Genomic DNA, 111,907 nt, shown 5'->3' with positions numbered 1-111,907 from the left:
TGATGAACAAGCCTCAACAGCAACCCTCATTCTCCCAACACAACTAACATAAGACCACGGAACCACAGCATGGTTGGGTTGGGTTGGTTGTTTGGAAGGGATCTCAAAGCCCACCTAATGCCTCCCCTGCTGTGGGTTGGCTGTCCCAAGCTCAGGCTGCCCAGGGCCCACCCACGGCCTCAAGCACCTCCAGGGATGGGGCACCCATTGGGCGCACACACCGAGCACCTTCTCCTCCACCATTTGCCCAGGATGGCTGTAAGCTTTACAGCCATTTCCCAGGGCTGAAGGTTTGCAGCTCTGTGGGCACCGCCCTGGCACTGCTCCTGCTCTGACCCAGTTTTTCCATGCTGTTGCCCAAGAACGTGGCCCACATCCAAACTTTCTCTCCACAGCCGGTGCCGGTGACACGCAGCGCTGCCCACGGTTGCTGTGTTCACGGCTGTGTGCCATGCCCCAGTGCTCCGGGTACCGGCAGGGATGCAGGTCACAGTGTGGCTGTGGTCAGGGCAGCATACCCAGCGCACTGCCCAGCATTGGCTTTGTAGAGGTGACAGGGTGCTGTTTGTGGGCAGATTTTGTTTTTCCCTCGGGATAAACATTTCATGAAACCACTGCATAACTGACAGTTGGACATGAAGGCTGTGACGTGTGGTTTTCAGCAAGCTCTCACCATTCCCCTCTGGTCAATTATGTCAGCAGAGCACAGAGCAGTTGAGCCCATCCACAGCGATTTGCTCTGCAACCGAGCTCCGGGATGCACGCAGGGATGAGAAAAGCTACAGATGCCAGCGGGCATCCCCTGCCATGTCCGCCCATGAGCCACCCAAGCGGAGACTGAGCCCCCATGGCTCCCTGCCCAGCAACCCATGCCAAGAAGCTGGAGCAGATCTCCCAGCACAGCGATGCTGCAAGCTCCCGGCTCTGCTGGCAGCGGCGAGTTACACATGCAATTGCGCAACGCAGCACGGTGCTCTCCAGGACCGCAGTGGCTTTCCAGGACTGCGCGGCGCGGATTGGCCCGCAGCACCCCGCTCTCCTCCCTCCCTGCCCTCCCTTCCTTCAGCACCCTAAACCTACAGAGATTGGACAGCCGGGTGCCACATGGTAGATTGGAACCAGGATAAAAGATGAGCAGCGTCCTCCGGGAGTTTGCAAAGAGGTGGCACCAAACTTTGCAGAACCGGGAGCAGGAACGGACAGACGGACGGACAGCAGGGCTGCAGCCACCCAGGGACAGCCAAACATTGAGTGGCAGCTGTAGAACATTCCGTCCCCTCTGCTCCCAGCCATGTCCCTGGTAGGGAAGGAGAAGAGCCACGTGCGCTTGGTCTTCTTGGGTGCTGCCGGCGTGGGCAAGACGGCCCTGATCCGCCGCTTCCTGCTGGACACCTTCGAGCCCAAGCACCGACGCACAGTGGAGGAGCTGCACAGCAAGGAGTATGAGGTGAGCGGGGCCACCGTGACGCTGGAGATCCTGGACACCAGTGGCAGTTACTCCTTCCCAGCCATGAGGAAGCTCTCCATCCAGAACAGCGACGCCTTCGCTTTGGTCTATGCCGTCGACGATGCCGAATCCTTTGAGAGCGTCAAGAGTCTGCGGGAGGAGATCCTGGAGGTGAAGGAGGACAAATTCCCTCCCATCGTGGTGGTGGGCAACAAGGCGGAGAGCGGCGGTGAGCGGCAGGTGCCGGCGGAGGATGCGCTGTCACTGGTGGAGCTGGACTGGAACAGCCGCTTCGTGGAGACGTCAGCCAAGGACAACGAGAATGTGCTGGAGGTCTTCAGGGAGCTGCTGCAGCAAGCCCAGCTGCCCGTGCGCCTCGGCCCTGCTCTCTGCAGGAGGAGGGAGACCTTCCCCAACGAGCACGGGCTGCGGCCCCCCATGAACAAAACCAACAGCTGCACCGTGTGCTGAACCCAGAGGGATGCAGGTGGGCTGCTGGCCAGGACCCCTCTCCTCCCCACCCTTCCCTCCTCACCCGGCACTGTGGGGGTCAGTGGAGCGTGGGGGAGGGAGGCGAATGGGATGGTGCCGCTTTGGTTGGGTTGGGAAGGTGTGGGGACAGGGCAGGATCCCAAAAAGGGGGGTGCCCACCCCCATCTGGGACTCAGTGGTCACTCAGGCTGCACTCATACTTGCAGGAAGAGGACAGGCAGTGGGATCTGGGCTGCATGCATCTCTACAGGCACTGTTCACTGTGCCACCTCCACCCCTGGATCCCCCCTCCGGGTTCTGTGCCCAGCTCATCCCAACACCCACCCGTGCAGCGTCCTGGTGCAGCCACGGTTACGATGAGCATCCGAGGTAGTTGTGTTTGGGTAGGGATGTAGAGCATGCGATAGGGCAGCCTATGCATCTCTTCAGTTTTCTATTTCTGTTTGGTTTTTTGTTTTGTTTTTTTTTAAGCATACCCAATAAAAACAATGATGCAAAACGGAGCTGGAAAATGTGTGGGTTTCTTCCTAACTGTGCAGATAGATTTGTGCCCAGACCCTTTTCTCTGCCTCTGCTTTCCCTGCTCTGGACTCTGCCCTTGGTGTCCTGGTGCTGCCCCACTCACAGCCCCAGCAGCATCACTGCACTCTGTGGGGCCAATGTCCCTATGACCCCCCCCCCCGCCATGACAGCTTTTACCAAGCAGTGAACAACTGAAAGTACAACAGCTCATCCCACATCTGAGTGCAGAAATAACAACAGCCCTTAAAAGGCACCGTAATAAAAATCATAAACACCGTGATGGGGCTGTTGGCACCTCGTCCTCACCTCTGCCCATGGGGGTGGCATGCAGAATTGCCTGGGTTGAAAAGGACCACAACTCTCATCTCATTTGAACCCCCTGCTGTGTGCAGAGTCACCAACCAGCAGCCCAGGCTGCCCAGAGCCACATCCAGCCTGGCCTTGAATGCCTGCAGGGATGGAGCATCCACAGCCTCCTTGGGCAACCTGTTCCAGTGCGTCACCACCCTCTGGGTGAAAAACTTCCTCCTAAGATCCAACCTCAACCTCCCTGTCTCAGTTTAAAACCATTCCCCCTTGTCCTATCATTGTCCACCCTTGCAAACAGCCATTCCCCCTCCTTGTTTATACACTCCCTTCAAGTACTTCCCTTCAAAAATGAAGGCTGCTCATCCATCCCCAAAACACTGCCACGACACCGAGCATCTCTCCATGGAAACTCTCCATCCCCACCTGGACCGCTGACCCCAGAGCATCCACAGCTCCATCCATCCTCCCACCCACGTCCCCGCAGCGCTCCGTTCCACATGGCGGAGCACATCCCACAGAGAGCACAACGAGCTGCTCTGCTCCATTTACGCACACAAACACAATCGGTGCCCGTGAGAGCTGCACACCACTGACAGCCACTGCCCACGGGGGGGGATGGGGGGCTCAGCTGCAGCAGCGCTGTGCCCAATGGGCACCGCTGTGATTGATGGAGGGATGCGGCGCACGTACTTAAACCAGGGGCACCCGGCCAGAAAGCCAAACATTGTAAAAGGGAGAAGCGGCATGCGCTTGTGGAGGGTGTAATTAGCTGTGTTTGTCTTTGGGGCCAACGCTCGGGGTGAGCACCCTGCAAAGGGCCCAGCAGCACGGCACCTTCCACTCGAAATGGGATAACGCCTGCTCTGATTTCTCCTATCTTGGGGTACAGGCAGTGAAACACAACCATGAGCAACGCACCCAAAACCAGAACACTGCAAACAGAACCAGACCTGCTCCTTTCCACTGCTGCTGGTGCGCACCATGTTTTCTCCAGTATAAATATAGATTGAGCAAAAAACAGGGCAGATGGAATCACAGAGAGGTGAGGGGCTGCTTTGGGTCTGACCAATTCCTTCCCCCCTGAGCAAAAGGGACAATGAAAGAATTGATGTGCAGCTTCCAACAATGGGAGGAGGAGGCATTGGGCATAGGGGGGTTCTCAGCATCACCCAGCAGCACCACGGCAAGCCACCTTCACTAGCAATAACACCTACTGAAAGCAAAGGAACCTTCTGGCTCATTCTAACATTTTAATAACCCTGACATCATGGCTATTCTAGGACCACGTTTCCATCAGAGAAATGAACAAGCAACTTGTTTCCAATGCATCAGTCAGTAAAAAACAAGCACCGGGAGCACACATGGGACGGAGCACCATCGTCACTCCCAACCTTCCTCAAGAGAGAACGGTGGGAGTGGGTAAGTTAAAATGGTCAGCTCTGCTGTCTCTGCAGGAGCTGTAACACAGTTGGGCAGCTTGCAACATGAAGGGTTAACCCGAGATTGGTGTGTGCCAGAGAAAGACACCCAGAGCCCACCAGAATGTGGGCGTTCACAGCCTGTGCTCCCCCAGGAAAGCTACAGTGGGTGGGTGGGCCATGGAGGTGCCTCTCCCAACCCCAAGAGCACAATGCTACTGGAAGAGAGCCCTTGGGAAGACACCTTTGGGAGAGGGCAGAGGCTGGGCTGCTCCCAGGGTCATTAAGCTTCATGGGTACATTACCACCCCGAAGCCACCCATGGGTACAGCAGCCTGAGACCTGCAGGGAGCTGACAGCACCTACAGGATCTGCACATGGGAACAAGGCTCTACTGTGAGACCCCAGGACTAAGTGCAGCACCTCACCCACAACACGGTCGTGCAGTGATGGGCTGTCATTACCTGGAGCTGATGGGGACGTGGCCATCCATGCTCACACCAGGAGCTCACTTTGCTGTGTATCCAGTGTTCGGAGCTGCCCTTCCCTGAAGCTGCCTGTGCAAATCATACAATCAGCATCATACAAGGCACAGCATGGCAGTGCTAATGGACACCTAGCAGCACTTGGGGTGATACACGCAGCTCATACAGCAGTCTGTGACCTGGGGCTACCACAGCTGCCAGCAGCCCCTGCCTCAAAGGTTCGTCACATTCAGGTTCCTCCAGCTCCAATAATTCTTAACATATACAGATGTCCATATACATTTTTAATTAAAACGCTCCTTCACATACACAATCATATACTGAATTATCAAGAACAATAATAATATAATATATATATTTGGAGCAGAAGTAGCAAAACAATCTGCTCTGCCAGTGCCACCCACAAACTAGACATGAACTAAGGGGGGGGGGGGGGGTTGACAGTTATGGAGCACGCAGGGGATGCTCTTGGCCTAAAAAAGGGGCAGCCATGCAGCAGCAGCGCTATGGAAGGTACAATGAATGCAACACACGTGAAGAACACAAGTTTGTGAACAGGTCCTTCTTGAGGCCTAAGGCCCATCCTCAGCATCAGCAGCGACCTTGATTTCATTTCATGTTTGACCTCATCGAAGCAGAACCAAAAGAGTATGATGCTGAAAATACAAACTACACGCAAACACCAACAGATGGGATTTGGCCAAAAGCTCTTAATCATTTCCCTTCGCACACCAGGGAGGATGCTAAATTTTAAGCCTATCTGATACACAGAAAGGTGTTTTTTTTGCTCAACTGCAGGGATGACAAAAGCTCTCGTTAGCTCAAGATGTGAGGGATGCTGAGGTCTGGGCAAAGAGAAACCGACACTGAAAACCCCTCATAAAAGAGAAGGCAGTTCTCTTCCAAGAGTACCAACACCCAAAGAGGAAAAAGAACTAAAGGACAGGAAGGGGAATCAGTTCAAAGTAGGAAACAACTGAGATGGCAACTGGGCAGTATTATGGCAGTGCTGGCACTGAAATCCAATGGGCTGCAGACTGCAAATTGTAGCTCTGTAGTTGCACCCCAAGATCCAGGTCTGAGCACCTGTAACCACACACACCTGCCAGCAAGTGCATGCTGCCTTGGGCATCCTGGATTGCTCACTGGCCAGGGCTTGCTCTGACACATGTGCAATCTCTGGCAGTGCAGCCATTGCCCTGAGTGCAGAAACCCAGCTGCAGAGCACTGCCCAGGTGTTTGGTGCTCTGAACTGCCCTGCTCCAGCTCTTGGCACCGATTGTTCTCCCTCTCTAATAAAGCACAGTGAATTGTCCTGTACAGACTCAGCCACTACAATCTCAGATAAACCCATGCTTTGGGCATCCATCACCAGAATGACCCCAGGAAGGAAAGAGCTGGTGTTACAAAGGTAGGAGGACATGGACCCGCCTAGATTATAGACCACAGAGTCAACAAGGCTGGAAAAGACCTACAAGCTTACCCAGTCCAACCATCCACCCGTCACCAACAGCTCTCACTCTGCCACGTCCCTCAACACAACATCTGAGTGTGCCTGCAAGGTCAGTGACTGCACCACCTCCCTGGGCAGCCCATCCCCAGTGCATGACCACGCAGTGGGTTGCCATCCTTCCCACCTGCTGCTATGTGCATCCTTACCTCCCTCATTTCAAAGCCTTAAAGGCCAACCATGAAATGATTTATGCTCCTACCGAGGGGCTGCTGGCTCACCCATTGCGACTCAGTGGAACCAGCAATCTGGATCTACAGCGCTGTGATCCCAACGTGGGGATGGATGGGCAGAGCTGGAGGAGCCCTCGGCCTCTGCTGCCAGAACTGCACATCCCAAACTCATCCACAGCAACTACTGGAGTCATGGAGAAAGGTGAGGGGCAGCTCTCCAACCCCAACCACAGCCACTGGGTGCATCCATCTGGATGCAATACGCACTCACTGTGCTTACAGGAGTCTGCTCCCTCCGCGCACCAAACTCTGCTTTTAATTTAGTCCTCTAGCATCCCCTGCACAAAAGAGAAACACGCATTATTCCAACAGCCAAGAAAAACAAAAAAACAGACAAAAAGGGAAAATAAAAAAAAAAAAAAAGCCCAAAACAAAACAACTGCAATTTATTTAAGTTTCCAAAGAATCTTCGTACTCTTGAAAGCAACTTTCGGTGCATGTTCTTCAACAATCACATTCTATGAGGCGATAACATTGAAAGCCACGCGTTCTGTTGGTTGGTTTTTCTTTTTTTAAAGGTTTTTTTTTTTGTTGCTGTTGGTTTATTTCCTTCCCCCCCCTCCCCCCCCTTTCCCGTTTCATCTCAGAGTTACAGACATCTTTAATCCAAAAGGCAAACAAAAAAACACCCAAAAAAGCCCCCAAATCAAAGCCCTCCTCCCTCCCCCCCCCCCTTGATAACAGAAATGTTCCTTCCCCATTTCGATATACCACGAGTTCTACAACTCAATGCTAAAGTTCAGCATGGAGAACGGTTCTGTCGGCACGCACAGACACACATACATATTTTATACGAGAGCGTGGAGATAAGAGAGATATATAAAATATCTATCCGTGTCGTGGGCGCGCGGTGGCAATGAGATGCAATTAATTACTCTGAGGCAAGGTAACTGAGCTAAATACACTACGGAACCTCGAGAATGAAAAGAACAAGTCTTGAACCCAGTTTGTGCATAGTTCATGATCCGCTATAAAACCAGCTTTTTGTTAATTTGCAATCTTGCAGAGCCCCCCCCCCACCCTCCCCCTTATTTTTTTTTATTTTTTTTATTATTATTTTTTTTTTTACATTGGAGAAAACCATTTTAAAAAGCTCATCTTCCAAAAACAAAAAAGGAATAACGAAAGGAAATCAAAGGTAATGCACAAGGTTTCCTGATCCAAGCAGGCAGGGCGCACAAGGTCCGTCATATAACTCTTAGGACATACGCCATGTGTATGCCAACACTCCATTGTCTTTCTTCCTTTCCAAACAATCAAAAAAACCAAAACCACATCGATCTGGTTTGTTAAACATAAAGCAATTCTTTTTCTTTTCTTGTTTGTTTGTTTTTAATATATAAAGCACTCTTCAAACATCTATTTCTTTTTCCGAGTCCATTATTTGGTAAATATGTAACTGCTACACATTAGATTAGGTATTTTCTTCTTTCTTACTGTCTCTCTTTTTTTTTTTTTTGTATTTTTTTTTAATTATATTTTAATTTTTTTAAGATTTTTTTTTTTTTTTTTTCTTTTTTAATAACATCTTCAGTGCTAAGGAGTTGGGTTTTAAAAATACATGAAATGGTGTGGAGCTGCTCCTCGGGAAACCCGGCTTTCCTGAGACATCTTCCACCGTGTGCAAGAGAAGTGACCACAAACGCCTCCGCCGCTCCGACGAGAGGAAGGAAAACAACACCAAGAACAGTACACAGCAATGGCCGAAGGAAAGAATCATACAACAACACTGTTCGATCCCAGAGCTCTGAAGTAGCATATCTTCATTCTGAAAATAAGTTTTCTTGACGATGGAAGTCTCTCTCTTTTAGTTTTTTGTTTTTGTTTTTTTTTTTTTACTTCCTTTTTTTTTTTTCTTTTTTCTTTTTTTAATTTTTTTTTAATTATTTTTCATTATTATTAAAGTTTGAAGGAGGAAATAAAAACAAACAAAAAAAAACAAAACAAAAATAACCCAAAAAAAAAAAAGGTCTGTAAACAGATTAGAGCCGCACACCCGGCTCCTCCAAAAGCAGTCAACTCCCCCCCTAACCCCCCACTATGTCCAAGTGCTTGTTTCTGTTCCTGCTTGCAAGGGAACACATCCGCTCTTTACAATTATCTATGGCCACAGTCCAACGAGAGGATTTTCTTCTTCAGCTTTATATATCCCAAATGGACACAAAGGGTGCAATACTCCGGGGAATCGTTTTCCTTGCATGAGTCCACAATACAAAGCCGCCCAAGGTAGATATACATATTAATTCTCCAGAGATACACACTGTCATTTTGAAAACGCAATAAGAGTCCTTGAGTAAACATTTACACGTGAATTGTCGCCGGCCCCTTCTATCAGTTGCTTCTTTCTTTTAACGTTATAGGATGAGCTACAAAGAAGGGCTGCGGACACTCAGTGCAAAGTTAGAAGCTAATAACAATTAAACATCTGACCAATGAGCAAACCAAAAGCATATACTGGATAAAAGGAGAACCCTTCACGCTTTGAGCCCGACTCACACTCACGCACGCACATCATCTGCTCAAACGAAAAACAGAACGTCCAAACCTTGATAAAACAAATCCTTAGAGCCTGTTGTCTCGGTGTACTGATGCCAACCTGGAAGTGTAATCATCAGACGTAGCAAAGTGTTCACATTTTGTTATTGGCCTGCTGGATTCAAGTATTTGCATGTTTGATATGTTCTTTTTTTTTTTTTTTTTTTCTTTTTTTTAAACTTTTTCTGTTTTGTCCTTTTTTTTTTTTCTTTTTTTTTTAGTTTTGTTTTTTTTTTTAGTTTTTTTTTTTTGGAGGGGGGGGGAAGGTTAACAAAAACGACATGAAAAAGTAATGAAACGAGGGTAATGTGCATAGGCAGATCCATGGGAGTAGTGGACACAAGATACCCCAGCCCGCCCCCCCTCCCCATTCAACCTGTACAGTCCATAAGTTACCATTCGGGTTCATCACTTATCTGTACCAATGGTAAATATCACACTTCACCCTTTCTGATTATTGGGTCCGCCTCTGGTAATGTGCATAATAGTCACAGGCTCATTTTAAATAGGCTTTCATTTCCCCGTCCCCCCCACCCCGCCACCCCCCCTTCCCCAGTTGATAAAATAACCCTTTCCAGCCCAAATTCTGAAAAGTGCCCTTCATGATAGACCTATTCTAAGCAGCTTTTATAAGTTTGTTTTTTAAAATCACTCATACAAACATAAAAAGACGACATAAAACAAAAAAAGCCATGAAAAAAAAATAATATATATATATATATATATATATATATAACCTGTCGTTAGCACGTGACACTGACCAAAAGGAGCCCATACTGTTGCATTAACAGTTCACAAGGACTTCTGCAGTTTCATAGTCGATATTGGACAGAGGTACTTAAAAAAATAAAGAAAGAAAAAAGGGCTGCCAGTCTGATCGGTTAAAGCTGGATTCTTCATCAAGCCCGGGACTGGAAAGGGTTACAACTTTATATTTCCTTTAGTGCTGATGATTGTGATTTCCATTCGGTTCCTCTCCGCTTCCTAGATGGACTCCCCGCTGAGAAGATCCCCCGGAAGAAGAGTATTCAGAGGTGTGGGGCTCCCGATCACTCGGCCGTCGTCGGCGCTGGGGGGTCCCCAGAGGCTGCTGGAGTACTGGGGCACGCCGCCCCACAGCAGCTCGCTGCTGCCCTTGCCCCCCAGGCAGGGGCTGTTCCAGTGCCCCGCGTCGCCCCTCACCAGCCCATGGGAGCCGGCTGAACCCAGGCGCGGCTGCGTGCTGCCGGCGTTGGACTGCCAGCTGGAGGTGGGTGGCAGCGGCTGGCCCTGTGCTAGGAAGCGGTTCACCTCCTCCTCGCCGGCAAACTCGGCCAGGATGGTAGTGTTTCCCAGGACACACCTAAGGGATGAGAGCAGAAGGAGGGGTGATGTGAGACTGAGCTTTGAATGATGGGAATATCTTGAGCTGGAAGGGACTCCTGAAGATCCATCATTGAGTGGCCCCGCACAGATTTCTATCTATTACAGAGGTTGGACGGGACCTCAGGAGATCACTGAGCCCAAAGCCCTGCTCCCTACATCAGGTCTCACAGGTTGGCATCAGACAGGCCTTGAAGATCTCCAAATGAGACTCCACCACCCCTCTGGGTGACCTGTACCGATGCTCTGTCACCCTTACCATAAAGACTACAGAACTACTTCTGTTCAAGTTTTAGGCCATTGCTCCTTGTCCTATTGCTAAACAGCACCGCACCTTCTCTCTACTGTTTCATATTTACCTGTCTGACCCAGGAAAACGCATGTGGATGCCCCATCCCTGGAGGTGTTCAAGGTCAGGTTGAATGGGGCCCTGGGCAGCCTGGTCTAGTATTAAATGTGGAGGTTGGTGACCCTCCATGTGGCCCACCAAGTCTAATCCAATGGGAGAGATCCAACCTGAGCCTGCTGACTCTGTGATGCGTCTTCCAGCCCACAGCAGGGGGTTGGAACGAGATGATCTTTAAGCTCCCTTCCAACCCAACAATTGTATGTTTCTATAATTCTACGGTACCTTTTGGCACCCCAATGCTGTCCTGCTGGCTTCCAAAAATCCCACTGTATTTTGCCACTGTCACCCTGCCAGCAAACCAACTGCACAGACCGCTAAGCCTCTGTCACTCAAAGGGCAGGCCTGGCCTTGCCTGCAGCGTAACTATAGGTATGCCCATTGAAAAAACAATTACAGGGAAGCCTTCCAAATCACTGATAATGTAAGGACCTTAACGTGTGTATTTTTAATAGAAGTACTCGTCTTCAAAATCAGATAGCAATTTTGCTACTGGCATCGTTTCTCTTACCTGATGCACACATCTACACTGATCTAACTAAGATGGGGTGATGTTACCTGATTACCGAATGCAGCTTTGTAACATTTCATTAAGGAAAGGTCACCCCTTATCATTTGGTCATGGAGCAAACGATATCTCCTCTACAATCACTGTTTTTAATCACACCTGTGCTACAAACTGTCGATAAGGAAAATTCCCTTCTAACTCTAAGCAGATAAGTGTCCTTTTGAAACGTCAGCCTTTGTATTCTTCCTATTTTTAATCCTCTCTAATGCCACTGATGATACCACTCCAATTCTCCAGCTCTTGCATTGTATATCTAATGGTCCCATACAGCTAAAGAAGCCCATTTTCTTGCTTAAAATAGTGGTTTCCTAGATAAAACAGACTTCGTAACAGAAGAAAAACAGAATTGAAACATACATATGCAGAGACTTTTGGGCCTTGGCTGCTTCTTCCTTGGAACTGTATCGGACCACAGCATTCCCTTGCGTCAGGTTCAGGTGGAATGTTATTAGAGGGCCATGCTGCAAACACAGCGTCCGCAGTGTGGAGCCATCAATCTGGGCAGAGAGAAGGGAAAAAGGTTACCTGTGATTTTGTGACCTCACTTTAAATGCCTGCTGGCTGAACAGGTTTGAAAGCTGAAGTGTAAGTGGATGTGAAAGGAAGTTTGTCCTCCATAAGAAGAATTGCATTAAAGACTTATCACTTCTAAAGGCTTGCCTGAAGTCCAGTGCACAACACTTCCCAACTCATACAATGCAAACTATAGCTGTCATTAGAAATCTACAAGTTAAAGGGAAAAAAAACACCCTGCTCATAAATTAACTCAACTTTCCCCAAGACTGCATTGGATGCTCTGTAGTGCAGCTCCATTCACCTGGGGCGTGAGGTTGCGAAGAACCAGCCAGCTGCTTGTCCTCCCTGAGCTGTCAGTACTCCACGCAGAACCTGCAACACAAATCCCACAACAAAATGTTTCATTACGATGAGGAAAGCACATACAGCAAGGAAACTTAAAGTCAATCACAACATCCTGACAAGCACCAGTTGTGCTCCAATGGAAGATACAAGGGCACAACCAGCAGGATAATCTGCTCTTCCAGCTTCAGCATGGTGTTCTACAAGGAGAGTGGTCAAGCTGGATGTTCAGTGGTGGCATTTGGGAAACTGCAGTTGCTTCTGTAGCCCCATGGGTGAGCACTGTTCAGAGGGAGCTGTGGCACTGACGGTGTCTGACCACCAGGTGGGGTTTTGGTGAAGAAAATGGACAAAAGAAATGGTAGGAAGAGGGAAGAACACTTCATTTCCAGCTTACTGAAAACAGATCAATACAACACTCGGGGAGATATATTAGGTGTAACACTTACTTTTGTAGCTGTCAATATTCCACTAATAAATATGATGTGTATGCTTCTATAGCCACGATCGTGGTTTCTCATATTTGTATTTAAGCAGGACAATAAAAAAAAAGCCTGCACAAAATATTACAGCATTCCCCGAGGGCCCTGCAATGTCATCAGGCCCTACATGGCTCACACGTGCCAGGTACCACCTATGGGGTATTTCACTATTATAAGACAGAAAACCAACCAACAATCACAAAAGGAAATTGCTGTGCTGCTATGAAAGACAGAAGCCAGGAGTACCAGAGGAGTAAGAGCTGGTCCAGCCCAGGGGACTGGCACCCCACGTCGATGATGGCTTGGTGTTGGTTAAGCCCGGAGGTGGTCTGGTAGGAGCAGTAGTGTTTCTGGGTACCTTCCATAGTTCATGGGACAGAGAAGCTTGCGTGTGGGAGATTGGGCCGGAGGACCACGTAGACTTGATGTCTGACAGTTTACCTGCAACAGAAAATAAGAGATTTGTGTGTTTTCAGTTAGCAACAATGGTTAAACCAAACGGGATGGGTCATCGAGCTTCTGCACTGCTACATGAATCCAACCTTCCAGGAGATGAAACAGCACTCTGCTACCAACTCACTGCTACAGATCCTGCACACATGTAACCTGCTTACACTGGGAACCCAAAAAACAGAAAATGAGTTTAGCTATTTGAAATCTCACCTCATCAAAATTACAATGAAGGCCTTAAAGATTCTCTCTCAAAGGTTCAACAGAAGGAAACCACTTTTTCTTCCTGTGCAACCCAATCTATACAATATAAAGTAAGCAGCATCTCTATACATCCTTCTGATATATCATTAAAATTTCAAAGACCAATACAAGTTGTATTTCTGAACACAATCTGTCGCTCTCTGTAACTTCTCCCTGCTCAGTTTAATTCTCCTATCAGTCTTTAAACTACTTCACTACCACTCCTGTCCAATCGGAGCTCTATAAAGTCATCAAAACAAAGCTAAGAGTAACGATTAGTGTTCAGCAGCTGAGCTGCACAAACCTGATTGAAGATGAAGATGCTGAACCAAAATCCTTTATTCACCTGCGTGGCAGGTGGTTGTAGAAGCCTTTGTATTAGGAGCCCTAACACCAAATTCACCAGTCACCGAATCACAGCCTCCGTTATACACACTCCCCACTAAACTGCCTCTGTTTATCATCTAACTCCATGGTTTCATATTGAATCACAGGGATTCAAGTGGAAGAAGTAAGCACTCTCCCACTTCTTGCGAGTGGTAGTGACAAAAATAATCGAACAATGATGATGGTGACATCAACGGGGGGTGGGGGGAAAAAGCAGTGGTTAAGGAAGGAAGTCTGAGCTTTAGAACTCAGAGCAGCTCAGCCTGCAACATAGCACACGATGCATGCACAGGTTAGATGTTGCTATGTCACTCATTCTCATAGGGTTAACACAAAGATCAGATGAGACTGCAAAAAATACAAGTAAACAGAGCAGGAATGCATGGCAGATAAAAAATAAAAGCAAGCCATCCCCTCCTTTTGCTTTCAGTGAAAGAAAGCATTTCAAACACAATTTTGTTTTGCCTTGCAATCTACACTATGCCTTGGGAGGCTGCGGCTTCATTTGTTCAAAGAAGTGGAGATTCTTCACTAACTACATATGAAAATGGTAGTACAACCCATGCAATAGCCCCTACATGTTTTTCTAATGGAACAAACAGATATTTACACAGCCAGTTCGTTTTCTATGATTTGCAAGGAGAGAAAGCTCAGAATTTATTACTCCATTATTTCTTTCTCCTTAAGGAATGGGACACATTAAGAAAACACATGTAGTCTTGAGGAAGCTTTCCTCGATAGACAGAACCCCAAGTCCAGCCCCCATTCCCAGGCAGAGCATCCTCATTGTGGCACAACCCAACTTTCTCCCGAGCTGAAGATGTTGTACAGTTAGCAGTGCAATTGTGAACAAAAAAACCCACATCAGCTCCCACTGGAAGGGTTTAGGACCTTGGCAGTAACTCTGTTGCTAGAGAACAGAACGTTTCTCTGCAAAGTTGCAATGGAAATAGGCATTAAGACACCTCAATGCCAATACAGGGTAATGGCATTTGGCATCAAGTGGAATAAATACATTTTCCTTAGCACACTTCCAGGTATACCATACAACGCTCCCCAGCAGAGCCTCCAGAAATGCTGCCTACCTCACACAGGACTACAAAGTGTGCTTCTGCCTATAGCAGCACTACTGTAATAACACGGACAGCACTTTCGAGGGCCTTTATTTTTTCTCAGAATGCAGAGAAACGTGAAAGTAGAAAGGCCATTTTTCGTACCTGCAATGCTAGGTGCGGATGCAATGCTGCTGAAAGAGCTACTGTAGCCGGAGGCACTAAGCGGCCAGGCACTCGATGAAGGCAGCGTGGCATTCTGAGATGATGTTGGGGATGACCCTGCAGAACCAGCAGAGAAGCAACTAAGAAAGATGGGCATCGTGATGTTTGGTGTGACATAAGCAAATCTATTATGTGCAAATACAAACCATGCAAGGCATTTTCCTTAATCAGCCTCTGGTCTCTGAAGTCTAGGAATGAAATGTTACAGAAAGCATGAGAAAGTGAAGCAGAAGTCTTTAGCAGAAGAGAAAAGAAAGAACATGTAGTAGAACATGTGTTAGTGCCTGAGCAGAAGATAAATTCTGCATTTCCTTAAAGACATACAACTAAAAAAAAATCAGCATTAAACTGTACGGTCTCAAGGAACAGGCTGCATTTATAAGGGTGCTTCACTGGCTGACTTGAGCAATGACAACTGTAGATGAGCATAAATGTATATGATAAACTAACCTCTTACCATGGGTGATTCATCCTAAATTACCTGAGGTAAGCACTTCTCCTGCTTTCTAATGCCCACAAACATCTGTAGATTTTTGCAGACTTTCAGTAAAGCAAGGATATATTTTAGCCAACTCTTCTCAAACTAATAACATTAAACGAAATAGCCTGAAACCATCTTAGTAAATCACTGACAATCTGAGCAGCTATCTGAGCACACTTACAATTTCCTTCCTGGCAGCAAATGAAAGAAACTGAACATAAAATAAAATATGTTCATTATAAAGACCAGAAGAAGCTCAGGTATTCTATCCACCCACTAACAAAATGAAGCATGTATCCCAGCTGACTTATCATTCCTGACACAGGCAGGCACATACCAGATATGTCCCATATGCCCTAAGAGCTGAAAGCAGCCCTGACTGCCCATGGCATCATTATCAACCAGGGCAAAACAACAACCAAACCCAACACTTTGGTTTTGCCGAAGTGTTCAGCGTAGCAGCCACAGTCTAACCCTGTGTAAGGATTTCAGTTCTGTTAATGCAATCTGTGAACACCACATTCAAGATGCAGTATTCAAAAAGCCTTTTCCTGGCAGGACGTCATGAAAATCCTTATCTCACTTGAAGGAATACCAGCAATGACACAATCAAACACCCGGGTTACGTGAGCATAAAGAAACAAACTCAGCAACTACACTTTGCTTGAAAATTATATTATACATATTTAACAAAATAAAAACCCAACATGGTAAGGAAGCACATTACGGACCCCCAGCAGCCACTGCTTTTCATGTGGGGTTTTGTCTCCCAGCAGACTGTTTATTCTACAAAGCCCATCTATATTGACCCTCTACAAGTGGAGCAACTATTTCCTCATTCCACAGACAGATTATATACAGACAGAGCTGATGTACACCTACATTCTGTAAAGAAGACCTGCAGAAGGAACATCTCAGAGGCAAGTCAACACCACTGAAGGCAGTGGAAAACCCTCCTCCCTCATATTTCACATCCTTTCACTTGAGCTAACATGTCCCAGAGCTGGAAACCAGTTTCTGACTCAATTCTGACTTACAGGCTTTGCAGATATCACAGATGTAGCCATGTGCCACAACAAAACCCTGACAGCTCCTTCTTGACAGCCTGATTATAATACTCCTGTCTGTATTAGTGTTTATTTTAATGGAGTATGCAGAACTTGCCTATTAAGGCACACTGATCACAATTAAACCAAGCCATCTCTCCGCTGATCCCCTTTCCAGTACATCTAGATAGCAAGTTGCATAGTCTCAGTGGTTTATTGGTCTCTTAGAGAATACTTTTAGTTCTGTCTGTCAAGACAAACGGAATGGAAATAGCACTGAGAAATTTGAGTTTACAAGTTAATCCCCCCCTTTCTTTCCCTCCCTTTTCTTTGATGGTTTTGGGGATAAAACAGCTCTAATTTATTTTCCTGAGTGATCTCTTTACAAAGCCACAATTACATGTGATGGAAGCCTGCTGCCTCCACAGCTGTGCAACTTTTATATTGCGACTTCTTAAGTATTTCCTGAAGTGCAGAGGGTTGGTCAGAACGGAGAGAAGAATCTTGTTCAAAACAAATGGGTAGGAGTTATATAAGTTAGAAAAACTTCCAGTGACCACGTAAGTTTATATGGCATCTCACAGCCCTTCTCGACATAAAAATATTTGCATTCCCAAAGAAAACCATGAACGTCGTAGTTTCATATCGTGTATTTCTGGATTCTGAGTGAAAGTTCAGAGCAGAAGCTTCTGTAGATAAGGATTATGTGCAAAAACGTGCTACACTCCTATTATAGGAAGTCAGCTTTGTTGGCAAGAAGGAAGTAAATACAGATGTGAAAGTCCCGTGTGTGCTTACCTCCACTCTTGAGAAGATAGCGATTAACATCCTGTATGGTGGTGTTAATGGTAGGCCCAGTTGGGACACTTCCAGGAGTAACATCAGGGTCATTTTCAGGATCAATATTCTGTAGTCCTTTCCACGGCACTCCTGGATGAAATTCTGTTCCAAATATAATAAAAAACAAGAGCACATAAAGCCACAGCTCCCTAAAGTTTAATTCTTCCTATCAGAAGGCACACGGATTCAATAAATAAACGCAGAGTGCACTTAAATGACATCAGTATAACACAAATGCTTTGCGTTTTGTTACCTGGTGGCCAGTTTATGCTGGAGCCATTGGAAATCTTATCACTATCAGTTTTGGCACGTGACCAGCTGTGAGGAACAGCTACGGGTGGGCTGGCGGGCGACTCACTGTTCTGAATCAGATCATAGCGGCCATAGGAGTCATCAATGGAGGACTTTCCTGGAGGACCAATACTTAAACCTCCAGGTATAGCACCTGTAATGAATGAAATGGAAAGGCTCTGCTTAGGTTGGACTAATTTGGGGTATGGAGTTTCACCAGTAAGTAATAAATAAACACAATAATTAACAGCCTCTGAAGCCTTACTAAGAATTATAGCTGTGAAGTACACTGCTGGTAACATCTTGACTCTTGAACTAGCTAAGGAAACTTGGGTTACTGTCAAAAAGAGAGTAAGTAATTCAAATAATCATAGAGACTGTAAATAGGAATTTGCATGTTATAGAATATTATAGGATCATAGAATCACAAGGTTGGAAAGGACCTATAAGATCATCTAGTCCAGCTGTCCTCCCATTACTATTGCTACCACAGGCTACTAAACCACATCTCGTAGCTCCTCATCCAGATGCTTTCACACCACCAGGGATGGAAGGATAAGAAGTACAGGCAGTGGGAGCAGGGATGGGTTGATGGTCACATCCTAAGAGCTGTGGTCAACCTCTCTGTGTCCAAGTGGAGGCCAACCACAAGTGGGGACTATCTTGAGACCGCTACTCTTCAACATCTTTATCAGTGGCACAGACTGTGGGATCAAGTGCACCCTCAGCAGTTTGCTGATGACTCCAAACTGAGTGGTGTGACTGACACAACAGAAAGGAAGAGCACATGAGAACCTAATGAGGTTCAACAAGGCCATGTGCAAGGTGTTGCACTCGGCTCGGAGCAATCCCAGATGTGCCTACAGGGTGGGAGAAGAACTAGATGATCTTTAGGGCCCATTCCAAGCTAAGCCATTCCATGTTACTGAGATCTGAAATATCAGCAACAATTGGGCATAAGCAATGTAGATATAGATAAGCAGTGCAGAAAAAGATGATTTGTACTGTACAAGGGAAATAATTCATGCTGCTTATAATAAAATCAGGATACAAGAGAGTTAACAGAGCATTGTGTTCTAACACAGATTTGCACGTGCTGCAAACACGAATGGCTTGTTTTATTTGAACTCCATGTTCCCAGCAACAAAATTCCCTAACGAAGGAACCAGAACGGACTGCATGTGGGAAGTTCTATGTGCAAGAATTTCAATACCCTGCTGAATGTGGCTACAGAAATGTCACCGTTTTAAAGGGTGCTCTGTACCATTTACCAGCACTCAAAGAAAAGAGCAAAATGGGAAAAGAATGATAATTGCAATGTGACTCGAGTTCCAAAAAGCCAAACTGACCTAGAAAACTAAATGGGACGTACCGTGCTTGCTGGAGTTCTGGTCAAGAGAAGAAGCAGCACTAGACAGATTATCCATTGAGTTGGGGTGCGTCCACTGAGGAAGGCGAGACTGGGACTGAGAAGTGTCCTTCACTGACAAACCACCAGTAATGTCCATGTTATTTACATTCATGTTCGGGTTCAGTCCAGCTGAAGGAAAACAGGCTGTTAGACATCCCTGCTACATCGGAGGGTTAAAAAACGTGTCTTTGCTTATCAGTCCAGCTAAAGGAATTATTAAATGTGATTGTTAAGACATTTATAAGGTGATTCAATGCGCATGTTTCCAACCTGCTCTCAGAATGCCGATTTAGAATAACATTCCCATTAATGCAGAAAATATTAAAGCATTGCTAAAAGGAAAATAAGTTAAAAAAAAAAAAGTAGGGATATGTTTGATATCTGTCATTGTTTCTACTTGCAGTCTCTTTCCCTGTCCCAGAAAAGGCATTCAGAAAGAATGCACTGGAATGCTAAGTTTAAACCAGTGAAGAATTTGCAGTATTCCATTGCTAAGCCAAAGTATTCTGAATGTCTTACCAGCAATGTCTGCCGTTCAGTTTGCAGGCAACATGCAAAAAATCTTCAAGTAATTAACTCAAAAGCAACACAAAGAGCTGCTTTTTAACAGAGCAGGTATTCAACTTCTATATTCACAGAAGGAGATTGAAGAAAACCCCCCCAAAGGTTTTCAGAAAGTACATACAAATACGTAGGGAATCATTTTGATCTGTTCCAGTGACACAGATCCGGGTTCTTTTTGATACCGGATCCTGCATGTTAGCAGATCACAGTTGATATGGTTAGAATCTCTCACACTGCAAATTCTTTCTCCTTCTGATGCTCCCTGCTATAACAGCTCCCCATAGTGGTGAGAATCACCTTAACTTCTCAATGAAAGACCAAGCTTGGCAATTCTCTTATATACAGCATAAACAGAGGCATTTTACAACACCATGCTGTTAAATTTTACTATTTAATTCACAAAGGGCTACATACCAAGATAAGTAGTTAGCAGATCTTCTGTTCTGCAAAGCACAGAACACCAAATACAGATCACTACTATCAAAACCATGGTTTTGTTTGGGCATTTCAACAATATTCAATATGCATCTATCTTGTATTTGTTTATTTATTATACCATAGAGCTCGTACTGGGGGATAAAATAATGACAAACACTCCCTCTGCCTTTTGCATATGGAACTGCTTTGAGGAAAGACACATACCAAGAGGGTAAGGAGCAAAGGTGTTCGGTGAAGACTGTTGCTCTTTGGTCTGCAGGTCAGGAAGGCCGGGAGCCTGGGGATGGGGTGAAAAGCTATCCATGGCTGATTTGCCTGCAGAGGGGTGCAAAGATAGATGTGGAGGGGGAGGCTGCTGCTTCATAAGCAGGGCCTGGGCCAGCTGGCGCTGGTGCTGCTGGATCTGCTGCTGCATGTTATTGATTGTACGTGCAACCTGGCAACAAAAGAGAACAAATCAGTAACTGCTCGATTCACAATGACTTAAAATTTCTTATGCCTCTTTCTACCCTTAACTAAATCTCTTTACAAATAAAAATTGACTGAATTAAGTGCTGAAGAGCTTTCCTCCAATAACTGAGTGTTGTGGAGTAGCTTTATCCCCCCAGCACTCTTACCCTCCCCGTACTCAAACCATGTATTGCTGTTCCTAAGGATGCTCTAACTGCTTTGGTATAACATTCAATCTCCTTAAGCTTTTGATACCAAACTCTGATGGTGTAACTGAATTGGTAACCAAACCTACTTGCTGCTCCTGTTGTCTCATGGGTCCGGAAACATTACGCTGAGCCTGTAACATCTGCTGCTGGATTTGTAAACGTTGGTACGCCTACAGGACGGAAACCAGAGGTCAGAGACTCAAACATACACAAGAAGCCTAACAAGCTTGCCTGAGCTGATCTGGTATGATATACAATAAAGAAGCAGCACTGGAGTTTTCTGAAAATACACAACAAAGCAAATGATCTTATTAAGAATGCATTACAAAATGCATTTAAGTTCAGCACTGTTTGTCTTTAAATCAGACTACTGAGCAAGTGCACCAGCAACAAGGATTCATTCAATATAGGAACGTGCTTTCCTTCTGCAGAATGTGCCAGATGAAGGACAAAACAAAACATAAGATGATAATGGGCAAGGTGTCATCTCGCTGCATCATCTGAACTCAAATCCTAAGGCGTTCTGTACAGGTATTTTGCAAGTAGCTTCGTACTGTTTAACCATTGCCATGGCATGAGATCAGTGCTGAGCTTCTCAACATTGGGACATATGATCAGAAATGAAATACCACATCTTGCTCCTAAGAGAAGAGTTAGCCTAGCACACGACATCAGTAAAGGAGGCAGGCTGTCAATCACAGTTTTATATTTAATATGAGCAAATACTAACAAACTGCTAGCACGGAATCTAACTTCTAAAGAAACCCATAATATCTGATTAAATAAAACATGTATTTGCAGATATAGCAATAAGATAAAACAACTTTCCAAAAACAAGCCGTCCTCGCAGTGCAATTAACATTCATACTGTTAATTACAGGAAACACACTGTGCACTTTATTGTTTAGTGAGGTAATGGAAGGCAGCTCATACATAACTCAGGTGACCGACACTGCCAAGGTTTCTGTCTTGTTACGTTTTGACACTAATTTCCCAGTTGGTCAATGAGTTGCACGTGTTTGACTGTAACAGGCAGATTTAGTGCTGTTTGATAATATACAGTTGCAACAAGACAACTGACTTTTTTTGTTCCCCTGATATGTTGTAAAGGATAATTATTCCACGAAGCCTGAGGCAAAAGCTGTGGTTTTGTTTCTTTCAAAAGGAGCTCTTCCAAAGAAATCTCTAATTGCTTTAACTATCTGCCACATCCATTTAAAGATTTAGGTGCTGTTCTCTTATTTTACCATCCATTCAGATTTAGAGCTTACTTGCCAGGTTTTCACACTTACCAGCTGCAGCTGATAGAGCTGGTTCAACATCGTCATATGCTGAGGATTAATTGGCGAGGTTAATAGTGCAGGGTTGAGACCAATGTTTTTTGCTGCAAACTGCAAAAGCTGTGCTTGAACCTAAGGAAGAGCAGTGTATTAAGCACTGTATATTCACACTGGTAGATATATAAGATGTAAGAAAGAATCACAAGGCATCAAGCTGAATAATATTACTATTGTATAATTGTGTAATAAATCATCAAAAAAATTAAGAGAATGAGGTCCTCAGCTTTGCAGGGATGCTGCCCATTGCAAAAAGGAGAGAGAGAATCTGCATACAAAGATAACACACAGAGTACACAGGAAGAGCTTTTCACCACCTAACATGCTTAATGGCTGCAGAGCCTCAGGATCATCACAGAATGAGTGTGCAAAGGAGAAAGCACAAGGGAGAAATCCAGGAAAAGGGGAAAAAACTGGAAGCTCCATCTCACCTGAGGGGATAGAAACTGAGGCACTTGAGCACGAAGACTAGGCTGGGATGAATTAAGAGGTTGCACTGGCGGTTGCTGCGGCTGTTGCATGGTCCTGGCTTGTGCTGCTCCGCTATTGCCAAACATACCCAGATTGCCACTCGGTATCTGCAATGGGATGAGAAAGACACCAGCCTTGAAACACATCATTCAACACAGAAGCTCAGAGTTCCTTATCTGTGCAGCCTTTATCCTCAGCGACTATGATTGGCACAGATAAAGAATCAAGGACTGTTCTGGGGTAAGCCTTATTGACAGCAAGGCTCAGAATCAGGCACTGCAAACACTACCAAACACCCAACAACACCCCAGACCTGCCCGAACTTTGTACAGGTGTCAGAACAAAAGGCAGCTGAAGGTGAAGATCTCCTTTATAAGGATGCATAAAAGGCTGGAGGTCACAAGATGAACAAGGAAAAGTACTCATAAAAATATTTGTATTTATGCAGGAAGGAACGAGAGAATGAAGGCATTAAACTCACATCCTAATCATGAAGCTATCCAGGCAGTTTTTATAGATACTCACTTTACAAACCCACTGATAATAGATGTGCTGTTAGAGCTGCCTCCGCTTCTGATATGTGTAATGGGCTGTAAGTGCTGAACAAGTACTGCCTTTAGAAAACTAACTTCGAATATACATAATAAAAGCCCCAGTAGGACAATATATGTGTGTTTATTCATACATCTTTTTCCTATCTTAACTAGTGCTTCAATTTATACAGCAAAAATAACCTCTCTACAACCAAGAGCAGTTCATGACCTCTCCATCTTGTCCTGTTTATGAATCTTCCCCTTTACCTCCTCTCCCTTTTCCTATCTTTTCAGTATGTTCTATCTATCCAGGGGCCAAAATTTCTCTCCTGCATTTGACCAGAGAAAGCACAGTTCCTTTCCTACCACCTGTCAAAGCTGTGAGCTGCCTTGACATTTATGACATGAATAAATAAAACCGCTTCACTTCTCACCCATCTCATCGCTGAATAATTACGCCAGCCAGGAAGGATGAATTAGAGCAATGCCTCTGTCTTAAAGCCTGTGACAATTAGCAGTGCCTCAAAAAAGAAACCTCACATCAATCAAGGTTGAGCTACACCGGGGTTTGGCGGTATAAATCCATAATACTACAGCCTCTTCTCAATGGATGCGTGTAATTAGCAGGCTAATTACAACCAAGCAGTTGTTTTATGTCCTATAACGTGAAATGTTTACACAGCAGGTAGCTTCTTCACTGATATTTCAAGCGCAACAAAGACTTGGTGCACATTTTCAGTTCAAAGCCCCATTTCCAAGGGGAAGGGACGGGCTCTAGCTGCGAGTCGGAGCGCTGCAACTCAAGCTGTGACCTGACTGAACAGCCTTACCTGTCGAGAAGAATTCAAGTTTTGCATGCCCAGCCCTGAGGCAATCCCGCCCAGGGTCTGATTAGGGAGTGCACTGTTTGAAAGGGGGAGCTTCAGGCTTGGTGAAGGCAAAAATGGTGAAGTAGTGGGCTCTTCCACTAGGCCGCCATCCTGATTGGAGAAAGAAAGGGTGAGCTGCGTGCAGTGCCCAAGAGTGAGCAGCGCACAGAACAGTTGCCCATGAGAATATAAAGGGGCGTGGATGAGTGAAAAAAATATATACATGTGTGTGTGTGTATATTAAAAAAGAAAAAAGAGGTATGAATGATGGGAATGAAAAGCATGGGATGAAGGAAGAAGAGAAAGAGAAACAGCATTAAGGTACTGTTTTTCTTTACTTTGTCACACTTAATCCACAAATGCACAACCACCCTCCTTCCACCTCCCAGCAGGAAAGAAGGCCTTGAGCCACCCAGAGCCCCAGGCAGCCCCCCACTAAAGCTGGGATAGGGAGAGACCCCATAGGGTTTGGGGAGGTCTCCATTACTCTGCTCAGATCCCAAAGCAGAGCACAGACAGGCAGTGCAGTGCTCCTGCTAGCCCTGACAGGCTTGATATGTGAATCTGACACCAGCCTGCATTTGGTTCCACATCACAGCTCTGTTTGTAAGAAAACATTTTTGCATTAATCCCCTTTGCTAACTCAGACACATGAGCCTCTTTTAATATTCTCATAGCGGTGACTTATTAATATCTGAACTCTGAAACACTGCTGCACCTACTGCTGCAGGGAACCAAGGCTGAACACAGATGTGATGCACATAAAGCAGCCCCTGTGGGGGGCAAACAGCATAGCAAAAAAATAAAGCACATCCCATAATCCCCAGTCAAACAGGTAGCTGTGTGGGCAGCACTGTGGTGGGGAACTCAGCTCTCCCTCATGCTGGGCTTTGATGTGTGGGCAGCCTGCAGCAGGCACCATCAAACAGTGCTGGTGAACAAAGCATGGCTCCAAAAGCAGGCCGAGGGCAAAGCCCTTTCATTTGCAGTGTACAGGACTGGTGTTTTTCAAGCAATGTTTTCAGTGCAAAGAAAGGCCTTTGTACAGGTGGGGAGCTAGGTTAGATCAGTCATTAAAATCCAGTCCTCCTTTGTTAGTGAAGCAGCCCCATCCTCATTGCAGATACCCAAACAAATGACCTCATGTAGCAGGGATCTCAGGAAATTTCACGTCCTAAGTTAATCTTGAGAAATCCATTTTCAACAGCTCTCCTTTGATGCAAAGAAAGTTTCTCTGCTATCAGGCACACTGACACTTGACATGCTATCTGACTGTCCTAGGGGGACACTGACATTTTCTAATGATATCCCCAAGGCCTTTCAGCTCAAGATATTTTACATTCTACTGGACATCAGTCACACTCTACAAACAACTGCAGCTTGCATGACAGTAACAGGTTCAAGGATTTCTCCTCAGATCACAGACATGTGTTTCCAATTCTGCCCCCCTCACTCTTTAAAGTGGAAATCATTTCAAGCTCTGCGTGCGCTCTCTTTCAGGTGCCATTGTTTCCTTTGTGAACAGAACTACTGACCAAAAAGAGACCGATGCAGTCCATTCCTGTGCCCCAGATTACTCAAATATTGCCCCACTGATATTCTTTATCCTCCTCTTGGAATTAGGCAGCGCTGGGGGAGGTGGAGCATAGCCATGCTAGAGATTTGGGCATCTGATTTCTGCTCTGTTCTGCTCTAGCCCACCATCAACTTGAGTGTGTTCTCTGGTTAACCAACAGCATGTGTCTTTGGTTTTGTTTCCAACACGCTGCTTGCATTCACTCAGGTTTGATTTTCTGAACTTGAACTTATTGCAAGAAGGCTGCACAGCTCTGTACCCTACAGCTGGGGCTGAAATCAATTCATTGCACATCAAGCGTTCAGCCATTCTCAGTACAGACCAGGTGATGCCTTCACTGCAGACAGTGGTTTGTTACCCATTATTTTTCAGGCTTCTGCGCTATTTCTTGAAAAACATCTTCTAACCCAACTTTTCCTGTCCATCTCTCCTCAGTGATGTTCTCACAAATGGATTCTCCCCAAGGAGAAATAATTCAGCAACCCCCCCACATATCAATAATCAAAATGATTCTCCATCCAGCCCTGCATTTAACTTCATGTAAGGGACTCGGCACAGCTGCACAATGCTACCACAGGCAGTATTTCCTCCTACATTTACTGAACACAACGCACCATCCTTGTGCTCAACAAAGCATAAGGACACTGGAAGGTCTCTCACAACAGTCCCATGCACTAGATGTGACAGAATACAAGCACTGCTAAGATATCTTGGTGCTATGAGCTATGGACAATTTAGCAGAGGATTCCTGGACCCCTTAGCAGTCACCTGCCCATAATAACCGTCACTTTATGAATAAAGAACCTCAAAAAGCTGCATAAGGATGAAATACCAAATCTGTTATCCCATAGACAAAAAACTGACACTCAGGAGCGACAAGTGGGACCAGAATGTGAGAAAGAGGCTGGAAAAAGAATCCAATAAATACTATACTTGAATTAGGAACAAGAGAACAGTGCAGACAAGTAGACTGCATGTGGAAAACCATGACAGCAGTCAACAACCACCAAGACTTACACCTCAACAGCAGAGAAAAGCAGATCGAAGACCAAAGCAACAGTGAAAGATGGGCTTAATTTCCAAGGGGAGAATACCCTACATGCTCAAGAATTTGGGAGGATATTTGCAAGCAGCATTAGGCCAAGTAAGACAGGGTTCTATGCTGGTGATATGTGATAAAGAAGGGAAGGCAGAGGAGAGCAGAAGGGACAGTAAGTCCACCATGGAACTTCAGGAGCCCTGCAGAAGGTGGTCCTCAACTAATGCCAAGGATGGCTGATGCTGCTTCTCTGACTTTGACCACATACTAAATCACAATGAACAAAGTATATGACAGAATAAAACACACCCAACTTGAGCTCTAGTACTCAGGAGTGCTGTTCAAGACCAAGCCCAGTTTTAGAAAAGAGCCTATTATTTCTGCTGTCCTTCAGGATGCTGCCAGGAACACCTTACAAGCATTTCTTACTAATGCGATGTCTCCAGAAGACATCATGTAACATCTTCAAGCATACCTGATGCCTAAGTACAGCATGCTTGCCACCAAGTATAAGGTAACGTGGTTGAGATCACGTATCAGGGTACTGCTAGGCTGGATTTTTGTTTTCTCAAAGCCACTGGATTTTCTCCTTTTATGGCGCTACAGAGAAAGATAATTTCCTGAAAAAATAATACAATTAACAAAGCACTGAGTGCCGAAGACTGACTCAGTGCAACACAGCATAAAGATTACGAGTTATGTGCTGACAGCATCAGCTGACTGAGGCAACAACAAGCACAGCAACCTAGCTTACAACTTCTTGAACAACACTGCATAACTCATGGGACACTAAAGCTGAGGAAAAGGATAAGGGCAAGACAACAGGTAAAATGAGGAATATCAGGCTATAGTGCTTTGTGCAGCTGTGGCACCAACCACAGAAAAGACGAACTGATCAGAAAGAGGCAGCTCCAGGTTTGTGCTCTGAAGCCTGAAGGGCAAAAATGCTCTGGAGAAGAGCTACTCCAGTAGCATCAGATGTAAATACAGAGAGGATATCAGAGGGAGAGGGAAATCTATTCTTAGTGAAGAAGCGGTATTTGTTTAATTCATTTAAGCAAGTTGTTCAACACTAACAAATATAGTTTGGGATTATTTCCTTTGTCATACTAAAGTCACTGTGACAGATTACGCCTAGACTGACAGATTTTACTTGCTGTATGAATACTAATCATTCTAGTACTCCCTTCTCAATACCTGTGTTTAACATATGTTTCCATAATTATGCGTTATGCTGCACATAATACACCCCTCCCTTCTGCAATAAATTCACTGCACAAGACATTGCTATTCTAGAGAAGAAAAGGCTAGCTGGCATCCATGCACTAATTCTGTGACCTCAGGTGGCAGGAAGAGAAAAAGAAGAGCCAGGTAAAGCCTCACATGTTAGGGAAAGAGACTGTGATGGACACACACTGATACCTTGTCTTTAGGGAGCCCCAAAAGAACAAAGCTTATTATCCCCCCAGAAGCAGAAAAGCATTGCTCTGATGTGTAAACCTGGCAGGAAATTGCCATGCCACTGTGATAGTATCTGAACTACCACGAAGAACTTTGGTATGTATGGACCTTCATACAGAAGCTTGTTTTTATTAATATAAATAACTCATAATTACGTAAGACAGTTTTGTGTTTAATCAAATTAACTCTTTTTACAGGTTGCACTGCACCAGAACAGGAACCCAGCAAACTGCTTAGTCTATGACGACAGCAGAAATACTGCCTGTAAGCATTGAAAGGTCAGTGTTTATTTAGGTGTCCCAGTGCAGTGCCACGCTGATTTTCTTAACACAATACTTGGGATTCCTGCCACAGCTCACACCTTAACTCTGACCATAATGACTTAAGACTGTAAGAAGGATGGACGATTGGAAAGAATGATTATTCCTGGTCAGGAAAGTTTTTAACGCAGTCTGTTAACAAGACTAGGTATCATTCCTGCCTCACATCCCGTAAATAGCTTATGTGAAATGAACTGGTTTCAGCACAGCTCGTAAAAAAGGCACTGCTTTCTGCAACTGAAAAATAAATGAATGCTGACTTTTATGAGCGTTTCAGATAACTCATGAAATAAAGACTGGCACCACAGAACGCTCACTTCCTTATGAAGGACTTTGGGTGGGAGGGATTCTGAGGTGTTTTGGTGAGTCTATTTGTAGGACACTGAGTCAGGCTGTCACTCTCATTTCCTACTGAAGGTCTGGCTGCACTTTTCCCTACATTCTGTTCTTCAGGCACGTTGAATCTTGGACACCTCTAATGCCTGAACTCTCCTCATTCATTGCACAGCGCTGGAAAATTTGTCATACGTGACCACAGAAAAGGAAGCTCATCTGAGAAGCTGTTTACGACCGTGTCTGCTCTTTGACTTAAAAATACCTCAGCTCCTCATTCCTGACTTTTCTGAAATACTGAAGCAGTCCAAAAGGAAAACAAGAATTAGAAGCCTTTCTTGAAGATTTCAACCTTGACTGTATCCGAGAACTTGGGCAAGGGCTGCTCTGAATGCCAGGACTCAGAGAATAAAAGGATTTCCCCACTCCATTGCTTTCTTTCTCTCATTTCTATCTCCACCGCATTACAGGTTTCTCAGCTTTCTTTTTCACTGTAACACTGGGGATGACAACTGCTTATTTCTACGTGTCAATCAAATCCGTGATCCCTTCCAAAAGGACTAAATTCACCCAAAATTAAGAGAGAAGAAAACACCACATTTCTCTTCCCAGCTTTCTAAGCATTCACAGTAGGATTCAGCGGTATTTCCCCAGTGTACAGTCATAACCTGTATATCCCATTCCTACTCCTGAACATACCTTGTCAAGGAAGGTGGGGCGGTCCATGGAAGACTCTTTGGAGATTGGTGGTGGGCGGCAGCCAAGGGGTTTGGTGACCATTCCATTATAGTCGGTCACTCCCATTCCACGCTTGTCCATTTCCACCTTCTTTTCCAGCAGAGCACCTGCAGAGAAAAGGAAAATGGATTCAAGAAGGTGGCACAAAGACAGTGAATTTGTCAGCATCAGTGATTCCTGCTTACAAAAGCAAAAACACCTTCAGTTAAAAAATGCCATCCAACAGGACTGAACATGATGAAGTTCTCAGCAAGGTGAGCTTTGGTTATGTTGCTTTAGAGGAAAAGAGGAAATCAGCTGCAGAGACAACACTTACTCATGGCCTGATCGAGATTCATATTGTTGCTCTTCAAGGCCTCTTCCGCTGGTTCTCTCTGTCAAAAATACAGATCACGTTGAGAGAAAAACTAACTGTGCTTAGAAGATTTCAAAGATATCTGAGCAAACACACCATAATTCTGGATTTAATATTTATCAGTGGCACAAATAACGTCTGCATGTATTTTTCTTCTGCTTTTACTAATTCTCACAGCAGTTCACTTTGTTAAGTACGAGCCACTTCTACAAGGTCAAGCCACAGTCTTCTGCTATTCTAATTTCTTCCTGTATTCTATGGTTAACTTAAACATTACTACTATGTGCCTTCCTTAAAAAAAAACAGCTTTATTCCCATTTCATCTATTTAATAAGGAATTACTACTGAGCTTCAAAGTAACACCACAAAACTCTCAGTTTCCTCCTCAGCTCTATAAATATCATCAAGCAATCTCAGAGAGCACTGTGTTAACTTATGACACACTTCTGAAATTGAAGTACATTTCTAACCGTGTAACAGAACAGCTTTCCAGTCTGAAGAAGACACCAACTTTCTGTAGTTACAGGTCGAAACACCGAAAGACAGCAAGTACAAGATCCCCATCCCTGGAGGCATTTAAGGCCAGGCTGGATGTGGCTCTGGGCAGCCTGGTTTGGTGGCTGGCAGCCCTGCACATAGCAGGGGGTTGGAACTGGATCAGCACTGTGGGCCTTTTAAACCCAGGCCATGCATTGATTCCATGATTCTACCACCAGCTAAGCCCCAGGTATGCTGAGCTATGAGCTCTACTCACAGGGAAGCCCATATCTGTGAGCTGTTTTATCAGGCGGTTCATGATCCAGGCCTCATCTTGCTTGCTAGATGTCTTCATGCCCTTGGTAAACAAGCAGGAGATTCCATTAACAGTTGGCTTCCCATACCCATAAGATGTAAATCAAGTACACAAGCAGTTTTTCTCATTAATAGTACGTACTCTTGCAAGATATATCAGTACATTAATAAAGTATTCAGAGCCCTACAACCATTGCAACTTTGTTTCCCTTCCCCTACAAATCACCCAAACTCCATCTCTGTTCAATAGGTGCTCCATGTACCACTTCCTATTTGATTTGATGACCACTGGATCAAAGCCACCTTTGAATTTAAGTATTTCATGGTAATATTTGGCAGAGAACCACAATGAAATAAAGAAGTCTGACAAGCTCGATTGAATCATGCTGATCACAGCCTGATAAGAGGTATTTTTTGCTGGACTCCTCCATCACAAACTACTGTTTGCTCTTCTACCACCACACAAACTGGCTGAAGGCCTCTAACAGTTTTCCTGCTGATACATCCTCATTTCTTCAGACTTGCCCTGAAAACAAGGTAAGCTGTGCTCCAACACAGAAGCAGTGAGCTGTGTTTGTGTTCTGGTGCCAGGGGTACATTTACTGCTAGATGTAATGGAATAGAAAATCTCTTTAACAGCCAACTCCAGAAATGCTGCTCTGCACTTCTACTCATTCCCAGAGACCACCTTTGCTTTTTCTCACCTTTTGAAGTCCTTTCTTTGGGGCATTCCCCCAGGAATTACAGGAGGAGCTGCTTTCTTGTGAAGCAGTATTATTCCACATATCTCCTTCTTCATCTTCCCACTGACTAGTACTGAGATTCACTTCATCCCCACCACTGCCCCAGCCTTCTTGCATAGATTTTGAAGCTGGAGGGAAAGAGGGAGAAAAAAAAAAAATCAGATCTAATTTAATGCAAATTTAATAGAAATAGACTTTTACACCATAGCCCACATGCCAACGTCTAAGTATTTTCAAGAGATATAGAGGTTCATCAAATAGCTTAATTGGCAATGAATGATAAGGACTCCTCCTTTGAAGCTAACAAAAAAAGAGAAGTGCTCTAAATACAGCTATAGAAGAAAAGAGCCCAGCAATGGTAAATCTTCCCTTCTCCTAAACAAGAGAGATCTGTGATCGTTCCCGTCTCCTAGGAACAAGGAACCAGAAGTATGACCACACACTCCTTGTGTACAATTTTGCTTTCAATGAAGTCTCACAGTTTCAACCACCGCATTCTTCCACCGAACAAAACCAGACTGCGAGGTCACTAATGGCCAGAAATTCATTCACATCTCAGAAGAATGAGGTCTGAAAGGAGCGAGCAGACTGCAAGGAACACCGTACAGCAAGTGAACAGGCTCTGTCAGCTCAATCTGTTTTATTCTGTTTATTCTGCTTAAAACAGGGATTACTCATTCTAAGAGCTCTCATTCTTCTTTTCAGGTTTTCTGGGACTTTTAACCATCTCTCAGGGCAGCATTTAGCAGCAATAACACTTAACCATTATCACAGCTTGAACAGACGTTTAAAACCAGACCTGCAGCCTTCAGGACAGTTGGAGACTTAAGATTTTTATCAAATAACCTTCATTAGAAACCAAGAAGCAGAAAGCAGCTCATGGCTGCCCTTTTTGTCCCCATCCCGTGGTGATGCTCACACACCTACCTGGTTTGCACAGTGCTGGGGCAGCAGCTGGGGCGGCTGTTCTGCCATAGGTCCCTGCCGGCTCAGCAGGGCTCTCTCCCCACCCCGTCCCACTGCTGGGGGGTTTCCCCCACGCCGACGTGCCGTTATCGACTGCAGCAGAAGGGGATGACGGCTCTCCCCAAGAAGCTTCGCTCTTCGTGTGGACGTTAGGCATTTCTCCCCAGCCTGCTGGAGCGAAGGAAGAAGGGAGAGTGATGAGAGGTTTCTTTTGTCAGTTATTTCAAATTCGGACATTTTATTCCAGCCTTTTAACTGGAAAGAACATGGAACAGTAATAGATTATAATAAACTATAAGTAACTCTCCTATGAAGAAAGGTGGAGGGAACTGGGCTTGTTTAGCTTGGAAAAGAGAAGGCTCTGGGGAGACCTCATTGTGGCCTTCCAGTACTTGAAGGGAGCACAGAAACAGGAGGGGGAATGGCTGTTTACAAGGATGGACAGTGATAGGACAAGGGGGAATGGTTTTAAACTGAGATGGGAGGTTTAGGTTGGATATTAGGAGGAAGTTTTTCACCCAGAGGGTGGTGATGCACTGGAACAGGTTGCCCAAGGAGGCTGTGGGTGCCCCATCATCCCTGCAGGCATTCAAGGCCAGATGCAAGACGTTATTTGTTTCCTAACACTTTTAACATAGATTATGTATGTTGATAGCATTCCTTAAAGCTTTTATTACATCTCGTGGCTGTGTTTACCGCCTGCCCCTTCTCTGGGGCTCTGTGCAAAAAATCAATGTGTTTTTTTTTATAGCAGATCTAGACAAGACTGCAATTACCATGAGGACTGGCAGGTAGCAGTCCCTGCTTTCCTGCAGAGTATTACTTTAACTCATTAAAACACGTAAGCTACTATAAAGAAGCTGCCTCGGTCTGGCTTGAACGTAATGCGCTTAAATCTGTGTGCCACCGAGCTTAGTGCTGGAGCTGTGTGTGCCAGGAACAGCTTCTGCAACCTACAGAGGAACACAGAGCAATACAACAGAACCGGGATTGGAACTTAATGCATCCATTACCTCTTACAAAAAGGTTTTTTGGTCCCAATGTTGGTTGTTGGTTTTAACTTTCTTTTGTTGCACGTGGGAGTTCAGTAGTTTTGTTGAACATCAGCACTTGAGAAAAGTGCTTTTGGAGCTGAGTGCAATTTAAGTGCATGTGTTTTATTCCAGTGAATGAAGGCCCTGCCCATCTGTAGCTTCCGGCTCACAAAATAACAACAGGACTAGTTAAGAAGGAAACAATTCAGCTCACAAAAATCAGCCTTAAACCAAAACCTGTGTATGAGAAAGGCAAAGTGTAATAGGCTGTAGACTATACATTCCAAAGAACTGGTCCTATTGCTGCTTTTTCATCAGCACTGAATTTCAAATGAAGACCATGGACGTGCAACGTCCAAGTTCAGTTCTTTAAATGCACTGAGAAGTAATACGGGATTACAAACAACGATGGAGCTAGGCTTCATTGAAAGATAAAGCTTGAAAGTACCCAACACCATGCAAAATGTATTAAACAGAAGTTTTCACACTGTCTCAACAGATCAAGTTCAGTGCAGGAACTAAACAAATACAAGCCAAAGGATGCTGCATGTTGCAAAGACATTCTGGGGTGCATGCCAGTGCTGGCTCTGTTTTCCCTCCTGAGGTAAGGACACCCCTGCTAGCATCACTGTCTTTGTGCTACCTTTGCATGGCTCTGCTTTACAAACCTCACAGGAAGGTTAAGGTTACACACTCAAGTGGATGATGCTAAACCCTGAAGTGAAGTGGAAAGAAGACGTTTGCTTTGTAGCCTCCAGAAAAATCGTTTGTAAATGAGGCCTTTCCTGGATTTTTCCAACATCTATCTATGTGTAGCATCTGGAACAGACACAGGTGGAACATCAGTTCAAAGAGCCTGCAATCCCTGTGCAGCAGATCCCAAATGTTATTGCAGAGGGCTGAAGCAACACACAGAGCTACTTGTAAGCTCCCTTACACAGCCCTTGGGAAGCAAAACACCTTCGTAATGGTCTCAAACCTGAGCTGGTCTTCCACATTAAAAAATTCTTACTAATTTCCTCTCTGAAAACAACACACATGAAGGGCTTTCCTAAGAAAAAGCCCCATGCTTTTAAAACAGAAAACCAAACTACAAACAAATGGCTCTGCATGAATGCTGTTTTGCAACAGGATAAACTCTGCTAAAGGGCTCCTTGGCAAGAAAGCGAAGCATTAATACTGCAGTTTTTAAACTGTTAGAATTGCAAGAAACAAAGAGATCACAGTGAGTAATGAATATGGCCACACTGGCAGAGTTTTGTTTTATAGAAATAATAACATAATTAACACTGGGCCTCGGCCAACAGGAAATCCTCGAGGGAAAGTGAAATGTTAACTGAGTTATGGCAGGATGCAGTTGTTTTCCCTCAAAATAACCCTATAGCCATTTAGACGATAGAAACTGTTCTCCTTGAAGTTGTTTGGTCTGCTGTATATCACACACAGCACAGCACATGACTACAGTGCAGGCAGACTGAAGTAGGATAGCCTTATGCAGATGGAGATGGAAGAGATTTAGCATAAAGAAAAGTCATTAGCCTGCCCATGCAGCGAATAAACAAGCTAGAGCAGTGCGTACTCATGTATGGAAGGTGACTGTACCCTTTAACCTCAGGTCCCATCTCCTGCAAGGTTCATGCGGTGGGGCTCAATGCCTTCTTGCATGGCTCCACACCAGGGAAGCTCACAGGAGAGCACTGAGCCCTTCCCAGCATTTGCAGGTAAAATTTCTTGTTGTTTGGGATCCAAAAAATCTCTTTCTCACTCACCCCCATTTGCAAAACCTTTTGTCGCTCTGTCTTTCTAAATAACCCACTGGCTTAGAAGGGAGCTCCCACATCCAGAAAGGAGTACATTTATCACACCATCTATTCCGCTTTTTGTGTGCGTTTATTTACAACACAGAAAGGAAACTCCTTAGAGCAAGAAGTATGTACCAACATCTGCTTCCCATTAACAGCTTTTAAGCTCTGCAAAGAATGCTGAGAACTTCTGAGGATGGGTGACAATTCGAATAACAAGGCTGTAACTTGGCCTGCATTTCTGAGCTAACACAGCATAAACTTCTATTTCAAAAGGAACTGCTACTTCTTTCTGAACCATTAACCATTTCTGTGCAGCAAAACTAAGAGCTACCCATTGGGTATCAGTGTGTGACTGCCATCCTACAGCTACACAACAGGCTTCCCTACTGAGACAGGGGCAGAATGGGAGATTCATCATTCCCTGAACCATTTGCTGAAATAAATGATAACCACAACTGGCAAAGCATATCGGGATCCATGTAGAAGACCAAGTTACAGTGTTAACTACTCAGTTCAAATGCTGGAAGATCTCAGATGAGCACATACCTATGCCCTAAGGCACAGCCTTTAATTACATGATCAGCACCCTGCATCCCATTGGTGTCTGTGAGGTAGGAAAAGTCACTCATTACTTACTTCTCTTTTATTTCAAATCCTTTTTTCTTGCATTCTATCTTTGTTTTGGTTTAATATCTCAGAACACCTTCTTTCTAATGAAGATCTTTACAAAATATGGTCATTTTAACAGAGTCACGTGGCATCCTGAGTGAGTGGCTTCAAACTAATACGCATTCCTGACTGCACCAACACACTGCTCCCAAGAAACCCTTCCTTTGCTACCACCTCTGGGGAGGTGCACACCAACTGCATTAGAAACACATGGAATCATCCAAAAATCAACTTGTGTGGGGAGAACCAACCAACCCCAAGCTAAGAAAGGACGCCTTTGCTATAATCCAGACATGTCAGCTCTCAGTTTTGTGGCTCAATACGGATGAAATAAGACAAATGATAACTGGAGCGTGGCCACATACAAAGCTCTTAGAAGATTCCTCTTTCTGGAGCACGTTTGTTTTTTGACAAAGACATCCTCAACTGTTAAAATATTTGACCAGAGTAAGGAACGTGAGGCTATTTTTGTACAGATGTTACATTAAGTTTGAATTATTTCACAACATCAAAGGGAAAAAAAACAACAACTGATGGCAATAGGGAGGAGGAGAACAAATCCTGCTTGGAGAAAAGCACAGTTAAGAAAGCCAATATTTAGTCATGGCCAAGACAAAACAAAAACTTGGACACAAAATCGGATGAAAAATGTTAAAGAGCACTGCAAGACTGGATCTGAGATGTCTGTGGTTGAGACACAGAGCAGGGCTTCCAGTGACATCTATTTAAATACCTCTCCTCTAAACAACCTTTTCGCTGTACCTCCCCCCCTCCCATTGATATTCCTTGCTGTTCGTCTACAACAGCATCTTCTCTATCATTACCAAAAAACCTCATGCTCTTCCCAGACAAATAATGCTGAAGGCCTCATATCTGGAACAGAACTGAAGTGGAATGGCTTTTTTCGGCCACCCTGAACATTAACATCTTTAACCAATCTAACTTTACGAGACCCTCATAAAAGCCCAGGATACAATCTATGCTTGAGACCCGAAGGATGGAACAGAACCATTTCTTCACAAACGACAGAAAACAGAAGAAACAGCACTAGTCTGGATTCATGCAACAGCCAAGAAAACATCTGCTGCCAAGAGATGGGGTTTGTAGAAAAGAAACAGACGCTCAGTGTCTAAACAAGAATAAAGACTGAGTAATAGTAACAGCAGACAAGTAACAGAAGAGAGGTTAGCAAAAAGACATCCAGCTCTATGATGGCAGAAGGTGCTAACTAATGGTGAAAGACCTTACAATGCAAATATGGACCAACATGCCAAGGACCCACAGCTTCAGTGGCCTGATACTGGTTAGAGCCAGTACTGGCACTGGTACAGCGGACTTACAAAAGTACTGTCATACCTGGACCAAGCAGCGGGGACCGGTTCGGCTGGGCACTTGACTGGTGCGATGGCTGAGGTTCAACCATGTTTGTGTTGATAATGGTGCTAGTGGTGGTGGTATTGGTTGTGGTACTGCTCTGAATGATAGGATTATTTCTATCCCACATATTTACAGTCTTGTTGTTGTTGTAATTTGGGTCGCCCCAAGCTGAGGTACCATCATCAATCTCCATCTTGCGGCGAATGGACGGTGGAGATGGCTCTTCCCAGCCAGTTGCCTCACAGTTCTCTTTTTGTTTGGCTGGCACTGGCCCACCAACCCACCCCGACCCCGTCTGTTTTACAGAAGCAGCTCCTCCCCAGTTACTCACACTGTTGTCCTGGGGTTTATTAGCCCAGTTTTGTTGGGGGCCTGGCTTTAAAGATTCCCCCCAACTTGTACCTGTGTTAGCCTTGCTGTTTGTGCCGTTTCCCCACCCGCTGGTCCCAGACCTCGTGGAATCATTCCATCCAGACCCTGACCTATTGTCAGAATCCCATCCAGATCCATTCTTCTTCCCATCACCCAAGTGTCCGGGAACAGACGATGAATCTGTCCAATCTCCACCTCCTGAAGTCCAGCTTGGATTTGATTTCTGTCCGTCTCCCCAGTTTTGAGATTTGGGTTTCTGAGGTTCACCCCAGGTAGGTGATTTGTCCTCCTGATTTGCGGTCCCACTCCAAGTGTGGCCGCTTTTGGCAGCAGCAGCATTATTAACAGTAGTAGAGCTTGCTGACTCTCCCCACCCCCCTGGGCCATTTGGTGCTTTGTTGTTATTGTCTCCCCAACCTGTATTTGTTGGAACAGCTGCAGGTGGAGAGCTGACCCACCCAGATACTGAAGAGGTATTTGTACTGTTCATGATGGACCCATCGTTCTTCCCCCCTGAGTTTGAAGATTGAGTAGCTGCACAACCCCAGGCCTCCGTTCCATTGTCATTCTTTCGTTCAGACCTCGGGGACTCTTCAAATTCCCAGGCAGTGTTTTGCTTTACAGGGGTCTGTCCCCACCCTGTATTGGACAGGACCCTGGGGTCAAGGTCATTTCTTGGCAACTGAACTTGCCCTTGGTCTATCATCCCTTTGTCTCTCCTCCTGCCTTCTGCAGCCCCCTCCCTCCCCGTACTGCCTTCATTCTGACTGCCACCGCTGTCGTTGCTTCCTTCGCTAGCTGTGGTGCCAGATGCTGCAGCTTTGGCCCAAGAGTTTATTTGTTCGTTGCCCTGCTGCATGGCAGGATTCGGACTGGTAACACTGGAGCTATCCCACCCCGCCGATCCTTTCCCATTGATGTCGCTATTGGAATGCTGGTTTGGGGGTTTGACCCATTCACCGTTGACACCGTTACTGGTGTTACGGTTGGGGTGGCCCCAAGCTCCAGAATGCATACTACCAACACCGCTGTTGCCACCTCCCCTGCCCCACGCCAGTACCCCAGGACCAGACGGAGGCCCCGAATCCCACGCGCTCGCTCCGTTGCCTTCCTTTTGCACAGCACTGCTGGATCCATTTTGTTTAGCACTTAATGCTGAGTTCACAGTGTCTCCATTCCCCTGACTGAACCCAGAATTGCTGTTTCCTGTGGCAGGATTACCTGGGGACATCCCCCAAACTGAACTGCCCATTCCTTCACCACTGCCCCCACTGACTTGAGAAACTGATGTTCCATTAGCACCAGGAAGGCCTTGCAGGTGGGGCGGGATGATGGCCCCCATACCAACAGCCATCCCCCAGTTCGGCAGTCCATTTGTCTGCATTGCATTGATAGGGTTTGGTGAAGAGTTCATGGGGTTAGTGTTATTTGGTCCATCAGTGTTAAGGTTCTGAGGTTGTACGCTGAAAGACACATTCTGAGAAGTGGACGTTTGTGGTTCTGTGCTCTCTTGCGGCAGCAAGTTTCCCCAAGCACCTAAGGTGCCTGTCGGGTTCCCATTCTGGTTGCCCATGTTCTGACCTATGGCACTGACCGGACTGCAAATACTGGAAGGGTTGCCTGCTCCCACAGTTCCCTCATGTCCAAGTACAGGCCAGGCAGCTGGATTGGCATTAGGGTTAAGGTTAAGATTAATGCCAGCATTTGAGTTGGAAGCACCCCAGCAGTTTTGACTTCTACCATCTCCAATCATGTTGTCCATCTTGCCATCCCCACCGCTGGCAGAGCAGTGAGCTAGGCCAGAGCCAGAGCCTGCAGCCATGCCCCACACTCTGGCCGAGTTGCCGTTACCGTTGGCTCCACCAGCTCCAAGGGCACTCTGGTTAGAAGTGCTTTGGACGAGTGCTCCGTTGGCGCCATTATTGCCATTAGTTTTCTTTGTATGTCCAGTGAAGTTGCCTTGGGCACTCCCTGTAGCCATGCTACTGTTCTCTGAGCCACAGTTGGAGGCAGAGTCAGTGTCTGTAGTACATTCTGAGGCAGATTCAGTCTCAGCTCCTGTGATGGAAGGCCACGCTTCCTTGTCAGTCCTGTCTATTATCACTTTATCCCAGCTGCAGTTGCCTTCACTCCTGAAAGTGGGCTGCTGTCCCCAGTGGGAATTTTCATAATGGTCTCCCAATCCACTGTGACTGAGATCTGAAAGGATCCAAAAAGGTTGAAAATGAGTGCACGGTTCAAGCACCACAAAACCACAGTTAAGTAAGTACTGCTTTACTGCTAGATTACACTAGCTATAACGCTGTGCTCTGCGCTGAAGTGCAAAGCATCCTAAAATTCAAAGCATGTTTTCCAACACGATACAGCAATTTTCTTCAGTACAACAAACTAGCAAACCCGATCTTTTGTGCTGTTGCTGTTTTGGTTCTTTAATCTGACAAAACTCTCAATTCAAATGGAATAATTCCATTCTAGAACAAAGGCACAAAAATGTTTTACATGCAGCAGCAAGGCTAATTAAAACAATAATGCACACCATAAGTAGATGTTAGCAAATACACCGACCTCCATGAGAAATGTGTAAAAAAAAAATGCATTATTTGAGTCAGTTCTCAAAGAGCACCCAGTGATAAAACATGCAACGTCCTCCTGCCGTTACACACATTGCAGCCACACCACCATCCACACGCTCCATTCACACACTGACAGCCACCTTTTGCTGTACAGCATCAATTATGCGTTCAAACACTGCTGCCGTAACCTTTAGGTTATAGCAGAGAACACACAGGCGTTTCAGAATAACAGTCAGCTCAAGAAAATTAGCTCTTAAAGGATTTATAAGGGATTTCAATGTGCTTTTTAGCTGCACGCATCATCCAAAGTATGTCCAAAGTCCACCCTCCACCCAGTGAAAGTAATGCTATATTGCACAGATATCCAGCAGGCGGCCTTCAGGACACAGTACATTTACCACACACCAACCCTCAAACAAAGACACTGATCAAGCAGTTCCTAAAGAAGCTCTTGAACCTTTAATTGCTATGGGGCAAAATTATACTGAAAGACACAACCGTTTTCACACTAAGGACTCTGGTTGAGTTTTTGCTTTTACTTTCCATTCCAATCGCTCTCTATAAGAGATCTTTGGTAAACATTTCTCCTTTTTGTTTCTTTTAATGGGAATCTCATGGTAAGTAATTCAGTCCAATCCAGGGGATACATGGCAAAGGCCACCTGCACAACCCTTAATCCAGCTGCTGATCTTAGGAGAGGAGAAAACTGCAGCTCTACGTTACACATTTTGGATGCCAATTATTGTCGTAAATCTACACTAACATGACTTGGATTTTTACCACCAATTAGCCGACATTGGATTTGAATAAGAAGTGCAAGACTGCTCTGAGGGTAAGATGTACACAACAAACCTCCCAAATAAGCTGTTTAACAGCGGATGACTAATATACATTGATTTGAATCACAAATATTTTGGTGTGATTAGCTCCTCCAACTGCCTCCAATTAAAGGTACTCCAACACTGTGAAAAAATTATTCCAAGAATAGAAAAAGCTCTCGTGAACCAAATCTCATTATTCACACGTTTCACCTGTGGCTTTGCAGGCAAGAGCTGTGATTAAGTTGCCTCATGCGGGTTAAGGGGATACAGAACGAACACACTAACCCCAGGCTAGACTGCATCTCATCCCAAAATCAACTGGAGAAAGGATGGGAACACAGTCTCAGCTCATTGCCTGTCTGCTCACAATGCCAGGACAAGCCTGGTGTTTCACAGAAAGACCCAAATAACGCACATTTACAGGACAAACTCACAAGAGAATAATAAACAGCTGGTTAGACCAACCCGGATTATCATCCCTACACGCAATGGCCAGCAAGGAGGAAAAGCATCACGTTAGACCTGCAAGAAACCGAACGTTTACAGAGCTGAAAATTTACCTGATAATCTACGAAGGTGTTAAACAGAGCCCGAATCCCAGATAAAGCAGGGAAAGTGAAAGGAAGCCTGCAAAATGACCCAAACTGGGTTGACGGGGTCAGAAATATGAGCCAAGCAGCATTGGGAGCAGAGCAGAAACAAACAAAGGAAAAAAGCTGCAGCAGCCAAGGCCAGCAGATAAGAAGTTGAGGTAACCAAGGAATCAGATAAGAGGAGTCGTGTGTGTGTGATTTTTTTCTCAGCACAGTGGGTGGTGAGCTTCAGCAGTACGTTTCTGACATGTCAGGAAGATTTAAAAGCGGCTTGAAATACAGTTTCAATACAGAGGTCTCACAAAAGCTGAACCTGAAGCTCCACCTGTGAGCACAGGAGCAGAGCGGCGCTGTGCAAGGCAGGCGGATGGAAAGGGCACAAGCAGCCTGCGTGGGGCTCACTGTGCACATGGATGGCATGAAGAACAGGGAAACAACTTGCAAAGATTCCTCAGGAGGGAGCAAAATGGTTCATTGCATGAGACAGAGGGATTTGGAAAAACAGCCAAAGAAACAGACAAACCACAGCAGAAAGATGAAGAATTACGCAGAGCAAGAGCTGACCATCCTCTAACAGTCTGGTACTATAACTGGGCTGAGCACACTGCTCAGACAGCATCACACAGCCCTGTTTGGCTCCACGCAGCAGCATGCAGGCAGCTCAGAAACCTCCCACTTTCAGAGGGCTTGAAAATCAGTATTTGCTCCTTTCCAACAGCACGGTTGCCAAGATTCAGATTACGGCCTCAACAACAACCACTGACTAATCTGAAAGAGGCTCCTTTGATAAGGACTGTGCTAATTCCAGTACACATCATACAGTGCTCCCACTAGCAGCAACATACCTGTGCTGCTCTGCTCGTTCCCTGCTCTGAACTCAGCAGGGATTCACACTTGCAGCTCTCACAAGGAAATGTGCTCAAAAAACAAAGCGGTCAAATCTAAATCCAGCCCCTCCAGGCTGCAAAAACAAAGATAAAGCCCTCCCAGCACAGAGCAAACCCCTAAAAGGGTCTTTTGATACAACGTCTGCAGAAGCGAGCATCCAAAGGCCATTTTTCCACTTTCTCTAACCTAAAAGCGCTTCATTCCTACAAAGCAAATAACCCAAAGAGCAGCAAACGTGCACTTAACCCACACGGATTTGACACCAAGAAGAGAAATAATGAAAGGAAAATATTTTTTTTATACGATGAAATCTTGGGGTAATTTTCTTGTTGTTTGTTCGGGGTTTCCTTTGAACACAAAAATCCTCTCCGACTCTCTAGGAAACCACGTCTCCACAAAGAATGCCATGGCTTTCTTTTATAAGCTCTTAAGACCGGGATGGGAAAACCATTCCACTTTAGTCCTGCAAAGCTCTGAAGCGAAGCAAAGCGCTCAGCCTACCAGGAGCACAACCACCCTTCCTGGGAGCTGCCATTCTGAGCAGAGCAGTAGATGAGATGCACACATCTCATGTCAGCACCGCTGCTGCACCGCCACGTCCAACTGCTGTTAGCACCGACACTTTGTGCCTGGAAATCTTCACTGCGTGTCTTTTGGGAAATACAGCCCTCTCGGCTAACAAAACCTCCAGCAATCAGGACAGAAAATCAACATAACGCTGAGATTAACAGCACTTTTTGTTCATTAAAAACCACCGCTACAAGAAAATATGCAAAACACCCCAACAAAAACTCAATGCAAATTCAAACTGCAGGCATACTGGCTACCAGAAAATGGCATGGCTTTGACCAGTGCCACCAGTAAGCAGCGGGTGACTGGGTTTTGTTTTTGCAGTGTAATGGGGAGGGAGGAGATCCCTGCTATTGAACACTGCAGCCGGCTGGATTCGCACACCGCAGCTCAGAAAACGTTTCTGTTTATGGCAACGTAAACAAATAGCTGCAAAATCAGGTTAATGCTTACATGGGCTGCAAATGTCAAGCACGAGCAGAATGAAAGGTGAGGAGCTGCTGCATGCATCTCTCTAAAAGCAAAGCGCACGGCCTGCAGAAAGGCTAAGGCTTTTATCTGGAAACACTGTTTGCAATCGTATTCCTCATTGTTTCCTTGTTGTTTTTAGCTCTATCTTCATAACTTCTGTCACAGTAATTAGTCTGAACAATACGCAGCACAATTACGCACCCTCAACTATAATTTAACATTCAGCTGATTTACGAACCGAAGTAAGAGGGAAGTGGCAAAACGGCACCGCCTCGGATAAATGTTTAATGAGAATCTTATTAATCAGTATAGATTTGATTTAAAGCGGAACGAACAAAACAAATTCCTCTTTTCTTACTCTTGCCTGTATTTTTCAATGCATGTTAGTTGGCACAACAGCCCTGGGTTCACATGCTCTGGGTTACCTGCCACATCCAGCCCTGTCATTCCCTGCCCAGGGGTGAGGATAGATCTGAAAGCTGCCCTCTACTTGATGCGCCTTGCTAGCAAGCTCAACTCCTGAGACAGACAAAAGATGGAAGCACCAAACAGAACAGCTTTCCTTGGAAGCAGAGCCCGGTTAAGCACACAAGTGGGAAAACCCGTCAGCACCTTCTAATTCTCTGCGCTACGACACAAACACGTCTCTCATTTCCTCTGCTGCCACAACCTTTCCGTCGCAATTCACGCCGACAAGCACGCAACAAGCAGCGCCGTGCTCTTCTGCATGGCTGTGCAGGATGGCACAGTGCAGGATGGCACAGTGCAGGATGGCACAGTGCAGGATGGCACAGTGCAGGATGGCACAGTGCAGGATGGCACAGTGCAGGATGGCACAGCACGGAGCTCTGCCCGCCGCACGGCTCCGCTGTGGAGACGCCATTTTATCAAACCTGAAACGCAGCCAAGAGCCGAGGACGCCGCGCTGCTGCTCTCTCCCTGAAACGTTATGTAATAAATGGATTTAACAGCAGCAGATGCTGTTTTCTCAGGGTTCCGGTTTTTTTGTTGTTGTTTTGTTTTTCCTCTCCCCCTTTGGTTCTAAGAAGGGCAGACGGGTAATGAAATACCTGAAGCAAGGAGCCGCCCAACCATCCTAGGAGACGCTACATTGTGTGCAGAGCTGCTCCTGCATCTACGTCCTGCGCTGCAATATGTCGGCTGTGTGCAGCGGGAGCCTCATCCTGTAGCGCTGCCAGGAGTCGCGCCGTGCCGGGCCTGCCTGCAGGTTGGGCCCAGCCCCGACTGAGAACCGCTTCTGAGCTTTGATTATCTAATTGCAGCTGACACTAAACCGATCTTCCTTCCTCTTTTAAATTCTTGCAACTGTCACAAAACATTTTCACTTCAGGACCCGGCTACAATTAGTGCTCCGGCCGCTTTTTTCTTCTGGTTTGTTTTTGAAAGTCAGCCAAAAGCGCGGGCGGGCGCTGCCAAAGCTGCCTCCCGCCTTCCTCCTCCTCCTCCTCCTCCTCCTCCATTCCTCCTCCCGCTCAGAACAAGTCCCATATGTGTATTGGCCCTCTGCCAGCCGCTTAATTACTTCCCTGCCTCTATCTCACAGCCATCCAGGCAGCAAACAGCGGAGCATATTAATCACAGCCCCGGCTGTTTGTACGCTGCGCAGACAATGCAGCTCGGCTGCGGGGTGGGGAACCGTCAGCAGCCGCCCTGCTTGTCTTTACCCATATGAACGCAGCGCATAAAGGGGGAGGGCGCAGCCAACATAACATCACACGTTTATATAAGAGCAGCGTTGAGATCTTCTAGACAAAAATCCACACGGTGGCTCGTTTATACGCAGCGTTCCAGCGCACTTCACCATCATCCCACCCCCCACCCTCCCCCCCCCGTTTCCCTTCTCTTCCTCCGCTCTGTCCCAAATACATACTAATTGCACGGCACACTGTAAATCTGCTGCTTCCATTCCTGTCAGGTGTTTGTCAGAAGGGCTCACGGTTCGCGTTGGGTCGCACACAACCGATGGCTCTTTAAAGGTTTGGCTCCGTGCTCTGAATTGCTGCCACTTCACAACAACCGCGGCACAATCGCTGCTGCTATTCCTGGCTCCAGAGCTACACTGCTGAAGCACTCCTGAAAATAGCCAGGCTCCCTATGAAGACATTTGCCCCCTGCTTCTGTGCAGCGCTGTCTGAATGTTGGATGGCTTCGACTTCATTTTAAAAACAACTGATGAACACAAATGCTGGCTCCTCTTGGCTTCGCTCAGAAAACGCTTTCAAAGAGAATGGGAAGACTGAGAGTCAACCTTGCAACCACTTTAAAGGCCAATATATTGTGGTTATATTCTCTTTAATACCAGCTATCAATGGTGCTTATCAATGGCACCCTGGGGCAGGGAGCACTGATGCCATGCTGAACCCAAGGCTGTGCCCCAACTCCTAACCCATCTGCAGGGCACCAGTAGCCCCAGGAGCCATTATGGGCACCCAAAGGCAAAAACTGGAGATGTCAGAGGTTATAACCTCCCACCTGAGCTAAGCAACTATTTCCACAGACACCAAATGATGTCTCTTCAACCTGCCAATGAAGCCCTTTAACCTTTCTGCTCTTTCTCCCATGGGTTCATGTCTGACTGCATGGAATCCCAGCCTGGATTTGATGTCTCACTCCCCAGGGATGAGCACACATGCCTTCTGGAAGCCAGACCTCAGCACATTCCATCTTCCCTTCAGTCTGTGACACTCTTTGTCAGGTTCACCTCCTGTGACCAACCCTAGATCCATTTCTGCAGCACATTTCTCACGTAATCATATTTCTGTACCCGGTTGTTCCGGTCCAAAAAAAAAGAACCTTCCCCTTTTCTTTTCTTCTTTATTTGATTGCACAATTTTGTCACCGCTGTTTTGTCTTCCGGTTGTCTTACATTCTTCTCCAGTTTGGCATCATTCAAGAACTTAATGAAGGCTGTTGTTCATGGCCAAATGACTGACGCAAATACCAGAGAGGACAAATATTCTATCTCAAAACTTAATTTTGCCAGTTAAGGGCTGATAGCTACTCTGTGTCTGCACCCTTCTGAGCAGCTATCCCTGATCTAACAGTAATTTAATCTTATGCTTCCCACTTACTTACAACAGCATGCATCCATCATGCCAAAGCCTTCCGAGGCACTGTCAAAAGCCAGACACAGACTTTATGACATTATTCCCTCCTGTTTTGCAATGCCTGTTGCTCGGCTCTGACAGGGAACTGCTCTCCTCCGATTTGCTCCCAGTAAACCCACGCTGGCTCTGCTCTTGTTTCTCCATGATGTTCTGCATGTACTGAAATAGCTGTTTTGCTTATTTTTCCTAGTTCTGTCTTAGAGGACCGCACCAATATATCTATAATTCCTCAGTTTCTCCTTTTGTGCTCTAACACACAAAGAGCCAGTGGGTCAAGATTGCTCCAACCCATCCTCGCTGTATTCTCGGCCATAGGTTTCATCAGTTCCACACTATCTGAAGCATTTCGTAAGTATTCAAACTCACTGTAGCTTCACCTTTAAGCCACATAGATGAGAGAGAAGACACAAGGTATTCTTGATGCCATCTATTAATGGGTCTCCCTGCTGACCATCACACCAGTTCCCTTAGCCTTCCTTGCATTATTTAAGGAAATGTGTCTTTTTGTCCATTTCCCCCCCCCCCCCCCAACAGCTACAAACTGCTTTGCTTTGTTTGTTTCTTGCAGCTGTACGAGTTCACCTTTCCATCACTTCACACATCACTCTCTCACTGCTCCTCCCCAGGACCACATTCCCATTCCCTGCTCACTCTGACCTCAGTAGTTGCTTTTTGCCCTTTGCTCATCCTGCAGCTCTGTCTCTCAACACACTTTATCAAGAAACTGCCATCTGCACATTACGGAAACCTGCCAGACTCTTTGTCTCTCAATGTTCTTTCCCAACAGACACTTGGGCATTTTATTTATCTGGCTACCACTAAATCACAGCCTTCTACAAGAAAACTACAGATAAGGTACAGATCTACTGATCCCAAAGCAAATGTGCCAGCCTTTGATTCATGATGTTTTTGCACAGCCACGCTCTTTGAAAAGGAGGGCAGCAAAACACAAAGGTGTTTCAGTTATGCATCCCCTTGCAGATTCCTATTTCTCCTTCTCCTGGTGAACAATTTGAATCTCTGTCAAACAGATTTGAAACAGCAGATTTATTTGTCACGCTCTGCTGCCCGATGTCAGAGAACACACACAACACAGACAAACTCATTCCAAAGATTAGTTTGCTGATGAGTTTTAGCCATCATTTTTCATTCAGAACGCCCATATTTACACTACGCTAAGGCTGCTACTTCTCCACATTGACATTGAAAGCATTTTATGGATCTTTGGAAAATTTACATGGGAGACAAAAACCTTTGCTAGCTGTGACTCACTTCCCACAGACCTTCCATTACTGTAGTTCAGAAAACATTAATCACTTGGGACTAAATTCCAGACAGCATCTACAGGCTGGATCCCACCTGCACATTAACTGCGTGCTTTCCTCCTTGCACTGTGGCTTTAAGCTTCCTTTGGTCTAAACATACACCTGACACAAGTGATCTGTGACAACGCAGAGTGATGTCCAGGGATGTGTACCAGGCAAAACCCAAAGTATTTGTACATAAGCATCATGTATTTGTTACACACGGGTTAGGGATGAAGAAAGAAATGGCCAAATCTGGAGTTTTCATCCTCTGACTTCACTTCTTCCTCACATCTCACCCTCACCTCCCCTTTTTGTTTTAACCAATCTCCTCTTGTTCTAATGCAGCCCAAACTCCCTTCCCCAGCTTTCCCGCATGCCCTTTATCTGATCCTTTACAAAGGATCCAGAAAAAGAAAACCAGTTTTTGAGAGATGTTTGTTTTTAATCCAGTAACTCGCCAACGACAGGCAAAGACACCATACAGTTTTGCCAACAGAGACACTCTGCTAACAGAACTATAGAATATGGGCCCATAAAGTTCAGCTAATCATTTCCATAGGGGCAGTTTTTCACATGTGCATTTTTCATTAAAAACCGAGCTCTTTGCCAAGCCTCCCGGAAACCAATCTTATTTCAAACTTGAAACGATCCTTTATTCATATGCTCCATAACTATTGCACACACACACACACACACACACACACAGTGACCACCAAGTACAAAAAGCTGAACAGGGCTCAAACTTGTACTTAGTCTGAAGGTCCCTATTGCTTTGCTCATCTGATGACACAGCTGTATACCAAAGCTTATCTGTGTTTCCTGACTACACTGACTGCTTTTAGACAGGATGGTACCTTTCCCTGAAACACCTCTCCAAATTTCATGCAACTCCCTTACACGATTTGCTGTTAGAAGGAATTGTGAAGCAACCAACAGTTAAAGCATGGGATGTCACGTCAGATGTCACATCAGGGCAAGATGGAACTGGATCCATCAGACACGCATCTTCACGGCAGTGGTTCTCTTCTCCTGCTTCCTCAATATTACCCAATGGCAAAGCTAACACCAACATGCCAACAAGAAGAGTTAACCTGCCATGGGACAGCACCTGGTAGCTCCCAACTGCTCACAGCACGTACTGGACATGCACACACCATGCTACAGGAAGGAATGCACAAACCGCAGCCAAAGAAATGCTGAAACATGAAATAAAACCTCCCACTTCAAAGGAGAAAAAAGAAACAAGTTCAGTGCAGAATCCAGCATCAGACCCTGCTAGGAAAATGCAGCTAACAGCTCTCGAATTCTCAGCTCCCAGAAAACAACAGATACAATAAATTAAGTGCAACTCTTCAGCTTTTCACAAAGCCCCTTGTGCGCTGCATCTCGTTTTGACTGCTGCATGAATTACTTGCTTTCATTTCTTTATAGACTCTGCAAACAGATGTCATGGATCAGTCCTACAAATCCTCTGCTTGCCAGCACAAAAGAAGTGCAGAAGTTTCACTGCAGCTCCCAACTCCTGCAGGACATGGCAAGCTTCTTTGGAGGCGACAGATGTTGGTTCAATGCAGCTGAACTGAAGAAAAGTGAAAGGCATCTTCAAGAGAACCTGATTACTTCCTTTGATCTTTGCTCTCCCCGTCATCAAACGCACAGGGGTTGCCTGGAGACTCCTTTACAAACTTCACCGCTTGTAAAGAAACAAAGGAGGATGCATCACTTGTTATTTTCATTCTCCCATGGCAGCTTCCAGAAGTTACCTTAACTTCGTTAGGTAAGATGGCAAAAGGGCCGTTCCAGTGACAGCTCACACCTTAACGAGAGAGACAGCTACCCACCACATAAAGAGTTTAGCTGAGCAAGTGGGGAGGGAAGAGCTAAAGAGCACCATCATCTTTAAGTAGAAATAGCAGAGCGGATATTAGAATACCGCCCGTAAATGACAGAAATAGCTTTCCTTGCTGTAATCTTGGAAAGGATTACAGACGTGGTATGAAGGGAACCGGCTTTGTTGCTTCAGATAAAAGTTCTGCTACAGAAAATGCTCTTCCCGAACTAATAGTTAACAATGAATTAAAGACTGTTTCAAAGGATAAGATATCTCAAATATTTTCTGCCATTGGAAATGTTTCAATATCTTCTCCTAGCAGTTTGCTTAGTTCATGTTTCGCAGATTACCTTAAAAGAGAAACAAAAAATCAGCACTCTCATCCACTTTACTGATATTTCCCAATGATAAATCTGACAAAGAATATATTAGTGGTCATTAATTTCCACTTCCCTTACATTGGCAGAACATCCTTTTTTAATTCACGACATTGCAGTTAGAGTTCTGATAAGTGTTTTGGATAGGCCAAGGCAGCAGATAACGGAGACTGATGATAAGAGAATAAAGAGATAAAATAGGGCAATTTTCACAGTGAAGAGGCTGGCAGTGCCTCTCTAACAGCTTTCCCTGTATCTCCATAGCTATAAATAGGCCCTGGAAAGAACGTGGTTGCATAATTTTGTGTTAACTCTGAAGGAATACAACACTATAAAAATAAAAGCTACAGACATGAATTGATATTCAGCATCTTCTGGATACAAGATGCTGGCTTACAGCAGTCCTGGGCACTCTGATTAATACCAGGTCATCCATCAAAAGAAAGCCACTACTGCTCAATGTAAGCATAAAGAAGCCACATACGGAGACTTGCTTGGACTGAATCCAGTGTGTGTCTAACAAGCTCTGCTCAGGCAATCAGGCTCTGAGAGCAAGAAAGCCCTGAGCAATGGATGTTCCACTGACTGCCTCTGAGAGAACCAGCCATGTTTGTAAAGCTCACGGTCTGCCACAATGCAGGTAATATTCAGGTAGAGCAAACCCCCTTTGCCAGTGGATCAGATATCTGTGCTCACCTGTAGGGGCAGCTTTCATTACACTACTCCTTCCCTTCCTCTGAGAAGCTCAAAAGCCTGCAGTAAATGAAATAGCCCAGGAGCCAGAGATAGACAAAGGAACAGAGCCCTCAGATACAATAAAACACGCAGGGAAGCTTCCAGCTGACAAATAAACAGCCCTTGACTTTCATATGCACAAAAACGTGAACCAGTCTTAACTAAATTCCATGGAAAATTCGTTGTTAACAGATGAAGTGTTTCAGAATATCAAATCCTAAAATATTTCCAATCCTAAGAGGGGAAATGAAACGGTTTTGGCCTTCCCTGAACCCTCCTTACTTCTTTTGTCTTTGCGTTCATCAAGGTGGAGAAGCAGCCATTAAAACAGACCAGGTTTGAAGAATAAGACCATCAAGATGCCAAGGATTCTGCGGCTACAAAGGTCTCTTGGAATGAGATGCTGCACTCCTGTCCCAGCCTGGCAAAGAAGCCAGGTGCACAGCTGCTGATGCTATAAACTGAGCTGCACTTTTCTCTCCTGTAACTGCTCTCAGCAAATGAACTGACGCTCCACCTGCTGGAAAGAGACATAAATGAGCTCTGTATTCAGCAAGTGTTTTCTATGAGGAAGATGGAGCCACTTAAGTCTCACGACATGAACTCTTGCTGTCAGCAGAGAGGAAAAAAACCCAAGAAAACAAAAGCAAGCCAAGCACGTTGCTTGTGTGAGAACTCCTTCCCTGCTCCAGGAACTGCTGCACAGCTTCTCAGGTGCCCTGTAAAGCCTTTTAGTTTGACTTAGCATAGAAAGCAACCTGACAGTTCTGCCCTATGCACTCATCACAGCCTGCTGACAACAGATGGGTGTTTCCCAGTCATACTTTTACAAACAATTTGATGTCAATAAACATATTTAGTGCAATATGGAACACCCCTCCATTCCTTCCCTTCTACTGCTTGTTACTGTATTCTGAACTGACCCAAAAGTTGACACAGAAGCAGCAGAAGCACAAGAAAACAAACCTATTCAACAGTATAAACATCTGCTGACAGCTGCCAGGCTGAGAAACACCAGAAATAAGTGTTTATTTTATACAGCAAGTTGAAATAGGAGTCAGGAAAAGAAGTCTAAAATCTCACGGTACAAATGCATCCGGCAAGATCAAAGGCAGAGAGGGAGTACTGCCCTCCTACCAGGCAAGTCCTTTTATGGATTACCTTATGATTTAGAGTAGACTTTGTTCTGCGAGACGTGGTGTGTTCCTTCAAGATCAATGAAAGAAAGTTGGGATACATCTCTGTTGATGCTCGGAAGGGTACCACCAACCAGCACTGATCCTCAGCCTGCCTGAGCCACTCGGGTTCCTCAGCCTGTCTCTTACCGTATCAATAGTTACATCCACCAGAAACACAACCAATGTGGAAACAACAAACTCTAACACAGAAGGTGAGGGAGTAGCGCAATCATATTTTCAAGCGCATCCATATAGCTACGATTCTGAAAGAGATGATTTCCTTATCTAACCAGAACTTCTAAGGACAACACTGAATGATCGTCACTGCTGGAGTTCAGCATCGCAGGCAGCAAAACTTGAGAAAGATTCTCTAATGCCCAGAGGGAAAAACTGCAGACAGCTCAGATCAAAATGTGGTGATGTCTGACACCATTAGTGAGTGATAATGAGCAACTCTCGAGATCGTGCAGAAATTACTCACATTCAATTATAAAAAAACAAACCAAAAACCACCTTCTCGTGGTTTAAGTCCAGATAAGATTTTCTAAGCCATGGACAAAGTGCAGCTCAGAGCATTCCCTGCTTTACCTAACACCACACACATGGTGCAGTGATGACAAAGGTGATCTGTACCATCTTCTGACAAAGCTCCTCTCCATCTGACACTACCTGGACTCCAGCACAGAGGGACAAATAAGCAGAGAGTGCTTCTTGTTTCTTTAGCAGCTGCAGAGAAAAGCAGCTGAGAGCCTTCCTGCTCCTGTCAATGGCCACAAGGAGCCTGAGGCATCTGCCAGAGGAGAGAACCAAGAGGCAGAAAGGCCTGAGACACTGAACCACCTTTCCCAAAAGGCTACTCTCCCTATGTGACAACAATATTGAGAACATAAGCGTATAGAGGCACTGAAGTGTCCCAGCACAACACATAAGCAAAGCTCCCAATTCTTATTTACATACACAAAAGTCTTTAAAGATGATTAAAATGGCCAATGCGACACTCAAAAGCTTGGAAAACCCCAAATTAACAGTGCTTCAGAGGGGATGGTCACTGTAGAAATACTGTCATGTTGTGAAGATCATAGCCAGTATAAGGACCAAAAAAGAAGCTGGAAAATGACCCTGTAGGTCTGAGCATCCAAGAAAAACATACAGTACGAGGGATGACAACATTCATTCACTTTTTCAACTATGAAAGAAAAAGAGGAACAGCACACACTTCGCATCCTGATCCTCTCAAGACACCTCACACCCCTTCAGCTCCCACTCCACCAGCACAACACTGGGACCCCTCTCGGCTCTCAGCTCTTACCTGCTTGGGTCTTACTGGGATGATGCTGGCCTCCCGCTCCTGGCTGTGGGGGAGGACTCGCCCCTGCTGGCCCAGTGCCTTGTGCCGGGCTGCTGCTCAGAGTCCCGGTGGGCAGTGGCTGCCCTCTCTTTAAGAGCTGCTTCTGTTCTTGCTGGCGGAAGCGTGGAGGCACCTCGCGGGGCAGGTAGCGGGACGCGGCTGGCTGCTGCCCGTTAGCAGATGCACGCTTGCCATTGCTGCTGTTGGTGATAGTGCTGGTGGAAGTACTGGTACCGGTACCGGCAGGTTGGGGCTGGCTTAAACTGGTCTTAATAGGTTCTGGCACTGTAGAAGAAAAAAAACAAACACACACACACAAAAAAACCAAGAAAATAATCATTAAATATCAGGGGAAAAAAATAGCTTTTCTAAGATTTGTAAGCAAGATGTCTAACAGGACTTACCCCAAAAGAGGGAACAGGAACCCAACAAAGAGGGTGGATAGAAATGACTGCTGCTGCTCTCCAGCCACAGAAGGAAAACTGATTATTGAATGGGCCCACAGGTTCATGGGGTTCTTGTTTCTTTAAACTGTGAGAGTGATGGTGAAGGTGCAGCATGCTGGGAAATGTGGATTTCAGAAAATGAATGGAAAAGAAGCATGCATTGCAGCGGGGGAACTCTTAGGTAGTAAAAAGAACGATCCTCACAATTGATTTTCTTCTGCTTTACTTGGCTGGTAGGTTCAGACATACATGCACATACTTTTGCCTATACTGATGCATCAACATTAATGAATTACAACAGCAAGTGCAAAATATATCACCTAATACATCACTCTTAAAGATCCCACATCTTTGTGGGTGCTTTCAAAAGTCACGATTAACAATCTGGCCATAATTATTTCCTTTAATTAGAAAGAGTGACAAAGCAGCACAACCTCTGTGCTATAACAGGCCCATTTCTGGAGCTTCCTCATCCTGTCCCTCCAATGACCATCGTGGTCTGCACCACCTTGAGCAGCAAGAGCATCCCCCTGCACGCTGCTATGCTGCACACCTGTTTCTCTGCAAAAACACTTCCCATTGCTAACCTGACACTGATCCAACCACATCTCAGTGCTTCATATGAGATGCACACGTGCACCAATGCAGGTGACTGTGCACGAGGACAAGCAGCCTGCAGCATCTCTCCTGCATGTATCTAGCAGTGCACGGGGCAGGCTGAAACGAGGCACTTGTGACCAAGGTTTACATTGCAGAGAACTAAATGTATGCAGCTGTTTGTAGGTATTTCAGCACAAGATTAACGCAAGCTTTTCTGGAATCTTTTAAGCCTTAAACCTTTCAACATGCTTCATATTGTCTTAACTATTTCTTTCCTAAAGTCTTGTAAGAACCGCTGGAACTGAAATGACAATTAGCTTTAAAAATAAGGATCAATTCAGGTTATTCTCTATTTGTGCAAGGCACGATGCAGTGCTGGAGCCTTTCAGTCCTTGCTTTAACAAACTTCTGGGTGGGTTAAAGCAGAGGGAGAAGGGCGGAGAGGCAGTAAGTAGCGATGGAGCAGAGCTCCATTAAAGGGAGCAGTGACAGGTCCACCCCTGGAGCACCCACTGCCCTTTGAGCTCAGCAGTTTTACACTCTTGAGCTGTGAGGTTGCAAACATTGACCCTCTCAAGTCCCCATGGGTACTATGAACCCTATGAAAGACCACTGACTGCCATCACAGACAACTGTGCCAGGAACCAAAGCTGGTGTGTGGCTCAGGACCCAAATCTCTGCTTCCCCACTGCCCGCTCCTGCTTTGTTTGCCTTGCTTTGATGAATCAAAGGGATAACTGATATAGAACCGCTTTTTATGCTGTTGAACAAAGCCAACATCCCCATTTCATCTGGGAGACGGAGAGCACAAACAGACAAATTAGAGACCTGGGGGCTATTTGTTTATGTATTCTGAGACATCAGCGTTTAACCAACACCAAAATCTCACGTGCTCAGTCTTTCTGAAAGACAAATGAGTGCTCTGAGGATGCTGGGGAGAAAACAGCCCCATGGCAAAGGTGGGAGAGCAGTGCGGGCTCTGCTCTTTCGTCAGTGGAATTAAAACCATTACATGGCACAACACCAACTGCAGAGCTCACCTCTGCCTGGCCAGGGATTTTCTTAAGGAGTATTAATGAATTGGAAACACGGACTGGTTTTTATGAAGTATTATATTCTTAGTGCAATAGGGACCAATGCCAGCTGATAACTCCAAATTGGCGCATCTATAAAGCACACCTTCAATCCAAGCCACACAAGACATGCCAATTTTTGCTTTAACACAAACTGAAGTTGTTTCATCACAGAGATGTGGCCGAAGAAACCCAGTTTCAGCCTCACCGTGTTTCCCTCTCAACATCTGAATGGAGATGAGGGGAAAAGAACAAAGACAATCCAAGTACCAAGCAAGCAGTATGTTACAGAACCACATCCCTGCATGTTAACGGCACTGATTTTTCTACTCAGCACAGCAAAGTGCTGTTGCTCCATGCACCAAAATCTCTGTCAGCCTGGTGAGCTGGAAGGTGCTCTTGCAAGAGCCCCATACAGACAATGGTGGCAGCTGGAAAGGACCTGCTGGATGACCCCAGCAGCAGGAAATAAAGCACCACCAATGCGGAAAGGGCTCTGCTCCATACTCCAGCTTCAGATCAGCTGAAACCAAGCCTGTTTGTATGATACAATATATGCACAATACCTATTCCAAAGACAATGCAATGACTGCACTGTACCAAAAACTCCACGCATATTTATAAGCCATCTCCAGCAATGTTTAAGCAGCAATTTCCATTTGGTGTGTATTGAGAAGCACTGACTGCTCCAAGTATCTGTGCAGATTTACTAACTGTTAATTGCCTTGTGGTGTTTGTTGCTCTGAGAGCTCCCCTACAAGCACAGACACCTCCTTCCTGCAGGCTGTGCTGAGGAAGGCTGCCCCATGTCCAACAGGGCCCCATGCACACAGTGCTGTGGATGTTGGGCACCTCAGCACCCCGCAGGGCTGCCCCTCTGCTGCTCACCTGGAAGCAATGAATTGCCACCACTGATGTGACGGGCAGCTGCTGGGAAGCCAGGAACTGCAAGGCATCCCCCAACCCAAGGCTGGGTTGGTTGGAAGGCTGAAAACATTACTTTGAGGAGATGGGAGGGGGAGGAAAGGAGTGAAAGCAAAGCAATTTTTTTCCACCCCCCATTAGGAGCACGCAGTCGAAGAACCAAAACACCGAGCTAGAAAGAACCTTGCCAAAATACAATGGAAGGCATAAAATGAAAGCCTCAGAATTGCTCGCTCTCCCCGTGTTTGTGATGGCTATCTGCTTATTCTGCAGCCGGAGAGCTGTACATACACTAAACAATGGGTTTGCTTGTAATAATTATCAGCACTTAATGGTATCTAAACTTCTTAATCCAATTTTACCCAAACAAATCCAATAATTACTCCGCATGCTTTTTGATGATTACAATCTCGGGAATCCCGACCGCATAAAAAAAAATGGTTATGTGCAATTGTAGGTGGATTTTATTAATATAATGAATAGGATCAGTCGAAGAGATTTCAATTACAACAATAGCTTTTAAGTACATTTCTACGACGTAAGAAAAGAACACGCATAAATGAAAGAAACTGGTTAAGCCACATAATACTGATTTACGGCAGCTTTTTCCTTTCATTCCCCCCTCATTAACATCTCTCTGCATTTCTGAATCCTGCTCTCCAGCCCGACCCAACCTGCATTTCTAAGGGCTTCCAGAAGAGCAGACATTAGAGCAGACATTCCAGAAGAGAAACGGTTAAGCCAGAAATGCATTCTTGGCTGCTACTGTGACAGGATTTATTTACAGCTTCTATTAAACACAGCAGCTCCATTACAAAGTGCTGCATGTGAGAAGAATTTTTGATTATACAATGCCAATGCCTCACTGCGTTAAACATATCATGCCAGCGTATTAGTTCTTTCTCTCTTTTTTTTTTTCCTTCAGCAATTCGTTCAGGTCATTGTTTGATGGGTTTATGAATTCATTACAGGAAACAGATGGATCCCATAATTCAGAGCTATTCTCCCAGCCAATCATGAGGGCAATTCTTTTTCCCCCCCCCCCTCATCTCGCTCCCCCTTCCAAATCAACCTTAATGAAGCCACTTCCTCCATGCCCCATTCCCCGCACACAGTGAGCGCTGCTGCTGGTTGGAGCGGCACCCCAAACAGAGATGGATGCACGGAGCACAACGCCGAGCAGCAGAGCAGGCAGCCCTGCTCAAGTCAGACAGAAAGGCTGAACTTACCCAACTCGGGGGGAGGCAAACAGAAAGCACGGGATGGTGCAGGGCAGAAAGAGGCGTCCGATTGGTGAGAAATCCATTTTGACCTGATTCAAAAGGTCTTTCTGTTGTTTTTAGAAGGGGGGGGAAACAAAAACAAAACCCCTAAAACAACGTTGCCCCCCAATCTACTTTCAAAGGATGAATTTTCATTTAGCAAATTACCTCCTTTGTCTACTAAGCACTGGCATTTTTCATCCACAGTGACATCTACTGGCAAAAGCAAAGGTACTTCAGAAAACTACCGCAGAAAACCTAATGCTTCTCAACAGTTCGCCCTCAGTAACTCAGTTGCTCACAGCATGCTGGTAGCATTATTACTAAGGAAGCTACATGGAGAGAACCACTGTCCCATCCCTCACCTTTCTTTTGGCAGAGGGACACCAGGTTGGGCATCAGGAGATATTTCTTCCCAAGGATGCACTGCTATGGGCTGCCCAGGGAATGGTGGAGTCACACCATTCCAGTTCCAGAGCCATGGAGGTGTGGCACTGAGGGATGGTCAGTGGGCACAGTGGGTTGGGGATCTTAAAGGTCTTTTCCAGCCTTGGTGGTTCCATGACACAACAGGGCTGGGCCTCCAGAAAGCAGCTGCTGCTCTACCATGGCTTGTATACTAAGTGCAATAGAACAAAAATGACTGTGAAGTTACTGAAGGCCCTCTTACACGGGACATGCTTTGTAAGGACAGACAGAGCTTACAATGCTGGCAAAGGCAAAGAAATCAGAGCTCTGAATACGCTGCTGATGGAGCTCTCCAGCCTTAAGGAACGTTTGGGTTCATTGAGAAGGTCTTTGCATTGGGTGAATTCAAAAGCTCTGCAGCTCCTATTTTTTGCAGTCTGATCTGTTCATCTGAGCGCATTTTACAGGCTCCATCAAGATAGGAGCATAATTTATTCTAAAGCGATATTCAGACGCAGAATGGTTGCGTCAAGTTAGCAGATAACTACCCGCCATAAATTGATATATATTAAACGCTGAAATGTATTTGTTATCTATTCAGTGGGTTTCAATTCAGTCCAAAATTAATTCCTAATATAGATGCTGGAAAACCTCCTTTGAAAATATGTCATCCAGAAAGATTTTACAACCATCTGTGGGAAATCAATATTTTATGAGGGAATCATAATAACTTATAGGGCCCACAGTGACAAGCCGGTCGCAAATCACCTTCCCAAGAGTGAACTTCCATATTACTTCTTATAAATTAAAGGTTTTATTTTAATCTTCATTCCTGAATCTGCTGGAACCATATAAATATTAAAGCGAGTTGGAAAGCGTCTTCCATTTGGTTGTATTTCAGGAGTTCTGAAGAACAAAACAGTCTTTTCTTAAACATATATTGGCATTAGAAGTTACCTGTTCCACACCTCCAGCAGGCAGGGCGACCTGCACACATCCCACTGTGTTCATGTTAAGGATGTGCTTTGAGGGCTGAGCAGATAGGACAGGGAAGCACCCATCAGCCTCTGTCTTGCACCCAGCTGCACACCTCAATGGTGTTTGTACCTCTGCACCTCCTGCCTCGTGTGGTCAGAATCCAACCCAAGTTTCTTAAGCTTGAAGTGGGAGGACCAACACAACCCAACCTCATCAGCCTCATTCCCTTAGGAAACCAGACCAAAAAACATACGCAGCACAACTTATGAGAGCATTTTTCCCCACAGCTGCACATGAAATGCCTCCCAAACAACAAATCTTTGCTAGTTTTGTACAAGTTAATATTGATTAATTTTGTACCAGTGGAGAAAAGAGTGGAGAAACCTTCTAGAAAATAAACTCTAATGATTAAATAAGCGATAGCTTCACCCTTCCTTCTGGTGCGTCGCCATCAACCCCAACTGCACATCTCAACTTTGTAATGGCTTCTGACATGAAATTATTACGTGCCGCTGTCATAAGCAAATTGGGGAAATGTGAGCTAAATGCAAAATGGGCTGAAATATTCTCTGGGAGAATCAATGGTTTGCTGTCAAAACGAAAGCATATTTCAGAAAAGATTCCATCGGGACTTGATCTGAGCCTACGCTGCTCAACATTTCCATTAACAACGGCATGATGGACTAGAGAATATCCTTATTAAATCTGCAAATGACACTGAGCTAGGGAGAAACAACATGGGGGTGATGAGATGGCTGAGGGACAGGAGCAGAATTCTGATAAACTGTCGAGAAATCAAAGATAAACTGGAGAAGTGCTGTGAAAGAAAGCAGCCGCAACTCGGTAAGGAAAGCCACGTAATCAGGCAGGAAGATTTAAATGCACAACAGCAGACAGCTGACCCATAGCAGATCTGCAGAAAAATACATTTGGGCAAATCACAAACTGAAGTGAAGTTAAAAGGTCATGCTTGTATGAAAACAAGCGTTGTAACTGAGTAAATACCAAGCTACAAGGCTCAAAGTAAGCCTTCCACATCTGTCTTGCATGTTACAGCCTTCACTAAGCACTGCCAGTACTCACTGCCAACCATCTCCAATCAAAGGAGAGCTCCGAGACCTGGAAGTAGCACAAAGAAACAGCCTGAAACCTGGAGACACTGACTGCCATAGCACAGGGCAGCTGTTCAACCTAGCAGACTCTGTGCACACACTGCAAAGAATTAACACAGCAGAAGAAATAACTTGTTTCATCACACGGTGAATAGGACGAGACTTGCTGGGTTTCAATAGCAGCCGCAAAGATTAAGGTTTACATTTCTAACAATAAGGATCACTAAGGACTACTTGCAGGCTTGCTGCAGGTGTGGTGATCTTGGCTCAGAGCAGTAGGATGGAACAGATGACCTCCTACAATTCACAAGTACCACGGAGCTCCAAATCCAGTTCTCCCATCTTCTTCAGTCACAACAAAGTCAACAGCACTGCCTGCAGGTCCTGTAAGCTTTCCAGTACATTTAAGACCTGTTCCTTATTCTTCAGCCCCACCTGTCTGGGTCCAATGTGCTTTGCTCCTGAAGAGCTTCAAACTGTACCATTACTGAGCCATGGCTCATCCCCCAGCCCACCACAGCTTGGTTTGCCTTCCCTTCATAAGCCCATCACTGACCACTCAACACTGAGCCCTATTCCTGCTCTACTAATAGGATGCTGCATTCACATCCTTGCAAACCTCTGCACTCCAATACCAAACTCTGTTCCACTTCCTTAATCAGCACCTACATCCTTTGCTTTCCTACCAGCATGCAAATCCTGCCAAATATTTCTCTCAAGAGAAAGATACAAAATCTGTTTCTTTTTTATTACGAGATGTCTATTTCTTCTAGCTTTTATTTCCAACCCCACCTCACCTTATTCTGGTTTGGTTGTGCATGCAGCACTCTTGTGAAGAATACTTAACATTTGAAGAGCTCCCAAGATTTTCCTTACTGCTTTCCTCCATGTTAGCACTGATTACAATTTTAATTTTAAATTCGCAATTAATTAGCCGTGCCATTAAAAGTGGTACAGCTAATTAGGTTGATGCATTGGCACCAACAATAGATTGATAATCCAAAGCAAATACAATGCTATTTAGCAACAGATTCTTTCACTGCAAGACAAACCCTCGAGTGTTTATTGTAGGCTCTGAGTGCACACGCATGGTTTACCATGGCCTGGCTGATGAATGGATATTGGATCATATACATCAGGCCTCAAATTTACAAGTCCAAGCCATGAATCAAAACCGAGTAATGGAACAGTTAAAATTATCACAGCTACATTTCTTCAGGATGTGAACTGATAACAGATGGTAACTTTCAAGGCTTAACACTTCGTCTGCTTTCTTTCAAACAATATTTCTCCAATTTGCAGACGACGTTAAGCAGTATTTATGGATTCACATAACTCCAATTCCGGTATCCATCGTGTCCATCTTTCTACACTCTTCAATTTGTTCACTGGAAAGCAAAGACCAGTCAGTAAATAGATGCACGGTGCCAGAAGCTGCTCCCCCATGTTGCTGTTCACCCCAAAGAGCAAAGCCCCAGCACAGACATGCTTCACTCAGCATGCACTGATCTGGAATTCAGACTCCTGTAAACTCAACACCTGGAGAGCAGCACCATGTACACCCTTCTCCCTCACCAACACACTGACATTAGAAAGCCAGCTCATCTACCTGGCTCTGTCAATCTACCCCATCCATCTACGGCACTGCAGCCCCAGCCATAATGGCAGACATGGCCAGCAATCAGCTCGGAGCTGAATGACACAATGCTAACCCCAATGCAAGTGCTGCCAGGAGAATCCCAGCCTCCTAACCACAGATTAAACAGATCCGTAGAGAGCTGCATAAGAATTCTGGGCAGAAGTAGGAACTCAAGCTTTCAATTTTAAGCTGTGTGCATTTAATCTTATTAAACAACGTTTTTACACACAGTTTCCATACTTAAAGGATTTTTTAAAAGCAAATTTACAGAAGGTGCAAAGTCATCACACCAGCAGCATTTCTCCTTAATTCAATCACAGCCACTCCCAGACCAAACTGCACGTATTCATTGCAGAAGAAATCTGCCCATGGTTGTATTGTTTGTACAAATAGATAACTACAGCAATTGACAGTAATTGGTATATTTGTAAGTAATTAACGCAGCCGGAATAATCTCCAAGTTGATCAGTTTACTGCACACAAGAGCCTAAAAATTCATTTCCATCTACAGTTACCATGACCAAGCCCTGAGTCCTGTTAAAAGCCACACAGAAAGCGGTACAACCTGGTGGGCTGCCCGCTGCAGGTTAACACGTAGCTTGTGTAACCAGGTAAGCTAAGGCAAAAGTCTTTTCAACAACTCTGTGCCTTTGGATGCAATTAATTAATTGCATTAAATTAATTAATGCAATTAAATAAAATCACATTTGCTTTGGATGCCCATGCTGTATCACAAAGGCTGGATACGTAGCCTACATTACCCATACAGAGAAACATCTATCAAGTCTCTTGTGTCTTACATAGCACAGACCCACCATATGCATGCACACACTTTTGTTCTGCAAACTAGGAATATCACTTCTCCAATGACTTATACTTTAGAGGCTGGAAGCACGAGGCAGGAGCTGCACTGGCATTGAGCTCTTTTTAGACATATCCATGTAGGCAGTTATCAACAGCTGCAGATCAGGTATCTGCAGGATGAGAGTTCAGCATGGTCAGGACATGACGTGTCCTTTTTATTGACACTGGCTGTGCTGCTGAAATCATGGGACTCTGCACACATGTCAGCCTGACTGTGTAAACACAAAGCTTTGGCTCTGCTGTCATGGACATTTATGGTACCAAGTAAATATCTTAAGAGCAATACTAAAATAGTAACAAACTGGTGGGCGAGAGCAATGTTTTAAATAAACCAGGAAAAAGACTCTGTAAAAGTTTAATATAACCCTTTAAGTCCATGTTTTATCACAAGAGAAGGCTTAAGAGTATGCTCATCCTGCAGCCCTACGGACAGCCTGGACCACCCGAACCATCACAGCACTGCAGGGCTGCTCTGAGCCACGGGCATCTTCACCCAAGGACTGCGTGCAGCCAACTCAATGAAAGACCAAACTGACAGATACATACTTGACAAAACATCGTGGATTTTATTGCTAGAGCAACATCTGAGGTTCCTTATCTTATTTTGGATGCATTCCGCAGTACTGGGGATGGTCCTGGGGAACAGCCATTCTTGTGGCTTCCCCAAGTGATCAGATGAAAACAACCTGGATCCAAAAATGATTCCTTAGTCAGATAAGCCCAACTAAAGCCATGCTCTAAAAGAGAAAAAACCAAACACTGCTGAAGTCAGATTTCCAGCATACAAGACCTAAAGAATATACCGGGCATGAACTATGCATCTCAGTTAGGTGTGATAACTCCCCTTTCTAATCTAAACACTATTCCAAGTATGCAACTGTGAGCCTCCCAAAGGCAGCCCTGCATGTTCTGTTCAGAACTAAGGGCTCACCCACCTGATTGGAGCTGTGCAACTCAGAACCCAGAGCAGACCCGGTGCTGATGCTGCTCAAGCTGAACAGGCCTTTTGCATCTTTCCAGGGCCATTGTGCATTAATCTCATATAAGAAAAACAGGATTTAAGTTACTGAAGAACAAAAAGTTGTTCCAGCAGTTTTCAGACCTATTATTTTCCCCCTCCAAGACCTACAGGAAAGTGCCCTAAATAAAAGCCAACCGAGATCTGATTGGGATTCCGCAGTCATTTTACAGCAGCCAAAATGATGCCAAAAAAAAGCTCAGTTCAATTTGTTGAACACAGCAAGACAGAAAACCTCCTTTGTGAGAAGGCTGCAGCAGGGCCGGTAATGACCGGGCATTCCCAAGGAAGCTTTTCAGTCCTTGCAATGCAACTTGGGCATCTCTAAAGATGTAAGCAGCCGAGTTCACTGAAAGCACCACGAGCAGAAGGAAGCAGGGAGCAGTGCTGGTCCATCTGGCAGTGTTTACCTCCCATAGCAGCGGTGTCACTGCACAAAGTGCTGCGTTGGCTGGGGCAGATGACAGCTCGGGTGATGGGGCTGTCACCATAGCAACTTTCAGCAAGAACTCACAATGCACCCAAACGAACTTGGAGCTAAATTAACTTATTGCATGTCACCAGTGAGAAATGACTGTTCAGAGGTAATTTTCTGTACTAATATGTAATAGAGTTAACTCTCTAAATTGAATTAAATTAATTAAATGCCACTCCCAGTAAATCAGATTCTATTACACGAATGTTAAAAGAAATTAAAGATGTTTTAATAAAGATTACTAATAATAACTTTATATTATTACTTCAATTCAAATTCTGAGTTCAGTTTATTTTAGGCACACGTCTTTCCCTCTCCAGGAAGGAATACCTCATTACTCTGCATACGCTAAACATATTTATTTGCAGGTAGACAGATGTGGCCAAAGGAAACCACAGCAGCATTGTAAGGGCTGCTCACCAGTGAAATGCTGCTTGGTTTAACATATGAAAGCCCAAGATTTTCTTTCTTTGCACACACTTTGATGATGTCAGTAACTTTGGACCATTTCCCAAGCCTTCTAAGACTGTGCCCAGCTTCCATCACAAAGAAGAGGAAAATCCCAGAGCTGCCTAAGCAGGCTGAAAATAACAACTTCATAATGGCTTTATAAAGCTACCTAACATAGGAACTTTGGTTTTTAATATACTATTTCTTGCACATCAGAGCAGGACAGCCAGCTGGGAGACGCACCTAAGCTGCCTCCATTGTCCAGTGCCAATATGGGCAGGTTGCCATTGCCAGCTAATGGCACTGCATCACCCTGACTTCACCCACAGCTCATATTAAACTCACCCAACCCTTCAGGCCCACGTGGACCCTTCCTCACACCCCTGGAGCTACCACTCAGTGAGCTGGGTTCAGAGAGATAAATGAGCTAACATAACCACACTGGAAGAATCCAGCAGTACTCCTATGGACGGATTACAGAGCTGTACACTGGACTCAGCCTGAAAGCACTTCCAACAGCAGCAGTAAAATGATACAAGTTAACTCAAAACATGACTTAATAATCATCACATTACTAGAAGGATTTCTACAGGAGAGAAACAAACAACTGCAGTCTGAAAACAGCAGCACAAAGTCAGACAGAAGGAGCTGTTAAGTACAGAAGAAGATCCACAAAGGGCTGCTGCAGAGAAGGGCAGCTCTCCGCATACCAGGCAAAATGAGACAAGAATGGGCTTAAATTACAGGCTGAGTAGGAGACTGCCCTGCAACAACAAACCAAATGTCTTTCAAGAACATCTGTTGGATCTGTCTGACAGCTCAGAGATGGACGCGACCATCTCTTCTTGTTAGCCAAAAGGGCTACGTGCAACACTCTGAGCCCAGAACTTCAGTGCAGCATTCAGAGCTTTTAAAGGAGTTGAGGACTTGTTGATTCTGGAGCTCAGTAACTTGTCAGCTTCACATCGCACGTCCTGGAGAGGCCAAAGGTCTGGCTCCATCAAGACTGCTGGAAAAAGACAGCAAAGCAGCCAAACCCAAAGTGATGCCAGGAGTGCTAAGGGCATCCTGATACAGGAGGGGAACCTTCAGGAAGCTCTATGTGACAGAGAACGACTACTGCCAACAAGGGAAGAGGCCATCAAGAGGCTGAGCTGCACCTTGGGTTCAGATGTTCCTCCTGGGCAAACAGAAATGGATGCTGACATGCCATGGGCAGCTGCAAAGTGCCAGAAGCATTCGGTGTAGCTGTTAAATGCACGTCCCACAACTCTGCTTAGCGTGAGCCACTGCAGCCAGACCACAAAAGCTGGGGCAGGATGCTTACAAAGAACATTCCCTTCTGTCCTGGTGATCCTGGCCCTGCAATCAGCCCTGTGAGTAACCATCCTTAGGAAGCAAACACACTGCACTGCCTGAACCAGGTCAAGAAGAACCAGAAGGATGGGTCAGCTGCAAGCTGTGATCACAGCCATGGTGATTCCCAGCAGCTAAGAGTGAGTTAGTTAATTCACACTGCAGAATTTGCTGTTATTAAGTATGGGCTACCAACTTTAACAACTCAGGAGAAGCACTAAAATAATCTTACAAAGGAAGTCAGGAGGCTGACTAGATTCTCAAAGCAGAGGAATGCCAGCAGCAGCCAGCAGAACATAAAGCCCCTCGAGCAAAGGCTCCAAACTGTGTCAAAGCATCAGAACACTCTTTCATTTCCTTTGTTTCCCCAAAATAACACTCTCTAGAGTCTGCAGAGTACCTGAGGAATGTGCAGAGTGTCACAGCACACAGCTGGTTGCATCCATTCCAAGGAATGGGTCAAGCAATGCTACAAAGCTGGCACGCACCTCAAACCAGCCCAGCATCCTATGCTCCAAACCAAGCCAACATTTGTCCCTTGCCCAATGGACCTCAACTTCAAGCTTATGGTTTGCAGATCTTACAGACATTTACATGCAATACAAGCCTCCTGCAGGCAGAAACACAATAACCTACCAACAAAGAGCACTCATCACATGGCAAGTAAAAGAAAGCTGAGAGCTTCTAACGGAGATGGCATCACAGCAGAAGTGTCTCCCATAAAAGAATGGCCTTATAAGACAGTCCTTAAGTAAGGCAAAAGCATACATGTAAGGCTAACAACTAACAACCAACTTCAGTTTCAAATGTAAAGGAGAACCAAACTGATGGAACCAGTTTTCTGTGCATAAGGCCATGTGCAACAAAACCAACCTGCTGGGTGGATTCAACTCTGAGCTGAGGGTCGCAGTCCATCCTTCTCAGCAAGTACAGAGCACAGTGATGGTGAGCTAGCAAGGAAATCCTTCTGTGGTCTGTAGTATGACAGCACCCATCTCAGGTGGACAGGAAATATCAGACAATGCTCTGTTTCTAACTGGCAAACTAACAGGACAAATGGTATTGTCCAAACTGCTGCGACACCAGAAGAGGCAACAGTTCAACCACTTCACAGTCTGCATGTTTAAATACACTGCGTTAGGCAATGCCTGTTACTGACAAAGAGGCCTATTGCTGAGTATGAAAGCACACACTGTGGGCAGATAAATAACCATAAAACAGCATGCAGTTTGATCTTAACAGCCACTATTATCATTGTGTAGCTGTGCTAGAATTTATACGCTATAATATACAGTTGTCAACAGCTGTATTGGCAGTTGTTGTGGATCCAGAATGCAAGTTGGGGATTTTATCCGAGAGCCATCAACACCGAGGGGCACCTGGAGAATTAAGGCTAGGAAAGCCAGACTGGTGTTATCTCATTTGTTCTTATTCTCTTTACAGAGAGCTCTTGTAGAGATAATGTCAGGACGTATTTATTAAGACAGTGGACAATGTAAAGAGATATCTGATGAAAGCATGCTGTCTTACTGCCTTCAAACAGGACAACGCTTAAAGCGTTTGACAAATACTTCTCGTTGTTTCTAGTATTGGACAGCTCATGTTTTCACCCTGCTTTGAAAATAAACCCACTGTGAGCTGTTACCATCCTAAACCTGGTAAGCCCAGATCACTTCCTAATTGAGGAGACTGAACAAGGCAAGCCACGTGGAAGAGCAGAGCAATATTCTCCATGTATTTACAAGTACAAATCTAAACTTCCATGATGGGCTGCTACTGCAAACTGTCACTAAGGGGTACATGAAAGGAACTAAGAGGAACTCAAAGACCTTAACAGGGCACAGAGGGAATAGAACTGGAGGGGCCTGCATGAAAAGCAGCATCTCTGTACAAAGAAGTTGAAGCATTTTTCTACTTCTTTAAGGATCAGCTGCCCTATAAACCCTGCTCAGGGCAGGAGCACGTTAAGAATACTGTTTCTGTTCTATTTTCAGATAATCCTGGAGTCAGATGTTTGTGTGTGGTGTTGTGTCGGTGGTTTTGTTTAAGACAAATATTTTTATCAACAACAAAAACAAAAAGCACCTACAGCACTTGTTTGGATGCCTAATTATCTGAAAACATTCATCTGAAAGCTGAAGTCTCCAGCTTCATAAGAACTATGGGAGACTTCAATCTTCAAAACAAGTGGCAGTCCCCGCTTGCAGGGCCCAGGACACCCAGCCCTGCCATGCCCCCACCTCTTCTGCCCAAGTCCACCAATGCTTACACACAACTGGCCTCTCAGGGGACACCTGTGATTAGAAAACCAACAAGACCCAAACAAAGAAAACACAGAACAGTGGCTGTAGGAAATGCTATCTATACGCTTACTTGCTACCCTCATTTTTTCCTCCTTCACTTCAAAATGAGAGGGTTGAATTAAAGATACTCATAACGTTGCCTACACTAGTGAGAACAAAAGGCATATCAATTAGCACTGAGCTGCTGTCACCAGAAACTCCAGTTGGGTTGTCACAGCCATCCCACGTTCAACAGCAAACAGGAAAGCAAAGTTTCTCTACCAGTTAACTCATCTGTCTGGGCTTATCATCTTACACACATTTCTCCTCTAGATGTGCTGTCCTACCTTTATACCATCTTCTCTTCTGACCAATGTTACAGAGGGACTCTATGAATTACCTTCACACTCTATTCTTTTAGCTTGTAAAACTGTAATCACTTCTCCCTATCAGAGAAGTGATTTATCAGTCGGCTATGAAAGAAACACATGCAACTTGTTTAAAGACTCTTCTAACAGCAAAATAACACAAAGATAAGGTTTGTCAAAAAGAAAACACTTGTGTAACAAAGCCTTAACATATGGCAGTGGGTTATCATTAGGTTACCACATATTACGACCTAATTGAACTTATTCAATTCCCCTTCCTCCTGCAATGATGATTTGTAGCACATTTTGTCACCACAGTGTTGAACTGTTCCGGGTATGGAACGCAGCACTGAACTAATAGCAGAGGGGTCAGAACTAGGTGATCTTAAGGGACCCTACCAACCCAAATCATTCTGAGGATTTTATGGTTTCTCCTACTTTGGGCCCTGGGGGAGGCCACAGAATTATAAGTTAATGTCCACAATCAGAAGCCAGGAGAGCATACTCCAGTTTGGAGGTGACCATGAGACAGATAAACTGGATTATTGGTAACCTATCAGTAGCAAATAGATACTCAATATCATCCAGAATCTCTTACTTGGAATGCAACTGAAACATAAGAATCTTCTCGATCTTAGACCTACAGAACCACAGTGCTGGAAGGGACCTCTGGAGATCACCATGTCCAACCCCCTTGCTGAAGCAGGCACCCTACAGTAGGGTACAGAGGAAAGCATCCAGGTGGCTTTTAATGGTCTCCAGAGAAGGAGACTCCAAAACATCCATGAGCAGCCTGTTCCAGTGCTCTGCAATCCCCACAGCAAAGGATTTCTTCCTCATGCCCCAGTGGAACTCACTGTGCTCCTGTTTATGCCCACTGACCTTTGTCCTGTTGTGGGTCATCACCAAAAAGAGCTTGGCATCATCACTAAAGTAAAAGTTAAATGGTCTACCTTGGTAACCTCTCAGTCTGCAGACATGCAACCTTCCCACCTTGGCAAGCTGCACATTATCATCATCATATGATAAGGATTCCTGAGAGACACGGCACAGACAGCCTGGGGGAGCAGAAAGCTCCAGAAGCAGATTCCAAGCAGAGGGGAATGATGCTTGCCTTGGGATCTGCCATACCACTCCATCACAGGGCTTTGCTGACAGGCTGCTGAGTCCCACATTCACTGCAGCTGTTCCAGCCATTGTAACCTTGCTTCACCCTGCACACACAGAGCTGAAGGTCCCATTTTTCCCATTTAAAAGCCTATATCCCTTTTCCTGGTCAGGTGCCAGGAATTCACAGGCCTGCACACATCATGAAGTCAAAGGGACAGATTGGCCCCCTATGCTTTACAGTGAAGGGAAAAAATGTCTTGCAGACTACTTCTCCTAATCAAAGAGCTAGGAAAGAATGTTTTATGGCCAATTAAAAATGGCCAACAGTTAACTCTTTTCAGCTGTACATATGGAGACTAAATGCTTACCTTCATCGTAGGTGATGCTGGAGAACTGGGTACATACATTGCAACGGTGGGTGCTTCAGTAACACAGCATTATTAGCACTTCAGCTACTTTATACCTTGCACCTGAGCATCAATTTAAATGAAGCACATAGAACACAGCTGGGATGGGAGCAGAGCAGCCAGAGACAGGGACCTGGGCACCTCTGTGCTGCCTAAATCTGAAGTGAGACAGCTGGACAAACAGCAGCAGCAAAATACCTTCACCTCATGGCATTTGTCACAAGCACAGCTCTCCATAGCAAGCCTCCTGGAGTTATGAAGTAACAGCCATTTACTGCAGTGGGAACTCCATACTGTACGGCACCAAACTCCTACTGGTAGTTACAGCTAAATGCCTTCGTTACAAAGGCCTTGATACATAAAAGTTTCTTCATTAAGCCCACAGAAAACGGCAAGTTTACCCATCTGAAATAAACACTAATAAGCTGCATTCAATGGTCCTGCCCTCAAAAAATTACCATAAAGCAGTAACATGGGAGCACAGCATGCAATGGGAACGTGTTCATTTCCCACCTCATCTAATTCCACCGCGCTCCTCTCCAGCTTAACAGGAAGGCTAATTTGTTTTCAAGTAATTGAGAAACAGCTCCTTATCAGTTCTTCAGATGTTTTTTTTTTCTTCCTTTCACACATAGCCTAGAACTGCTGCCAACAGCCTAAGAGAAAACACCAAACAATGCTGCAGAAAAAAAACATCAGAAACTGAAGAAGCTGCTAAGTAGACAAGACTCAAAAGAGCTGGTTCTTCATTTAAACAACAATAATCCATCGGAATAGACACCACTGCAATGTGAGGGAGCATTTCCTACCCCTGCATCAGTGGCTTTAGAGGCAGCCACATGCCTTCCCTCTATTGGTGGAAGCACGTGTTTATTTTGGAAGGGTTTGTGCTGCACACACAAATGCAAACATCCAGGCTGCTCTGAGCTGACAGCACACCATGCTCACACCCACAGGAAACCTCTTTCCTCTGCGCTCATTTCTCTTTCCTGAGGCCTCACCAGAGACCAAACACGCAACAGCTTCCAACGAGCCACAACCACACACGTGGAGCTAAGAATTAACTGCTGCATGGAACAGCATCCTCCTGTTTTTTGACTACGCTAAGAAAAAGCAAGCAATGCAATATTAATAACAATTTTAGAAGCCTTTTTCTCACAGCGTATGTTTCCAACATGCAATAAGCCAACAAGAAAAGAAATCCTTCTCCACTGCTCCAGTCCCGCAGCTTCTCCCATCCCAGTTACTTCCAAGAACTGCCTCTCCTCCTTCACAAATACAGCCAGGAACTAATAAGAAACAGCATAAACACGCTGTCCCAAGCAGCTGTAAAACAGAAACTGAAAACTGCTCCTTATGCCATCTCTGACTGCGTGATTTTCTTCAGCCTTCTCCAACAGAACCCAAGTGGTGGGAGAGAACCTCCCACTGCCACAGCCACCCACAGCTGCACAACACAGCCATGCCTGCACCAATGCAAGCAATTACTGTGCTCCCCTGCCAAGCTGGCACAATCTGATACAGCTTCCCCTCCACAGCCAGGCTGGTCTCAGTCACTGCAAAGATCACAGCAGAGAAAGTAACACCCATGCTGCAAGCAGCTCTACTATGTCACACCTTACCTGCCCCAAATGCAGATGCAATGATGTTTTGCAGAAGGCTCAGGCCCCACTTGGCTTTAATCTTTGATTTAAAACACCCTGTATGTGCTATAACTACTGCAGGCAGCTCACTCAGCTGTAGTGTCATTCTGCCTTTACAATGAATGTAATTGCTTTGTCCTGGATATGAAATAAACTAATTTGGTGTTAATCCCTGTGTTGCCTTTAGCTCTAGTAGCTGTTGTCATTCAACCCTGGAAACAAAATAAAGTATGGGCACCAAAGAGGCAAAGATAAGGGACAAGGACCATTAACTCAGAAGTGTTCCTGAGAAAAACTGGGATCCCTATCACCATCCTTTTAAAACCTTAGGTTACACTTGATAGTATTGAACCAATACGAAGTTATCACAGCAAAGACCCACACTATGCCGCACAGGAAAGGAAATGGCACTGTGGCTCCGTGCTATCAGGAATCAAGGCCCATTAATTATGTAAAAAGGAACGCAATTAGTTACTCTGACAACAAAAACATCTGCTATTGAGATATGATATTAAAGCCATTGCTGCACTGAATCCTTTTCACACAGAAATGAGCTGACAAAATATATTATATATCTTGTAAACTAAACTACTTTTTAGATAGAAATCGTACCTTAATTACACAGTATTAATTAGAACTTTCTCACATGCTTCAAATTCTGAGAGGTCACAGCTATTGCTGCGAACCACCTAACATCTCATAGGGCAGATGCACACAGTTCAGTTGAAGCTTCTTGATTTCACACGTTTCTCATGGGCAAAAAAAAATGGGGGGTTGGAGGGAGAAAAAAAAGTGTTCTGATCAATTATGTGTCAGTTTCCCCATTGGGTGCTTAGGAGGCTGCTTTTCAGAATTCAGTATTGCTGAAGAGAGAATTAATTTCTGCTATATAAATACATAAAAAGTGTTTGAAACATAAGTTGTTTTGTCAATCCCATATGCTAGACTTGGCTCTTTTCTAATTCCCAGCCTTTGGAATTTGAGAAGCTGTACTTGCCAGTCTGCCACCTAATTACACAGCAATAAACGTGCATTAACTAGTTCAGCACCGAGCTGCAGCCCTGCCTGCTGTGTGGTGACAAACAACCCAAAGCACAGAGCAGATGGCAAAAGGCAGCAGCTGCAGCAGAGAGGCAGCACACCTGTCTCACTCCTCACCTTTGCTAAGGCCAAGGCTTCACCACCATCTCCTCCATGCAGGGCACTGATCCAGCACTAAAGAGGGCTCTGCTTCTCTCTGCTGCTGCAGGTTTGCACCCTGCAAACCAACCCACTCACCAAAAAGAAAACCCCCAGAAAGAATGAAAGCAAGCAGTGATGGTGGCTGTGAGGGGAGCGGGTTTCTCATGAGCTCAAGGAACCAAATTTACTCACTACACTGAGTTGAACTGGGGGGTGTAGGAAGTGGAGATCAACACTTTTTGGTGGCAATTAGCTGTCTTTGAAACAACTCAATAACAACTAGCAACTAAATGGAAAACTACACCTGTCCTGACAGGAGAGGAAAACGATAACATACACTGTGTTATGTTCCAGTTATTTCATCCATGCATTCATATCAATAAGGAGCCGTGTGACACCCAGCAAAGTAAAAACCTACTGAGGATCCAATGTGAACAGTCAGCTCCTGCACCACGGCTTAAGGAACACAACTAAAGAGATACTCCCTCCTCATTAGAAAGGGACATAAAGAACAGAACATACACACTTTTAAACAGACGTGTAACATGGTTCACCAAATGAATAAACATGGATTTACCTTTGGTTTTTTGTTCAGCAGCCTGAAAGAAGAACAGAACAGACAAAAAAAACCATAAATCAACTGCTTGTCAATATTCAAAGGGATACCTAATAATTGCAGAGCTGCAGTCCTGACCTTTAGCAGGCAATGCTTACATAAAGCGGGCATTAATGATAGGAACGTTTTGATTTAATTGTACATGTAAGGAACATCAGAACGGCCATCTTTGTCTGACAACAGCCCAAAGCTGCTGCCTAACGACAGTAAGAAGCACAGCAAGCAGGGTGACCCCCAGCCCCCACCCAGCCTTCCACCACCTGAGGCTCAGAGATGCCCTGAACCAACCAGGTCTATGTGACACTCAGAATTCCATTGCATGGATTTGCCCAGTGTGTCTTGTAAAGCCCCAAACTTTTTGTCTGTTTTAATTCTACCCACATTTTTATTTGAGGTGTAATTTTTGTAACTACCAAATAAGAGAGAAGCTTCTACACACATCCTCAAGCCCACACATGATTAAAGCTAATTTTACATACATACAAAAATAGTAATAATTAAAAGGCAAGAGAATGCAAACCACAGAAAATACTAAGTGGTCTTGGAATCCACAGCCATTCCAGCATCAGTTTCGGGTAAGGCAGCTAACTGTGCACTGATGCTGACAAGGAGCATGCACAGCATGCAGCACTGGAAGCAGTCACCACCACCCATGGATGGCCAACAGCTCAGGGCTTGCTAATGAACTGTCACAACTGCTCTCACTGACCCACCACGGCCTCACTCAGAGCCAATGGGGCTGCTCACTTGTGTCAGAATTATTCCAAGTGAAGCTTACAGAACTATGCCCGTATGACACAAATAAATGGGAATATATCAGTAAAGAAAAAAAATAAGCAAACCTTTTTCTGAGCACCTTCCTTCTTTTTCTTTTCTTCCTGCTTTTTCTTTTTCTTTTCTTCCATCAAATGTTCCTCTTCTTGTGTTTCTTCTTCTTTCTCCCTGAGAGAATAAAAGGGTGGAGAGAGCTTTTCAGTAAGATCAACTTTAGCTGGGAAGGCAAATAGTCCATACTAATGTTGTTAGCTTTCTAATTCTCATGTCTAAAAAGGGCTGTTTCTCATGCTGGAAAGAAAACGTTACAATAAAGGGAACAAAAAGCTGTTCAAACCAAAATGAACAACAACTAAAACAGCAAGGAATGGAAACTCTGAAATAACAGATCTGGAACCCCCCCCTCCTCCATCACTACTTAATGCTGCAGTGCCGTATGGAAAGAAGACCTAAAGCTAGGGGAAAAAAAAGAACCAGACCAACTAATTAGTGCTGACTTCCTAAAGCTGTGATTCACAATGTACCTTAAGGATTATGCATGAGTACATTGCTTTCTAAGTATTTTATTTTGTTCTTTCTAATCAAATGCTCGTTTTCCTCAGATGCATCCATTTTGTTCTCCAAGGGGAAAAAAAGAACCATAAAACGAAGTCTGGATTAATCCAAATTATCCTATTTTCTGTTTATCCTATCAATTCTAGCTAAAGGATTTACATGACTATAAAACACCACTTCTCCACAGGCACCTTGGTTAAAGATGCCAACTGCAGCCAAGCAGGAAGTCATCCCAAACCAAGGACATGCACCTAAACCTCCCCTCCTTCTGTGCTCTCTTTGTCCATCACTGCACTGAACAGCCCTAACAAGGAATCCCCCGCAACGCCCTGCCAAGCAAATACCAACAAGCAGTAAATGAATTATTCGCAGTAACTGTTTTATCTTCCTTGTCAGCTCTTCAGAGTCTGATCATTTATCAGCCTTACAGATCTTCTGAAAAGTCTCCGTTTCTATCGGCTGAAACTATTGCTGCTATTATTGGATTAGAGCTTCTCAGGCATGATTTGATTTTCAGCTTCTCCAGCTGCCTGACAATACAGGCTGTGGCCACCATAGATATGCAATGCTTGCAGAGGCCCTGAATGGCGTCCCCAACACCCGAAAGCAGCTTTCCTCTCCCTGTGTTACCCAAACAGCAAGCATCCCAGTGCCAATTCACAGCCCTTTTGCACACAGCAGGGTACTCCAAGTATTCACATAGAGAACAGGTATGGCCATGGCAGACCACAGCAGTGAGGTCAGCACAGCTGGAAGCAGGACCTGAAGCACCTCAATCACATCCTATATCACCACAAACCTCAATGCCCATACAGCTCCCCAAATTCACTGCACCGTAAACCCACGCTTAAGGAACACTTGCAAGAGCCGCAGATAGGAATTTGCACAGCACGTTTAGCACCGCATTTGAGATGGGTACTTGAAATGGCAGCTTTAAACAGAGTCTTCTAGGACTTAGCAAAAAGTGATGACTTACACTGCCAAAAGAAACAGAACTGAAACCGTAATAGCTGTGACTTTCTTCCTGTTGGCTCAGTAGAACAGAAGTCCCCTGGATTTCAGGGACTACAAAGCAGCTGCATCCACTCCCTGCACTTCCAGCGCTCCCTAACGAAGTCCTACCACACTCTACAAAGCCCACACCTCGAAGTGATCAGTGCCAAGCTGCCAGCCTGTTAGCAAGGGAAGTTCCAGCCCTTCCCCTGTGTTAAAGCAGGTGACTGAGTGGGAAATAGCTTGGTCTCCCCCTGCTAGTGCTTAAGCAAAGCAGTGATGTGACAGCAACTCCAGAAAGCCACAATTACTGCTAAAGCCCTTTTAATAATCAGTGCAGCATTTTTAAAAGGCAGGAAAATATAACTTAAAAGTCCTTAATTCCAAGAGTACCCTTTCAATTACAAAATGACACACTTCCCAACTTCACTGGCAGATCTTCCTTTCCCCCCATTAAGTTCCTTGTACCAGGCTGGACTCAGTGGCACACCTCTCTGCTCCCACCCTGCTGCTGCTCTGAGCCTCCCAAGCACCACACTGTGCCATTCCTTCCCTTCCACCCCAATACACCATATCAGATGATGTTCCAAATCAAAGGACGGCAAACACGTTGCTCCATTAAGAACACTGTGTATTACCATATTATCCTATCAATTACAACACAAGAGGCAGAAGTGCCACTCCTAGCAGAAACCTGGGTTGTTGGTTTTTTTTTTTATTTCATTTCTGAGTTTAAAATGGCCTCAAATTAACTCAGAAAACGATACCATAATTTTTAATGGAGTTCAATTTTCAGAACTGATTTACATAATGACACTTCTGAATACATATGCTTTAAATATGCTTAAAATAGAAATAAAGCTCCGAGTGGTCTCTCGGATGGCAACGCTCGCTGTCACTTCTAGGCAGAAATTAGTCATCTCAGAGCAAAACAACAGGAAAATAATAAAAACATTGCTATATAAAGTTTGGTTACAGTGCCAAAAGCCATGTGTTGCAGCCTGACTTCCCAAGTGACGATTCAACTGTGATTACAGGAAGGATGCTGAAGAAAAAAAAGAAGACAAAGCTCATGATTTAAATATCTTAGGATATGTCTTTAAAAACAACATTTGAGACTAAATCCAGGCTCCTGGCAAAGCACCTGAGCTGAGGAGGCTCTCCTGCACTGGGAAGGTGAGATGACAGCTCACTGTCAGTACAGCCTGCAGGTCCTACGGTTGCCTTCTGTCAGTCAATGCCCGTTACAGAAAGCCTTATTTTTCCCTTAAAATAACAAGAAAGGAAACCAATTTAGGTTGATTTTCTTTTTTAAACCCAGTGAAAACAGTTTTCTAGTTGGAATCGGACACTGGATCACTTTCACGTCTGAAAGCACAGCTGGCATTCTGCATTGCACCAACGTGACATCCTTAACGGGATTCTGCAAGAAACCTTTTGGGAATACAGCATTCTGATGCAAACCTCAAGAGCTGATCCATGTCATTATATGTAAGCTTATACCCATCCTGTGCCTCATCCAGAAGCACTGCAATGGCCAGACATGGGATAGAGGCACATCCCTGTGACACCACTCCAATCTAAGGGGTTTGAACAGCATGGACATGAAACACAGAATAACCACTTAGAAGGTTCTTTATGATCTGGTTCCAAATGGCAGCAATAAAATAAAAGAAAAAATACATAAAAATCAAAAGCAGCAAGAACTGGGAAGGCAGGCTGCAACCAATTCAGGACAAGTGAGAAGTGCTGCTGAAGAATTAAAGAGCTGTTTCTTAGAAGTGACAGATCCAAAAGAGAATGCAGACACCCCAACACAGAGCAGGAATGCTGCCAGAGGCCCCGTGCCACCAGCAGCCCCTGGTTTCAAAGGGATAAACCAGGGCTCCTCATCAACCCCTTGCTCTGCTGCTTCCTCCCTCATCCTTGCTCTGCCCAGCCCTCTGTGACCTGTCTGCAGCTGACCCTGGCAGAAGGCAAAGAGCACACAAGAGCTTAACCAGCAGCAGGCCTTCCCCTTGGTACCAAGGCTCAGTCATTACATTAAGAAGAGTCATACCGGTCCCTAATGATCAGCTGGCCATAAAGGGCTGTTGAACACAGCCCCAAACAAGGATCCCATGGTGTGGTCTTCAGTGCCTGCACCCCAATGATCCTGGGGAGACAACCCAGCTTCTTAAGTGAGCTCCCACAGACTGGCAGAAGGTAGAACTACAAAGAACAGCTTTAAAGAGAGATCTGATGGCTTTCCCATTCTCTGGGCCTGATGTAACTTACCACAGGACAACTGCATCCAAGTCATTCCTGACTACCTGAAAGAATCTGTACCCCCAGGAGACCTGTAAAGAGGCAAAGATTGCACCTACAACTTAAAAGGAGAAGGGATAAAAACCATCACTAACAGCTAACAAAGATTTGTGAAGAAAAGCTACATCAAATCAGCCTGTTGTTTTCCCCATGGCATAGCTACAGGCATTTTTTAAACAAGGAAGAAAGGAGATGCAACACAAGTTAATTTCTTGACTTCTCAAGCCAGATGTAAAGCTTTCGTTAATAAAAACACTGTGCTTTAGTCATTTTCTAAGAGCAGGGTAGGGAAACACAAGCTGAGTGACACCACAGCACAGTCAGCAATTCCCCTTCCAAGCAGGCAGAGATCCCAAGGATTTTGTTGCAGTACATCACACACGTCCAGCAGCATTTAGTGCTTCCATTAATCGCTTCACAGCTGGAATAACGTGTGCGCTGAGCTTCCAGAACACATCAAGTCATGGGGCTGCAAAACACGGCTAGACTGAACTCAGGAGAAGGGGATACACCTGGGATGCGGTATGAATAACAGCAGAGTGCAATTCAGCAACAGCACAGGGTACCACGTTCGGCATCAGTGCAGAAGGAATTAACAGGGAAACCACCTTCAGCTACACCACTGAGGTAAGCTGATCAATGTGTTTTACACATAGGTGTGATCGTGCAGCTTGAAACTAAACCTTGTAATTTGAAAGACTGGGTGCAAAAATGTGTCTCTGCAGGGAATCGTAAATGAAGCTTGAGGAACATTTGTTTGACCTCAATTTATGATTTATTAATCCCATGCTTTGGGCCTTCTGACTGTCAAATTACGTCCCTGTCCTGCATTTGTCACTACTTAGTACATAATTGGACTTGACAGGATTTCTCCCTTCATGTGAAACATCAAAATATCATCCTCTGCTAACTGTGGGTCTGGTACTTTGGTTTTCCCACTATCTGGTCAACCAATCTTGAAGCATGCAAGACAAAACTGATCAGTACCAAACCAGGACCCTGGCTTCCAAAGTCACAGAAACCCCATCAAGAACCCTGTACATAAACTAAGACAGCCCTCAGTCTTCCTTGGACTGCACAATGCAGTTTCAGCTCTAAGGCATCTTGGGGTGCAATTGGTTTTGTCTGTTGATGTGTACGCAGGGTTCTGGTGGGCATCTCTGATACTCTCTGGACCCTCCTCCACAGCTGCCAAGAACTGTGAGGGATTACACTTGATTCCTACACCCCCCACTTTGGGCTTTCTTGAAATCACAGCCCACTTTAACTAAGGAGGCAAGACATGCACAGACAACTGAATTCACTGCTGAAATCAAAGCAGAACGGAGCTGCCGTTTAAAGACAACAAACACTATAGGTTTAGCTGAGAATAGGATGTGAAAAGCATTGTATTCAATTAAAACATCTTACTGAAACTATGGGAGATACAGGTCACCCCAGAGACTGAGTTAATAGTTCTGCTCTTAGACCCTTTACAATAGAAATTCCATCATCAGGTGGAACAAAGACTGCTTGCCTAAGACAACTCAACCTCCAGCAGCTGGTGTCTCCAGCAGTGCCATTTTGGATCACTGGTTAAAGAGCATCTCTATTATGACAGCACCTCGAGGACAGTGCCAAGTGCTATTTACTGCAGGACCCAGGCTCGCCTTTCAGTTTCCAGTTCACTCAACAATAACTTCTTGTGACCCTACTTCATACACACCTAATAATATAAGCAACCACCGCAGCAAATTAAATTAGAATAAAAATTAACGTGGACTCAAAAGAAATTAGTCATTCAATTGAAGATTAAAAACAAAGCAATAAAACAAACAAAACACGGAGCAGCTCGGCCCTGTTTTAGCTTCTACTAAACCAGCACAGGGGAAATCTCAAACTGAAAAGCTTTCCTGACCAAGAATGCAGACTGACCACAAAGCACAGGTCAGATGCCTGAGGTCTGACCACGCATCAGCACTGCTCAGTCCCAGCGCACTGCTGTGGGCTTTGGGGTTTTGCTTTTCATCTCCAGGCTGCCTTTCTCACTTTCATGAGGATCATTGCCAGAGTTCTAATGAGGATATTCCAACTGACGTGTTAGGTCTTTATTACTGAGTATTGCAAAGCAATGCTGGAAGAGTCATACAGCAAAACTGTGGGTGAAGAGGACATGGCAGCCACACATCTATCCAGAACTGAAAAGGCTCACTCATGGTGCATTCACCACCCAAAGCAGGTAACCAGCAGCTGAAAACACATTAGGAACAGTTTCCCTTGCCCAGCAAACAGGAGACACTCATTTCTTGAAACAATAAGCTCCAGACTGAGCAGTGAGGTTGATTAGATTTAGCCTCACAGTGCTGCCTCCCAGCCAGACCTGCTGGAAATAACACACAATACAGAACAGCTTTGCAATCCAGCAGCAGGGCAGCATGTGCTCGTCTCTTCTAGGCACTATGTTTGTCTTCTGCAAACACCTGAGAAGAGCAGAGCTCTGTGACAAGAGACAAAGCCCCCAGAGCAGCCAGCTGCTCAAATAAACATCACCCATCAACTGACCAAGCAGCAGTGGCAACCTGTGGACAAGCTGCTGCTCAGATGTTTGGCAGGACCTGAAGAACACATCAGAGCAGTGCACTTCCAGCCCAGCACACATGGACACAGCCGAGGAGGAGGTCAGGGAATGGAACAGGAGCAGCAGCTCTTTTGCTGTGGGCTCTCTGCGTGCTGATCTCTCCCATAGCAGGGCTGGAGCAACCAGGCAGTGCATCACTGCATCACCAGGCTCTGATGATAGTGAAGGGGACAATAAACAGTCAGAAAGAACACAGCTTCTATGCAGGACTCCTTCACACAAACACAGCTAAAAGAAATGACAGGTACACTTGCACAGCCACACATGCATTATTTTGCCCTTAAGGTTTCCAGTGCCCTCAGCTCTCCTTTCCATCAGAGCCATTAAGCAGCACTCAGCTATGTAGCCATGCCACCTGACTCAGCTGTTGCCATCTGTGATCCCCAGAGGCCCTTTCCACTCCTATGACATTAAAACCTGTACAGATGAGCCACAGGAGCCTACAGAAAGCACCTGGGTGATGGCATCCTGCACCTCTGCATTACCCAGCTGAAGGAAGAGCTAGAACTGGTACATGGCACCAGGACACCAGGCAGGGCTGGGACAGATGTGATGGGGCACAGAGGACAGGGCTTCAAGATCTAGAGCTCAGAAATAAACAACTATGCCATCCTTCATGCAGTAGGGCTCCAAATAGTACAACACAGCTCAGGGATCACCAGCACGAGATGAGATTAAGAGGGAAAAACAAGCACCAAGAGCGGCCCTTCTTGTAGAAGCCAGGAGGGAAGCAAGACTAAAGGGAACATGAAGACAGAGCTACATGTTCTCATAACATGTTTATTCCTTTAGAAAGGCTACACAAGCCCTTAATTTCCTCCTTCTGCATTTTCTAACTTGTTGGGAGAGCTCATTGAACATTCAAGTTGTTGTCTCCGAGTTTTCCAAATACCATTCTATTTAAAGGCACTGTGAATAGGGAATTCAATTTATCAAGTGAATGAAAGAAGAATTCTTAGCAGGAACCCTGGTGAGCTAATCAAGAGTCACAATAAAATGTCAGGGGTCCTGGAATTCTCCGCAGGAGGTTAACACCAAATCTGATCTGAGCAAAGGAAGACAAAACATACTGCAGACTAATGAACTGTGCTCAAAAACTGCAAAGATGGGGAAGTTTAAACACAAATGGAAAAAAAGAAATTACTTGTTTTGTATTAATACATCCCCAGTGTTTAACTACAAAAACCAAAACATCGCCCTCCGTCACTATTTCACTTCAACACATTTTGAATCCATTTAGTTGCTGTTCCACTCTATCTCCAGTTGCTGAACAAGTAACCCTCCTTCCCATTAGGTTTAGGAGTTCTCTGTTCCACCACTTTCCATAATAAAAGCATCCAGACACCAACTCCTGCCAACAATAAATCTACCGAGTGCTCAATTCACGGCTGAACTCGGCGTTTTTATTATATATTGGAATATCAGATCCATCATCAGAATGGATTATCACCACATCTCAACCCAGCAAATGAAAGGCCTCTCCATGAAGGAACCAAACCGTTTCCAGTTGCAGTAAACACCACTTTGGAAATCAATTTATAGTGAATCACCATCTCTGCAATGACCATTTCATGCCTTCACTTAGTCCATAAAATACCCCAAGGGAACAAATATACTCAAAAATACATCAGCTGCTCCAAAAGTAACGCTCCCTATTTATTTCCTTGGGAACTACAACAGATCCAAAGAGCACGAGAGCATTAATTGGTAGAGCAAACTCTCAGCTACTACTTTGCAACACCATCAGGTACGCACTTACACCAGCAATGCCACACTCAGGGGAGGTGACCACTGCTGCTGTCACCACTGCCAACATGGATCACTGTGGCTCCCTGTGCTCACACCCACCGCCTGGCCTCCATAAGCATTCAGCAAGATCAATGGCAGGGAATGCCATTTTTTTTTTCTTCATAGAGGAATTCAATTCCACACGTTTGCTTCACGTGCTTCCAAGATGGATGTCAGACTGCTCCTCTGTCACACAGCAACAAAACATAACGGGTTACTGGTGGGAAGATTCAACCTCTACTGCCATATCACCAACATGTGCTTCCAATGGCATGGGCCAACATCACACAGCAGGAGGCATTACTTTCAGAGCAGCCCTCCCACACTCCAAAGGTCTGTATATTATCTGAGAAGTAGATGCAGACAGAGCTCCAGAAGGATGAGTTCCTTCTTGTCTGGACGCTGATGGAGGGGATAATATGAAAAGCAAAATGTTCTTGGTGCCCAGTAAGATGAGCACTTCTAAGGCCAGTAGGTTATTTTAAATTAACAGGAAATTATTGCAGCATCACATATTAGAACACTGCATGAGACAGAGCCAAGAAGGACTAGACAAGCAGATATGTAGCATCTTTCATGTTACAGCCTGGGTAGAAAAGAAGCTGTTGAGTGAAACAATCCATTTTCAGAGCTGAAAATAGGGCTAAATCTAAACTGCCTTTTGGATGCAATTCTCCTACGTTAGGCAAACTTGTAACTAGTTAGCAATACTGAGAGAAGAGGAAAGTTGAGACCTGCAGGTAGACAGAATGACACCAGAGGAATGGGTAGAGGGCATCCTGCAGGCTGGACTTGCCAATGCGCTGCACCTGCAGGGTTACAAAGCTTTCCACCACTTCCTAAAACCTGCTACCAACATCTACAAAGTTACTCTTCCAAACATATCTTGAGCTCTACCAGGAACATTGCAAGCAATACCAAAAACCTTCCCTGGTTTTCTGTCAATGACACAGGAATGGAGCACAGCAAAATGGCAGGCAGCACTGACCCATTCATGCAGCTGCTCTTCTCAGCAATGCTGAGCTGCTTCCTGTTCCTACAGTGGTTTGCACTGAAGCACAGCACCGCTGCTCTGCTGTCTATCAATATCCACTGTTTAAAAACACCACCCCGTCAGCAGCTGAAATTAGCATCAGCCATAGAAACCTTCTGGGATTCTGAGGAGCTAAGAGCCCCAGACAGACCACGCACAGCATCAGGCTGAGCTTAAAATAGACCAGGCAGTTTGAACTCATTATTGATATACGCACACGCTGACCACACAGAGCAGCATCCAGGCCACGGCCAGCACTACACACAGCCCCAGACAAGAGTTCTGCCTCTCTGCTGCTTCTGCAAGGAAATCCTGCAACAGCAGCACTGCTGAGAAAAGCATAAACTTCCTGCAAAAACAGACGGGCTTAATATAGGAAGGGGAAAAGGAGGAGGAACTAAGGAAAATTCGGGATGGCTCTGCCTGCAGAAGATGCCCGTGGGCACAACATTAAGCACTTCATAGCCCAAGGAGGTTTTTTTTCCCCTTGGGGTGAGGGCTCTCTCTTCCTCTAGCCGATAGTTGCATGATCACTATTTTGAGACCTATAAACATATCTGGGGCTTAATTACACAAAGGGATGCCAGTCGACTTGACAAGTCTATCTGTGTCCTAAATGAAAGAAAAGTCTCCAGCAATTCAGTGCTTACCGCTAAGAAAGCAAACAAACACACAGCAGTGGGATAAACATCAGCTATTTTAATACAAATCAAAAAGCAACCATTCCTATCTCATAGAATATCCTGGGTTAAAAAAGACAGTAGGGATCATTTAATTTCAAGCCCCTGCTACCTGTAGGGTCACCAACCACCAGACCAGGCTGCCCAGAGCCACATCCAGCCTGGCCTTGAATGCCTTCAAGGATGGGGTATCTACTACATGGGTTCTCATTGGCAAGCTTCTGAAACAGAATCTCCTGATCGACATCTAAGTCGATGCGAATGTAGCTCTCAATTCCTTAAATGAAGGTGCATTTCAGAAGCAAACTGCAGAGAGCTGTTTATTACAAACGACTTCCACCTCCACAGCCCTCAAAGGCAAACAGTAAGGTCTAACTTTGCACACAGCAATCCGGGCACCCGGCCATAAACCAGCACTGCTGCAGCACAGATAACTGTTCTCACTCTGAGCCATCCTTGGCTGTAAACCCATAGGGAAGACATCCAGAACGCAGCCCTCGCCGCCACCAAAGCTTCCAATGTTTGATGAGCTTGAATTGCAACTACAGTTGGGGCTACAGCACTGAGAAATTACGGTGCTGGTTCACATCCAGAGCTAAGAGCAAAACCAACTGCGATGTTGATGCCTGCTGCTCTGAAGGGAAGACTTAAAGCACATCGAGCTCACAGACGTCTGCAGTGAAACTGAGTGCCCCTCCGTGAAGAAAGTGATGTCACATTTCAGGAAGAGACAAAAGAATCAGCAGTGCATTTTAAACTGCCGCTGCACTCTCAGCAAGAGATACCATCTTTGATAGCATCTCAAGCAGCTCCGTAAGCACTCTGTGCAGGAGAAGGCAGTTTGTTACTATGACCAAACTAGTGCAGGAGACATTAAAATGCATTAGTGGCAAAGCAGGAAACTGCACACACCAATGAGGTTTCACAAAGCACAGTTAGAACTGTTCACTGGAATCCAAGTGAAGTTAAGCACAATAAAGCAGTGATAACATAAGCAAAGGTACATTTTAATTACTGGATGTAGATATAAAACTAAGCCATGTCTTTGGTAGATATTTCTCACGAATAGACCAGAATCCCAAAGCAAGATCAAATAATACTCCCATTCCTCTGCTCTCACACATTAAGAACCAGCTTTCATTGCACCACCAGCATTTACCAGCTAAGAGACTGTGCAAAGCGCATAGATCATTTAACAACGCAATTTATTGTCACTTCTGGATCACCTTCCCATTCAATAAGGTGTTTATTTCTCTTCTAAACACTATTTGCTGGGGCTGATATCTTCATAACACAGCTGAACACCTCAAGCCGTTATCACCACCAGGCATCAGCTGATGCTAAATTGGCTCGACTGCAGCGTCACAGGCATTTAAGAGGTTTCCTTATCGTTCATCTTTAATACCAAAGGATCGACGGGCTCCTACCTGCAGCTTCTAGGCCAAAGGGAAACCTTCTAATGGTATTAACCATTATCTTGTCATCTGAATTTTAAACAATTAAAACAATAGCCCTTGTGTTGCACGTCTCCACTGCAACCAAAGATGATGAATGTTTAATCGCTCGCTTCTCACGTTCAAAGACCTCGCACAGAGCTCTGGTTATTGAACAAAACAAGCAAGGTGAATTCTACCTTCAAGCTGCCATACCTTCCAACAGCAGCAGAGAGGAGCAACAGTCTGCTTTGCTTTGCAAAGGTTTGGGCATTTCATTTCTCAAACTGCAGCTCTGGTAGCCGATACTATCCAGCAATTCTTTCCAAATGAAAGCCTCTTTTGACTAAAGCAAAGGATGGCTCCACCCCTGACCTCCTCCTTCAGCTTGTTTTGGAAAGAGGCCAGATGACAGCATTAGGAAAAGCGCTTGTTTATCTCGGCAGGGCCAGCTGCTGAGAGGAAATGGATGGAAGTTAACATCTTATCCGTTCCCACATTGGTTAAGTCTTAGCAGCTCAAACCGAAACCAAACCCTTCTTTGCTGGGGTTTAATAACAAACGGCCATTAAAAGAGAGGAGCTGTGTAAATCCCGACAGGGAGGAAGAATCCTTTCTGAATGAAGGGAACCAAAACCATAAATATACCCTCTCCTTCTTAGACTGCTGTAACACTACGCTTTCTGTAAGGTAGTTAGAGACAGGGGAAGATCTTATGCTTGGCAAAGCCTTCAGCCTAATCCCGGTTCGCTGTTGTTTGGCAAAGTATGGAACTTGGAAGCTCCGAGTGCTCCGCCTTTAGAAGCGCTTATGTGCCCAATTACGCTTAGGAAATGTCAAAGTCCTAGAAGGCCCGAGCATAAAAGAATAGTGCTTCCTTAAAGGAGAAACAAAAGGCAGATGGAAGTCAGGAAAAGCAAAGCTTGTTTCGTTAATAAGAAAAACTCATCGTGAAAATGGAGGAAAAAAAAAGAAAAGAAAAAAAGAGCCCTAAAATGAAGGCAAACAGCAGGTTTTGCATCCACCATTCCAGCCGGGCAGCACACACGGGATCGCCATCCCTCCTCCTCGGGAGGAGCCCGTGTGTGCGCAGCTCCGCGCCGCGGCCAAGCGATGCCCGGGGGCTGCAGCACAACGCTACGCGGGGAGCGTGAATCCGTCCGTACGCGCAGCGCTACGCGCTTGGCGTAACCCCTCCGAGGCGCACGGCTGCGGGAGGGAAAGAGGGAGGGAGAACTCTGCAGCAGAAAGGCCATGACGTAATAAGGATTACGGCTAAATTTAAACAGGCCGTGCTGCTGCGGGACGAGCGGCCTCTCAGCCACACGCTGCGGGCTGAGCAAGGGCTCAAGCAGCTAAAAAGTACGACTAGCAACGTAGTCAGAGCAAGGCACTGAGCTCCGAGGGCGTGCAGGTTAGCAATTAATTCCCACAACCAACCCTGCAACGCATTAAGGGATCCAACCTTCAATACAAGACAACCGCAACCCCCGGGGCTCCGTCACCTCCCCCGGGATTCGAACCCGCGGTTCCGTCCGCCGCACTTTAAGCAGGACCCCCCCCGCGGGTCCCGCAGCGCCCGGCGCTCTCACCTTGTGGTCTGCTCTGTGCGGGGCTCTTTGGCAGCTTTCGGGTCGGTCTCGCAGGGATGTCGTCTACGACGGAGGGGTCTGACAGCCGCGTTCCTTCCTTACGTTAAAGGTTGTCGGTTGTGTTGGTGAAGGTTGGTTTTTTTGTTTTAATCTCCCCCCCCACCCCCCTTTTATTTTTTTAACCCTCCCCCTTCTCTCTTTCCGTTAATTGTACCCGTAATTTCACGAATCGATGCGGAAAAAAAAAAAAAAAAAAAAAAAAATCTCAATACGGCCAAAAAAAAAATAATAATTAATAATAATTCTTAAAAAATTAAAGTTTCTTGTCGTCGTTTTGTCTATAACCCCTCCGAGGGGATAACGGCACACACACAGGGACGAGGCGCACAGACGGAGCGCTGCGAGCGGCGGATCCCGTTGGAGCGCAGCGCGGCTCAGTCCGTGCTTGGCGCACACGGTCCGCGTTGCAGAGAAGATCCGAACCGGGTCGGGAGGGGCTCTGCCGCTTCCCGGTAGGTTCAGTCCGAACGGAGAAACATCTGAAGGGAGGTGAAAAGTGCAAATCAAAACAGGACGGGAGAAAAGAAGCGAAATAAAGCGACGGTCCCGTCAAAGGAGCCCCCGAAACAACGAACACCGGAGCGCCGTTCAGCACAGCCCCTCCCGGGACGATCCGCAGCGCGGGGCCGCCCCGCAGGAAGCAGCGGGAGGCGACGATCCGGCGGAGTCCCTCCGGACGGGGGTTAATGGAGGAGGGGGGGAACGCAGCGGAGGTGCCCCCGGGTCGGGGGGTTCGGGCCGGGCTGCAGCAGCGGGTTGGAGGTGGGGGGGGGGGGGCCGCTCTCGGTGTCCGCTCAGTGCTGCTGAGCCGGGCCCCCGCTGCTCCTCCGCGCCGCCGATTCGGACGCCGCCACCTCCACCACCACCGCTGCCGCCGCCGCCACCTTCGTCGTCGTTGTCGTTCTAATCGCCGCCGCCGTCCTCGGTAGCACAGCTGCTGCCGCCGCGGCCATTTTGTTGCTAACTGACAAGAGCCGCGCCGGGCAGCGCGAGAGCGCGGGGAGGCTCCGCCGCGCGCCCCGCCCCGCCCAGCGCCGCTCTCAAACAGGAAGTGCGCCTCCCTCCATCCCCACCCCCCCCTTAACGGGCCCCGATCCTCCGCCCCGCGCGCGGACACGTGACAGGGGAGCCCCCGCCATATGCAAATGAGCGCCGCGGCCGCAGCCAGAGAGCGGAGCGAGCGGGTGGACTCGGACCAGCCCCCAACACCCCCCCCACCATCACCACCATCCCCCCGTGATCTCAGCTCCTGCCCGGTGGGGGTGGGGAGCACTGAGCAATGCAATGTGCGCTGTGCCCCCCCCCCCAGTGCTAACGGGTATCGGTGCGTGCACAGCCACCGCCGTGCACGGCAGCCACCCCCCCGTTCAAACAGCCATCGGGGCAAATGGGTATCAGTGCTTTTATAGCCCCCCCTCCCTCCTCGTGCAAATAGGCAGCGGTGCATTCCCGTGCAAACAGCGGCTGTGCCCCTCCCTGTGCCCACGGGCGTCATAACAAACAGCGGTCGGTGCATTCAGCCCTTTCCCCTCCCCCCCCCCCCCCAAACAAGCTGTGGCACCGTGGCCGATGGGGCATTCACACTCCATACAAATGGACCTTAGTGGCCATTTATATATAACAAAACAACCCTTTTCAAGCAGGTATTGGTGCATCCCCAACCCCCCCCCTCATCACACACACGCACTCCAACAAGCACCACGCTGCAAAAAGCTGGACGGCTGCACAGAGCGCCAGGAGAGGCTGTTGGGGGTTGGGGGCGGAGAGTGATGATTGGGCCCATTGCACCCCGAAGTGCTGCCGGGGCTGCACGGAGCAACACGCACAGAGCTGGCACTGAGCAGCTGGAGCCGCGTGTGCATGCACCTATGTGCATCTGCAGCTCCGTTACATACATGCATAGCAGAGGTGTTACATACACATGCATGCACTTTATGCACAGATATGCCTATGCATCGTGCACATATGCACCGCGTACATCTGCCCGTGCTCTGCGCACACCTATGCATGCACAGCACTGCTCGGGTTTGTCCTCCTGCACTCCCTCAGCTCCTCTCTCAGCACGTTCCCTGCAGGGCTGGCACCGGGCACCCCGGGGCTGTCCCATGGCCGCTGGAGGGAGCCCACATGGTGCCAGCAGCAGCGCCAGCACGGAGCAGCATTGCACAGCGGGCTCCTGCTGCTCGCACACACCGCTATCTCCCAGCACGGCGATGTGCAGACCCCACAACGTCAGAACAGAACAAACCTGAGGGTGATTTATGTACCAATACATTCACGTGGCCCTGGCACAGTCACCACAAGTGTGACATGAGCTCACCTGCTGACACAGCACCCACTGCACCCAAAGCACCATGGCCCCAAAATACTGTCTGTAAAAGTTCTCTCTAGTGATGCAATTATTCCCTTTATTTTAGAGCTGGTCTGTATTTTGGGGCAAGAGATAAAGGCATGTCTCTACGAACACGCTCCTACGTTTTCTCTATGCACCTGGATGTGAAGGTAGCTACGTACACTACCACTTCTGCACAATAACCCATTGCTGCCCAGCAATGCAACATCTGGATTCAATTCCCCCCCCAACCTGAGAGGCTCCAACCTGCATCTCCCATGGGGAGATGTAGCACGATGCTAAACAGCATCTGAGAAGGGAAAAACAAGGTATGTTTTATTCCTGCTCTCGGAGCAGAGCTATTGTATAAACAAGAACATGAATGTCCCCAGGCCAAGCAGCAAGCAAGGAAAGCATGGATCTCCCCTTCGTGCTGCGGCACACAGCAGCTGTGATAACACGTTCTGCCTGTTATCCACTGCTGCTTAACATCACACACAGCGTGCCCTGAGTGGAGGGGCAGAGCTCTGGCCCTATAGAGTGCTCTGGAGGAGAGGAGCCTCCCTTAGACAACTGGGTTCTGTCTTAGTCCCATAGAACCTTGTGTGTGCACGAGGAGCACCAGAGCTCTTTTCCTGATGCATTCATTGCTCTCCTTAGGGCAGACACTGCTTTGCAATGGGATTTTTTTGCAGCAGGTTCCCATTAATGACCGGGATAGCTGACCTCAGAAGGCAGCAATGAACCAGCCCGTGGCTCAAGGCAATGGGATAGGGTCACACCAGGGAAGATCGCAGTGCTGATAAGCACAGCCCTAAGCCAGGACCCAGCTGCTCCTTGGAATCCATCTCTGCTCCTTACACCACTCACGGAGCCACTGGGATGGCAAAGAATTTATCACCACCCACCCACCATCCCTAAAGTTTTATGGCAATATGGAACCATTAGAAATCCATTTTACAGAGGTATTAAAATAATGAAGGGGAGAATTAAGAGAGCAGCATGTTCCTTTGAAAACCTGCTGATCATAATATACAGCTTTAAAGAAAGTTATCGTGCAGTCCCCTTAAAGAAAGTTATCAATTAGTCACCGTATCCGACATTGGAAAATTGTTCCCTGAAGAGGATTTTAGGAGAAAAGCCATTGCCTAAGCAATGAATTCATCACTGGAGTTTGCCATAGCTGAGATGGCATGGAGAGAGACCAGAATCTTGGTAGCTCCTGGTGGGACTGGGACTGGGATTGGGACTGGAACTGGGATTGGGACTGGGACTGGGATTGGGACTGGAACTGGGACTGGGACTGGGACTGGGGCTAGGACTGACACTGGGATTTGGATTGGGAAGGCTCCTCATCCTGTATGGGCACAGGAAGGTTGGGGATGCTTCTCAAACCTGGAGAAAGCTCGATATTTCTGTGAAATTGGGATAAACCTTCCAAATACTTTGTTTTGACCCAAAAGTGCCTTCCTTGGAGCAGCACAAGGAGGCTGCATAGCCAGGGGACTTAGAGCCATGGGGATGACACAGCTTTGGGGCTGCATGGCCACAGGTCTGTATGGTTATGGGGTTAGTATGGCCATGGAGTTGGCATTGCTGCAGGTCTGTATGGCCTTGGGATTAGTCTGGCCATGGAGATGGTATGGCCATAGAGTTGCTATGGCCATGGTGTTCTTAAAGCTGCAGGGTTGGCATGGCCACGAGGCTGGTATTACCATAGGGTTGGTACAGCCATGGTATTGGTATGGCCATGGGGCTGCATGGCTGCAGGCACCCACTTGTCTCAGCTGGGAAGCACAGTGCAGCCCTGACACATTGCTGGGCTCTCCTGAGATCAACCAAACAAAAATATTTGTGTTTACTGTGGGGATTTGTCTGTGCATAATTATGCATTAGTCATTACGAGGACTACAGCAGAGTTTTACACATGTAAATATGTTCCACTAATTAGACAGGGCTGCCGTGGGTTGGGTTCTCTCTGCAGCCCGATCCCGAACTCAGCAGAGCAGAGCTGCCTGAGCCCGGAGTGTTCTGAGATACGTTAAACCAACCCTTGTGGCTTTGTGCTGGAGCCCCACTGTGCTCAGTGCACAATGCAGCAATGCAGCCTTCAGCTGCTCTCTCCTGCACCTGCCCCTGTGGGCAGAGATACTCCGCAGATCACACGCGTAAGGCATTATTTCCTCCCAAAACATTTTAAGTGCAGCAGCTTTCAGTAATCTTCCGGCATCTTCTCCTATGTGTGACAGCCTATTAATGCCATTTGCATGAGAAGTATACAAGAAATCATTCATGCACAGTTTAGGACAGGTTCTTTTCTGGATGGAAATCTGCAGCCCTCCATCACAGCCACCCAAATGGGTACAAGGGAAAGCACTGGGCACCAAACTCATCACCCCCATGCCTGCTGTATGGGATGCAGTCAGCCCAAGGCTGGAGCAGCGTGGCTCTGCTGTCTGCAGTGCAGCACATCTCAGGTGCTTTGTGCCCTCACAACTTCCACTGGGTAGCTCTGGTTGCTCAGAAATCAGCCTGAAATCCAGGTTGCTGTGCCCAGAACCTCTGCTTTCTTGCACGAGTGGCTGTGCATGGAACCAGCACCAATGATTTCCTTGTTCCTGATTTACCAGACATCTCAGGCTTCTGTGTCCATAACACCTGCTTCTTCCCACTGACCCTCCCTTGGTCTGGGAAACAACATTTACCATAGCAGGATGCAGAACTCCTGCAGACTCTGCATGTACTGGGAAAGAAATCAGAAGGAGTGTTCTGCAGTGCATGGCAGCACCGGGCTGCTCCACATGGCCCCATCACCACCACTGCTCACCCAAACACCGCGGCCATGCAGAAAGAGAGCTTCTCGTGTGCTCATTTCCTCTGTGACAGCTGAGATCTGTGCTTGTTGCTCACCTGCGTGTGATCTCGGTGGGGGTGCACCTTCTGAGCGCTGATGTATCACGCCGAAGTCACGCATTCCCAGGCTGCTGTTTGATGCTCATAAAGAACGTCATTCCGAACGCGTTGCCTAAACAAGAATTAATTGTGTTCCAAATTCAGGTTAACGAATGCTGTAAGAAGCTGTCTTAGGGGAAATAAAAGGAAAAGGAAAAAAAGAAGCCAACACGGGCGCTAATGATCAGAGCAAAGCCCCGACGTTGGGAGGACTGGGTCTCTGTGGAAGCAGGTTACTCATCATTTCCAGCAGATACATGCCCGCGTTGCAAGATGTTTATTCTGTACTCTCTGAAGTGGTTAATCTACATGTGGAGCAATGGAAAGGTGGCTTATTAGGCTAATTGTTAATAATAATAATAATAACAACCTGACGTGAACTACTGTGAGCAAATATTTAAAAGCAGGCACGGAGGGAGGTGAAAACAAACACCATCTCAGTTTTGTATGGGGTTTTCCCCCCTAGAAATCAAAGAGCCGTATGGTTCACGTGGCACCTCCGGGCGTCGGGCTGTTCATTACCGCCACATAACTCCGCCATGCAGAACTGGATGGATGGAAAGGTGACTGGGAAGGCGCCCAGGGACACGCTAATGATCCACAGAGATGTCCCCTCCACCAGGACCCGGTGCCACGTTGTCACTGGGAAATGCTTTGCATTGGGGAAGGAGATGTCAGCGCCGAGTGGTGCCGCGATGGCGAAGCCCAAGATGGAAAAATAATTGCATGCATGTTTTTTAATACAACAGGATTCCCCCAAGCTCATTAAAGCAGATGGAAGTTTTAGAACCTGTATTACTTTAAAAATTAATTTACAGCTGTGGGGCTTGGCGGCCCAGAGAACATTAAAATGATCAATCCGGAAAGGTGATGTGAGCAGAAGGGAGGATTGCGTCGGTCACAACATGGCTTGCTGTGAAGCACGGAGATGTTAGGTTTTGTTTGAGCCCCTCCACGGTTCCCTCTGTGCTGTTGTTTCCAGGCTTAACCCAGATTCCAAACCATCGTAGCAAATTATTAAGATTTTCTCCCTAATGACGTGTGATCTCAAAACAGTGCTGGTGGCTCTGCTGTATCTGAGCCAGGCTACAGGACAAGGAGATGAGGTGCTGAACATCCATGGGGCAGCAGCAGGATGTGCTCTGGGGAGGTCCAGGCACTCCAAGTGGGGCTGCAGAAGGAAACTGAGCAAAGTGAGCCCAACCCTGGGGATGCACCGTTCTCCCCTTCCTGCAGCCTTGCTCATGCATCTATTGTGATGTGCAGCTGGTTTCCTCCCCATACCCACCAAATTAACTTCCCCACCAAATTAGTGCCGTTCCTTCACTGCCCAACCCGGACGGAGCAAGGCACATTCTCTGTCGTGCATGGGGCTGCAGGCTCCCATTGAGGGCTCAGGGCAAACAAAGCCCCCATTCAGTGCCTGGCTCCTCTGCTGTCCCTTTGAGCCCAGGCTGCTTTCTTTTTATTCTTTTCTTCAACATTGTTGGTTAATTTCATTGACAAAATTCATAACTCAGGGCTGGAGAGCTCGCTGCTATTCAGCTGCTGGGGGTTTTGTTTCCATGCTCCATTCTGCCCCACTCCCACCTCCCCCACAGTGCCACATAGGGAATGGAGCCCTGAACAAGCATTTGGAGGTTTTCAGCTTTTGGATGGAGAAGGAAAAGCAATCAGGCAGAATGTGAACCCAAACCATAAGTGCAGGAGGGCTGGAATCACACACCATAACCAATTGTTACATGTGCAGAACCCAGGAGCTGTTTGGGCACCATAATGGTGTGTGAGGCAACAACTCCTGTATTTTCTTTGCACTGCCCCTGCATGGAGTTGGCAGTGCTGGTTTGCAGGCTCAAGTCAGGATCTGGGTGCTTTGCATTGGTGCAGCCACAGGGGGAAACACCCCCCAATGCTTCAACACTGGGAGCATCTCAGCTGTGGGGTCAGCATGTCTGTAGTGCTCCCGGCACAGAATGGGCCCACATCCCAACATGTGGGGGCTCTGCAGCCCTGACCCCACAACCACCCATAGGCTGCAATCCCCACACTGAACCAACTGAATCGCTACTCTTGAAGCCAGCAACAATGAATGACCCACAGGATTCTCTCCCAGATGCCTTTCACTGCCTGAGTGCCCCATGACCAGCACCTCCCTGTTTTCTATGGTCACCCACTAAGCACTGCCAGCCCCTTCTGCCACGTACAGATTGCACCGCATTGAGTCTTTTTATATACCAGAATACCTTCCTCCCTCATCAAAGGTCAAACTTAGATCCAATTTCAGCCAGGAGGGAGACGTCTGTCAGACAAGCGCTAATCACTGTTTAGTATTCATATTCACCTATTAGAAGCTCCGTGCTGTAAACATGTCTATGAATTAACAAGGCATCTGGCCTCTCTTGTACAATATGAGCAGCTTGGAGCATGAAGTGTCTGCAGAAAAGAAGAAGTGCCTTCCATCTGTCTCTCCCAAATATCGCTGCCATCACCAAAGCAAACAGAGCCGCCTCCCGGCACGTGCTGCTGGAGCTGGGGAGAAGGCAGAAGGAGGAAGGGAAAATGTGGGGTTGGCTTCCTGCAAATGATTCGGGGTGGCCCCATATGGGGCACCAGTGACCAAAAGGAGGTGTCAGTACCACCATTCAGGTCACCAGGCTCCTTCCATCCATCCTTCTGCTGCAGAGAAGCTGTTGGAAAGCAGTTGGGCTCCTTGCTGGGTTTTGTCCTGACAAAATCAATGGGGAGCACTATCCCCATCCCCAGAGTGGGCACAAGAAAACCCTTCAAGCATGAAAGCTCATTTACCAGGAGCTCATCCCCTCGTGTTCGGAGATATGGAACACAGAAAAAGCATGACAGATTTGGGTATATTTTAACTGAATGACGGTCCACTGGGGGGACTGAGCAAACACCACAAACATTCTTTCCCTTCCCATTGAGGTCGAGGGGATGGAGCTGGGTTTCACAGGGTGGTTCCCATCTGCAACCTCCCATCTTCCCTCCCTCAGCGGAGGTACACACAGAGCCCAAACAAAGGCTGTGTCCCTGAGTTTGCTCTGTTGGCAGTGAGCGCAGCAGAGCCGCAGCCGCGCACAGCAAAACGCGGCTCCGTTAAAAATATTCTGTTTAATTGATTTTCTTAAAAAATCTATTATGCTGCTCTCGGCTCGGCTATTGATCCGCAGCGCTGGAGAAGTAATGAAGAAGCCTTCAAATCAATAAGGCCAAAGTATATCTCAAACTGTATCTGCTCCAGCAGCACAACGGGGACGTGGCTGGGCAAATTCCCCAGATGGGGCTATGGGAGCGAGCAAACCCCTCCTGATGGCAGCCGAGATTTATTTCTATTGGCATAAACATAACTAATGAAACCCCGATGACTCTTCCCTTCCGTGAGAGCTGATAATATATCGCAGCGCTCACAATGAAATGAGCAAGAACACATTTGCAAAGCAGGGGGAAAAAAAAAAAGAAAGAAAGAAAAAAGAAAGATAAAAAAAAAAAACCCTCTGTCAACCAATTTTCTTCCCTGTGCCCTTGGCTCTCCTCCACCCCCTTCCCCACCAGGATAATATTTCTCCTCGGAGCTGCTCATGGGTTTCAGTGAGGCTTTCAGAACTCTCCGAGGCTGAGTTTGAGTTTTTCTTTCATCCCTTGCTGTCAGCACACGGCGGGTTGGCAGCTAAACTTCACTGATAGTATTGTTTGGGGCTAACAGCCTTATCTTATCTCGGTTGTATTATTCATATTACCTTCGATAAGCCACCCGGGGCTGCACACAAGCAAGACTCAAGGCGGTGCCCTTGTTAAAGTTCAGCACCTATCTGCTGTAATGAGAGCGGCACTGAGCTGAGAGCACGGCTGGCACCTTCCATCCGGGAGCCCCCCCAGCAGCACCATTAAACAGTACCACCACTTTTCCCCTCCCTAAACATACAGTCCTATGACAACATTCTGGCTGGTAGACTTGTGGTTGTCTGGCTGAAGAACCATTATATTCAGACGAGAGCTCTCAGACTGTGGTCTCCCACCACCATGCCCACTAAGGCACATCCCTCAGTGCCACATCTCCACAGCTTTTGGACACCCCCAGGGACAGTGACTCCACCACCCCCTTGGACAGCTGTGCCAATGATGAGCCTGGATGCAGGAGAGCAGCAGCCAGGACTGCAATTCCTATTGAGCACTGCTGGTTGTGCTTTCCTAACCCAGAAGGCCCCCAGCACCACACAGACCCTGTGCTGGAGCCTCTGAGCACTTCAGGCACTCCGAGCCAGCAAATTAATCTCCTTCTTTTTCTTTTTTTCTCCGAAGTTTAAAAATATGGTAATGCAATTAGTGGCTTTGGCAGGCTAATGAAGCCACTTTAAACCCCCGCAAAAAATACCATTAAAAGAGAATGCTTAAGAGCCTCTTCAAACTTTCCAAAATGAGAAGTACGTTCATGTGCACAAGATGCCAATCTAGTCTCCTTTCTCCAAGGTTCAAGATTAATTAGGGACTTGTTTAGTGCATGAATGAGGAAACAAATGAACTCTTGGATCGCAGAGCACTGGAACCAATTTTTTAATCATATTTTTTTTCCTTTACAATTACATCCCTATCAAGAAGGTCTTCATTTGACTTTCTGTCACGGGGCCACATCATGTCAGGTATCCACTATGAGTGCTCAGCTTTCAGCCAGAGATTGAACAATATACTTATTTAACACAGCGCTAATGCATTAAAATGCTGCTGTGTTTTCATAATAAACACACATAACCCTTTCTTCCAGACTCCCTCAAAACAAACGACTTTGAAAAGACCAACAATATCTTCCCCAGCACAAAGGCAGGCTGGATATTTAAAGATTACCTTCGAGAAATGTATTAATGCCTGAGAGAAGAAGCGCCATACAATGGAATGCGATTACCAAGGTAAGCAATAATAGATATGAAGAGAGCGAATATGTTTGAGACTAATTGTTAAAGAATGAGTTTTGCATGTTTAATGGAGGAGAAAGGAAGCTGCTCTGCATGGTCGGTGAGGGCTAGATTTGGTGGATCCCATCACAGGAGGGCTCAGATTTAGGTGTAAACCATCCCCATCCTAACCCAGTGCTGGGGAAGGGATGGGAAACACATAACGATGACTGGCAGCTCTGCTCACTCCTTCACATTAGCACCCATTTATCATTAAGCAGACCTCTGCCAGGGCGAACTGATAATGTTTTCCTAAGTGGGAAGGCAAGGGTATAATTTTCATAGCTGATTTGTTCATTTCTCTCCCTGCCGTGTCCTCTGAGCAATTGCGAATCAGACCCGTGCTTCCCAGGACACACTTCTGTGGGCATTTATGAATAAAGGATCACGTCACCTCTTGACCACACTCCCTAACCTCGGCACTGCCGGGCAGTGTAATAAAGTCCCCGCAATGGATACTCCTGATGGAGAGGGCAGGCCGAGCAGTGATTGCACTCATTACTTCCATCACATTAGCAAAATTGTAAGATAGATGGGGAGGAGGAGGGTTTTACTCCAGTCCACATCCCAACGGCTTGCCAGTCACTATAGGAGCTCTTTGGGCAAGCATAAAGCAATACCACCTCTGTCATAAAGCCTGGCACATCAGGAGGAACCAGGAACGATAGTGCTGCAATAACAGCACTTCATTAGCCAGGCGAGGCCACGTTTTCAAAGGAGCAGAAGAATACAGAGAAACGCCTACAGCTGGACTCTAAATAACCAGGTTAACTGCTGGCTGCACGCACAAACCCTGCTGCCCTGAACCCTGCTGCTCTGATGGAGTTTTAATAGCTCCTGCAATAAAAAGCAGTGAGTCCCAGCAGAAGGCTCTCCATTTACTCAGAAGGATGGTGGGCAATTCCTGCATGCAACACGTTCTCCCTCTGCAATGTGTCCTGCTCCTACCTGCAGCTGGGGGAAGGCAGGGCACAGCATCACCTGTGTTCAGATGTGCAACACAGCGGCACAGGAGTTGCAGTGCACAGAGCAGGGTTAAACCATACACGGGTCCCTGCACACACCTTGCCTTCTGTTCAGCATCTCAGCCTTGCTCTCAGCCCTGGTGGTTGTTCTTCCTTTTCCCCTTTCACTTTTCACTGCCCCTTTGCGTGACATTTCCATGCATTAATGCAGCAGTGTGTTTTTCTGCTTTGCAAATGCAGGCTGGAAAAAAACCACCAACCTTTCCTATTTAAATAGAGCCGCGTGGCAGATGACATCCCTTGAAAACACTTTGAGTCACACTAAGCTTTGTAGGTCCTCTCATTTTCTTTACAGATTGGTTAAAGGTGTGCGTGCTGCAGCAGCCTGGGGACAAAGGGGGACAGAGGGACATTGGTGGCTTCAGGCTCTGTCCCAATCATGCCACAACCACAGCAACAGGTCTCTTTGCTTCTAACTAACGTGGGGGCTGGGAGAGCAGAGCAGCAGGAAGAGCGGAGCGAGGCAGTGAACCGTGCAAAGGATTTCTTTTTGTTTGCTGCCTGCACTCAGTTGCAATCCGTGCAGAGGTTGCAGAGCACTACAGTGCTATGCAACCCCATGCAAGGCTAAGGAACACCTTCCCATGTCCTTCTTCCCTCCCCATCACTGCACCTATAACACTACACAGTGCGTGGCATCTCTGCCAGCATCACACCCATCATAGGCTAAAATCCATTTGCACGATGCCAGCCTAGCAGGGGCAGACCAAGGCAACACCAGCTCCCTGCACGTCTGGCACAGTGTGAGCACTGCTGGCGTGAGTGCCAGCACTATGCAGACATGGCTTCAAACCCAGTTTTCCAACAGCAGACAATTAAAAATAAATCATCAACAAAACTGTTCAACAAGTGGTGAAATGAACAAAGACCTCACCTTCCTGTGTGACAGCCAACTTCAGTGGGTGTCAGAGAGAAATACACAGTTTGCACTGAACTGGGAGTGGGATGCTAACAAAGCAAGCTGCAGCAGAGCTGCCCCACTGAGTAGCCAGCACAGGTCAGTAGGGACTGGTGGGGACCTATGGGGTTTTGTTTCCCCAAGTGTTCCACATACACAGGGCTGAAGCAGTGAAGAAGTCCCCGCTTTCGTTCAACTGATCCAGCACTGTGCGTTGGGAATTAGAGAACTGGAATGGGGTAGGAAGAAGCACGAGCCCCTTGCAGCTCCTCACAGGATATATGGGGACAGAGGTGTACCCTGGCAAGTGCAGGGTGTGTGGGAGGAGCGAGGTGTTAGAACAGGGAGCAGCCGGCATCCAATATTCCACCATGTCACCTCCTACCCACCCTATCCCAGTGACAGTGCCATATCCCCAGGTGAACCCAGAGCTGTTCCCAGCAAGGCAACTGATGGAGAAGGCAGCATTTTAACAACGCTAAAGGGTTTCCAGCCACTTAAAATCAAATCCTGGCAGGTGCTCTTGGCTTGCAAGAGCCGCTTGGGCACGGCCCGGCCCCTCCATCTTCTGTACAAAATCACATCTGACAAATCTAAAGCAAGAGAAAATCGAGGCCTGACTATGAAGGACAACATCAGGCCAAGCCTGTTAAATTATCTCCCCCCTTTCTGTCATGTCTCATTTGCTCTTGAGCTGTCAGATCCCACCCCTCATTGCTGGCTCCACTGCCCTGTGCTCCATCCCCCACCTCCTGCTCTCTCCACACCCATCAGCAGGGCTCCCCACACACATTCCAGTATCCCCACCACATCCAAGCTGCAGGGGCTGCAGGCTCCAAACATTGCTCAGGGTGGGCAGTCTGAGCAGAGCAATGCCCCAATAAGCTTCTATTCTGAATCAGTGGGAGCGCTGTTTGTTCCAAATGGGAACATGCAGGGAAATGGGTTGCGGATGGTTTCAGAAGCAAACCCTCTGCGTGCAATAGCAATCACGTTTCCTAATGTTAATTTATTATCTCACCTCTCCAAAGCACTCTGCAAGGTTTTATCCTGTTGGAGGGAGGAAATCCGTCCCCCTGTTTTTCCCAAGCTTACAGAGAGGTGAAGTATTGATTGATCCTAATCAGAAAACGCCAACCAGAAAATGGCAAGAGCTGCTCCTATTTAGAGTTCATTCTGCATTCATCTGGTGGGAAAACCAGATGGTTATCAATTATACATGCAAATGGGAGATGTCCAGTGATACCCACACCTTCCGTGGCAGCCTCCCCAGTTCCAACCACCTCTGGGTTCAAAGTCCATGTCTTTGTGCATTTTGCTCTTTCAAGTAAATAAGCAGAAATCTCTTACACAACCCTCATCACAGAACCAGCACCACTTTCATATTAGGAGAACGTCTGGTTGCATTTTAATCTCAGGAAGTAATGTGGGCATTTGTCATCTCCAATCTCCCCTTTCTGCCACTGTCCATGGTGCTGGGAGCCGTGAAATTGCTGCTGCTGGGGAGCACGTTGGGGCCAGGTTGGGTTTGGGACATGGTTAGAAGGTAATACTGGTGGTAGGGGGATGGTTGGACTAAATGATCTTAGAGGTCTTTTCCATCCTTAATGGTTCTATGATTTGGAGCTGACACCACAGCCCCGTGCTAGCAGGTAGCAAAACCCGCGTGCGAGCAGATTGCTTCAAACCCAGCGCTTTCTCTCAGATTCTCATTTGCTTTGCCTTTCATGCTGCTTTCTCATCTATAAAAGGGGAATCAGGGGGAAAAGAAAGGGAAGAAAAAGGCACACGAATACCTGAACATCTTTTTTATATACCTGCCACTGCTGCCACTCAGTGCTGGATCTGAATAAAAGCAGATGGGAGGGAGGTGGGGAAGGATGAATAGCATTTCATGCCCTGTAGTCAGACATCATTGCAGGTGGGAGCCGAGTGGGGCTGGGCAGCACATCCTGCTGGAGCTGTGCTTTGAAGGCTGGGCTCTAATTTCTAGGCCGCAATTACTGCACTGGTAATGGTCTGTCAGGAAATGGGGCCACCCAATGGGAGCGTAGATGGGCAGGCAGTCCCAGGGTACCAATGGGGTGTGGCCTGGGGCTCACAGTTGGGTCCAGCTGTGTGGGCTGGGGTTGTGTTGTTCCGCAGCCATTCCCACTGCTCTGTGACAGTAACAGGGCCTAAGAGAACAGCATGGAGCTGCATCAGGGGAGGGTCAGGTAGGGCTGAGGGAAGAGCTCTGCCTTTGAGGGTGATGGGCACAGTCCCAAGCTGATAGAGCTCAGGGAGCTCTGGGACACAGCTCTCTGACATAGGATTTGGGTGGTACTTCATGAGGCAGGAGATTGACTTGGTGATCCTTGTGGGTCCCTTCCAACTTGGGATATCCTGTGACTATGACTTGGGGCTCTGGTCCCATGAAGCACTGACTGTTATGGGAGAGACTTCCAAAAAGCACAGCACAGCAGTCACTTTTGAAAGTTTGCCGATGCTATCCAACAGAACCATGATCAGGGGTTGGGGAAGAAATGGGATCCCTTTTTCTACCTCCCTGATGGCTGTTCTGCTCTGAGAATGGGTGACACCCAACCCATACCACTGCCTCCAGGTGGGATGTGCTGCTCTTCTGCTCAAATCCAAACTGCTTACCACAGTTCTGAAACACTTCTAGAGAACCTAAACCTGTATCCAGGCACCCAGCCAGATTTGCAAAAGAAGACCTGTTAAGGTGCTTTGAGAAATGCCTTTGGGGATTAAATTGGATTCAAAACTTCCAACAAGTGAGTGCTGCAGCTGCAAAGGAGTGGGTGATGTCAGAAGCCTATGTGCACATGAGAGCTGCCCTGCTTGCCATGGGTTCCCAGGGAGGGGGAACCCCCCCCTCCACCCCTTTATTCCCATTTTCCTTGGTCAGGTCTCTCTCTGTGCCCTCCAGCCCAACTCCCTTCCCCTCACCTCGCTACACTGCCATATCCATAGCAAATTCATCCTTCTCCACTCTGAGAGCTGCCCGCACTTCATTAAATATCTTAAAGGTGCTAATGACTTTTTAAAAAAGACCCAAACTGTCTGATGTTTTTCCAGCTCATTTCCTGCTGCTATCTCCCCAAATCCAGTGGACAGTAATGACACGTCTGAGGCAGAAAATGGGATTATGATGAACAGAGCGAACACCGCTGATATGTGGACAGCATTAAACATTTGCAGCCTCTCTTCTCTACCTTTCCCTTCTGCAGGTAGATGAGTGATCCCACTGCATCCCCTTGCACTGACTCTGCTGAGCTGTGGCTCACCCAGAGGGGATACAAAGCTTTTTGGCACTGCATAGAAGTGTGAGTTTTGCCAGGGAAGCACTGTTTATCTGTCCAGAAGCAAACTGCTAGATAAAGCCACATTCCTTTTCCCCTCTTGTAAAGGTGGCTAATATAAAGATGTTAACAAAGATGATGGTAAATATACAAAGGTTATATGCAAAGGAAAACTCACCAGTGTTGATGCCTTGGCTGAGGAAGCTGGGGCAGCCTTCACTGAGGAGCAATCTCCAAGAGATGCTGCCTCAGTGGGGGGGTCAGCCCTTAAATGAGGTCTTAGAGGAGGTGGAGTCGAGTTCCATCCCTTCTGGGAGCACAGCTTCATCACTCTCACCTGTGCTCCTGCAGCTGACCCAACACTTGCCTCAGCTGATTAATCAGAGGTTCAGGCTGTGATTACCAATTTCCCATACACCTCTGTAAAGTGCTGCTGGGATGCTCATGGCTTGTCCTGGGACAGACATTGCTAACACTTATAAGAGAGAGGGACCTGCTGGGTCTGGTACTTCAGACACACAGGTTTGGGGTCTCTATAAGGAAAAGCAGCAAGGAGGTAGGAGAAGACTTGGGATTCTTCTCCTCCTGGTAGAGAACTAAACTCACTCCAGAGCTGAAGGAAATGCTGTCATAAAGCCCAGCAAGGAGAAGCCACTAGGTTTCCCATCACTGCAGTAGTCAAGGTCCTTTCAAATGCATAAACCATGTGCTTGCATTGGGAAAGTTCCCTCCAAGTCAAATGATTTTAAAAGACTTTACGATTCTGTGATTCTATGATGCTTTGATTCCATGATCCCATGATCCTATGATTCTATGATTCAATGGTTTCGTGATCCTATGATTCTATGCAGGGTATGCTGCAAGACGCCCCAAAACCCAAAAGGGTTATGGAGAGCTCAGCTGAGGCTATGGGCATGACAACCTGCTCATGCTCCTAGAGCTGGTACATGCTCGGGAGATGAGTATTTCTTCTAAAAACTGGATGTGAGCCCCACATCATGTAGATGACACCCACAGTTCCCCACCACCACGGCCAAGCCATCCCTGGAGCTCGTAACCATTCCATGGAACCAATGCCCCCAGTTTTGCCATGGTGGGCAAATGCGTTGGAAGAGTTAAACAAAACTAAAGGCTGCTTCTTCCCTGCTGCCCGCTCCCCTCCCCGCAGATCCCACCAAGATTGCAGTTCTAAAAAGCACTCACTTAAATGTGGGAGGAAGATTGCCTGAGCTTTCATGCGTTCACTGCTAGATTGTATTGTTGCTGCTTTTAACATGTTTCGCTCAGTTAAATAGTAACTGATGACAGCTACGGTGCTGAAATCCTTTGGTGTTTTTATCGTGGATTTTATATATATATATCTTATAAAGAACAGCACACTGCAAGGCCTCTTTCCATATCAAAAACAACAAAAGAAAGCCCCCCTATTTTTGTGTAAAGTATCAAAGCAATAACGTGTGCCCGTGCAGCGCAGGCAGCCTATCAGAGGTTGATCGGGTTTTATTGGCCTTGGGCAACTCTGCTCACGACGGTCTTTAGAGTGACATGGAATTTATTAAACTTTTCCACAGCCTGACAGTCTTCTCCCAGCTTGTCCCCACCCCCAAGCTCTTTTCTTTTGAAAAATGATTTCTGCCAATCTTGTGCTTTTAACGCTTTTGGGGTTTTTTTTGTTGTTGCTGTTGTGTTGGGTTTTTTTCCCCCTCTTTCTCTCTCTTTCCTTTCTTCTTTTTAATCGCTGGACTCTGAGGCATCTGTTTAAAGCGGCCCATTAAGATCCCACTGCAACAACAACAACAAAACACCAGAGAGAGAAGCAAAAAAAAAGCAGCCACGCAGCCCATTACCGCCTGGTTCAGCCTTATTGCACTACATTACCCGGTATGACAAGCTCTGCATACATATAACACACACCAAGGGTTTTTTTTCTTCCCCTCTTCTCCTGGATAGCCTAATTTGGGCTTTGCACAGTGCCCTGCAATAAATTTCCTCTTGCAGACAATAGCCTGTCGCTGTCAGCTGCTTGCCCTGCTCATAACCCAGTGCTGCTCAAAGCATTGCTCTGCTTGCACCCATTGCATCTTCAGGTGATGCCAGCATTGCTGCATGCACACTCATTAGCACAAGCATCCAGCTTATTGGTCAGCAGAGGGGACAGTCATTTTTTTTCACCTCTTTTTTTTTGTGTTTCCTAGGTGTGAACTAGACTTGTATAGCAGCTCAGGGATGTGGCACAGCCACTGGACCTGATGATCATAGAATGGTTTGGGTTGGAAGAGACCTCTAAGACCATCAAGTCCAACCCCAACTCACCCCCACCATGTCCACTAATCACGTTCCTCAGTGCCACATCTCCTCCAGGGATGGTGACCCAACCAATTCCCTGTCCGATGATCTTGTTCCAACCCCCTGCCATGGTAGGGGTGCTCTTGTAATGTGTTAAGCTCAAACAGCACTGAAATCAGGGCGTCAGGCTCCTCAGCTGAATTGCTTCTCACAAAATACACAAATCTGGCTTTTCTGCACAATTTTCCCATCTGCTGATACAGAAATTTGGGATCTGAGATTGAAACCTGCCAAATTAAGATGCATTTGCTTATAATGACATTCACTGACATGGGTATCTTCAGAATTATTCCATTTACCCCTATTCTTTCCTAAGGAAGCAGAAGAAAGAATTGCTTCTCTTAGCTGGTAATTAGCATTAAAATAGCTCTGCAGGCTGTGTAGAAACAGCAGAAATCCTCCCAGATCTTTAGAAACAGATAAACATGGACTTTGGGACCATGGGTGTAGAGAGGTACTCAGTGGCTGCAGGTCTGGGTGAGGGTGGGAGCAGGGGTGTGTGTGTGGGGGGGGCACAGCGCTCTGCCAGCCCCCAGCACCTCCCTCACTGAAGGCAAAGATGAACAGCAAAGCTCCCCATAGAGGTTAACCAAAGAAATGGGAGAAAGGGAACAAACAATGGAAACCACTGCTGTGACATCACCAGTGTGCTCACAACACCAGGTGTGATGTCATAGGTGTGTTCATTCCCAGAGCAGGGATCCATTCCCACCATGGGGATCCAAAGCCCCTTTCGGTTGGTTATTCCCAAATGAATGCTTCAGGTACAAAGACCCAGTTCCCTCTGAATCAAAAAGCAAATGAAGAAGTGACAGTGAGCTATTCTGTGATGCTGCAGAATTTGCACAAAGCCATAAAGCAGAGGGTACTCCTGAGGGCTCATCTTCCTACAGAAGAAAACATAATGGTGCTCGGATGGGTAGCCAGGCAAAAGAAGTAAAGAAAGTGGCATCATTAGGGTATAAATAAGGTGAAGGAGCCAGCACATAGCTGACTAGGAGCAGCTTTGAGTGAAGACCACACATTTTTCACCAACCTCCAAAACAAAATGGAAGGAAGGAAGGAAGGAAGGAAGGAAGGAAGGAAGGAAGGAAGGAAGGAAGGAAGGAAGGAAGGAAGGAAGGAAGGAAGGAAGGAAGGAAGGAAGGAAGGAAGGAAGGAAGGAAGGAAGGAAGGAAGGAAGGAAGGAAGGAAGGAAGGAAGGAAGGAAGGAAGGAAGGAAGGAAGGAAGGAAGGAAGGAAGGAAGGAAGGAAGGAAGGAAGGAAGGAAGGAAGGAAGGAAGGAAGGAAGGAAGGAAGGAAGGAAGGAAGGAAGGAAGGAAGGAAGGAAGGAAGGAAGGAAGGAAGGAAGGAAGGAAGGAAGGAAGGAAGGAAGGAAGGAAGGAAGGAAGGAAGGAAGGAAGGAAGGAAAGGAAAGGAAGGAAGGAAGGAAGGAAAGCAATCATAAAAGAAAGTGTTTGTACCACTGAATGCATGCAGCAGCATCCCACTGCCAGGTACAGTTGTTTGCTGGGTGAGGGGGCATACAGCCTCCATCCACCTTCCTACCCTTGGTTGGGCTCTAGGGCAGGATGGAGCCCTGTCAAGCTGAGCACATGGGCTGGGTAGGGTGAGGAGCCCTTGGGGAGGTGCAGTGCTGGTGGAGGGACCCTCCAGTCCCTGCAGATCTCATCCCCACATATCCAACAGTGTCCCCCTCCCAGAGCCAGTGCCACCGAGCTGTTTCCATGTCTCACAGATCTTCTCTGCTATGCTTCTCTTTATTCAATAAAGAAATAATCCGGCATCTCTTTGCCCTGGAGAAGCTTTCAATAAGATGGATAAATATATATAATTAGCCAAGGAGAGAGCAAACTCCAGTGAATACAATACACCCTGTGAGACAACCCTCCATTAAAAGCCTCCTTGTTTAAACTTCAATATTTTAGCAACAGTGACAGAGAAACACAGAGGAAAGCATTTATACTTCACTTTCCCTTCCGACAGGTTCATTGGATAATTCCTTGCCAACCTCACACCTTGGCTGCCCCGTTCCTTCCCCAAAACACACCCTTTCTCAGCATTCCTTTCTAAGCCCCAGTTGCCTGCTAATTTAAACCTGTGAACTCCTGCTCAGTTCTGCATGCTTAGAACGTAGCCTTCACCTTTCTAACCAGCATGAAATGCAGACGTGATAGCACTATGGTTTTGATGTCTATCATGGCTCATGTATGCACCTCTCCCACCTTCTGTTGCCCCATTTGGGAGCTGCTGTGCATAGATAAAGGGAATGCTTGGCCACTCTGGATCTCAAAATGGGTTGCAATGGCCATAATGAAGCAGAAGGCTGAACACTGAGGTTGGTCCCAGCCCACAGTCAGTACCTCTTTTATCTTGTTCCTCACTCAGGAGAAGTGAACCCAGCATGGCACACCACAACTGGCCACCATCACGTGGTTTTCCAGTTTAGTTCAGCTTCTATTCTGAAGGGTTTTCACAAAGTTGCACTGCCAAGTGTTGCTGTTCCCACCATGGTTTATTGCCATTACACCACTGCCGCAATTACCTGCCATTACACTCAAATTTATATCAGAACAGGAAGAAATGGTTCCTCAGAAATTAAACAGCACTCCCTGGTGGGATAATTCCTTCTCCTGAACTTCCCAGTAATGAAAGCTGTAAGTAAATTCACCGTAATTCAGGGTACAGAAGACCAACTACCATTAAATCAAAGTCTAATGCTCGTAATAGGACAACATCTCGATGTTTAGGAGGAAATTTCCATGGGGCTCTGAAGCTCTAAGTGGGTTCCTACACACTATTACAACATCTCCAGCACCTGGCAGATGAGGAACTTCCATAAAGTGCTCCAAAGCTCATAATCATAATATAGCTTGGGTTGGAAGGGACCTGAAAGATCAGCGAATCCCATCCCCTGCAGTGGGCTGGGTGCCCCCCAGCTCAGGCTGTCCAGGGCCCATTCATGGCTTTGGGCATCACCAGGAAGAGGCCATCAGCTTGTGCAACAAGAAGCTTTTTTTGTAGGTTATAAGTACCTCTCACAACGTGACATCCATGGCCAGTGGTGCAGATACCTGGGGGGACCCTTGTGCCTTTTGGTGCCATCAGCATCCCCCTGGTTCCCATCCTACAGGACAGGGTGGCTGTCAGCCCCTGATTTACCTCCCCTGTGAAATTTACTGCTGGCTTCTTTATGTGCACGGATCATATCCCCTCGTATTTATCTCATCTTTGAAATAAATGTTCCCCCTCCCCTTGCAGCCTCCCCTCCTATGGAAGCCTTTCTGTGTCTCCAATCATTTTTGTTGCCTATCTCCTGACCCCTTCTATTCCTGCTATATCATTTTGAGGCGGATTGACCAGAGGGGAGCACACCATTCCAGGCAAGTCCACAGCACTGATTTATGTGCTGGCACCGTAATGCTCTCAGCAATATTTTTAATGTCATTCTTCCCTGAACTTTCTTCGGATATGTGGTGGTGGTAATTCAAAACCAGCAGAGATTTGCTCACTGTTGGTGCTGCTGTCCCCTTTCCAGATGGTTACACTTCATTTAGAACCAACACTGTGATCCCACGGCTCCTCTTGGGTACAGCACAAGGCTTTGCCTCCCTGCCTAGCCATGCCCAGGCAAAGTTCTCCACCTCTTTCCTCGCCCAGCCCAAGGAAATCTTTGGCACTTGGCATTCTCCAGCCAGAATGCAGTCCCCAAATGTCCTGGGTGAGGCAATGGGTGCAGAACTGGAGGCGTTTCTGAGCCAAACCCTCTTCATCTCAGCGCTGGGGCTGTGCTCCCCCTCATCATCTTTCTATTCAAATCACTACCAGCCATTCTGCGAGATATTTGCCTTCCTGCATTCATTTTCCAATAACAAAGCTGTCCTCCGCTCTTTAGAGCCGGTATTTTTATTTTATTTAGTTAATATTTTTAAACATTACTACCACTGTAATAAATGTTAACTATTTCCGCAGAGCTCCCGGTGCCTTGGCAGGGGCCTTTATATGTGCAAAATAACAGCAAATCATAATAAATAATAAATTATTATGGTTGATTACAGGGGAAGGCGCTACATTTTTATAAGCTCCAGACCACCTACAGCTCACAAAATATAATGGGAAACATTAAGCCTTTAACTGGTTTTATCCATTCCCTTCCCCCTCTTCCACTCCCTGTGTTCTGTAATAGATTTACAAACAGTGTAAAGGGGGAAAAAAAAATCTTCCCTTATAAGAATAGCATCAAAATTCTCCTCAGCTTCCCAGCTGCTGAGTGTTTCTGAAGCCTTCAGTGAAATGCAATTAGTATCTTTTACCGCCTGCCTTCTGGGGATACTGACATTATTATCTTATTGCAGGTTCACCTTGACATGCAGATCACAAGGCAGAGAGCTGGGTTGTGTCTGGAGCTGCCTGGAATGGTGGCACTGCCACAGATGGCTTGGGGACGTGGGGAGGAGGCAGAGCCCTTGGCTCACCTCTGGATCTCGGCTCCCAGAAAGCACTGAGAAATAAAGGGACATGGGAGGGGACAGCCCCACGTAGGGCGTGTGCCCCCATCCCTGCAGTTTGCTGGGGGTACAGCAAGAATCATAGAATCACTGAAGGCTGGAAAAGAGCTCTAAGGTCACCAACCCCAACACAACACACCATACCCACTGACCATGTCCCTCAGTGCCACATCTCCGTGGTTCTTTGACGCCTCCAGGGATGCTGACTCACTCACCTCCCTGTGCCAGCCCATCACCACTTAGAGGTCTACTCCAACATTCATGATTCTACGACCCTAAAAGACTGCACTGTTTCAAAGGGATGTCCTTCCAACCAGAGAGGGCACCCTATGGTGACACTGTCACAGCACAGGGCCATGGTGTCCAGCACCAAGCCATTCCCCAAAGGCAACACTCCCTGCAGCAACCTGCTCCTGCTGCTGCTTCCAGCACGTGGATGTGCCATGCTGCAGAAGGACCCAGCTGCTATCAGAGACTGTTACTTTCAAGATTCTAGAAGAGGATCAAATGAGGGAGAAAATTAAATTAAACAAGCAGCACTTAATTACGTAGGCTGCTTTTGTACTCTCCCCTTCCTCTGTGTAGTAGTTTCCACCTGAAAGTCCTGAAGTGCATTAGAGGCAGTAATTAAATCTCAGAACTACTGCAGAGCAGGATGTGAGGGGAAGCACCCGCCACCCGCTTGATCTCCTCAGTGTGATTATACATTAACTCTGCATCTCTGCAGCCCTCTGCTCTGCCAGGACACTCCTGGTGAGTGAACCCAAGGACTGCAGGTGCTCATTATCGTGTAATTGCATTCTTGCAGCAAGGAGCCCACTGAAGGGAGCCCCAGGGGATCTCTCTGGGCATACCGCCCACATCAACACCTACTGTGTTCCATGGCTACCCAACTATTATGCATGCCAAACTTGACATGGTAAAGTCAGCTTGGGAAGCCATATCCCCTCTGATACTCTATTTGGGATGTTTGAAACCAACAACATAAATGTGGGGGCCACCAAGAGCCAACTCCATTATTTCCAAGCAATCCTTGTAGGATAACACCCAGGAACAGCCACAGCCATGCTGCTTGGGTGCACCATTCAGCAAACCTGAGCAGTTCAGCACAGTGTGGTTTCACATACCCAGTTTCTGCAATGAGTGTCTGGGGTCCCATTGCTCTGCAACTCCCAAACCTGGCTCCTTTATGATGCACGCAGCTCAGGTTGGCCTCCTGTGCCTTGGTGATATTTGGATGATTTGGGTTTTGGTTGATAAGACCCATGATTTTAAGCGCTCATGACTGTCAGCAAATATGGGAAACAGGGAGTTCTTATTTGCCAGGGCATTCATTGTTTTATGGATGGACGTCACTCTTCCTCCACCCAAAGTACCCAGCAACAGAACCATAAATAGCAAAGATTTAATCACTCCCATTCAAAAGGCAATACTCTCTTTAACATCCAGCAGTGCCACCTGGGAGATATTTCAGTAGCAATCACAGCTCTCATCCTGCACACCCAGTACAGACGTCCCAAAGTCCCCCTTTGCCCCTCCTTTCCTGAGGAGCACATCCCAGGTACACAAATCCCACAGCGATCCCAAGCCCGGCTGATGTCCAGGACTCTCCTACGATGCTGAGGGCAATGAATGAAAACAGCCCATTTTTTTAACGTATTTTATGCCCCCAAATCCAGCAGCAGAGGGCTGCCAACCCCTGCTAGTGCCCATGCCCCGTTTCTTGTCTTGCACCAGAAGAGCAGGATGGGCCAGAGGAAACGGTGCTGCTGGGAGATAAGGAGGTTTTTCCTATGCAAAACAGCAGCCCAGCTGGTGGAGATCGAGCCTCATTTCAGCCTTTGTGTTCCCAATGCCAGGCAAACCCATGACAATGCGTGGAGCCACCCCTGACCTGAGGGGTGAATGGGGAAGAGCCCGAGGTCCGGGCTCCAGAGCACGAGTCTTCAGCTGGAAGATGAATAGGAAATGCCCGGTGCTTGCCAGAGAGAAAGGGAAGCGATGGGGCTGGAGTCAGGCGTGAAGCAGCCCTCATCCAAAGGCCATCAGAGGAACCTGTAAATCCTATGGGCTGCATGATAATGGCTCTCATCGGGGTGATAAGATCTGGCATCCCTCCGCACCACGCGACGGCCACGAGAGCAGCGCTCATTGCCAAGCACAGCTTCGCGAAACGCATCACAAAAGGACAGCCGGGCAGGAGCGCTCGTT

At 46.3% G+C, this 111,907-nt stretch overlaps 2 protein-coding genes across 8 annotated transcripts; one reads left to right on the top strand and one right to left on the bottom strand.

Annotated features, from left to right (window-relative positions):
- The first annotated feature begins 1,154 nt into the window (after window positions 1-1,154).
- LOC140260061 (GTP-binding protein Rhes-like) lies at window positions 1,155-2,441 on the top strand. Its single transcript, XM_072352031.1, has 2 exons — window positions 1,155-1,934; window positions 2,146-2,441. Exon 1 carries the CDS (start codon window positions 1,292-1,294, stop codon window positions 1,916-1,918), a length of 627 nt encoding a protein of 208 aa, XP_072208132.1. The 5' UTR covers window positions 1,155-1,291; the 3' UTR covers window positions 1,919-1,934; window positions 2,146-2,441.
- A 7,084-nt stretch (window positions 2,442-9,525) lies between these two features.
- TNRC6C (trinucleotide repeat containing adaptor 6C) lies at window positions 9,526-88,400 on the bottom strand. Of its 7 annotated transcripts, none has more exons than XM_072351593.1 (23): window positions 87,310-88,400; window positions 74,380-74,479; window positions 73,499-73,520; window positions 53,286-53,609; window positions 37,112-39,703; window positions 32,209-32,418; window positions 31,243-31,409; window positions 30,501-30,581; window positions 29,708-29,765; window positions 29,353-29,498; window positions 23,886-24,059; window positions 22,483-22,629; window positions 22,007-22,126; window positions 20,801-20,884; window positions 20,260-20,491; window positions 19,015-19,182; window positions 17,605-17,796; window positions 17,310-17,453; window positions 14,925-15,041; window positions 12,874-13,068; window positions 12,105-12,175; window positions 11,645-11,784; window positions 9,527-10,293 (listed from the first exon to the last, which is right to left on the bottom strand). In XM_072351593.1, the coding sequence occupies exons 2-23, from the start codon at window positions 74,440-74,442 to the stop codon at window positions 9,936-9,938; spliced, it is 5,805 nt and encodes a 1,934-aa protein (XP_072207694.1). In that variant the 5' UTR covers window positions 74,443-74,479; window positions 87,310-88,400; the 3' UTR covers window positions 9,527-9,935. The 7 variants fall into 7 exon arrangements, with proteins under 7 accessions (XP_072207698.1, XP_072207699.1, XP_072207700.1 ...); XM_072351595.1 differs by having other exon boundaries at window positions 23,886-24,035; XM_072351594.1 differs by having other exon boundaries at window positions 32,209-32,415.
- Between the last annotated feature and the right edge of the window lie 23,507 nt (window positions 88,401-111,907).

The sequence above is a fragment of the Excalfactoria chinensis genome, chromosome 17 (genome assembly GCF_039878825.1).
Source record: "Excalfactoria chinensis isolate bCotChi1 chromosome 17, bCotChi1.hap2, whole genome shotgun sequence".
NCBI classification, from domain to species: domain Eukaryota; kingdom Metazoa; phylum Chordata; class Aves; order Galliformes; family Phasianidae; genus Excalfactoria; species Excalfactoria chinensis.
The sequence above is the reverse complement of the archived record's forward strand: the minus strand, read 5'-3'. Positions and strand labels throughout refer to the sequence as shown.

What these genes read in the sequence shown, in the direction of transcription:
- LOC140260061 (XM_072352031.1), top strand. Translation starts at nt 1,292, where the DNA reads ATGTCCCTGGTAGGGAAGGAGAAGAGCCACGTGCGCTTGGTCTTCTTG.
- TNRC6C (XM_072351593.1), bottom strand. Translation starts at nt 74,442, where the DNA reads ATGGAAGAAAAGAAAAAGAAAAAGCAGGAAGAAAAGAAAAAGAAGGAA. An exon ending in CCCAGCACTGTGCAAACCAG is followed by an intron (nt 31,410 to 32,208) that starts GTAGGTGTGTGA and finishes CTTTCCCTCCAG; the next exon opens with CTTCAAAATCTATGCAAGAA. An exon ending in ACTTGAATTCTTCTCGACAG is followed by an intron (nt 22,630 to 23,885) that starts GTAAGGCTGTTC and finishes ATCCCATTGCAG; the next exon opens with ATACCGAGTGGCAATCTGGG.